Source organism: Myripristis murdjan, chromosome 15 (assembly GCF_902150065.1).
Source record: "Myripristis murdjan chromosome 15, fMyrMur1.1, whole genome shotgun sequence".
NCBI lineage: Eukaryota > Metazoa > Chordata > Actinopteri > Holocentriformes > Holocentridae > Myripristis > Myripristis murdjan.
The window spans coordinates 7,184,340-7,299,565 of NC_043994.1; the positions used below are offsets into that span (position 1 = coordinate 7,184,340).

A 115,226-nucleotide genomic window follows, 5' to 3' on the forward strand; every position below is an offset into this window, starting at 1 on the left:
GGATCTCAGTCACATGGGGTTATCAACTGCACTGACAGAGTTAAGTGTGGGTATGTTTGTGACTAGGACAGGCAAAAACTCACTTAGGCATAGCCATGGGTGTGTTTTAAGGAGGGGACAGAATACAGTTGTTGAGGTGGAATCAGGAAAATGCGAAGTTTATAGGGAAAAATATAGTTTGTAATTTCATGACCCAAAGTAGTTAGTTCCCCACCCCTCCTCACCCACACCCAACTACTGCAAATAGCTACATTTATTGAACTACACATAGTTAACTACTCCCCAACAATGACTATTATATCCATGATTTGTTTTCAGATTTAAAGGAACTTTATTAACATGTACATATACATTTACATTTTGATAACCAAAAATAAAACAGATGCCATGTCTAATATTTAAAAGGAAAACACTTTGTCTCCTAGAAAAGAGTACAATATCAAAAGCCATAATAACATTATATCCACAAACAAACCAAACTATTTGGATGGAATGAAAAAATGTTTGTTTTTGTGCGTGTGTGTTTTGGGTGAACTGGTCCCTTAAACAATGTGTAAAACAACTGAGATAATAAAAGTATATAAAACACTGAAACACCATTTGGCAGAGAAAAACAATCCTAGAGAACCTACATGTTTCAAATGAAATTATTTAGAAATAACAGCTCTGTCAATTATTTTCACCGTGAAAACTTTTTTTTGTAGAAGAGTTAGCCTTTACTTGCTACCCTTTGGTTTGTCTATAAGAAAAATATGTGCTGTGCGTTTATGCACCAACACCAGGACAATAAAATAAAATTTTTAAAAAAGTTCAAATTAAATGTAAACAAATAAAATTATCTTTACAGAAAACAATCAAATGTGGCAATGCCATGGATGCCTTCTTTCACAAACACCTGTCTACTCACACAGACCCCCACATCCTCACCTCCACCATACACATTACATATATGGCCTATTTTTAGTCCAGGATATCTTAATCCTAGATGGAACCTGTGTTAAACTACTACCTCTGGGCAAAGTTAGTTGCATGTGAGAGTACAAAACACAGTGGAGCACAGGCTACACAATGTCCATAACCCAGATGTTGCTGTCAAACACTGCATTGAATTCAGACCGGAAAACGTTATCTCAATTCTGTTACACGTGATCAAATCACTTCCTGTTGTGAACCGTAGAAACTTGCCAAGTTTCTCTTCATCCAGCTCCCTGAGGTACCTTTTAAGGTGGTTCTCTACCTCTCTTTGCTTTGGTGTCATCATCACAGGGAACTGAAAGAGTCCCTGTACTTTCTTAATTGTTGGTTTGAGGCTGGCATACATCTCAACTAGTTCAGCATGGTTAAGGATGATATTTGACTGTATCACCTCCCTCCAGCAATCTATCACATACATTGGCTTTTGCACAAGCTCTTTGTGTGCGATCTCCATCAGGATCTCTCTGAGCGTCTCAGCTCTGACTCTCCTTCGACATTCATAGTTGTCAAGGACCTCCAGTAGCTCATCAGTATCAACAGAGGAAAAATCATCAAGAGCCTTTTGGAGGATGACATGATCTTGCCAACTCACAAACTGCATGAATGTTTCAAGAAGGTCACTGCACACTGCTCCATACAAGATCTCCTCCACAAGAGGGAGAGCCAGCTTGATTGGTAGGTACTGACGTTTGATAACCTTTAATAAGAATTCTGCCAATGGCCTTCCAAGTGTCACTGTTGAAGTCATGCCTGATGAAAGGGACTTTCACTGTTGTTCCTACTGTGCAACGATCATAAAATTCTTGCCAGAAAGAAGTATACACATCTCTCACAACACCTGAGCCAGTGCCCTTTTCCTCTGTGTTATCAGGAAGAAGTCGTTTTATAATCAAGGGTTGTGTCAGCACTGCTGGATCCAAGAACCCATCGATCATTTCATTCAGGCAGTTGCCATGGTGTATGGTAACTATCTTGGGAGGTCTCGACATGGAGAGTGGCTGTTGTGGAGGCACATCACTGGATGCACATGAAGTGGTGGGTGGCTGTTGTGGACGCACATCACTGGACACGTGAGGTGGTGAGTGGCTGTTGTTGGAGTAGGGCCTCAACATCATATGGCTCTGTGTCATTTTCATCACTTACATGTTCACTGCCACCTGGACCAAATGTAACTTCATCGTCAGATACATCAGATGTGAGGTCTATTTTTTGATTATTGTGCAGTATTGTACCTGCTACAGTATAGCAGTGATCGGTGATGAAGTGAGCACCTGTGATCCCATGGGACTGGACGACTGATGATGATGGGCTGTCCAGTGAGCTACTTTCCATGCCAGTGTTTAGGGATTCATCATTTTGCTCATCTAGCAGGAAAATATCCACTTCCTGAATATCACTGGTACTTTCTTGGCCAATCTCATCCTCATACTCCTGCATTATATCAACAGCATCCTGCAGCAGATTACCTTGATCATCATCTTCATCGTCATCATTCATCTCTTCTACATCATAATCATCTTCTGCTTCTGTATCATCTGTGGCGCTATCATTTTGTTGCTCCTCCTTGGGCCAAGTACAAATATAGAAGCGTAACCTGGTCATGCAGAGAGCATCATAGATAAAACCAATGGTTACATCTTCACGCACTGGGTTATGTTTATAATCCCACACTTCAAAGGTGAATTGTGTTTCATGGCCTTTGGGTGACATTCCTTTTGGGAAGAAAAAATTCTTTCCTTTTTCTAGGATAGTATCCATGCCACATTCTACCCCAACAGCTACTGTCCTTGTGCCCCCTCCTTGTTTTGCTCTTATTTGCTTTATTTGTCCATTCTCATTGTGCAGCCACCCTATTTCAATTTTGCGATTACTTGCTCTCCCTCTCTTCTTTGCAAGAGTTGGAGATTCGATGTTTGGTACTTGACCTTTATTTGCTTCAGCTTCCTTTCTCATCTGTAGCTTTGCCCGGAGCTTTTCGAAAAGGCCCATCTTTTGTCTCTGAAGTGGTGTTTGATTTTTGCAGAAGTTCATGAGTGCCAGTCGATCCCCATATGAGGGAATGTATTTGGCCAGATCCCTGTCTTCCATAAGAGGGATGACATCTTTGTCAATCTGTTGAATGAGAGCAACAGTTTAATACACTTTTTGTCTTCCTTTACAAATTAACATATATAACTCACTGAATCACAGTTTTTACAGAATAGATACTATTAAACTTAGCATGGTTAGACAGCCTTGTAAATGGAAACAAAGTTATATTTGCCTCCCTTTTTTTTCTGATCCAATGATCAGCATATGAGCCAATCCATGATTCAAAACCGTGATTCAATCCTAACCATGAGTTCTGTGAATGGTTGCCCCTCTAATATTTTGGATAGGTTTTCTGATGGCTGATATTATCATTGTTAATGGGGTAAATGGGAAATAGGGCCCACCAGAATTATATAATTTCAAGTCTGTATAATCCTGTACCCGAGTGTTTGAGCATATATGTTTTGTCTGGTTTTTTGTGCATTTTTTGTAATGCTAATATATCATTAATATTTTTTGGCAGGCCGGGTGTGTGTGTGTGTGTGTCTGTGTGTGTGAAGGAGGGGGTGGGTGGCGGGGGCATCAGTGCCAAGTCTTGTGTAGCTTACACGACACGTTACAGGAATTGCGAAGGACTTCATTAATCTGCCTTTAAAAGGTCTCTGCTAGATTGCACTATAATCATTGTCCTGCATACTGAGTAGTGCCCTATAGTGCCTACAGTGATGAGTGAATCCTGTTAAACCAAACATATATCTTTCACATACTAGTACCTTTTCCTCTTCCAGATGGCTGATCACTTCTTCAGGGACTCTGCGTTCATGTAGGAAATCTGAGACTGTGATGACTCTACCCAAAGGTAGTGCTGTGAAGAAGATATAAAACAATGATGAATACCATATTTCCTATGACAAAAGTTCCTCCTTCCTTCCCCACACCTCACTTCTATGGCTATCATTTTACAGAAAATAATAGAATGAACTGAGCAGGGAGGGCTACTCCTGTATACAAAATATTCAAGCTTCTTAGTTAATCTGTACTTTGCCCATTATGATAGCCTACCAGCTACCCTTAATGCCAGTAGAGTAGTTTAGTGATGATTCCCTCCCAGGCTCATACACACCCATCCCGGAATGATACTCCATAAGGGCAACCCCCCTCCCCCCACCCCACCCGATCACGATTTTAGGTGTCACCCATCAGCATGTACCTGAATGGTGTAAAATATGGTCATTTAACTAACCACAATCAATTTTATATTTGTATATTGATTTAAATTTTAAAGATTAATAAAATGTAAGTTCACTCATTATTCCAGATATAGCTTCTTGTAAACTACTTTAAGCAGTAATATGATTTCGCATCTTGAGCTTAACGCTGCCATCTATCAATCTGATTGTAAAAGATGCATGGTGATCATACCGTTTCAACATGGCACATTTTCTAACTCGTTTTATTCTGAAAGCCCTAAACATCAAGATCATCCACAGGCATCTCTCGGTTTGTAATTAGGCCTATATTTTATTGTGTGCTGATAAGCGGCGGGACACAATAATTAAGACAAATTGAAGGTATAAAAATAGACTGACTGCCAAAGGAATATTATAGAAGGGTGGTGGTGCGTAATGACGTGCCATAGCCGTTTGTGGCACAGGTTGGGCATATGACATGCTTTGCGCCAGCGGTGTTGAGAGTTATAATAAACATAACACACTGATACATCGTGAGGAATATAATGAGGGTTGTTTGGTGCAGTATTTCAGCAAACCGGGTGAAATAGTGGCCTGTAGCCGACCTGGTTCACCCGCAGCAGTGTTATCAGCCAAACCAATGTCTCCCTGCTTATATGGCATAGCTCCGATAATGTCGACTTTTGTAATTACTGATGCTGGACGCTTGTCTAGAGGAGTGGGCTCTGCTGTCCCCGGCTCCACACACTGGTGCCGACACTGAGACGATGCCCAGTAATAAGGCTCTACTTGTTGGCATCTATAGGCGACGCATTTTTAAGTGGGTGTTTGAAAAACAAAATCACTGAAGTGAAAGGTCTGTCACAAAACTATACAAAACTTTATGCCAACAACACGCTGTGGTTATAGTTTAAAGTAATCTGCAATGCTGGACTGCTCGCTGTTTCAGTTTGTTAGTTCGTGGATGAACTGAACTCAGACGCTGGACTCAAGTTAACTTTTTGCTTTCAACTCACAACCCTCAGCTATTGACTAACACAGCGCCTTGTAACTGGTATCCCCCTTGGCTATGTCGGAAGGGGACGGTGATTTCATGACCCCATCCCTTATCGAATGGTGAACACCAGCACATCTTCTTCGTGATAATTCTACCACAAAAACTAGCTGGTTCGCGAAAAGCGTAGCGGTACATGCCTATGTACTAAGTAACAACCGGGCCCGGGAGGCAGCAACCTTGAACCCAGATATGATAACGCAGCTGCTTGCTAAATTTGCTATGCATTATGTACCGCTATGAATTATGAATTGACGCCTGTACGCATGCTAAGCATGAGAGAATTTTACAGGAGCGTTAACTTTACCTAAAGTGTTCTGCTAAACAAAGCAAATCAAAACAAAACAACTGTTAGCGTTAGCTAACGTGTTAGGATGTTGTTATGCTGTTAGCTACTTGATTCCTTTCTGATGTGCTTTGTCTGATGTGCAAACAGGCTAACATTATCTAACGTTAGCTATAGGTAAACTATATCACTTGCCTCCTGAAGCAGCCATGTTCCAGACTGTTGCACCTCCTGTCTATCGTATGCGTGTGGCATTCCCTGCAGCGTCTCTGTTGAGATGAGGTTTATGCAACCTTGCAAAGTGAAGCGACGAAGTTCCTGTTCCCTGACACACACACACACACACACACACACACACACACACCTGTTTTTTTTTTTTTTTTTCTGGCAAATTTGCGAGTTTATAAAGTCAGAATTTCCGACTTTTTTTCTCGCAAATTCGCGACTTTATAAAGTCAGAATTTCCGAGTTTTTTCTCGCAAATTTGTGAGTTTATAAAGTCAGAATTTCTGACTATTTTCTCGCAAATTTGCGACTTTATAAAGTCAGAATTTCCGACTTTTTTTCTCGCAAATTTGTGAGTTTATAAAGTCAGAATTTCTGACTTTTTTCTCACAAATTTGCGACTTTATAAAGTCAGAATTTCCGACTTTTTTTCTCGCAAATTTGCGACTTTATAAAGTCAGAATTTTCGAGTTTTTTCTCAGAATATTACCCCCCCACCGCACCCCCCATGCTCCGCGTATTTTTTTTTCTTCAGTGTAAATGCATGAATAAAAACAGAAATAAATAAATAAATGTAGAAATATTTATTAATTTAATTATTTATGCATTTATATATTTATATGCGTATTTATTTATTTATTCATTTATTTATTGTTTTGTCATTTTTCGTCCCTCATAGTATGACAGACTTGACAGACCTTTTTCACAGCAGCCATTTTGACATGGAATAGCAGGGTAAACAGGAAAAACACTGATAATGTTAAAGGATCATACCAGTTATTTTGAATCATTGGGCCCATTTACTACAGTCTCCCCACATTTTACATTGCAGCAAACCACCAATCATGTGGGGGTGCTAAAGATTTCACAACATATAACCAAAATCCCTTCATTTTCAAATTTGAATGGGTTCTTTTCCCCACCTGCGTTCTGTGAAGACCTGCCTCTGATTGGCTAACACTAACCTTCACCAACCCAACCAATGGAGGCAACAAGTGCTAGCCAAATTCACAAGTGGTGTCTCATTTGAGTAGGCAACAAATATTTGTACCTTCAAGGACCTTTTGATTGAACTTTTGATTTTGCACTTTTCATGATTTTGTTAAGGTTTCATGATTGTTATGAGCATGACAGTGGGACAGGCTACACCTCTTTGATATCAACCATTTTTTATCAGTACAGTGGTCCCTCGTTATAACCCGCAATAGGCGAAATCCGCAAACTAGTCAGCTTTATTTTTTACAATTATTATAGATGAACCCCTCACTACACACTTTATACACTTTTCTCAGACAGGCATTAACATTTTCTGACTTTTCTCTCTTGTTTAAACACTCTCAGAGTTCAAACCTTCGTAGAAAAATAAGTCCAGTGTTATAGAATGAACGCATTCTGCGCTGTACAGGAGACACGGCACAGAAGAGATTGATTGTCAATGGTCTACAGTCCCTTAGCCAATCAGGACGCAGTACACAATGCGCTGTAAAAAAAAAAAAAAAAAAAAAAAAGCATGCAAAATTGCACTAAAAAAAATCCGCGAAACTGCGAGGCCGCGAAAGGTGAACCGCGTTATAGCGAGGGACCACTGTATAATAATAAAGATGCTTTGTGAATATGCAAATCTTACTTTCTTATTTTCTGAAAGGCTTTATACTTTTGAGATGACTTGAGATCAGAGCTTTGGGTTGGAATCATTAACACCTTACTTAGCTGGAATGGAGTCAGCATGCTAACACAAATATACTGTAGATTTATTCACATTACAACACAAGACACATACTCTAGCATTGTTTAGCTCACAGCAGTATAGTTGACATAATGAATGAACATAATGAGAATTGTTTTGGGTTTTTTTTTAATCTTATAAAAACTTGATTCTGGATTCTTGACCTTTTTTGGTGCATCCCACTGCACAGAGGCTTTTGGGCATTTTTCATAGTTCAAACTCATAAGGAGACATGGTCACACAGTGGGAAGTCAATGGAGAGCAATGGTATGGTTTCTCTTGGTGGATGAGCAGGACTTATTTACACTCTATATCTGCACATGTGCCCTGAGTGGCTGTATGTTCTGTCTGCTACTCAGGTCTTTCTCTAACACTCACAGCTGAAAATCCAGTAATCATGTCATAACAATTGAACATCACATCTTTATTTTTTTTTTCTTTTCTCAGTGCCAGTGACTCAGCCGTCCACAGCGTGATCTTTACAAGCTTCTCTCCTGCATCCTGAACACACACACTCTGTCCTCGCTGCCTGTCACAAACTTCAGGACAGGTCGCTGTAGCCAAAAGCTGCAGGAGACACTGAACTTCTGTTCCTCTAACATCAAGTTAAACTTGACAGAAGCATCACAACATGCAAGTTTCGAGAACCAGCAGGCTCCAGATGGTTGGAGGTAAATTATTCATCACTGCAGTGTGTCTGTAAGTTTAGCCCTGCCTCAATCTGCCATGTCACTACTTTTGATACAACTGCTGTATCAACTTTTTTTTTCGTGTGTGTGATGATGATGATGATGATGATGATGACATTCCTTTCTATCTCTGTGATTGTGAAGACCAATTCAACATTTTTTTTTTTTTTTAACATTAACACTCCATTATATTTATAGTTGCAACAGTTTCCTGAAAACTATTCCCTTTTGAACATGGCTGTCTGAGATAGATGAAGTTTTAATTCTAACATGCGATGTGTTCTGAATTTTATTTTGTCTGCCTGCAGTGATCCTGACCTAAATTCTGCTTGATATCACATAAAATATTCATGTCCAAACTACTCACTCTTACCTGCTGCTGCAAAATTATAATAGCTGGTAAAGGAAAAATGGTCATCCATGTATAGTCTTAGAAGTTCCCAAAGAATATATATTCATTGACATGTTTTGGCCCCTTACATCACACACTCGACCCAGGATTTTTCATAATCATCCAGATGTCTTTTGCCAGAAACACACAACACCACATAAGTGACATGGAAATTCAAATTCAGGGAACTTAGATTCAACCTGCTCATTGTTCTGCATTAAAAGTAGTGTGATTACATTATTACTTTCTGTACATAATGACTTGTTATATTTCTTTAGTATTATTTTCACATTTGGCATGTTATGCTGACCAAGTCCAACAAGTGATAGGGTACTGAAAAGCAAACATACAGACACAGAATAAGATCTGTAACTTCATTTATCTGTAAGAGGCAGCAACATCTCTAAACACACAAGTCCATATTACGATTTAAAAACAGCAACAGCAGTTTCACCTGGAGTGTTTTGCAGGTGCTTTATTCTGCATGATGCTAACATGGAGTGTTAACAGTCAATATCAGATAAAATGTCTGCATTTTGGGGCATAGAAGTGATATTTAGCCACACTTGGATAAAAATATGAATCTGCTTCATAATGTAATTCATTCTGTTGATGACCGCATCGTTATGTGTGCATGTTCCATGAGAAATCACTAGGGGGCAGCATTGTTCCACATACTCCAGTTGAGCAACAGGAGCAACAAGGACTTCAAGATGAAAGGTTTTTGGAGAAGGGAAGATCAATTCAATCTTTCTTTCTTTTTCTGTCTTTCTTTCTTTTTTTCTTTCTTGCTTGCTTGCTTGCTGTCTTGTTTTCTTTCTGGCTTTCTCTCTTTCAAACAGCATTTCAACAGCATTTCATAGGTTTTTTTTTTTTTTTTTTTTTTTTACAAAGACTCAGATCACATAACTTGAATGAACAAAAGAGGACAATTAAGAGAATAAGCAAAGAGGTTAAAATACTAAAATCATCAAACCATAAAATGGTAGACAAAAGGAACCAATACAAGCCCAATATAGAACAAGTCAGCAAAATCCAGAGTTAACAAACAAACGAATGGTGAAGAGGTGTGTGTGTGTGTGTGTGTGTGTGTGTGTGTGTGTGTGAGAGAGAGAGAGAGAGAGAGAGAGTCAATGGTAGTGTGTTTTGATGTCTTATATTCAATCATATCATTTCCTCTTTATTTAGTGGAATAGAATAGAATAGAGTAGATAGAGTAGAATAGGATAGGATAGGATAGGATAGCCTGAATTGTCATGATGCAAGATAACAAACTTGATAATGTGACATTGTTTTGTAATTGTATTTGTTGCCGGCCCTTTATGAAGTTATTAAACTGATGCAGCTTGCTCTACAGCAGCTTGCCAACTTGTTTTGCAAACCCTGCCTCTGTTTCTGTGCCTGTTGTATTCATTCCAAGAGGCTTATCATCAGTATCAACTTTCAATAATGGAGAGGAGGTGGCAAATATTTACCTGCAGTTACATGTGTGACTGGTTAAGACCTACTCTGCTCTTCTAATAAATACCTGGTTGGCTCAGGCTTTACAGCTACTTCATGTAGATTTCCAGCATTAGTCTCATGTTGAAGTTTGAAGTTGAAGTTGTTTCTCGGAGGCTCATGTGAATTTCTTGTTATTTCGTGAAGTTTGCTGCCCGACAAACATGAATGGCAAGAAGGAAAACTGGTCCAAATAGAAATCAAAATATAAATTAATCCTATAGAGATAGAGAGCGTGAAATCGAAAAAACAGTGCAGTGCAGTCTTTTGTCCATTGGGGGCACTGAGCACTTGCTGAACAGTGGTCAATTGGGCTAAATGTTATAAAAAAAAAAAAAAAAAAAATCCCTCCATTTGATTCCAAATATATAAAAGTAACTGGACTGTTACTGTGATTGCTACAAGACCCAATATTTATAACAAAGACATAATTAATTACAACCTGACATGAAGTCAGTGGTTGTAAAATTATTGCAAATTCATAAGTTTACCATTAAAATCGAGGCTATGTGGGAAAAATATTTTTATTCCTAAATGGTTTCAGGTTTCATTTCTAAGCTCAAAGAAATGTTCATCTTCTCAACCAGCATCTGGTTATTTTGACCAATACACAGAAAAAAAAAATGATATATATAATTGAGAGAGCCGATCTTTGGTCCAACTGACCTCTATTCATTTCACCCTGTTTAGCCCAATTTTAGTGCTCTACATTGCCCCCTGGAGGTGGCCACACATACTTTTGTAGGTGCAATATCTTCCTATATGCATTATCTCTGATATAAATTACAATGTCGTCTTTTTCCATTCATTCATGATAATCTTTGAATGATCTTGGAAGATCGAAAGCGTGTTCGCTCGCTCGCTTGGCTAAGCTTCAGGACCTCTGAGCATGAGCCTCCTCCAATCACCTCTTGTCTTTTCACTGGGTTTCTATTTACTGAAACAGAAACGCTGAGGTTCTTCAGCGCCGCCCACTGACCTTTAACCCAGCCAATGAGCGTATGCCTCTGAGGGGCATTTGTATATCCACAATATAACCACAATCTGTGTGATACTGACTATGACTGCCTCAGAAAACTCACATCAAGACATGTGATGATATGACCCCAGTATAATTAAGATGACAATTATGAAAACATCATGTGCATGAATGTGTCAGAGGAGAAATAGAGCAAACCAAATTAAGGACGCAGTATTATGTTAAGGTATTTTGTTTTAATCCATTGTGTCTACAGAATATAAAAATGCTATACAAATTTCAGCCACAGATCTAACACCTAAAAAATACACTTCTCCATCCACTAAATACAGCAGTTCATTGGCATAATTTCTATATGGCAAAGTACTGACAGAGAAAAATAATTGGCAGTGGTTCTATGAAATTCATACAACTTTTAGTGTTAGTACAGATTTGAGCTCTTTATAGTTACTGTAGGAAACAGAGTAATGCAGAAAAAATGAATTAGATATCACAATCATCTGGTTTCTTGTGTTGGAATAAAGGTATGATGATTAAAGGGAAAGGAGCTGGTTGCACACCCATAAGTACACAAAATAAATGCATGTAGAATATACATGTGGCTTAGAGCAACTTTAATTCATATTGTTGCACTGCCATTATAACTACAGCTTAGTTTTTAAATGTTTTTTAAATGTTCTTTATCAACTTGCGCTGCAGCTGCACCCACTGGGTGTTCCTTTATTTTTCTTATGCAAAGTCATTTTACCTTCATCAGTAAATGTCATAATGATGCATTAGACTGGTTGTGCAACAGCTTTTTTATTTGTTGAATTCCTCTCCATCAGTCTGGTTTAAAGCTGGTTTGCGTTACTTTATTTTGTCCTCAGGAAATCCCAAATTCATCACTGCTAAAAACGTTGCTTGCGGGCCCTGTCTGCAATTAATTACATTCTGATGCAACTAAAACTGTATTCTCAATTACATTTCAGGGGAAATATATTTTGTTCTTGGATTACGTTCATTTGAAACATATTGAGGAAGGTGGGATGGTGGACGGATCAATCAGCCAACTCTCTAACATCAACAAAGTGACAGTCGTGTTTGTTACCGTAACCAATTTGTCTTTGAGGCTAAACCTAACCTTACCCTAACCTTAACCAAGTGCTTTGTGTTTCTAAACCAGGTAGATCTGTTTCAACCAGTCAGCATGAAGCCCTTGAATGGATCAGGGGTGAAAGGGCAGAGTTAAAACAAAAACCCACGGGACAGGGGGTGCTGGAGGACTGGATTGGGAACCACTGCCCTAACCTTAACCAAGTGGTTTGTCTGCCTAAACCTACCCTTTCCCTATCCTTAACCAGCTGTGACTTATGCCTAAACATAACCTTTCCCTAACCTTAACCAAGTATTTTTGGTGGCTAAAGGTAATAAAACAGGCTAAAATGCAAACATAACATACATAACCCTGATAATACGTTTCCCCCTAAACATAATTAAAGATGCAGTTTAGTTGTATGGGAATATAATTTTTAGGATACAGGGTTGGCATATACAGACTAGGGAGGAGCATTACCTGTTGTTTATTTCTCATTATATATATATATATGATAAAAAATAATAATAAAAAAAATAATTACATTGACAAAACAGGTCTGTAAGAAAAAACTCCTAAATTACTAACAAGAGGGATGAATCATGAGTTTTGTTATGATTGCTGTAATCATTTTGTAAGCCACATTTAAAAGAAATGTAGCCTTGAATACTATCATTTAAGTGTCTTCCTACATGATCTAACATGAGATGTGCACCATTTGAAAAAAAAAACATGAAACCTATACTCTCACTAAATAATTCATGGCCCAAAATGGTTCATGGTACAAAGAATAGCTAGTAACTCGATAACACTTTCACAGACTGGATCACTTACATTTTGCAGATATTAGATTATGAACTTCAGCTTTGGAATTGACCTCTTTCAAATTCTTTACACTTCTACCAACTCTACCCCTCCCTAGACTCTCCAAGATAAGGGAAAACCTTCTTAAATTTGGGACAACCTTAAAATCTCCATCAGGAACCAAAGTACTTTAGAGTTTGTATAATGAAGCAGAGTAAAAGGTTAATCAGTTGGTCATCAACAAGAAGATGAGGTGAGAGTTTTCCATCTGTTGAAAGCGACCAGGTTGATAATGCTGGTGGAGAAATTCCAACATGGACACCCAGACACATGTGCACACAGAGGCACACAGGGGGGGCATACCAAATTCACTTTCAGTCTCAGAAACACACATACACATACACACACACACATATAACACACTTCAACAAGTCCTCCAACCCTTACAACCACATAGGTCATTTGTTCCAACCCTCCAATACGTCCAACAAGCGCACATGAAAAATACGTGGTTAAGGTTTGGAAAACATTATTGTTACAGTTAGGGGAAGGTTTATCGCAATGGCTAAGGTTAGGAAAATGTCAGAAAACATTACAAAACGTTAGCCACCTGAGTGAAAGTCAGATTTTACACAGATTTTGTTACACACTACGACACCACGGTGTTGTATTTTACAGGACCACTAGATGTCGCTTAACTTTAAACGTAACTATTGGTCGTAATGAGCTGCTGTGCAAATGCCCTATGGGGTCGTTTTTGTGCCGGAGGACCGTCTCACACACACACATACGGGAAGCACATTTTGCAAGGACACACAGGTCTGTGGTCGAGAGCTGGACCTCAGAAGTTCTTCCATCGGATGGAGGAGAGGATGACATGGATGAAGTATAAGAGTGTGGCCACATAAGCAAACACCTGGGTGGGAAAACATACCAAAAAATAAAGACATTTAAAGGGAAGCTGCTGATATTATTATAGTTATATCTTCAGCCTGTGATTTTCAGTGTGTATCAGGAGTTATTTACTTAATGGTGTATCCACCTTCCCTCAACCTCCACCCAATTGTGGACTACCTTGGTTAGAGATTTCCTACATTTCCCAGAATGTTGCATTAATATGTGTTATTGGAGAGAGCTATGGTAGCAGTGACCTTTTACTTTTAAGAAAAAACACTGTTTACACAAGTTGTCTTGTAGCTGCATTGCATTCCGGTCTATTGAGGCTTCTATCAGTAAGGAAATTGCTCTCTCTGCAATGGATTTCTCCCTGTGTGATTGTTCAGCATCAGTGATTCTACAATAAAGGTCTTGCCTCTCAGGGACTGGCACCACAATCTGGCATTCACTTTTGTTGTTTTAGATCGCTAAAATGTTCTGCTATCAAACTCAGCTGTAACTCAGCTCGAAAAATCTCTACATGACATTGCTGATGTTTGCTGAATTCTTCACAAGAATAAGAAAAATACACCAACACACACCAAGAATTGGACAGTGCATTAACGACAGCTGCAATGTACTAACAATGTTAAGGTGTTTCCAGTGCGCTCTCTGGACCTTACCACAGCAGCGATGTCGATCTGGTAGATTCTGTATTCAGACCCGTCTTTCTTTAGGAAGGTGATGTATGCTAGATCCACTGCCGCACTGAGGTAGAAAAATGCTGCCAGGCCATGGTAAGCAAAGTCCTACACACAAACACACACAATACTATCATCATTATTGTGCTATTTTTGTGCATTGGTCTTCAGGCCTGACTGTGGAAAACAGGGCAATGGCAGGATTTACTTCCTTCTACATACATATACACACACACACACACACACACACACAAGATTATACATGTGGAATTGTCTGTAACATGGTGTAATGGAGCTCTCTTCCTCCATGCCTTATGTGTGATTTACTCAAGTTAATGTTGGTATGTATGCTGAGGGGAAGGTGCACATTCCTCTCGCTCGTTTCATCAACATGTATAAAAACTATGAACATATGATTGGGAAATGTTTATTTAATTGTCTTTAGTTCTGTTGGATTACACCGGTTTTCTGTATGGGGACTCTAGTTGCTGTCCTGTCTGCCCCTTTAAGAAGAAGGAGTGCACTTCCCCTTTAAAGTGCATTTGTTTGTATTTTCCTTTTTCCATAAAACCAGTTCCAAAGAGGGGAATATAATAATTAATAATATAACTGAAACAGTGTGTTTTTGTGCCACCTGAAAAGATTAATTTAAAGAAATGTCCTGTCAGAGTACTATTTAAGATTATTTATCTCTAATGAGGGGAGAGTGATGCCACCTGAGATAGATTGGCATTCATTCCAGAGACCTTCCTTGATTGGCCAAAGCAGCAGCTGGCCAGGTATAAAAGGTTGAGGAAACTAGCAGACTGGATTTTTGCCTGTTCATACTCTCCTGGGAGATGGAGGGCTCTATGCTGTACTGAAGGAAGAAAAAACTTTCTGTTTACCCATTTTACTTGTCTGAAAGAGACCTGATGAGAATGTTTTTGTTCCTTTTTTTGTGTGGCTGGCCTGAATAAATTGTTATTCCTTTCAAAATCTATGCCTGCTTGCTGGTCCATCCTTCCCACAAACACTACCTACCATCCTCATGTACAACACATGGCCTTGTGTCATATGACCAAAAAAGGGATTCCAGATAAAACATCATGCCATGCTCACCCTGACCAAAACTAGATGTTCGCATATCTCAGCTCTCTAAAAACAGTTTCAGACCAGGGATCTGACCTTTCTGTTTTTTTTTTCAAATCTTGGTGGTAAAAAAAAAAAAAAAAAAACACTCAACTGTGACAATGAGTTTGCTCAATTCCAATTTCCCAGGGCTTTAATGCAAATGTTGAAAAGGGAGACAGTGAGCAGCCCAGGGTCACACCACACCCTTGACTTACTGCGGCAGCCCAGCCAGAGCTGTTCTTGTGTCCTCCGGCGGCAAAAATGATCATCCAAAGGAAGGTCATGACAAAGCAGAAGACGGAGACAAACATCACCCAGCCCAGAGGGTTGGGCGGGTCCACGTGGGTCGATGCCACCAGGATCCACACCAAGCCACCAAACACCTGTTCCGATGAAGAGATGGCATTATGATTGATATCTATGATATTTTAACCTCTATGGATCTCAAGCTGGCGATAATAACATGTTCAAACCTGACCAAATCTACAACCTCTTAAATTCAACACCGAAGCATCTTAAGATCAGCAGCAAATCTAACCCATAACCTTTTCAATTGTACATCAAACTTGGCTTCAGTTTCTGCAATTCAGCAAATCAGGGCCATAGTTTCTTGAGCTAAACAATAAACTACATATTTATCTGTTCTGCATCAAGTCTAGGACATAATTTCTGCAATTCATCAACAAACCAAGAGCTACATCTTCTTAAATTCAATACCCTTAGACAACAACTTCACCAGTTCAAATAGAATTTAAAAGGGAATAGCTATATCAAATGGCGAGTTAATTCTGAAAATAGGAAAATTACCACAAATGTGATTTGCAATAAAAAAGAGAGACATTATGAAAAATAGCATAAAGGGATATGAAGCAGACACATTTGGATTTGCAGCAAATGGTGTACAAATAGCCTTGAAAAAATATTTTAGAGTCACATTCCACACGCAGTCCTTCAGGCATACAAAGAGACAGAGCACATACATGTGCAGAGATGTGTGTAGATGAATGTAGACCATATGACACATGCTAGCTGAACCCTTATCAAAACCCCACATGCCCAGAGACATGATGCTGTGCAAAATGGTCTGCAACTCAGTTTACAGTCCTTCACTGATTACATTTGAGGGCTTTTGGTGATGTTCCCGTCCTAAGCAACATACAATAATAATATATAATAATAGTATCATAAGCTTGAATTCCTGGATTCCTGATTCCTGCAACAATCAGTAGTAAGATGTGCAACGGCTAGAGTGATAAATACAGAAACTATTAAATATGCAATGTCATCACTCAGCACCACAGTGAGTTAAACCCTATAGTCCCAATGGCCTCCTTCAAACCAGCAAAAGCATGGAAGTTTTTCAGCTTCATATAGCTAACCTGTGCAGTGAAGTCAGAACACACTGGCAAGTACTGGATAACTGAGAGTTACTGTATTTCCCTCAGCCACAGTCTTCTGGTGTTGACCACCTGATCAACTCAAAATATTTTACACATTTGAACTGATATTTTAAGTGAGCAGTCAGTAAGAAGAAGGTCTAAGGTCAGAGCCCAGTGAGATAAGAAATATGAGCAGTTGGGGATTCTCAGTCCTTTGCTCAAGGGCATAAAATGGTAGTTGTCGCTTCTCACTAATCTGTTCTCCTCTAGTCTTCACATACAACTATACATGAGACCTGGGTGAAATAGTATTTGTATATGCAATAGCATATTCTCTGTGTGTTTTGTCTTGCTTGGAGGGACAGGTGTGTGAGGAGAGTGTCAGTAAGCAAGCAAAAGTGAACAGCAAATTATATGGAGGACCTATTTTCAAGTCAAATCATGCAGTCAAATCATGTCTCGTTCATTCTCAGTAATATGAAGTGGAGCAATCCTTTGTATTTTAAATAACTTGTAACTCCCCGAAGCCATGAAATCCCACCAGCTGCGTTGGCGTGTCCTGATACTTCTGCTTTCTGCTCCTTAGGCGAGACCTCCCCCCCACTCAAATTGAGGAAACAAAAACCTGCATTTTGCCACAGGTTAAGCAAAACCGATAAGTAAAAAAGAATTGTTTCCAACAAAGTGTATTATGACCGGTGTATTATCAGGACCTCTTGGATTCTCTGTGACCACAATATCAAGATTAAAGAATCCAGATCATTGGTTTTTAAATGAACCTCCAACTTATCATCTGTTAGGAAAAAGATGCTGCATTAAAAAATGAAAAACAGTGTGCATGTTACTTTTATTCACTTATTTGCAAGTAAACAAAGCCTAAGAATTTATCTATAGGCTAATTGTTGGGTTTGATCCAATTTGATTACTGAAATCCTGTCAGAAAAAAAAAAAAAAAAAAAATTGAGAACATTTAGCCCAGGCGAAAGGTATGATCTCTGAGTTTGGTTTGCTAAATCCACTTCAGTCACACGGCAGACATACACATGAGAGGTTTCATTTAGTTAATTAGTTTATATGGGTTAACAGGGACAATGCAAAATCACATAGCAACATTTTGCTAGTTTACACAAGCGCATGTAGCTCCTCAGTTCTTCCTATAGAGACTATAGCTAGTGTCAGTTTTCCAGCTCCTGTCATTAGCTTGGATTTTAATACCACCAGCGGCCATAATAAAATGTATTCATTACAGTTCAGTAAGGACAAATCAACAAATCATGTATAGGGAATGCATTTATTACATAATGAGGCAGGGGGAAGTCTTTGACTTTAGCAGACTACAGATGCTTTTATGCAAGCTTTTGCACACATTTGGTTTCATGAATCGCTGCAGCATATCCATATTTTGTAGGGATAAACACAGCCCCCAGAATATTAAAAAACAGATCGAAGCAGGTGCAGCAGGGGAGGTGGTGGTGGGATAAACACATTCTGTAATGCATGAGAAGCATTAGTGGATGATTGGTTAGCTATGAAAAGCAGTCAGGAACCAATCAGCTCATTGATGAACGCTTCCTGACTGAACTAGTTGTGCCGATTGGAAGGTAAATGAAATGCACATGTCATTTTTCTCTAAGTGCTGAAACTGTCCCATCTGAAAGCCAACCAGCTTGACATGCAGTGTGTGAGGCTTTGACATGACTGCATTTTTCTAAGTGCCACAGTAGTCTTTATTGCATTTCAATCGTGGCGCTTTAGTCTTTATATGCAAATCATCACTCAAATCATCAAACAATGCAGTAAACCTGTCCTGTTTAACAAGCCCTCATTGCCACTATTTTGACTACTTAACAGGGCTGGTTAGGTCACTTGTGTTATTGGCTAAACATCACAGACTTCCTGCTTGGGAACAAGGCGAGACATTACAGTCACTAACATGAAACTGTATTTGCAAAATACTCTTTTGCTGGTTTAAAAAAAAAAAAAAAAAAAAAAAAAAAACTTTTAATCTTGTCTTTTTCATGGGAAGATCTGTCTATGAAAACAGCATCATGTATGTTCAAATAACATGCAATAATGTACAATACTGAGATTAAATTGCTTTAAAATCACTTGAAATGTAAAAGAAGCATCACAAGTTACAAAAAATTACTTGAAAGATAATATGTCCAATAACAAAACAGCAGGATCAGAGGCGAGACAAAATAAAAACTGCTGCTTACTGAGTCTGTCACAAGATCCTCCATTCATAATTAATCATTCATTTTGACCTCATCAAGACAGGCTGGCTCATTAAGCTTTAAATAATTTAATCAGCGTTTGTTAGAATTTAGTCAGGGATCAGGTGGTTGGTGTTAAGCGTTAGCATTATGTCATTTCAGATAAGGTGTTAAACTAAAGTCTCTGGCACTCATTGTGTTATGCTGCATTGCACACCACACCCAGCTCTTACTTCGAGCTTGTTTAAACCACCAATGGAGTTATTTGCACTTGATCTGGATCTGTCCACAACTGAAGTTAGATCGAGCTGCAAAAGATGTAAAACCTTCCAGTTACGTGAGGTGATTTCACCATCTAGATCTGACTCGCCTTTAGCGCAGAATCAACACAAAGAGAAATCATGTTATTCAATGTTAACTCACATATTTGACACATTCCAGCTCTGTCACCCAAAAGCTACTTTATTTAAGATTTGGATGAAGTATCTATCTATTTTGTCTCCTGAAACACACAGTACAGCTCTTTACAGTTGCAGAAGGAATCAGAATCAAAGGGGAAACATTTATTACTGCCCCACAGCACAAAATTAACTTTATATATTTGAGTGTTTAATCACCAGTGACTCAACAATGACTTGTGTCAAGTACAGGCCAAGATAAACTGCAGAGAGCCTGGTGATGTTGTTGCAGCTCCTGCAGGTCATCAGTACAGACCAATCAACCAGAAGCCCCTGTTGGGACAGATTTTCATGAGGAGGAGGGGAAATGTAATAATTACTCGAGTATTTCTGTGATTTTAGTCCTTTCTGAATCAGTGATGTCACTAACTTTTATAGACTTTCTACAGACTTTATCGTCCTGCTCCAGTAAAGATAACATCTTTTACCTACTAAAAAAATGCCTTGTGAAAATAATCGGAGTTAATTGCAGCCTCATGCAAATTTGCATGTTTGAAATTGTACCATCAGTTCCTGTGAGAAAAGAGTTAGCCAGTCTTTTCTTGTGATTTTCCTTTAAGCAAAATTGAACTTTGGTAAGGTGTTGGGTTGATTAGTTACTTTGGTGTGATATAAGCAACTAATATCCTCATTAGTTGCTCCGTGCTCCACAATATTGGATTTCTATTTCTCCATTAACTTCAATGGCAAAAGAGCCACTTTAACATGAACAACGCAGATTACGCAGATTACGCAGATTATGCTAATATAAAAAACAACCTCTAGAACAACAAGTTCTGGTACCTACTTTTTAAGGAATTTAAATGGTTCTTTTCTTGTTAGAAAAGTAGATCCAGCAGGTCAGCAGGAAATTTCGGCTTAGTAACCTTCCACCGGGAAGAAATGATCTGATAGTACTTTGTAATAATTATATTTGTAATACCTTGTCTATACAACCCAACCATAACTATACAACCTAACACTGTACCACGGTTAAATTTGAGGAAGTTTTGGTATCTGCCTTCCTTAGTCACATTTCAACCACTAAAGTGGGAAAGTTTTATAGCAGCTTTGAGTGAGATATTATCTGCAGCTCTGTTTTTTTTTTTGTTTGTTTGTTTGTTTTTTGTTTTTTTGCCTTGTGTCCATAAAGAAATCAGTTTGAATGAAAATATAGGATGTGTATGTACACTTACACTGTGGCTTGTGACAGATCAATTGTCTTTTGCCCCAAATCCAAGTACATAACATGCATAAAACCTTTTTGGTGTGACAGCAATACTTTCTTATCCCATGCCAGCTGGTCACAAACTTTACTGACATCCTCAGATAAAAATTGCTTCACATATCTTATTCCATCCAAATAGGGTTTTAGTTACCCTTTAATCTGTTTACAATAAATGTACAGAAATCTGTCTTGGCAAAGGAGGGGTACTCTACTACTCCTGAGCATCTCTTCAATATACATTAGTTTTACAGCTTAAAGGTTGGAGAAATATACTTGTTAAGGAAGACCAGATGATTGGGAAAGTGAAAAATTAATACTTTCCCTTCCATGAAACAACTCTAAAGGCTCCCTTGAGCAAGGCATTAAGCCAGTAGAAGCTGCTCGGGCATTCCTGACACAGAACACAATACTTCCCATGATAAATAAAGGCTAAAAAACACAACTAAAATGAATGTAAAGGTGACATATCAGGCGCATAAACTCAAAAAACCTTTTCAGTATCATCTTGTGATTGTTTGTTCCAGTGGATACGTGAGCAGTTTCAATCTTTTGTCATTATCATTCATCCAGAAGAAATGCTGGCCCCATTCCTTCGTAGATTAGTAGCACAGATACAATATGAGCGAAACATGAGACGTGGAAGATGTAGGTGCGCCTCCCAGACAAGGTGGGCTTGCAGGCATATTCATTCCATGAGTGAACCGCATTCATGTCAGTAATATTCAATACCCCTAAGGATCAATATTCCTTTGTACATAGCAGTAATTAAAAAGTTATGAATGAATGAATTTTGAGTTCTATTCCAAAATCAGATATCCGCCATCTAGGGGGAAGAAAGCGCCCACTCTTGCAAAATGATTGACAGAACAAAATTGAAATAAATCATGTTACTTTTAATGAGATAGCATTGAATTTTTACAATAGTTACAATAGGCCTGCATCAAACAAGGCAGCGTAATTTATGTAATAATTTGAAAACTTTATTTCCAGATTGTTATCTATTCACAACTTAGATGATCTGTTTTTTTTATAAAAAAAAAAAAACATAATTAGTTTAAAGTTTTTTTTTTTTCTCTCAAAAGATGGGTCATTGTATATCTGCAGAAGAAGTGCCACCAACTTTGACATGATAATTTCTGCTATGAAAGAAAAGCTTATGTTTATCGCAAGACCCTTTCTTGCAACGTACGTTTTGGATGCAAAGCTCATGTTCTGTTATTTGTCATGTTGTCATAACTTTATCCTCAAAAGTATCATTATTGAAATACCCAGGAATGAATTTCAGGAAGCAAAATTTCATCAAAGATCCTTTCATAGTCATGCTGCATGCTCATGTTGCTGCCTCAGGGGCTGCGTTCATCATCCTCAGGCACTGTCCACTCACCAGTTCAGGCAGGTAAAATATATCCGGGGCCGTGGTGCATATCCCTAGTCCGCTGGGCAGGCTCCCCATAGGCTGAGCAGTAGTTGCTGCCATCTCTGCCTGATCTTTCTCCCAGTACCAACTCAACAGAACAGCCTGCCCTCTCCTCTCAACTAACGGGGCTGCAGCAGGTGTTACTGATCCTTATAAGAGCGCTAAATTAGCCGACAAACCCGTTCTGCTATTGTGGAGGGGCTGAGGTGAGGGCCCTTCCCCTGGCAGCTCCTTACATGGCTACACAGCAGACACACCCTCTCTCAGGCTGTCGGCGCTCGAGGCTACCTGCTGCTCAGTGGGAATAAGTGAGCTGTGAAGGGGGTTTGAAACATCTCACGGAGGGAAGTGGTGTCCAGAGGTAATCAGGAAACCCATGCAGCTGAAATATGTGTAGTGCTGCTGCACAGGTCACTGGGTTTTCCAGAGTGCTGATCCAGGTTTTGAGTTTTCCGCCCTTCACTTTGTCTGTGCTTTACGAGTTAGAGTGCCTCCAGACTCTATTTGTATTGTATATTGTACCCAGAAGCTGTAACGGCTGTTTTGTTGCAAAATATAGATATAGATGATTTAGGACGTTCCTCTTTAGGGAGCATGAGACACACTCATAATATTTGTCAAGCTGACAGCACGCAGGCTAATTCTGTTCTAAGTTTATATAGACCTTTTTCACAGCAACAGCAGCATTTTGACACAAAATAGAAATGTAAACACGCGTTACCCGTCATAGCAATTAAACTTCCATTCCATTCAGGTCAAACAGAGGCAGGGTGATGGTGTCGCCAAGGGTTGGCCAGGATGGGCCAGGGTGGGCCACAGCCACTCCAGAAATCTCAGTGGCCACCGCAGATCTTGTTGGTCAAGTTAATTCACTGAAATTCAGCGTCAGTGGATCCGATGTCCAGTCCCAGGAGATTTGAATCAAGGGCAAATGGACTTGTTAGTAGATTCTTGAGGACGTTTCAATCCTCATCCACGAGGTTTTCAAGAAGACAATGGAATCTGACTAGTAAGAGTCAGGACGACTCTGAAATTTGTCTGAAGGCAATGCTTCAAGTGTACTTTCAGGGTTCCCAAAGGTTTTATCAGTTGCTTTTTTCTTTTTCAATCGAACAGTAAAGGTTAATCTGTCTTGAAGAATTGAGCACTATTTTCACTCTACAACTGATTCAAACTTGACTGGAACCCTGCAAAATTCAGGTATAATAGCTTGTGTAATATAAACTTGTACGTTGGAATACTCACCAGTGGAAGATGCAGTATGTGTACTGTGGCAAGAAGAGCAGGTTTACTATGAATATTCTGACCAGATTAACGGTTCCATATTATTCCAATCACAGGATTTTGTTTTCAGTTGTACTCTGGTCCAGGATAAGAATAATGTTCTTCATGATGTTTTGCAAATATGTATTGTTTAGTTTAATGAGGTAAACCCTTTAAATAGAGGCATTCCAGTCCAAAAGCTGAACTGTTTTGCTCCCTCGCTAAAGAATTAGTGCAACCACTTCATTCAGGAGCAGAAAATTAATATTAATGCTTCATTGAACATATTTGATTATATGTGTATATGATAGAGGGTCCAAGACTTTGGGTATTTTCGATCTTCAGTGCTCAGTCGGTTCTGTTATTATGTAGATCTTTCTCTGTGTTGCTGCAGGGACAGTTTACATTCAAGAGTCATGTCCATCTAATCTCACGCCAAAATATTATAGATGATTTTAACATAATCTAATGCAAACCAGTGACAGTCTTTTTTCTGAGTTTGCAAACACGCTCCATGCATGAAAAGTGAGAAAAATTAATTTCTGCACAAGGAAAGGAAATTAAACCAATTTGGATGTAGTTTAACATTGAAACAGCATGATGGGTAAAGTTGTGGAGACTGTATCCGCCCATCTGCTCCCCATGTACCTTCAACTCTGAGGGAAGATTTCACACTCGCTGAAAGGTTTTCTATTTTTAAACTGACCTCATTTAATCATTAGATTTGTCCAAAATTATTTTATTTACATAAACATAACTATATACCTATCTTTTCTGTAAACAAATAGGTGAAAATACATGGCTCATTCAATGTAATCTGAGTTTCAGAGAATTTATATATGTTAATTTTATGAAATTTCATGAAACCGTGTTGTCTTGATGCAACTTGTATGGCAAGACGAAAAGCAAGGTCTCTCTGTCTCTCTCTGAGAAACCAGGAAAATCAGTGAAGCTGATTTAATATCAAATACATTTATTTTATATCATAGAGTCCAATAATACCTGTAAAGTGAGATCATTCAAATATTTACATGTTGAAATTTCTGGAAATTCTCACAAAAACACAATCAGTAAATCATGGAATACCATACATCAAAAACCAAACTTTCATTACCGATCAAATGTGGGTTAAGCTTTGCTAAGAAAAAATAAAATTAAAAAAAGCAACAAACTTAACAGAAAGAGGTAAAGTAGAAAGTAAAAAAAAAAAAATAGTAGAAAGAGAAAGTGATTTTCCCTTACATTTACCCTTTTGTATACAGTAAACATGGAGGATGTGTGAAATTATATTAACATATGTGATTTAACCATCAGTGTTGATCTATCCTTCAATGTGAGATTCAGGATTTTTAGAAGCATATCACATCAATCACTAATCAACCTTCTTTTATGACATTACAGAAAGTTTGACACGTTTTTAAAGTTGTTTGTTATCAAAGCTAGCATGCTATTCCTGCAGTTACAAAAGTACATGGAGGAATGGACTGTATACTATATTTAGAGGAATAATTTCATATCCCATTGAAAAGCTGAATAGTTAGTGAATGATATCTGGCTAAATTTGGTAGTTTTTTTGTAGCAGATTGGTGAAATACCATTTCAAAACTACTAGCTGGGACTACTTTCCCTGTTTCCATCTGAAGAGAGTTTCCTTGCCCTAACCATGACCTTTTCCCTTGCCTTAACCATAAACTTTTCCTAACTTCCGCATGACTTTTTCCTAACCTTAACCATAAACTTTTTCTACCTCAACCATGACCTTTTCCTAACTGTAACCATGGAGTTTTGGTGGCTAAAGCTGACAAAAGTGTAAAAAGTTAATGAGCTAATGAGCCACTCTTCCTCTGCTCAACAAGATATACAGGACATGTCGATATCTTGATCAACATGTCTTGATATGTCTTTATGCTAGGGGATCACAAATGTATTTGTGATATATCACAAGCAAAAGTATTCCGGGATAAAATACGTTTCCCTCAAATCGTAAATGAGAATGCAGCTAACTGTATGGGACCATAATTTTTGGCAGACAGGGCTGCAGTGAAGGTGGTGATGGGAGGCTGTGTGCAGATGTGCTTGAAATAAGAGGACATAGATGTTGTTGCTCATCAGAAACTTGATTACATCAGTTGGATCTGTATTGATTTATCGACAACTCACTTTAAAAAATTAGGAACCAGAATGTCATATTACTCCAACACTACTACTAAAGTTTAATTTTGTTTTAAGGGAGGGGTTGGTTAGCGATCAGTACACTTCTAATTTGTCTCAGTAATTTGACTCTTACTACAATGCAAGTACATTTTTTAGATCTCCATTGTCATTTTATGATTATTTATCTGTATATATACATATATTCTAAAGTGTTGCCCCCTCCTGTAAATGCATTATTAGATCTGTGGATTTATTAATTGATTATTTATAATTTTTTGACCAAAGATATAGACACATCCATCTCTCTACTGGAGATGGTCAATGGTGAAAGTAGGCCCACAGTTCTGTCTTTATTTCAGTCAAATAAATACAATTTCAACCTGAACAGGTCCACCTGAAATAGATGCATTCTGGTCAAAGCACTGTAAGTCTGTCTTGTAAAGAAGCAGATTGTGGGATAATAACGCAATGTGTAAGATTGCATTTGCAAATTTGTAAAATGGAAAAACAAACAAACAAACAAACAGACAGAAAAGTACAAAGGTATTTTGTCCAATGACATTTATCTCTTGTGTTTTTGGCCTTAAAGTTCAGTTGTTTGTTTGTGAGTTTGGAGTCGGGTCGGTGATTCTTTTTTAGGCCCTCTTCCATCGGATGGCAGAGAAGATGGCGTGGAGGAAGTAGAGGAGAGTGGCCACATAGGACATCACCTGGAATCACAGACAGTCCGTCAGATCATTAAGCAAGATGTCCGCAATCCTGCATGTCAAATCCAGATTTACAAAGAGAGAAAACACACACAACAAACACAAACGTGCATTTCTTATTTGAATGCCCTAAAAAAATTATAAATGAAGATAACTTTAACTAATTTCTGTCTGCTTGCCTGATGGCTTTAAGCTTAGAGAATGTTTTGAATTGACAAAAATCACTTGCAGTGTGCTATGCTGCAATGTTGATTGTTTGCACTAATGTCTAAATAATTTCATGTTTGTAAGTTGCTCTATGTCTGTATGTTCTTGGTATGTATACTAAAATATTATAGCACTGATAGTCTTGTGTACAGCAGTAGCAATGCCCCTTTTTCCCAATAAAACAAGATGGAACCCCTTCACAATAACACTACAAAAAAAGTTTTTTTTTATGAGTGGTTTATAATTAGGTTATTAATTATGGTGTAAGCATCTTACAAATTGTTAGTAAACAGTTACATACAAGTTATAACAGTTTTCATACATGGATGCAGGCTCACTATTTGTTGCTGCTGCACTGCATCTATTCTGTTAAATCTCAGATCTTGCTAGTTGCTGACTCATCTGATGAAGCTGAGAGGTATAAATATTGACCGATGGAGAGGACAAAGCAACCAATCAGAGCTGAGGCTTAACAGTACAGATTAGGCTATTGAAAAGTGGGACCAGAAAGTGATATTTTACTGTGGGTTCACAGCAACTGCTTCGGCACCACATCATTTTCTCCTGTCATGATATTAAACACACAACAGAAACAGACTCACAACAGAAGTGGTGTTAAAGTTCAAATTTAGTGATACAGTAGTAACATGTGAGTCTTGAAGCAACAACATGCAGATCCCGTTCTACTTTTTTATTGTGACTGACATCTGCTAATTAAGAAATTATACCCACTGACAAGTTCATTTCTCAAAACTGAATTATTCTGTAGGACCCTGCCCGGTTGGTTTGAGGAGTATGTGCATGTGTGCTTATGTATCTGTATGTGTGTTTTCTTTTTTCCTGCCTTTGCAAGTACTATATTGATTTTGAAAAATCCACCTGTTAGAAGCACTGTGCCTTCCTAAACTGATTACCGGCCAAATTCTGATCGTGATGTCGTGTCATGTCAAGCAGCTGGAGGTTGAAATCAGAAATTGTCCCAGTGATCTAAGACATCAACAGTAAATGTCATGTTTATGGCTCTTATTGCACTATCACTGCCCTCTAAACCCACATGTTTAGCCAAATTCTGAATGCAACAAGTTCATGTATGTTCTCTGTGGGTTGTTCAAAGGCATTCTGGGAAATGTTGTGTCGCTGATGAGCAGAACAGGCTGATTAAGCACAACACAAAAGTGAATTACCTGTGAAGTGAACAAAATACCTCCTGGATTGTACTGAATATAGCAAAGTGATGGTACATGACAATGTAAGGACCCAAACTCCAAAAGGGCTAAATAATGAATGTGCACAGTGGAAGATGCACACAAAGACTGAAGTGTGTGTGTGTGTGTGTGTGTGTGTGTGTGTGTGTGTGTGTAAGGACCTACCACTGCAGAGATTTCCAGTCGATAGATTTTGATTTGTTCATCGCTGACTATCAGAACGCCATGAGTAAAGGTGACAAAAGCCAGAGCCACTGATGCACTGAGGTAGAAAACTACCGCCACAAAATGATAACCCACATCCTGGAGATGGAGAGAGGAGGAGAGGGAGGGAGAGAGAGGGAGAGAGGGACAGGGTGAACATGAGCATGAGAGATAAAGAGCAAGAGCAAGAAACAGAAGGAGGTAGAGGCAGAGCAGGAGACACTATTCAGTTCATTAACAAGCTCATCAATCAATCCACTTTTTACAACCTATCTATTAGCCAATTAAGCGGTGGGGGCGTGTCTAACCAGGGAGGGCCAGATGCTGCTCTGATTGGCTCCACAGAGGAAGATGAAGAACCAGAGTGTTGTGATGACGAAGCAGAAGACGGAGACGAACATCACCCAGCCCAGAGGGTTGGGTAGGACTACGCGGCTCGACGCCACCAAGATCCACACCAAACCACCAAACACCTGCAGAGAGAGAGAGAGAGAGAGGAGAGAGAGAGAGAGAGAGAGAGAGAGAGAGAGGGAGAGATTTAAAGGATAATTCTGGAGTTTTCATTTTTTTTATTTTCTATTTTTTTAATTAGTGCCTATAGTCCAAGCTCTGGGTCCAGGTTTTCCTCCCTCAGAAGAAATCATTTGCTGCCTGTCATACTCCTACATCACAACAAAATGCAAAACCCTTAATATGTCCTTAGTTTTTTACCTGAAAACACACCACCCTCCTTCATAAGTCCTTAATTTCAAGTTCAAACCATTCATTTTACCAGAGGTCAAACAACTTTCCTGAGGTGTATTTCAATAGTATCTCAATCTTTGCTTTTATTAAAGAGCAACCATGTTTTCTTTTTTCATTTCCCTTACTGTAACATTTCAAGGATAAGTGAAATGTATCTACAAATACATTAATAGTGTGATGAAAATATTCCATTTATGGCGTAATTTCAGGGTTTTATGTTCTAAGTGTCATTTCATAATAATAAATGTATTCAAACTGTATCAAATTATGATAAAGATGAGGAGGAACTAATAATTCCTGATTTAAGTGAGAGACACATTAAAAATCAATGGAATGCACTTTATAGCAATCGAGTATTGTTCCCAGTGTATGAAAAGCAACTCAAACACAAGGGGAGAATCTATCAAACTAAACATGACGAAATTTTGCTTTATTGTTATTTCATTGAGTGTTTTCATATCGGTGCTGTGTTCCATTACCCTCCACCTCCTGTCAATCACCTGACACTCACAGGAAGAAATGGAAACCTCCTCCACGATATATTCTCTCAAAAATCTCAAAAACTTTACAGTCGCGTGAATTTTTATTGAGGGCATCTTTAGTTAGATGGGACGACTTTTAATTTGTAAAGCCGCGGGCTGACTCAAGCTGTTGCTGCAGTTCCGTGTGAACACTTCCAGCTGTTCCTCTGCAGGGAGCATGACACTGCAAATATGTTTTCCTTCAGCTGAAATCTGCAGTGGCAAACTGGCATGTGATCGCCAAGTCACTTACAAAAGCCATCTGACCCCACAGCTGTGGTTATACCAACATTAACTCTTTTTGTTGCTTCCATTTCAATACCAGGCGCAGGAGACAGTCGTGGAGGTTTTCAGCCGGCTCCAGTGTTGTCAGCTCGTCCAGCCACTGTTTGCTGTTTGGAATGGTCTCATGTCTTCACAGCAGAAATCCACATGCCTTTCTGTGACTGGCATTTTAATGTTTGCTGGCACTCTCTTGGGACAAAAATCAGACACTGGGTATTGTCTTCTGTAGATGTCCTAAGCAAGGACAGCATTGCAGTTTCTGTACGGTACACAGCCTACATATTCATTCTCCGCGTTTTTGATCAAGTCAACTTTCTCCTTGCATTGGGGACTTCTGAAAGCTTGTTAATGTCCATGGGCTCCTGGCTTATGGCTCACATCACTGTTGTATGTTGTTGTGTCTGCAGGACAAGCAGGAAAAATGGTACGAACCTGACTCGAACCCGATCTAATCACAAAATTAGAGCCATGAACCCGGCCCAGACTTGTCTATGGTGTTGGGTGGTTGGGCTGACAGACCTAGAGTGTGTACACGTGTTACAAAATGACTGGGAAAATGCAAACTATATGTTGACAGTACTCTAATGTGAGACTTCCCTATCGCTGCCTGAACTTGAATTTGATGAATTTAACATGGATATTTTCTTCATTGTGTCACTGATGAAATTCATGTGTATCATTAGGTGTGCCTCTCCATTCAGAACTATCTTTTTTTGAAGCTTTATGCCACAAATGTGATGTTTCCATCATGAAAACATTGAGACACAAAAAGGGAAACATAGCATTGCAATCATAATGACTAGGCATCTATGAGGAACACACACAGGCTGCGATGCAGGCATTAACACACACACACACACACACACACACACACTGTTGTCAAAGTAGAGCATATTCACACATGTTTTCTCTCTCCTCCTTCAGTAAATATTATAGTCGAGAGAGCCTTGGGCATTTTGATAAACACGGAACTCCAGCATTTGTTCCCTGATAAGAGTTACACTGAAATGTTCTTTACATAAGAATGGCAGTCTTCAATAGCCAGGCATCACTGACACACATCAAGCACTTTGGATACCGAGTCCACTGTGGTCAAAGTGACACTTGATATCAATGCTGCCTATTACGTTTCAGAGTCTGCCTACAGTGTGGTAGAGCATTATATATATATATATGTGTGTGTGTGTGTGTGTATTCTGTCCTCAACTGCTCTTTATTTGACAAGTACTTTGTCATCATCTTTGAATACCATTGTTTGCATGGTCATTTATATTGACAATTTATTACAGGTCTTCTGTCGCCTTTTCTGACTGAAATTAAAAAGATCACCTGTCCAACAGCGCATCCAGTACCCTGACATTTATTTTTCTTGGATTTTTTGTGTTGAAGTTTGAGTTTCTGTTGGTGGTGCTCTTCATTTTCATTCATTTTGTTCGGTACAGCTGGTGCTCCCATAACACTACTTTCCCTCCTTTTAAATGTTTTCAAACTGAAAACAGCTCCATGTTCCCCCAGTCCTTATTTCCACATCATGAAAAGAATAGAAATGCCCATACCTTTGTTATATTAGCAGAAATGCATAATCTCATTTGATGTAACAATAATGTACAGGGGGTGATTTAATCTGTTTCTTAAAATTGTCATTTTAATAGCAAGGTCAATCTTAAACAATACTAATCTCCATAATTATCGTCATTTTTCAAAGTTCAAATAAAGTAACGTAAAAGCATTCCTTTAAAACCATCCTATGACTGAGTAGATTTTTATTCTTGATCACTGCAATGTACACCAAGTATGCTTTTTTGCTAATGTACAATAGGCATGGACATTTTTCTTGTTTTATGTTGAGGGAACATAGTTTTCACAACAGTTTGCAGTTTGGAAAAAAAAAATCCTGTGAGAGAACACAGGAACATAGGTGTGTTTTCATTAACTGGACAAACTGGGGTATAGTCACTGAGAGGAGTCAATTGGCGTACTAGTCTGAAACTCAAGTACACATTTTCACACATAGCATTTTTACAATCAATAAGTCATGATCAGGCATTAGTGTGCTTGCCATAAACAAACAAGACTATCTGCAAGAAGCCTCGCATCTAGCAGATTTTTCATTTTTTCATTCTTTCTTATTTATTTCTTCTTTAAGATTAACGCATGAAATTGACACTATCTGCTGCTACCTGACAAATGCTGGTAAATTCACTGGAGAGTGAATGGTGACTTTATGAAGTTCGCCAGTCACTTGGGCATGTAAAAATTGCTGTCGTTGTTAACATATGTTAATAAATTGTTGGAAAAAATGCAGTAAATCAGGTTTCATTCACCTGTGTAAACATGGCAAATTTTGAGTCATATCAGCCTATTCACATCTATTTGCTGGGCATTTCTTAGCCGCGCAGCCACCATTCTCTCTGGACTGACCACATGTAAAGAATGTGCCGCGCCCTGGCATTTCTGGCTGTACACCTGCACGTAGTTCAACTATTTCCTCTGGTATACTGATAACTGGATTATTGCTTGCACTATTTCATGTTATCGCCTTATCTTTGCTCACAGTGTGAACTGAACATAGGTTAAAGATAATGTTACAATTGGGTAATCTTCATAACTTAAAATCTTTAAAATCTGTTTTAACATAACATAGGCTATTCACTAATCAGCTACTGTTTTTCTAAATGACTATTCATTTATAAGGGATATCATGTGAAAGGAACATTGTGCTTCTAATTTAAAATACGTGCCATTTTACCCACAATTTTAAAAATGTATCACGATGACTATAATATTTGAGTGGATATCTGACTGCAACATGCCTCTAGATTTTGCATATGAGGAGTTGGATTTCCAAAATGCTACAAATATCTTATATATACTTGAAGTTTTCAAGTCAGTATGTCAGATCCTGTCTTAAAAATTGGTAAAATTCATCTACAAAGAATGAATTTTGGTTATCAACCACTTCATAGCAGCAGGTGTTAGTTTTATCAAATGGGATCTTATTCTGGGATATCAGATCGATACAATTAACCCTGAAACTGTTCAAGGTTAACTCATCTGAAATCTACTAAGCCCGTTCTCATATTGTGTTTTTATGTTAAACTATGTGCACTGGTTGGAGATTGGAGAGTGAGACAACATAACATTCTTCACTCCTCTTGGTGTTTTTGATAAGAGGTAATATGGGAAACGGACTGTGATTTTCAGAACACACAAAAATCACCCCCAAGCCATCTCTATCACTCTCAATTAAAACCTTTTGTGGGAAAATGCCACCTAAGTCAAATATGTGATAGTGTTGAAATAACCTCAAGCATCAGGCGTTAGGCATGTGAGATATGGAACAGAGTAAACACCTGAAGCAACACTGCATAACTGGGAAAACACAGCATTACTTTCAAAAGTAATTCTCATTCAAACAGCAAATTCGGCAATCACGTAGACGTATCGCCAAATATTACATAAGTCTAACCTCTATTATTCTATTATCAGACTGGGAACCGTTATCATGTCCATCTCCATGCCTCAGAAACATCATCCACTCCAATCTATTCCAGGTAAAAAAAAAAAAAAGAAAAAAGAATGGGCCACCAGCCAAAAGTAAATCAAAATTATCTAAGCCATTTGAACTGAACTTCTTATCTTGATGTTTGGTTGAAATGGTGAAGATTCACACTGCAAACCCAAGACCGACTGAATGGGAAACATTTCCATTTCCCAGCCTGGTTCCATTCCACCTAAAAAGTCACCAGACTGCAGCAAGTATAATCAACCAAACCGGCCTGTGGCACAACTGGCTTATAAGCATATCTTGATTTGCCTTGACTTACCTAAATGCTTTGAATTCACACTGGTGACCCACTGGAGGCTGGGAAATAACACACAGTACATTCCCATATCTTACCTCCAATTCACACAGATGCAAAAGGGGGATTTATTTGTGGTTTGAGTTCTTTCTCAAAGGATGGAGCCAAAATAGTCCTGATGCTGGTTCAAAGCTTTTTGTGCTGTGTGAAAGAAATCCTTTAAAAAGTCATCTGTCATTGTGCTTCACATAGCACATGACAACTTCCTCCAGCTTTTCCTGAGAGTGCCCAAAGTGCCAGGCCAGCTGAGAGATAAAATTCCTTCAACGTGTCCTAGGTTTACCTCAAGGCCTCCTCATGGCCAGATGCATCCGGTTTATCTCCAAAGATATCTGACCCAGGAGAGTCCTTAGCAGGTGCCTGAACCACCTCACCTTTCAATACAGAGGACAAATGGTCTACACTGAGCCTCTCACCTATCACAAAGGGTGAAGTCTGCAACCCATCAGAGAAATCTGATTTCTGTTAACCATTGTAACACAGTTCCTTCAGTCCCTAACCAAATGTGAAGACTTCTTTATGCCATATCGTGGACATCGTCAATCTTAAAGCCCCCAGTCTGCAATTTGTGCAGCACACCAGCAGTAACAAAATGGTTGACCCAACATGGTCTGTGTTTGGATAAACTCAAGTGTGGTTTGCATGGAATGCAGACAGTGACAGCTTAACCATTTTGGGTGTACACCACTGTCTACGTTCACTTTGACCGTGTTGTGGAAGCTCAGCTGAGCCTGACTTACAGCCACTTTGGCTAAATCTCCAAACCAAATATCAGGGATATCAGTTTATGGCCACAGATGCCAGTGCTGGTGAAGACTCCTTTTTGCATGATATCTTCTCCAGGCTGTGCTCCAGTTCTTTGAAAGACCGATCTGCATTACTAATAGCTGTACATAAAGATTTGTTTGCCTTCCATTGTACAGGTGAGGAATGCACAGAACTTTTAAACCATAAAATAGCCATTCACAACATAACATTTCTTTTTTTTTTTTAAGTTACTGCAGAGTTTAAGAGCAAATTTAGTGCAAACAAATGTGTGTGTCTTGCATTGCTCGGCAACCAAAGCCATAGTGACTTGACAAGGCACAAGCAGACAAAACTGATGGCTTGCGGAAGGCAATGTGAACAGGGTTTGCACTAGCAATGCTTCATTTCCAACATCATCTTTTTGACAGCCTCTCTGTCTGAAAATGGTTTGACAAACATATCATCCATTCCACCTTATAGACACTTTTCACAGCAGCCATTTTGACATGAATAGCATGTAAACACAGGTGTTACTGATGACGTTAATGAAGGACCCGTTCCATTTAGTTCTAACAGAGCCAGGGTCCTGAGGCTGTTCATGCTGCCTCACTGCAAAGGAACACAACCTTAATTAATGTCATTAGTAAGGCTTGTGTTTACCCTGCTATTTCATGTCAAAATGGCTGCTGTGAAATGGCTGCCAGTCCATACGTAGTAAAAGGACAAATCAAGCTCATCCAGTGTAAGTCATCTGGCTTCGGCTTCTTATCACCATGACTACTTAACTTGGTTTGGATTTACATATCAATCAAGCCAGACTTGCACAATTACCTTGTACATATCAAAGTAACATATCATCCATTACATTCAATATAAAAGGGCACTGGCCAGAAGGCGGAAAAAAGCCCTAAGCGAGCATCGCCCCGCATGTCTTGATGGCTAGATGAGATGGTTTAGATTTACGCCTCATTGTGCTAACTCATACTGTCTTTCCGCCGATGTGGCACAGATTTAACCTTCCCATGGCTGCCAACACACAAAACAGATCATGTTCCATGTGAGGTTTTCATGTGTCGTGAGCAGATACTCTTTCTGTGGTTGTTTTGGAATGCTTTGTGAATCAAATGGTGCTGTGTTATATATAATAAATAAAAAAAAAAACTTTTCTCAGAGGTCTAAGGTCTGTAACTTGTAGAGCTTCAAAATGTTGCTCCGGACTCTTCAAACCAGGTCCTCAAGTTAAAGAGCTAAGAAATGAGCAGGAAATAGGATGGGATGGTCCTGTGGTTGCCAAGTGTCTCTGAGCTGACAAACAATGTTTTCACCTGCTGATTTGTGCCCTTAAGCTACATTTATACAGAAACAAAAAGATCAGACCCAATGTTAACCCACTGTGATCCAGGTTTGACTGGAAGAACTATTTAATTTGGAGTTGATGGGTAACAGACAGAGCGTCCATTAGGCTTGGTTTAATCCTGCACATGTATGAAGACATGATGAGTTTAGATCCAACATAAAACAGACAGGGTTTGAGAAAGGTGATGCTTATTTTTGTATTTTGATTCGTGGATAGTAAGAAACTTAAGACCTTGGTTAGATGGGACAATGCTACATATTCATCGTGACTTGATTATTTTTTTTATCTCTACATTATAGAGGATTTAATCATCATTTGCCTAGGTTTTCAGTTACCTAGGATACTTTTGGAAAGTGAAATGATCTGTCCATTTTGCAGTAGTAGACATCACTTTTTTCAAATGCTGGATGTATTTCTCATCAAGGACTTAGGCCACCTACGATCCAGTAATTAGCCAGCGAGCCATGGGAGCAATTAGGTCCATGAATTTAACACAATAAATATCAAATATTTTCACTGCATGATTTTGAAAGTCAGATAACAAAGGTTTGCACAGAAAAGTTGGGATTAAGAAAGTAATGGAGAGACACTTTGGAAGCTGACATACTTTGGTTCTAAAATTCAAAACAGCAGTGAACGGTGTGGCATTTCTTGAGTTACAAAAGCCTGTTGTTTCTCTGTGCCAGTAATGATTTTTTTTTTTTTTTTACAAACATATGAGGCTTTACCTGATGTAGATTCCATTTTAGAGCAAAATTATCAATACATATCTATATATCTATATATATGATTATATGAGCATGTCACACTCAGCACCAGCTCTTGGCTATAAGACCAAACCAAATCTATGGATTCTTATCTTCATGGTTGGTCAGCTGGTTACCCTGCATTCTACTGGGTCTATTGATCAAACACTGCATGCTGCTGAGCAAAGCATATAGCGGGACAGATTCCTATCTAAACAGAGACATGCCTGAGTGGAGCAAAGATGAAGAAAAAAAGAGGCAGAAACTATCAAAGACAAGATCAGAATCTAAATGGCTTTGACCTGGGCGAGTAAAGAGGGCATGATGAAGAAGAAGGAGGGAGATGTTGTTTGTTGGAGATGTTAGTCTAACTGGCTGTGACTTATAAAATGAAGAAGAGATAGAAAGAGAGGAGTAAGAGGCAAAACTGCATAAGAAGGGGAGAGATCCAAGCAAGAAACAACAAGATAAAAATAAAGATCTACATCTTAAGTCTACATTGGATTCAGTTAAACAAACTTATGGAAAATAGTGGGGTCACCTGAATTCATGCAAAATAGGTGGATACATAGAGGAGGGAAAAGAGAGTAAAGGAGTGAAAATAAGGATAAAATAGAAAACTCACAAATTCAGGGAGGAAGAACAGGTCAGGAACAGAGGTGAAGATCCTGCCGCCTGTGGGTAGAACATCAGCCGAGGTGGTGGAAGCCATAGTCCAAAACTGTGAGTGAGTGTGTGTGTGTGTGTGTGTGTGTGTGTGTATGTGTGTGGATGCCCCAATGTGAGTATGTGAATGCAAGTATAGAGGCGTTACAGTCTGTGTCTGCGTGTGGTAACAGTTTTCTCTGGAATGAGATGTGCCACTTGTCTTAAGCTGCTTTTTAAAGGCCCTGTCCCTCTCTCCGTCTCTCCCTCTCTCTCTCTCTCTCTCTATCTTCTCCCACCACTTCCTCTGCCTTGCCCTACCCATCCATTCCTCTAGTCTTTGTCTATTCCTCTTCTCTCACCCATTGAATTACCAGTTTGGCAGGTGCCCTTGGAGTGTGTATGCAAGGGGAGGATGCATGTGTGTGTGTGTGTGTGTGTGTGTGTTTGTGTGTGTGCTCATGGAGTTGGCAGTGCACGAGTTTTTTTCCGTTTGTGTGTGTGCCCTCATGTATTTCTAACCAGCAGTGACCACATTTACAAGCATATAAAATCAATCATAATGCAATTAAGACAACAAAAAGGAGTAAAGCAGGATGCATGTAATCATATTGTGATAATCTTCATGCCATATGAAGTAGAACTGCAGCACATGAAGCACTTGATCTCACTATTTGTATTGAAAATTAGTGCATTATTACATGTAAGCATAGCTGCTGTTAGTTGTGCATGTGCGGTTAGAAATTTGCATTTTTTTTTTTTTTTTTTTTTTTTTTTGGTCACACTTTCATCTGTAGATATTCACCAGAATGTCAATTGATATATCAATAAATACCAACAAGATGACAGGAGGATGTCAACAGCCCTAAATTCTATATTTTTTAAATAACTTTTTAATGATTACATTCTGTAGTGTGTGTTTTTGTGAATTTGTAGGCCTAGTTGCTGGACGCCCATAACATGTTAAAATCCAGGTTATGGCTTATAGATATTCTACTGAACTTTCATTGATATTTAATTTCTAAATCAGTTGACATTCTGTTGAATATCTAGAGGGCATTATCCAAAGAATGTGAGACCTTTTTTTTTTGTTTTCACCCAAAATCTACCAACTTTGTTGTAGGTAGTGAAAGTACGCCTCAGCCATCGAACATTTGCTGTCAGTTTTCTTCTGAAATAAAAGCTTGACTTCTGTGTGTATTTTCACTAAGTATTAAGTGCTCCATGTGATTCTGACAAACCGCACACAGCACAGCGTACTCTCTACTGAGCCTGTGTTCGCTGTCAGCCACTGGTTGAAAGCCGAAAATAAAGACAGTGTGTTCTGTGACAGCGTCGGTGGATAATTTGTTTATGTTGATCCAGGACCATGGTTGGCATGGTGATAATGGATAATTTGCTTATGCTGATCATGGACCATTATGGCCATGGAAATCCTGCATGGGTCTGGTATACAAGATTATTAAATATAGTTCTGTAGTATGGGTTAAATTTGATTTACCACTTTGGGTAAATTTATTATCCAGGATCGACATGGTGGTGATGGTTCTGGATCAAAATAAACAAATTATATAGGGCAACATGACAATAATGATCCTGGATCAAATTATCCAGGATCAACACTAGCACTAAAATCTTGGAGGAAAAAAAAAACTCTAGATAGGTAGTAGACTACAAAGAAAATAAACTAAAATTACCTAATACTTATTTAATACTTGATACTACTTAATATTAAAAATTACTTAATACTTACTTATTATTTAGTTACAAGTTACTTTAATACTTAAAGTCATGCAGTTAAGGAGTTTTACAGAGGATTTTGTTCAGTTGTACTAACTTCAATTTGCAAAACTTAGTTTTCCTATGAAGAAGCAGAAAGAAATTTTGAAAAAGGCACTTGAGCAGCGCACTGATGATGTCACAAGGCTGGGACTGGTTGATCGCAATGTTGGACCAAGATCACAGTGTGGGATGTTGATCCAGGACCATGTCCTACTTGAATAATCAGCCTGGCCATGTGTGTGTGTGTGAGGGAAAAGGTGGAAATCTGGGAGTTACCCCAGAACAAATCGAAGAGGCCAGACCAGCTTGGTTATTTTCACATCTCAAAATCTCAGCAGTGCTGCGTCTGTGTTACGGTCATTTGCACATTTGAATATTCTCGTGGTCAGCACCACACAGTAAGCCCTCTCACTTTGCTGGGATCAAGATTATTGGATTATTGTTTGGAATTTACCTTTAGTTTTAGCTTTTTCTAATTTCAACTTCTCTTTAGTATGAGTTAATTTTCAGTGTGGATTTGGTAGCTTTATTTATTTATTGTTTTTATCTTGTTTAGTTTACTTTGATTTACATCTAATTTCAATTCTAGTTTGAGTATTTTTGGTAAGGGTGATATTATGTTTGTGTAAAGTTCAGAATACTCATTCTGCAATGGGGATTAGACAATCCACCAAATGATGAATTCCTCTAAAATATATTATGTATTTTTAAAATGTAACTGTATCATTATTTTCAATCTATCCTCAGCTAACTTAAAGTTGGCCCACTTGGTTTCATGCTACACAAATGTTGACTTACTTTTGTTTTTTATGTCGAGTTCTTATTTCAGTGTAAGACATGTGTTAGGGTTAGTTTTAGTTACCTTTAACAACATGGGCCAAGATTCTTACAAGAACAAAAAGGTGACAACAAATCACCATAATTTCACCTGTTAACACTTAACTGCAGAACTGATGTGCAGATTTTATTGATCACTTTTAAGGCAGAGAGGGGTCTGACACAAGCTGAATCACAGACCTTTTGGCTCCATTTATGTGCATCGATGTGCGAGTATCTCTGTTCGGGTGAGACGGACGGTCGTTGAATCAAAGCGCATTCCTGTCGAGTTTACAGGATGTTTGTTCATCAGCCCGTTTGAAACTCATAACTTCAAGGCTAAAATAAATGGATGCACAAAGGGAGAGGCGGTGTGTTTGGTTTGTTAAAGTAGAGTGGTGTACCTGTGGATGGGCAGGGGGGATATAAAAATGGTGACTGAGAGAGAGAAGGAGAGAGAGAAGGTGAGTGATTGGGAAAGAGAAGGGAGGGAGGGACGGGAAGAGAAGAAACAAGTCGGAGAGATTCAACTGAAGTGGCTCTGAGTCAAAACGGGACAAGCACAAAACAAACACACAAGAGAAAGAGCTGCAGAAAGGCCTTATGGTAGGAGTGGCTGGGACTGAACTCGTCAGTCATTAAACTGTGGTAGTTTTCCACCTGCATGCAGAGATCCATTCTCTCCACTTAGACATAAGCAAAGCCTCATATTGAAACTTTGAAGTTTTGCCATAACTCGTCCGTTGGGCCTGGATTTCCCATCATATGTTGCAATCTTCATGAGAAAACCAATATCACATTTTGTCCATTGTTCAGCCAAGACGTCACAGGTCAAACAGAGTCCCTGTGTGTGAATGAAGATTAGTCTGGATGTGTTTTTGTCTCCATGTTTTTCACCCATTCAAAATGCCAAACACAGTGATGGTTTCTAGGCTGAGGAATTAAGAGCCGGTTCTGTACACAAAACCTGTTGTTCAGGACTTGTTCCCTCATTCTTTTTTATTTCTCTCTCTCTCTATTGTATGGAGCCTGGGAGTACCCATCAGGGGGGAAAAATTATGTCATGGCCAAGATTTACTGTAATGTGTGCATGATCTCAAATTCAAGCCCCTTTTATTTTGTTTGTGGGCACAATTGTAATTTCATTGCCCCAACGCACTCAGAGAAGTATTTATTGTGATTAATTTCCGCACCTGAGATGCAAACTGTGTTCTTGATTCTGAGTTTGCCATGTGTGTGCTCGAATTGACAAAACTGACCATAAAGCAATGGAATCAGGTTGTCGATATTAGCCTGGTTCCAGAGCTGTGTGTCACATGTTCACTTTAAAAAGTTTTGAGTGATTCTGCAGGCCCGGTGTTGCTCAATTCAACTGTGATTCCTCGACTGAAAAGCCAGCCGAGCCAATCAGCACCACTGTGGGGCGGGACAAAGGTTGTTGACGTAATCAAGCTGTGCCAGAGACTGAGAGCTCAATAGCATATTAGCTAACACAAGAAAAAGGGTGGTAAAATACCCCCTTAATAACAACAGTTTTTACTTCATTCCACTTGAGTCTAAAAACCCAGACAAAATCTGCATGGCTATGCATCAGTGTCAATTGATATTAGATCCAGACCGATACGTTGGTCATTAGTGATTGGCTAGGGAAAATCAAATCCTCCGTTCCCATGAAAATCCCTTAGAGTGGAGGCAGTATCAGACTGCAGATGTTAATGGAGTGTAATGAGTTGAAAGCTCTGTCTGATGTCAGTCAATCTTGGTAGAAAAACGTCCATGTCGCAAGTTTCTACAGTCAGTTCATTTGTGGTGATTCTAATTATCTATGATAATAATCTATGATATTCTAATGTTGTACTTTTTTGCCAGAAAGTGAGTTTAGGTAGCTTTTAACCCCACCCCATTAAATTGCTAGATAAGACATACTGTACATGTTGGGTTTTCTCATCCCTGTGTTCCTGAGAAATGGTGCATTTTCTTGTGAAATGTTTTCGGGTTTCAGTGCCTCATATTAACAATGGAGCACATACACAACACTTCACTGCTTTCAAGAAATGTTTTTCAAGCCCAGGTTTCGAATACATGAGTCACACATCACAAATTACTAGGACTGTTCTGTCCACTGGCTCAAATTACAAATAATCTTAAATGTGAAGAATGTCGATCTCCTTATACGTCTGTGTCTGTCTGTGAGTCAGCTAAGACAGAGACAGGGAAGTTTCCAACTAGGAGTGAAGTTTGTGTTCTGCTGGTCTAGAAACATAGTTTACTAGAATGATGTGATGTCCTGTAATCACAAGCAACTACTACGTTTTGGTAACCATAACTTTTTTCACTGTAATATGAACTTGAATTCTCAAAGGACTAGTTTCTGATGACATGTTATTTGTTTCAGTGGTTATGGCCTCGATATTATATAGAAATAAATATGTCTATGGTAGGATCCTTTTCTGTATTAAAGCCACCTACTATAAAGGGCATCACATCAACGTTCCAGTTGCATGTTTTATTGTCCAGGGCTCAGACGTTCATGGTCTACAATTATTCATATATACTACACAGTTATCAGCATAAGTGTGTATTTTTCTTAGGTCTGAAGTAGTTATAGTCCAGTTGATGATTGTATTAAATCTGTTTCTATCTCAGATCTCAATAACAACATCAATGTCAAGTGAACTAATTTAAAAAATACTATACAAGAGTTGTTTTTATACCAGAATACCCTATAAATGACAGCTGGCTTTCCTGCCACGGCCAAAATGCACTAGCATTTGGCTGAGGTCTGGCATTAATTACCCTAACTGCAACCCTTCCTTAAAAAAATGCAAAAAAGTGCAACTTTCCACCACCATTTAAATTTGTTCAAATGGTGGCTATCCCACATTGGATCAAAACACTTGCTTTGTTCTAAAAGTGGCGACACACCTTCAGTCAACCTTTTTCCATGTCAGCCTCTGAATCTAAGCTCACCAAAGCGTGTTTAAGGACCCTCTTCTGTTCCTACAGGTCTAAAGGTCAGAGACACACAGAGGGAAAGGGGACAGCAAGGGCTGACACTGTCCCATGGTATGCCATGGCTGAAAATTGAGATTTTGACTATGTTCACTCTGCAAGAGATAAAAAAAATGTCATATAAATAAATGTTTTGCTTTATAATTGCAGTAGTAATCCAACCAAAACGTTTTTACATCTGTTGCTCTGCACCTGGAGTGTGGTAGGCGTTTCCTAGAAAAAAATCCACTTTCAGATTCATTCACTCTACTGTAATCAGCCTGCATTTCCCAATTTTGCACTGTGGAAGGAAACAGGAGCATCTGTGGAAAACTCATTTGCATGCAAAGAGAAGATGGAAAAACACAGAAAAGAGTGGAGACAGGAACTGAACTGACAGGGCCTTCTCACTGTGAGGTGACAGTGCCAACCACAGGGTCACCACACCAACTTGAGGGTAAAATTCTCCCTGGTGATGCAGAGGCTACCATGGAGTTGCAGCACCTGTGGCTCAATGAATAAGCCATTGGCCTCTTACACCGGGGATTACAGGTGGTATTACTATGGCTCATTAGGTAAAGTATGGCTTTCCTTCTGCTAGATCCAGTGGCCACCTGGAGGTATTTTACACAGTAGCTTCAAAGTGCAATATGTAGCATTTTAAAATCAGTGAGTCATTACCACATTAAAGGGCCATACCAGTGATTTTGAATGTTTGGCCCATTTACTACAATTAACACTCATTTTATATTGCAACAGACCATTTTTCAAATCATGCAGGGGCACTAAAGATTTCACATATAACTTATAGTCAAAGTTGGAATATTTCTGTGAAGAAAGTTTGAACTCTGGGTAAAATATAGGAAAAATTAGATCGGAGTTCTAAAATACAGCTGCTTACATTTACAAAATATTAGCAGAAATGTAAAGTATATACATTTTGTAGATAATAATTGAAACATGCAAATTTACAGGTGTGGTCTTTTAATTATAAAAACATGATCACTAGAAAAAAATGTTATTTTGTCATTTTGAACTTGACAGGTGAAGGTCAGTGGGATTCAAACTCGCCTCAAAGTAATGAACAAACATGGACGCACACACTCACCAGGCAGTCAACCAGAGGCCTGTACCATAAAGCTGGATTTCGGCTTAGCGAGCTAACTTCAGGCTTAACCCTGGCTTTTCTGTACCATAAAGGTGGCTTACTTTTTATCGGGCTACGTTGCCGTGGTAACGTATGCTGAACACCTAACCTGCTCCGGAGCAGGTTAAGTTCAGGATAAGAGCTCAACAGGTAGAAAAGCCCCACCTACTGACCAATCAGCTCTCTTGGAAAATGGCCTGCCCATTTTCCCTTTCTTCTTCTTTTATAAAATTAAAATTAATACATTTTACAAGTCTTCTTGTATTTTTTTTTTTTGTTGTTGTTGTTGTTTTTTTTTTTGTTACTCATGACTGCACTGTCCAACCAAAAATTGATCTTGTAGACTGATGTAGCCAAATGATTTTTTTTTTTTTTCTTCTTAATGTTTATGAAAATAAATTAGGGGAATTTAATTTAGAGGGTTAAATAAAAGTTTGATAAAATACACGCCAGCCTCTGGGCTCCTTTAGGTTTCCATTAGTTTGCTCATATTTAGTATTTAGGGTGTCTGCCCTGAAAAGTCCACATGAGAGTTGGTGCTAAACGTTTTACAGTCTTTAAGTGACAGTGAAATAATATTTTAACCAGCAGAATAATCACGAGGCATCAGATGCTTTATAAAATGAAATATCAAAACCAGTTGAATCAAAGTGACGATTCTGACGAAACTCAAACTGAGGGCAGCGGTCCAGCGAGGGTCACCCCTCACTGTGAGAGAGGGCCAGTTCCTCTGCGGGAGTGTACGGCTGAGTGGGAGACACATTCATTTACTGAATACAAATGTTACTGTAGTCAGTTCTACTCGTGCCGTCATGGTGGGGAAGTCAGATTATAATCCCACTAATTTACACATTGACACAGTCAGCGATTTTTTTGCCACCATTCCTTGCGGCTTTTGGCAGCTGCAACTGTGTTGCTTTTTGCCTGGATTACTGAATTATATTCCTCGTATTTATTAATGATTATTGTCGACTCCTCGGTTGTGAAGTATGCGGCTCGGGTGGATTTTTCCATGTCTGCGATTGGTCGCATGCAGCAAACTCCGCCCTTTTTATGTGAGCGCGCACAGATCTAGATTGGAAAGCCTGGGTTGAATTAGTGAGTTGATAGCCGGCTTTATGGTACCGAAAATCCTGAGTGCTGATGTCTCATTAAGTGAAGCCAGATAAGTAGGAGAAAGCCCGACTATGTTAATCCAGCTTTATGGTACAGGCCTCAGTTGTGTCTGAGTTGTGTTCAGAGAGACACACACATTGGACTAGCTACACTGCTATGGATGTGGTTGCATGCCATAACTTTCCACCTGTACACACACACACAGACACACACATAGACACGCATGCACACACACACACACACACACAAACATTCACAACTTCCATGGGAACGCCTGCCAGCACTCTGTCATCATACAATGGCTATTTGTACATGTCAGAGGTCTAGTTACACACTCTAATACAAAGATAAGCACACATACAAACACACATGCACAAAATGGTAAAGTAATGTAGACATAGATTTTGTTGTGCTTTTTCCATCAGCTCCTAAATACACCACAAGAAATGCTACAAATTTCTCTAGAGTCCATTCTCATGTGCAGTGAACTAACCTCGAGGTGGGGGTGTAGTGGTGGGGCTCTTGAGGGGCTCCACAGCTGGTTTGAGACACTGTCCTTCATCTTGATGACGCAGGTTCAAGCCTGCTGTTCACCAGTGTCCACCCTGTTTGTTTGAGCACTGGATCCCATGGATGTCATGGAGTATGCTTATAATGTATCCCAAGAACATTTATAAACCTTAGTTTCAAGGCTGTGCTAGGAGGCAGGTGGGGTGAGATGGTTCAAACAAGCGACTTTCACCCAAGCGACCCAGGTTTGAGTCCAATGCTACGTGATAGTGGTGTACAGTAACGTTACGTTACTTTAACCAAGTGGTTTTCTTGTCTAAACCTCACCTTTCCCTAACCTTAACCAAGTGTTTTTGATAGCTAAAGTAAAGAAAATGGCTAAAATGACGCCTGAAATGATATACAAGATAGGTTGATTTTCAACATATTTGTATACTACTTATCAAGGCTGGGATCTTACCATAGCATCCTCGGTTCAAATTCAAGCCCAGGCCATTTGCTGCATGCCATCCTCTTTCCTTCCACTGCCTTTCCTGTCTCTCTCTATTTTCACTATCAAATATAGCAGATACACTACAAAATAATCTTTAAAATAAAAAAGCATGCAGTTTATATGTATGGGAATGTAATGTTTAGGAGACAGGACTGGTTGCTGTATTGAAGGACTAATAGTAACAATGATTAAATAAATACATAAATACATAAAGGTTATGAAAAGGAGGCAAAAAATTTCATTTAAAGCAACCACAATGGCGGGCTGGGAGATTTTGGCAAGACCTGATTATGATGGTAAAAAGAGGCAAAATTAGGTTGTGGCTGGATCCATGGTGTCAGTATTCAAGGCTTCAAGGCTCAAGGTTAGTCAATTAAGTGTTGATCGCCATCTAATCAATGGCATCTTTGTGTCACTGATGTGGAATGTCATGACAATGGTGCTCTGAGGCAGTTTTTTACACCAGCTTTGAGGAATTTTCTGCTCAAATTTCCTTGCTTCAAAACTTCCTTCTCCACACCCACTGACGTCCCCTCACACAGGGATAAAGTTCAGACGGAGTGCAAGGGTCTTACAGGATCATACATGCATGTTACAACTGCTATACTGTCATTGTCACTTCTTTGTGATATTTACCCTGTGTGTAGTATTAGTGAATGGAAGAATAATCTAGTAAAAAATAAATGGATGACTAATAAAGGAAATAACTTAGGTTCTTGGATCAGCTTTCCTGCGTGTTACTGAAACTTTACCTGCTGAAAACTGTCACCCTGCTCGACTGGTCTTGAAGCCCCCCATCCCTCCACCCTTCCTCCTCCTCTTCCTCAGATACAATAGTCCAAGGGCTGAAAGAGACTTGGGAACTAGGTGAAAATTTCTCAACATTTCCAACTGATGACAATAGTCACTTCAACATTGAGGGTGTGTGTGTGTGTGTGTGTGTCCGCGGTCATCAAAGAGCACACATAATGGTCAATTATCCATGCTCTACAGACATGGAGGGCTAATTATCAGAAAATATTATTCTTAATGGTACTTTATTTTGTTATTTTTATATTTTCAGCCTCCAGTCTGCCCATAATTATTCCTACCTTAGTTTTATTAACCACCCAAATCCGCAGTTTACCTGCAGGACCTGTGAGTCATGGGACAATCCATGCATCACAAATAGTCATTTTGGGTGGAGCAGGAAAAATAAGATTTAACCCTTTAGTTCTTTGACAGCATTTGAGGATTTTTATTATTTTTTGTAATCATTCGTCTTCATCATGCTCATCTGGGGTCACGGGAGCACCTTCAGGCCACTACAGCTCCAGCACTCCTCACTATTGGTTGCTGACCACAAATTAATTACCCAAAGGTTGATACTATATTAATATGACAACTGATGTCAACCTGGCTCTTTCAGCTAAACACTACACAAGACTGGTCATCCAATAATGTGGGAATCGTCATGGCAACGGCCGGGTCTGTGTGTTTGTGGAGCAGAGCACTCAAGATGGAATGTGGAAATACAGGAACAGCAACCGTATTGTTTACCAGCAAACACTGGATTGAATAAAGGTTGTGTGTGTGTGTGTGTGTGTGTGTGTGTGTGTGTGTGTGTGTGTGTGTGTGTGCATGTGTGCACTTCAGAAGACCAGCTTCAGTTGTGGACAGTTGCAGAGGGGACGATGTCTTTAGGGAAGTGAGGACATGTTGGCCAACTCTCGGTTTAACAAGTGGCCATTGCAAGTGTAGGGTTAAGACTGGGGTAAAATCGGGGATTAGTTTTAAGGTCAGGATTAGGATTACACTTCTGCAGGTGGAGGGTTAACACTGGGGAGTCTGCGCTGTCTGTGGGAGGTCCTCGTAAGTAATACAAACATGTGCTGGTAGGTGTGACCCAGTCTCAATATGACAAGGGTGTTTTTGCCCTCTCAGGTGTCAGGATGTGTGGAAGGGCTTTGTGGCAGTGCAGGGGTTTTCAAAGTCTGGGTCAAGACCCAAAATGGGCTCCATTCTGGATGAACTTCAGGCATCGCACTGTTTGTTGACCGAGTCCCCTTTGCTGTCCCTCCTATCACGCTTACAAGAAAAAAAAAATACACATACACATCCTGTTATCTAGTTGAACTATTCATTTATGCTGAATATCTGACATCTAACTAGGGCCCAAGTCCAAATCTTTGTACATGTCTAAATCGTTGTTGTTGTTTCTATGTTTCTATGCCATGTCTTATGTAATGTATGCCTGTCAAGACCATATTTTGCACTCTCTGCTTTTTTCCTTTAACCAGGGACCATACATGTTATGTTATTGTCTGACTTTATACCTTATACCTTTTTTTCATTACAATGTGCCATGAGCTATGTACCACAGTCTGTAAATAAAAACTTTAATTATATATAAAAAAAAAAAAAAAAAAAAAAAATTCATTTATGCTGATATATATTTTTTGCTCAAGAATTTTAGCAGCTGCAACCGCCCTAATTTCCCCTCTGGGATCAATAAAATATTCCTTATTCCTGAGAGAGATGTTCGACTGACCGGTGGCTCTACCTAGAATGACCTCGCCTCTCACTGCTCAGGTTGGTTTTATATGAGGCTATAAATAGAACAAGGCGGGCTAATTATTAACCCTGAACACTCCTGTGATAGCCTGAAACTCTACTCCACACACAAACACCCAGGAGGAGGAGGAGCAGGAGGAGAGAGGGAGAGAGAGAGAGAGAGAGAGAGAGAGAGAGAGAGAGAGAGAGAAGGAAGAGCTTTCTCAAATTTTCTTCTAAGCTTACTGTTGAACTAAAGGGTGGGGATGACTGACTGATGACTGAGATGGAGGAATTTGAACAAATTATGTTTATTACAAAACAGTACAAAAGCTTGCAATAAATAATGTGTTTATCATGGCACTACTGTGTTATCATATAGCTGTTTGAGTGTGTAAGGTAAGAGAGCGTGTTATCATCATGGCTACCAAACAAAGCCAGTGTGGATGAAACTTGTCTGTGACAGAAATACCTCGTAACAGCCGTCAATCAAGAATAGAACTTCTTCCAAAAAACATGGGGGAAAGGGTGTCGAACAATTTGCAAAAAAAAGAAAAATGATGGAAAAGTTACAAAAAAAGAAGAAGAAGAAGAAGAAGAAGAAGAAAGAAAGAAAGAAAGAAAGAAAGAAAGAAAGAAAGAAAGAAAGAAAGAAAGAAAGAAAAGAATAAATGAAATAATAATATATGGCAAAAAATTAAAATTAAATTAAAAAAAATTGCAAAAAAAATGATGAGAGAAGTCATAAAACATTACTGGAAAATTAGCAAAACAAACAAACAAACAAAACAAAACAAAACAACAAAAACAAAACAACAATAGCAATGTTACATAAAAATATATAATTATCATAAATACATATTTAAATTAAATTACAAGAAAGTTACAAGAAAAATACCTAAATGTACCTTAAGATTTGTTTAAAAAAATCCTTCCAAAAACTTACAGAAAAGTGAAATTTGTTAAGAGGGTGAAATAAAACCAATCAAAACACAGGCCAGCCTAGGAGCCCCAAGGTTTCCCAGGGTTTGGACACTGCCATGAATGGGCTCATTAGCCATTACTAACTTCAGATGTAGCCTCAGACAGACATTTCTGTGTCTCAGCAGAAATCTGAGGGCCACCACACCACCACACTGCAGCTACAGTCATATGCTAATCCCTCATCTTGTTATCGCGCCACATGGAGGAGGTCAAAGGTCAACTCTGAGACATCAAAGGCCAGGTGCTGATGCTTGGAGTCGACGAAGACCTCCGGGATTCCTGATTGGCCGGTGGTGTGTTGGGCATGTCTGAGCGTGTCCAGGGTGGCGTAGATGACTCTCGCCCGCTGCTCCTCACAGGACGGGTCGGCCCAGCGTTGGCATGGCAACAGCGGGGAGTGGAGGAGGTAGTAGACTGATGACATGTAGATCTTGATGAACTCCTGTTTCAGATGGGGCAAGTCTCTCTGCACACACAGCAACCAAGGATGAGATGAGATATGGGGTTTGTGACTGTATACTCTGGATGCACACACACACACACACACACACACACACACACTATTCACAATATCAAATATGACAATCCATAAAGACAAGCAGCTTAACAGTCCTGATACAAGTATATATGGGTGTTACAAACGCGCACGCACGCGCACACACACACACACACTCTAACCTTCTGCGCTCTGCTCATTAGAGTCTCAGCATCCAGCCAGGCGGTCTGAAGACAAACACCAAGTAAGTCAAACACTAGAATGACAGTCAGCAAATAAACTAAAAAAAATCAGCCAGCCAGCTGCTTAATAAGCTGAACTGTGTATGGAAACAGACATATACTGTGATAAAATATGTATCTATATATCATTATAATAATAACATTACTTATACAGCATTTTTTGAAAACCAGCGTTACAAAGTGCTAGACATACAAAAATAAAGTAAAATAATAAAAGACATAACAAAAAAGTGAAAAATGTCAATTAGCAAATCAATTATTGCAGGGGAAATTCCAAATATATATATATATATATATATATATATATACACTATATTACCAAAAGTATTCGCTCACCCATTCAAATGATCAGAATCAGGTGTCCTAATCACTTGGCCTGGCCACAGGTGTATAAAATCAAGCACTCAGGCATGCAGACTGTGAAACAAGACATTTGTGAAAGAATGGGCCGCTCTCAGGAGCTCAGTGAATTCCAGCGTGGAACTGTCATAGGATGCCACCTGTGCAACAAATCCAGTCGTGAAATTTCCTCGCTCCTAAATATTCCACAGTCAACTGTCAGCTCTATTATAACAAAATGGAAGCGTTTGGGAACAACAGCAACTCAGTCACAAAGTGGTAGGCCACGTAAAGTGACGGAGAGGGGTCAGTGGATGCTGAAGCGCATAGTGCAAAGAGGTCGCCGACTTTCTGCACAGTCAATTGCTACAGAGCTACAAACTTCATGTGACCTTCAGATTAGCCCAAGTACAGTACGCAGAGAGCTTCATGGAATGGGTTTCCATGGCCGAGCAGCTGCAGCCAAGCCACACATCACCAAGTGCAATGCAAAGCGTCGGATGCAATGGTGTAAAGCACGCCGCCACTGGCCTCTAGAGCAGTGGAGACGCGTTCTCTGGAGTGATGAATCACGCTTTTCCATCTGGCAATCTGATGGACGAGTCTGGGTTTGGAGGTTGCCAGGAGAACGGTACATTTCCGACTGCATTGTGCCGACTGTGAAATTTGGTGGAGGAGGAATTATGGTGTGGGGTTGTTTTTCAGGAGCTGGGCTTGGCCCCTTAGTTCCAGTGAATGGAACTTTGAATGCTTCAGGATACCAAAACATTTTGGACAATTCCATGCTCCCAACCTTGTGGGAACAGTTTGGAGCGGGCCCCTTCCTCTTCCAACATGACTGTGCACCAGTGCACAAAGCAAGGTCCATAAAGACATGGATGACAGAGTCTGGTGTGGATGAACTTGACTGGCCTGCACAGAGTCCTGACCTGAACCCGATAGAACACCTTTGGGATGAATTAGAGCGGAGACTGAGAGCCAGGCCTTCTCGACCAACATCAGTGTGTGACCTCACCAATGCGCTTTTGGAAGAATGGTCAAAAATTCCTATAAACACTCTCCTCAACCTTGTGGACAGTCTTCCCAGAAGAGTTGAAGCTGTAATAGCTGCAAAAGGTGGACCATCATCAACTCTATGGGTTGGGAATGGGATTGCACTTCAGTTCATAGTATGAGTAAAGGCAGGTGAGCGAATACTTTTGGTAATATAGTGTATATACACACACACACACACACACACACACACACACACACACACACACACACACACACACACACACACACACATATATATATATATATATAAACAGTAAAATAAATAAAACAAATGAAAGAAAGAACATAATAAAATGTGTACAGGAAAAAAATAAGAGATGACCAGCTACTGTAGCTCCCTGGTTAGTCTAATGTATTGGACTCATATACTGTATATGAAATATCACACATCTGCCGTCATATCATCCACCTCCAATATGATGCATACAAAGCTACAAAGCAATGAAACTGTAACAGCTTTGCAGATTTTTCTTATTCATTTAAGTAGCTCCCAATTAGTGCATCATATTTGTACGAGAGCTAGAAATAGACGTGCGCAATAATGTGCTCCCTACTGACTCTGAGAGCATCCAGCAGGTCTGGCTGGTCCAGCAGCAGGGGGAAGGTGGCCAGCACAGGACTGGATATGAGCTCTGGGAGCAGAGGGAACGGAGAGGAGAGAGGACAAGATCATATCAACAAAGCAGGCTTGTTACTTAAGTTCCTGGAAGAAATCACATGGCTTTGTTTGACTATTCTTAGCAGCTTCAGAACAAGGGACTGATTGTGTGTGTCTGTATGTGCATATGCGTGGGTGTGTGGATGTGTGTGTGTGTGTGTGTGTGTGTTACCAGCATTCTGCATGGTAGGCCTGTCCATCAGCAGTGTGTCAGCTAGCAGCTGTCTGTGCAGAGCCAGTACATGAACACAGTTCAGGCAGTGCAGCAGAGTGTCTGGAAGGATACTGACAGGGAACAGAGATCATTTACTAACACATGCATACACTCAAGTGCACACACACACATAATGATGGGACGACATACACAGACTTCAGTCGAGTCAGTCTATAAGTCTTAGTGTTTGTTTCATGCAAAGCAACAGATGGGTGGGGTTCTGCCAGAATTCTTGGAATGCATTTAGGGAGAGGTGATGTTTGTCTAGGAACTTCTGAGGAGTTGATCGCTGCTTTCCATGTGAACAGGACTTCCACTGGGTGTGTTAAGGCTCTCTCACTGTTTTTGTCTTGCTGGTGTCTCACCTGAGCTGGGTTCTGGTCCGAGTGTTGGCTGATTTCAGCTTGACAATCAGCTTGGGCTGCCGCCTGGACCTCAGCATCTGCTGGATAACACCAGCCGCAGCTGGGAGGGAAGAGGAGATTGCACACACTTTAATGGACGGTATGTACGTCAAACAAAAAACTGTCACCCACACAGTGAGAGAAGGTTTCACCGCAAACCAGGGGGTTAAAGATGATTCAGTAAACTACAACTTGCTCTTTATGTGAATACATCTATAATTCATTTTAGTTCTTTGTTGGATTCTTCTGCTCTGCTCCGGCTTGTCTTCTTACCATCTCTGGTCACTGAGGCCTCCACTGGTACATCTTTCTCATAGGGAGTTCCTCCATTCACTGGTAGCTCATATGTCCTACACACAGGACAGGGGGGGTTAAACATTAAGCAACTGATTATTTCTATATGAGAACGTGACATGTAAAATACATGATTAAGTATGAAATATCTTTATTTGTCATTTTGGTTATACAATACCTCTGTACCCTATTTGGAAAAAATTAAAAATTAAAATTCTAAATAGAAAACCCTTTTTTTTTTTTTTTTTTTGTACAGCCTACGTATTAGATATGCAGAATGAACTCCATTAACTCTCTGTGATATCTGATCATGCAAATGTACAGGTAGATACATACAAGGAATACACACATGCAGGAGGAAGTATTGCTAAAAAGCATTCACTCCATCAATGCTAAATTAACAGCTGGAGATGGACAAGTACACAATGTGCAGATTTGCATGTGTGCATTATTAACCTGTCACCTTATCAAAACTTGCTGTGTATACAGACATGCAGGCATCAATCAAACAAAGTGGTAGCACGGAGGCCTGTGCGACGTGCGCACACTTATTCAAACTTGTGTTTGTGGTTAAATGCAGTGTGAGTGTGCATGTTTAATGTAACTGTGTGTACTTGGAGGGGAGTGGATTTCCAGTGTTGTCAGTCAGTTTGAGGAAGGCCCAGCCACAGCTCAGGTCTCCTCTCTCACCGGTAGACTAAAAAACACACAGCAAATTACAACACATAAATAAATAATTCACAATAAATACACAATGAATAAATACTCTGGTTCATCTGTGATGCTCTATTTGTCCCAGGAGGAGAAATTCTGCCCTCTCCCCACCACCAATTCCACACTTTCACCTCTACAACTTCAGTCTTGCCACAGAGCAGATTGGGATTATGTGCCTTGCTCAAGGGCACATCAAAGCTTTTTCAGAGAGAACACATTAGTCGTTCATTTACATTCCGTATGAAGGTGACACCCAGTTCAAAGAGGATCCCCAGCTCAGGAGAGGCTGAGTTGCAGCGCAGGAAACAGTCTCCATCAAGGAGGGTGGGCAGAATGCCGGTCACCTGGAACACAGACACACACACCCACTTAGGTTTGTTTTTCTATCATTTTTCTCATCGCTATTTAAGTTATGGGGTGAGCACAAGGTTAAGTTGAAAGTTGGGCCGAGGTTTTACCCTGACATGATATGAGTCCACATGGCTGCTAATCTACAATACTGTATTTATGTCTCTCCATTCACCTTCATAACATGGCAAAGCAGGTCCCAATATAACACTTTCAGCACATAAACCAATGCAAACAAAGAGGATTATGCCAATATAAAAAAAATTAACAAGTTCCAGCAGCCTTTTTTTGGGAAATTAAATGTCTCTTTTCTTGTTATTTTGCAATTTGAACTGGAAAGTAGATCCAGCAGGTAGCATCTACATAGTAACCTTGCACAAATAATTCTAATTACATGCAAAAAAAAAAAAAAAAAAGGGCACCGTGACTGGTGTTTTTTTTTTTTTTTTTTTATGTTACCATAATCCGCTCTGTTGGCATTCATTACTGGGTTAAAAGTGTTATTTTGAGAACTGTTTTGCTTTGCTATGAAAGTGAACGAAGAGCCACAAATATAGATTTTTGGATTTGGATTTGGATTTTGGATTTTTGGCAGCCCAAATTAGCAGCGCAGAGCAACTGATGAGGATATTTCAAAACCATGTGGACTCATATCACACCCAGGTCACTATACATCCCAACATTCAATCAAAGTTCAGTTTTGCTTTAAGGTGACCATTGTGACAAATGCCAGCTTTGCAGCTTGGACACGAAGTGGCAACCACCAGACAACAGGAAAAGGAATGAACAATGCACACATCAGCGGACTGGACAACAGACAAACAGAGGGGGAAAAAACAACAGTCTGCATTGCAATGATCTGTGTTTGAGATATTGGAGGCTGGGGAGTTGTGTGCCTTTGTATACCCTGGGAGAGAAGCTCCAGGTCTTGGGGCTCTTGGAGCTGTAGGTGGCCCTCACTGTGTGAATGTTACTCAACACCTGAAACACAAACACAGGAGAGAATAAGAGAATTATCATCTATAAAGGCTGAATTATGCTTCAGCGTAGGAAGAGCGTACGGGGGTTGTGCGAAGCACGCATTTCCTACGCAGCGCGTGTGTGTCCAACATACCTCTGCAAACACACTGAGCAATTCTCCTCCCACCAACGTAGACCCTGTGACGTATGGTCGCTGCTCTTCTGTGGCGAGTGGACGAGTCGTATAGGTGCGGGCACTCTCCAAAGTTTTCAAACACAACCGACGAGTCGAGACGCAACAGTTTTTTAAAAAAAAAAAAAAAACGGCGCTGACGGCACAACAGGAATGTGATGCCGGTTGCAACGAAATGCCGGAAATAGTGTACTTCGGCGGACCAATCACAGCTCTTGTGGGGCTGCGTAGGGTCCGCGTAGTTACAATTTTTGGGAGGCGCGCGGCAAGGCTCTGCGGCGGTCGCACAACCCCCGTAAGCTTCGCACAACCTCCGTACGCTCTTCCTATGCGGAAGCATAATTCAGCCTTAATAGTATAAAAGATAACAACGACAATAATAGGAATTTGTATGGAAGCTTTTTAGACAGCAAGGTTTGTTTTTCCGAAAATCCTTATGTGTGTAAATTTGAGGAAATCCAGCCAGCCATATCAATCCAGATATCACCAAGCATGTAGATGAACGCAAAAAGATGTAAGTACCTCCTTGAGCCAAACAGTTTAATTTGAAAATGTCATAGTATACTGGAGTGAAAATATTAACCATTCCCTTGTTTTGTCACAATCAAATAAAGGTTGTCTGAAATAGAATGTGATGGATGGATAAGCTAACAAACAAAGCATGACCAGTCCATAAATTCCCCTCATCAAGAAATCATGGATAGAATCAGGATAGAAACAGAAAACTCTACATATGATCACACAAAACACTGAGAATTGGTGGTTTTCTAACTTTTTTTGATCTGAGGACTTTTGGCTTGTTTCAATAACCCACATGAATGCAAACTACTGCCTCCTTACACTGCAGGGACCTTCTTACATAGCAGAGAAATACCTCACAGCAAGTCATGTACAAGTGACTGATACCCCACCTGAGTTCCATCAAAGGCACAGAGGCGGACATGTCTACTGAGGACCTGAACTCCAACTCCAGGGGTAGGAATACTCCTGCAGTTCCAGAGAGTAAAACACACACTGGTCCTGACCTGCCGAGCACGCACCTGCAGCATGGAGGAGGAGAGCGGGAGTCAGCATGCACTCCATTGAATGCATAATCATAATAAACATATGCATCCATACACACATGCCTACACAAGCATACACTGAAGATTTGGTCTCACCTGGCCAGTGTCTGGGTCCAGGAAGAGGTCTTTGAACGAGAGCTGTGATTGGCTGAGCTCAGGCTGAATGTAATGACTTCCTCTGTATGTCAGCCCTGGACACAGGCATGTTTAATAGTTCATGTTTAATTGTAGAAGTTAGAAAAAAAATGTCTCAGTGATAAGCAAATTAGAAAGAAATGACCTGAAAATGAGCAAAAGGTAGTAAAAATTCATTTAAAAATATGTAATAAAATTAACTGCAGAAAAGCACATTTTAGCACAAAAAGAACTACTGATATTACTCACTATTCACTATACAACTAATGAATTTTGTTCAGAGGGTGAAATAAAACCTTTCAGATTGCTCATCTTTTGGATCTATATTGATCTATTCATGGTAAAATTAAAGTGAGTGTATCCGTGAGAAATAGAAAATATAGCCTACCACTAAACTAAAAACAGACCCAGACAAGCAAAGCAGATTGCCAACACCTGTTCCTAGACCAGGACTGTAGAGTTCAACAGCATCAGTCCATCAGTATATACCGTAGAACTGTTTCTGTTTCCAAAACTGCTTAGACCAAAGTTCCTTGGCATTCCTCTTTAATGTGTTTATGTGTGTGAATGCAATTTTGCATAGTGACCTTCTTCGACCAGTAGTTTATTGAGGGTTGATGGTCTGAATCCTGAGGGGATAGCCCCCATGGCAGAGAGCACATCAGTTGCATCAATCTGTCAAACACACACACACACACACACACACACACACACACACACAGACGGTGAAAACAAGCAAGAGCCAGAGCTGTTGAGAGGGAAATCAGCAGTTTAACTGGCAGTAGGATTCTTACCTCAGTCAAAGCCTTTCTGACATTGAACCAGTTCAAACGAGAAGCACCACTGTTAAAAAGCAGACAGAGACAGAAACACTGACGTGAGTGCAAGACCCATAATTATAGGGAGCAGTATTGTATTATCTAATATGTTTACTGGGCCAGTGGGGGTTCTGACAGGCCACAGATTTACCTAAATGACCCAGCAAATTCTAAAACCTCACCTCTGTTTCTCTTGGTCCTCAGTCAGTTCTTCATCATCCTGCTGCTCTTCCTCCTCCTCTAACTCCTCATCCTCATTGTCATCATCTTCATCATCATCATCATCATCATGATCATCATCAACATCTTCATCGTCTACACCAGAACCACTCTGAAATGTTTTAGAACCATGAGTGGTTTGGATCAAATCATTGATCGAGGGTAAGCAAGACGCTTACACCCCAAATCGCCAGCTCATGAGACATTTGTGTTGTGTCAAAACAGCTTAGTCAGCAAGGTTCCACATTCAGAGCCAGTTCTGCCTTGGTGCCTTTTGAGAACCAGCCCGCATTTCATCAGATTTAAGAACCGAACGTTACGTGGCAGAAGTTGGGTAGACGTTGGGTAGAATTTCTGTGGAGCAGTGCCAACAAAGCGTTGCTCTCTTCATTGTTGAGAAAGCTGCTGTTTCTGCTTTCATTCATATATTATCGATATGGCAGCAAAACACATTCTATATCCAAGGAATCCCTTGCGGTAACCAGTGACATCAACGGTTCCAGGTTTTGAACCAGCAATCTTATGGAGCCCTTGCCAATGCCAGCTTTTTGTAACAGCATTTCTCAGTGGAAATGTTTGGAACCAGTTCTAGATTAGGCACTGGCACCAGCACTGTGCTGTTGGAAAAGAGACAGTAGACTCAACTACATTGGGGCTGTAGGCCAAGAGAACAATATTGACTCAAACATTTTGGGACAACTGGGGTGCTGCGCAAATTGCAGATTGAGGCTTTGACACCCAATTGCTTGAATGGAGCTGCTCAGTGGCCGAAAGTAAGACTAAAGGCTGAATTATGCTTCAGCGTTGGAAGAGCGTACGGGGGTTGTGCGAAGCACGCATTTCCTACGCAGCGCGTGTGTGTCCAACATACCTCTGCAAACACACAGAGCAATTCTCCTCCCACCAACGTAGACCCTGTGACGTATGGTCGCTGCTCTTCTGTGGCGAGTGGACGAGTCGTATAGGTGCGGGCACTCTCCAAAGTTTTCAAACACAACCGACGAGTCGAGACACAACAGTTTTTAAAAAAAAAAAAAAAAAAAAAAAAAAAAAAAAACGGCGCTGACGGCACAACAACAGGAATGTGATGCCGGTTGCAACGAAATGCCGGAAATAGTGTACTTCGGCGGACCAATCACAGCTCTTGTGGGGCTGCGGAGGGTCCGCGTAGTTACAATTTTTGGGAGGCGCGCGGCAAGGCCCTGCGGCGGTCGCACAACCCCCGTAAGCTCCGCACAACCTCCGTACGCTCTTCCTACGCGGAAGCATAATTCAGCCTTTAAGCTGTACTAGAGAGCTTCTAGGTGTAAATTTCTGAGTGTGGAGTGTGGTGTTTAGTCAATCTGTCCTCCATGATAGTAAATGTCTTATTTTAACTAGCAGCATTAATATACACTAAAGGAAGTGGTACTTTCATGCCCAGAACTCTTCTATAGATATTAGAATTCTCTGTTAGAAATCGCAAATTGAACTGAATTGAAAATTGAAAAGTGAATTCTTGCTAATACAGATCCTAATAAGTCAATCCAACTGTTGGACATATAGCTGTGATGTAGATGGTTAAAGCAAAATTGATGCAAAATAACACTTTCAGCACACAAACAAACACAAACAAAATGGATTATGCCAACATAAAAAAGAACAAGTCCTGGTACCCTTTTTTGGGGGAAATTAAACCTTTCTTTTCTTGTTATTTTCCTGTTTGAACTGGAAAGTAGATCCGGCAGGTAGCATCTGCTAAATAACCTTTCCCCAGGAAGATATGACTTAATAGTAAAGATAATTGTAATCACATGTTTTGAAACTACTGTGATTTGTTGTTTTTGTAATATTGGCATGATTTCTGTTGTTCATGTTTATGCACTAAAAGTGTTATTTTGGGAGCCGTTTTGACATGGAAGTAAAAGTTAAGATAGGAATACAAGTTCCTGGATTGTCAACCCAGGGCAGCACAGAGCAGCTAATGAGGATTTTTCATCACCATGTGAACTCATATCACACCAAGGTGAACTATACAGCCCAACACTCAGTTTTGCTTTAACTCTCTGTGTACCTTCAGGTAGGTTTTAGGGACCACTCCTCTGTTGCCTTTAGCATCCTGAGCCAGCCACCATCCATCTGCCGTCTTCCTGATAATCTTCAACACATCACCTCTCTGGAACAGCAGAGCAACACACCAGAAAAACAAGGCTTCAGGATTTCCTGAATGATAGACTGTGAACTACAAATGGTCAACATTTAAAGTCCACATGAGCTGAAACTCACAGGTTGGCTCAGGACAACTGTATCTGAAAATCAAAGATGAAAACAAATTTGTCTGGTTGAAAGGATGTGCACCTTGATGATTACAGTGCAAGCCAAATGGACAAAGACAAACCTAAGTAACAGATATGAAATATTCATCAGCCACAAAGATGTACATTTGACTTGAGGAATGCATGACTGCTCTGTTCCAAACACTTACTCCAATTTACTCTATTCCTCTATAGGACATGAGCGCCCTCCTCTGTTAAGTCCAAATGATGGCAAGCATTTTTTTAAGACTCAAGAACAAGGAGTCTGAGACGAAAGAACTCTTCTCCTCATTGTGCAGCATGTGAGCAATTTCTTTTTAAGTCTTGTAAACCTACATATCACAAGTTCCATCATGTTTGTCCATGTAAATGAGCACAATACATTCTGGGCAAGTTGCTGAAATCCACAGTTGTTGACTGGCTCCCTCTAACCTCAACAGGTCAACCTCAGAAGGTTCACCTGAGTTCTCAGAGTGATGAAAAGAATGAAACGTGTCTATCTGTGTGTGCTTCACCTTAACAGACAGATCTCCTTCCTGCTCTCCCCTGAAGTTGCTGAGGACCGTGTAGACGCCAGGGGCAGACTGAGATGTCGGCTTTACAGCTTTCTTTTCATCTTTGTCACCATCGACATCATCATCATCGTCATCCTCATCCTCATCGTCGTCGTCGTCATCATCATCATCATCTTCCTCACTATCTGTCTTTGAGGAGTCACTGTGGATCAAGAAATGACCATGAGAAAAATTCATTCAAAACTTACAAAAAGATGTAAAACTTTCCAGCCTCCTGCATCATCACTGAACCAGAGAAGCCTCAAGGACCAAACACATTAAAAGTGATAACTGGCAAGGGTCAATTGATGCTCTTAATTTGAAATTTTTGCAGTTTCAGCAGCCCTGACATGTGCATTTTACTGCAACAATGGCCAGTATCAGATTAGATCTGGTGAAACTCCTAAAGGCAGCAACAGTCAGCAGAGCAAACCAAACAAATAAATAAAGATGCTACGTAATTATAATCTACGTGTCATATTTTCTTTATTGTCAACACACACGCTGCTGACCCTGCTGCAGTGCTCGGTCCGGGTGGCGAAAGCTCCAGAGAGAGTGTGTTGAGGCGCTCCATGATGCCCTGCAGTCGTCTCTCCTCTTCCTGCTTCCTCTGGTCGTAGTTCCCAACTGGGGCCAGCTCATCAGCCTGAGGAGAGACAAAACAGAAAACAGAGAAAACAATAAGGTGGGACTAATTATTTTAGTGGCAGGTATCAGCCTGTCAGCGTCATCCACCTCAGACATGATGGAGGAGAATGGTCAAATTTACCGGTGCACTATGTAAAATTGCATTGAAGTGAGGACCATGTAGACTCAATTGTCAAAAATGAGGAATAAGCATGAAATTTGAAAGTTGCGCCTGTCATCGCTGCCATGACTCACTGAAAAAATTCTGTACTTATTTCACATATTTCAGTTGAGTCTAAACAGTCCTCACTTAATTAACCCTCAGTTTTCCATAGTGCACCTTTAACTAATAAAGTGCTTCTTGGTAGCTTCAGTACAAAATATCTGTACCAGTATGCACCTTTAAGAACCCATAGAATCCAGCATATAATACAGCATAATAATATTATAATGTAATTAAAGTGTGGTGTTAACCTTGGTCAGTTTCTTGAGTGTCCCCATTGTCTTCTCAGCTGAGGTCTGCAGTTCTCGGCATCTGTTTGGAATTTAAGACACTTTTCATTCATCTAATGTCAAAGTGCTGCAGGAAAATTAAAATTACAAAAAGAAAAAGCAATAAGGATAAAAGCAGTGATACGGTAATTATTTAACAAGGAGGGTGCCATGTGCCTTGTCCTGGACCATGGTGTGGGTCTGCTGGAAGTGTTTACTGTACCTCTGCAGTGCCTCTTCAGTGTCTCCATGCTGACTCCGCACATCCTTCACCAGATTGTCAACCTGGGTTAAAGACACAGCACTTGAATGAGAGGCTTATCATTACAGGCCTAACACTGTAACCTCCACTTAATGCACACCAAGGGATGGAATTGCACTGCATCTCTCAGAAGGGAACCTATCAACCTAGAATTTGGAAGCTATGTCAGAAGTGCTAGAAAACTCAAACAGCTCAGATACTTAAAGAGGAGTTGTTGCCTAACTCCATTCTAAATTTGGCGGTTTAATGTTCCCCCGCCTCTCAACAAACACACAGCTCATGTTATAACAAATTTCAAGGCCATTTACACGTTGATAGTGTCCTCTGGTAGAAACGGCACACAATTCATCTACCAGGCATTACTGTATTTCCATCAAATGTTTATGACTGATCACTGCTCGGTACTGCCCCCACACTGTGTGCTCTGTTGGAGGGAAATAACGTTTCTGCTACAAGTAAAAAGTCAACCAAATACGGAAAGTTTAAATTTTATGAACACAGTGTTGCTTGGAGCACGTTATGCATGCCGACTTTGATAGTGGCTCGTGAAGACTGAAAAATCAGTTTTAACTAATCTTTGCGAGGCATGAAAAGTTACTGATAAGCACCGCACGACAGAATTGACAAGTTTTTGAATGGCGTTCGGCATTTCTGTATCCTTAAACAAGACAGTCAGCAAGAGATAACAGCAACGTTGCGTTGCTAACGGGGCTGCGTAGTTGAGCTAGTAAACCAGCTAGTTCCCGCTCCCACTGTAACTTAACCATATTATTCAAATAGTGAATTAACTAGATAATTAGCTAGCGTTAAAGAAACAACGAACAGCACAACCCTCAAGCCGGTAACGTTATGAGTAACAGACCTTTCTTTTAATGTCGTCTGTCTCTCTCTGGACGAGCTGCAGTGGGCCTTTTCTTTTTGGTGGCATCTATACGTGATTTTAAGACACAAATCTTTGCCAGCAGGTCATTTAGCATAGCTAGCAAGCGTTACACCAGGAGACTCGTCGCTACGCAACCAGTCTTCTTCTTTTGGCTTCCGGCAGACGAGTTTGGTTGTCATAGCCATAGCTGGTCGGCGAATTGCTGCCACCTGCTGTTCTTATGTGTTTAACACAGTAGTCTGACCTGTAGAGTAAACGCTGCTTTTTACTATTTCTGGAAAACGTGCGGCTGTCAGACGTGCAAATGACTGGGAATATGTTAATTATTACAATTACATAATAGATAACACCTGTGCCAATTAGGCTTATCATGGCACTGCTCCTTATGCACCACTCCCTCCTCACTCTTCCCTGCAGCTGAGCCCAGTTAACACACCCCCACAGGACTCCATCATCATTTCACACCACCATTCACAGGTGGAGGGTTGCATTGCCTAAACTTCAACCCATTAATTCTGTGCCAGACATGGATATTCATGATTATTATTTCCATTTTACTGGACTGGCGACCTGTCCAATGTGCTCCCCTGTCTTCCGCCCTGTGAGTGTTGGGATAGGCTCCAGCACCCCGCCGACCCTTAAAAGGATACACGGCTTGGAAAATGAATGCATGTATTCTTTTTGTATTTTCTACAATGCAGTATGACCATGATTTATGATGTCTGCACTGGTTTAGTTGTGTGGTGGGACATCAGGCCCAACCCGGCACACCCAATCCACCCCACCCCCTCCTGTTGCCCTCAGCCACACCCTGTCCCTTTCCCAGTCAGCTGTTACCCTCCCTGATTGGCCTCTGACTTTTATCCCTCTTCATGAAATTGCCATGCATCAGTAATATACCTTATTGTGTTCATTTTGTTCAATTCATGATACATTTGACTGGTAGCCTGCTATCTTTTACATTAAAATAGATTTGCCATTTCTGCTCAGTGGCTTCAACATGGAAGATGACTGAAGCTGTCTGAGGCTTACAGTCGACCAGAAACTATATTCTTGTTCCATACACCTACATAAAAGGTTTGTCAACTATAAACTTAAGTAGGTAATCACAGTGCGGGACTTAACCACCAGTACAAAGTAAAGATGATTAAATTTACGGGGAAGTAGTAATTTATATGTTGTTTTCTTGGGGGATGACCAAAAGTAGGCCGTTGAAATGGTTCAAGGTTATCCACAGCCACTGGAGAGACAGTTTGATTTCACTTTCTGAAAAAAAAAATTCAACAATGAAAGCAAAAGTGCTGCTGTATTTTCTATAGCTGCCAGTCTACAGTGAAGGCAACTCTCCTCTTAACATCCTAACAACATCAAAATGTGAAATAATCACTAAATAGCATGCAACCCCTTTAGCTAAACCAATAATATGCATGCATCAAATATATTTTTTTCAAGGGGAGGGTGGAGATTTGCCTCACAGCAAGAGGGTCATGGGTTTGAAACCCGAACCTGGTCCTTTCTGTGTGGAGTTGTGTGCTAGTGGATGAATTATCTGTGTGCATGCATGTGTGTGTGTGTGTGTGTGTGTGTGTGTGTGTGTGTGTCTGTTTCTCACAGTCGAAAAACATGCAGGTCAGGTAAAAAGATGACTCTAAATTTGCCATAGGTGTGAACTGGGTTTGTGTGTTGGGAACTGCATGGTGACCTGTCCAGGGTGTTCCCCTGCCTCTTCCCAGTGCATGCTGGGACTCCATGTCATCCTGTTTAGCTGTAAGTGGGTATAGAAAATAGATGGATAGTATGTAGGATTATGTAAGAGGTCTTTATTTTGCAAATTTGGATCCTGAACAACCATATTTGAAAAATATTTGCCTAAATCTGTATCGGTGTGAGAGTGGCTTGACTTGTAACAATGAGGAAGCCCCTTTACTGTGACTTTAGGGTGTCCCATGTGCTTTTAAGGAAGTCCTCATTAAAGCTCACCTTCTACCTCATTTGCTCTAAGCCACTTCATGCATCTTGAGCTGATCAGTCAAGCCAAAAGGCCAAGTGTAAATGAATGAATCCAAGGAGCACTGGGGCTAGATTTACACTGGAAGATGCATTCAAGCCTGTCTGGCCAAGTGGAAACGCATACTTAGTCTACAAGACAAATGCAGAGGCAGAGTTGTGTAAGTATCCTTGCCAGTGACCTACAGAGGGCGTACTGTGCTTGTTGTGAAACAATGCTGCCTTCAGGTACTCCTCGTAAGCGCCTTTGTCCGAGTAGCCTATCAAAGTGAGAATCAAAACTTGACACACTTTGGAGGGATTCTGGGAGTAAATAATAATAATAATAATAATAATAATAATAATAATAATAAAATGTATGCAATAACTAAATAAAAATAATATAAATAACATCACTGTGGCAATAATAAAAATCAGCAAACATAATGACAAAATCCTACTAAAAAGGCACTGGACATGCAGTCTAATTAATGTTTTAAGTAATTTACGTTCGTGTATATTTGTTCTCTAAATGTTCTCTACATTTGATTCAAAATAATAACATATAATAACGAATAGTTCTACATTTATCATCTGCTACTGACTTTGTTTTTACTACCTCCAATCTACTAAAAATCACAGGAGTGTCAGCTTTGGGTCGTAAAGCTTAAATTTACGATACGGCCGGCAGCACCTGAAGGTAAAATACTACAAGTCTCCATTCACCGGCGTGCTGTTGTGTCATACAGCTGTCATGGCCGCCTCCATCGCGCTGATACAGGGAGCCAGCAGAGGACTGGGGCTTGAATTTTGCAAGCACATCTTGAAAAACAAAAGCCCCGCGGCCGTTATAGCGACATGTCGGAACCCGGACGGAGCGTCTGAGCTGCGGGGGCTGGCCGCCCAGCACCCGGGCAGACTGACGGTCCTCAGGCTGGACGTCAATCGGGAGGAAGAAATCCGCGGAGCTGCGGAGCGGGTCAAGGAGAGCTTCGGGAAGCTGGACCTGATCGTCAACTCGTCGGCGATGCTGCACCCATCCGGGAAGGGAGAGACCAGCCTGAGGGATGTCTCCGCTCAGGTGAGGACCCTGCGCTGTCCGCAGTTTCTTACTACTAGGATGAAAAGTGACTCGGATGTTATTTGCTCAGTGTGGGGCTATAGTGCAGATAATTGATGTGAACTATACTCCATTTAAAAATCTGTGAGTTTTTTGTGACTGTACTTATTCGCATGTATACGGCAAGTAAAACACATATTTGAGATTTGTGGCAAATCTGCAGGACCTACTCTATCATTCGGCACACATCCAGTACACAAAGCAACAGTTATTTCAATACAGGTTCAATTTTTACAGGTGATTCTTTACTATTCCCATAGTCGCCCTCTACCACAACGCACCGCAAGGGGCAGCAGTGAGCAGGGAAAATCAATTATAAAAATGGAGACTTAATTGAAATAAAGTGTTTATCTAGATGCCGAATTTATCAAAAGAGTTTCTGATTTCAATTAACGTTTTAAATTGTGCTGTACCTTATTTGCACATATGCCGAAAAGCAAAGCGTCATTATATTGAATGTACCTCTTCATGTATAAGGCTCTTCCGCTAGTGTGCACAGTATACTCGTCTTCAAGCCAGCCAGAGTGACTGGTATGCAAGTTGGGTCTGCGATCTGCTCTAATGATTTTAATCCTAGCATCCAGGGGTCCTTGCAGAGGTTCACAGGGACCCCCAGGAAAATGAAGAATGCTTTAATTTTATTGCCACTTCATTTGTCATCAAAACGTTTTGGACCCGTGGTCTAGCCAATAAAGCAAAATGCATCAATAAGTCATTCAATCAGTGTTTCAGAAGGTATATTTAATTAATTTGAAGAAGGCGGCATACACATGAAATGACCCAACAATATCTAAAACTGATCATTTTAATGATTATTGATTTAATAACTTATTCATATGTATTTGCTCATCTTGCAGGGTGTCGTTTCAGTAATGACTTCATTTTCACTACTGCATTCATTCACCCATCTCTGGTGGCTACATGAAAAACAGACTGTTCACAACTCTTAATTGTTGATTTATTGATCAATGCGTTAAACATTAGACTGTCTGTCCTGGAAATGAACAGAGGAGATGAGATCATTATTTGATTACTGACCACCTCCTTTGTTTGTTCATTCTTTCACTCAGTCATTTGTCCATATCCTGCAAGTCTATATGAATGCACTGCCACTGTCACCAAACCATCTCATCTTGATAACTGATTTAGCCACTGATCTGTAATTATTTGCTCATTTCCCACTGCAGGGCATCATTTCCACCCTGACTACCAACACGGTTGGCCCCTTGGTGATGGCCAAGTATTTTGCGCCCCTCCTTCAGAAAGGCGGGGGTGGTTTCGGCCAGCAGCCTCCAGAAAAAGCCAAGCAGCACAGTGGCATCATCGTCAACATCACCGCCAAAGTGGGATCCATCGGTGACAACGGTAGGCACGGTGGGAAACAACCACCAACCACCAGTCAAACAATGGTAGATTGGAGCCATGGTGGCCAAGTTGGCCTGGAAAAGCATGAAAGCTGCACGTTGCACCACAGTGCATAATTCAAACTATCCTCAAAGACAAAGCTTGGAAGCATTCAGTAGAGTGCATAGGCCTAGATATGCCAGTTCCACATGTTGGATGTTCACCAAAAATAAATCCCACCCACTTCTATACCCCCCTTTTGCCAGTTGGTGTGACAAGTGAATCCGTTTTCCCTTGCCCCATGATGAACACAAAGTTTCATGTGTTGTGTGGATCTGTTCGGAGATTACATGCATTTTTATGTGAAGGGAAATGTAGGATGTCATTAATTGAAACAGAAATACATGGCGGTAGATTGCAGCACAAAATATGCAAAATATGATCTGGAATGGATTAAACACTGAGGGTGCGTCACACGATCTTATTTTCCCTCAGATGTCAGTGGTGATTATAAATGACTGCTGATAGCAGATGGCATGCTGCGTCTGTCTGTCTCTCTCTCGGTCTCTCCCCCTCAGGTCTTGGTGGTTGGTACAGCTACAGAATGTCTAAAGCGGCTCTCAACATGGCCACCAGGAATCTGTCCATAGAGCTGGGCCGTGGTCGACCCAAGGTACAGCTGTTTGAAATGAAAAATAAAACCTTTTATCACTTGTTAGCTAATTTCCCATGTCAGAATATTCAACAGTTTAACAATTAAATCAAATGTATTCACTACGGTTTGATTTCCTTATATTTTTATATAAAATTCCCATTACTACCTCTTCCTGGAAAACAGTGCATCTTCAGTGGTGATGCCATGACAAAATAGTATATGTGATCAAAAATGTCAGCCAATAAAATATCAAATCAGATAAAACTGCCTCTTGCTCATCCCCCATTAGTTTACACTTTAGAAAGATGCCTCACTTCTTGTGATTTTTTTTCTTCCCCCAAACAAATATTGAGCTATACTTTTGTTTGGCATCTCTAATTCTACTGCTGGCAATTCCAGCGCGGATGATGTAATTGACCGCATCATGTTATTGGTTAAAATTCATATTCACACGTGTCAATACCCCAACTAAAACACAGTTGTTTGTTATTGAAATCAAGCAATACTTTTAAAACAATTTTTAACTCAAAAAATAAGAAAGCAAAATCTTGAGCTTTATTCTTTCATTATGGCAGATTTTTATTTAAAAAGTTGTCCATCCACCCTGGCTATTTTGCATTTTGATGTATATTTTTGCACAGAAAAAAACTAAAATAAAGATGCCTCTTTGTGTGGCACTCCGCCCCAATACCCTGTTTCAGTAGAAAATACATCAAATTGAGGCAGCAAAATGCTCTCAAAGTGCTGTTTCACTGTGACTTTAAAGAAGCTGCATGGAGCATTTTTAAATATGACATTAAATATCATATCATTTTTAAAATAAATGCTATGAGAAAAAGCCACCGCTCATCCGTAAGCAATATGCTTAGAAAAGGTGCTGGAGCTGAACTTAAGAATAAAGATTACAAATTATGCACAGTGTTTTGAGTGTGCGGTTGCTGTTTTTGTAATCTTTAAAATAAATGCTATAAAATTAGACCATAGTAGATGATTTATAGCCTCTGTGTTAAATGTTAGCCTCCTGCCATTGAGATGGACTTCCCCCCAGGTAACATTCTTAAAAATAACAGTCTTATATTGATTTTTTTCAAAATGGCTGACCTATCCCCTTAAAATTGAAATAAGTACTCTCTCATTAAGAACGCCTTCCTAAAACTGAACTGTACCCCAGTTTTGTATAATCCATGCCTCTGTTACACACGACCTAATTTCCCCTCGGGGATCAATAACGCGTTTCTGATTCTGATTGTGCATATGTATCGAAAACAACAGGGAATGTCTAAAGGTGATCAGCTTTTCTCACTTTCTGTTTGTCCAAGGTGGTGTGTGTGTCCTTACACCCAGGAACAGTCAACACAGACCTGTCTCGGCCGTACCATAAAAACGTACCCAAGGACAAGCTGTTCAGCACCGAGCACTCCGTCAGCTGTCTGATGAGCATCATCGACGCTCTGAATGTCGACAAGACCGGCAAGGCCTACAACTGGGACGGCACCGAGCTGCCTTGGTAGAATGACTGAATGAATAGATGGATGGATAGATGGACTGATGGATGAATAGGAGCTGCGTCAGTCAAGGACACCACTAATGACATGTTCCTGGGCAGCACTGGGCAGGGCTCTGGATGCTGCTAGAAACCCTTTGAAACCAGGATTGATGTCAGATTTCTTGTGTTTCGGTGCTTGTGAAAGGAATCTGAATGCAGACGCCTTCCACAAGCATTTAACCCTTTAGACCTCAGCAAATTGGCTTAATGTCTTTCAAAAACATGCGGACAAAGGCAATAAGCAACATAGCCTGAAAATTTGTAAGAAATTAGTAAAAGGTTCTAAGAAAATGAGCTGAAGAGAGAGAGTCAGAGAGAGAGAAAAAAATATAAGAAAATTATCTGCCAAAAATATCCAGAAAAGCATATTTATAATTATTAGAATTACATAATTTGACATTTTTGTTTGTTTGTTTGTTTGATTGATTGTTTGTTTGGATAATTGTCAGGTCATTTTGTTTCTTTCTTCATTTTTTTAATTTTCAGGACATTTTTTGTTTGTTTAATTTCAGGTCATTTTATCTCTAATTTTCTTGAAAATTTTAACTAATTTCTCACTCAATTTGGGGGTCTTTCCTCATTAAGTTGCTCATTTCCTTTTGTCTTCCAAAGAAATCAAATGGATCTGCTCAGGTTTGAAAGGATTAACAACCCCCTGCAGTTTTTTTTTTTTTTTTTTTTTGCTTAAGTTAATATTAATTATTAATTTTTCTGTGTGTGAAAAGCCACGTGAAGCTTTCAGTGCCTTCTGGACGATGCAGCTGGGTTTACTTTCAACAGATAAACAGTGAGAAATGAAGCTGGAGCTGTTAAAGAGAGGCTCCTGATGGCCTCACAGACGTAGACAAGTTTCTGCCACTACCTCACAACCAACCAAAGTGCTTGAATTATTCATAACAACTAATGCTGTTACCATCACTAACACATTAACATTATTATTGCTAAGGCCCTCTATACACCTGGTATTAATATGTGATTTGTATCCAGACTGTGTGTAGCTCTGATGTACCTGGATTATATTCACAGCTCATACTGAAGTACCTGTCCAGCATAGGGTTGGGGAGATGATTCACTGATGATTGATTCATGCATTCATTGATGAATTTTTAAGTCAATTTTTCTGATTCCTGACTCAATATAATTAAAAAAAAATAATAAAAATCACAGTAAATTGTAACACTGAACAGCAATACTTCTGTGTTTAAATACTTAAATACTTGATGTGCATTGTTTTGGGAAATATGGCTCATGATGTACAGTCTCTAGAAGCAAAAATGTAATAAATCATGAAATCAAATCGCAGTACTTGGAGAACTGCAGTACTTAAGAATTACACATGGAATCTGCACCTAATCAGGATAGTATTGAATTGGGAGATAAGCAGATCGTCCCGACCGTAGAGTATGCATGTTGAAATCCATTTCTCTTTTCCCCTAGCCAAAATCCAGATTTTAACACATATCACTAACTCTGTTAATATTTTATTCTTTACAGTTGGTAGTCACTTCTGCTCTTTTGTTGACAATCCATATTTAGCATGTTATTACCAGAGGGTTTCCGGTTTTGACCTGCATGCGCCTCCTGCTTGGATCCACACATTTAAGATTACTCCTGTTTACATGGCTGTGCACTGGCTTTATACACTATATGAGCAAAACTATCGGGCCACCTCCACATCACACCTACAGGAGCTTTTCTGACATCCCATTCTAAATCCACAGGCATTAATATGGAGTTGGTCCTCCTTTTCTAGCTAAACAGCTTCCACTCTTCTGGGAAGCTTTCTACCAGATTTTGGAGTGTGTCTGTGGGAATTTTTGCCCATTGATACAAGACCATCTGTGAGGTCTTGTATCACTGATGTTGGACCAGAAGGCCTGGCTTGGGCTGAAAACTTCATAGTCACGCCAGAAGTGGGGCCATGTTGTCATCGTTTTCACAAGGATTGCATATTGCCAGTTTACACAGCAGTGGGGAGAGCGGCGTTTTCGAAAAATTCCACTCTGGAACCTGGTTTCAAAAGTTTGCGTTTTCAAGCACCTAAAACGCTGTTGTCGTGTAAATGAAAGGCCAACCCGCAACAAAAGTTTACCGTTTTTGTGAAAATCGTTGTCGTGTAAACGGCACCTGAGTCAGCAGAGCGTTGGTGACTTCTACATACTATGCTCCTCCGCGCTCAGCGACCCCACTCTGTAACTTTACGTGGTCTGCCACCTGGTGGCTGAGTTGCTGAGGTTCCTAAATGCTCCCACTTTGCAGTAATCCCACTTACAGCTGATGGTGGAATATCTAGGAGGGAAGAAATTTCACAAACTGGCTTGCTGTAACAGTGGCATCCTATTACATCACTATTACAGCACCACAGTGAAATCCAGTGAGCTCTTTAAACAGAGCCATTCTTTCACAAATGTTTGTAAAGGCAGACTGCATGGCTAGCTGCTGGATTTTATACACCTGTGGCAATGGGACTGAATGAAACACCTGAATTCAGTGATTAAGAGGTGCAGCCCAGTACTTTTGTCCATGTAGTGTATGTCAATTAGAGTCACATTTAGGATTTATTACCCTTGTCAGAGTACTTTCTGATCGCCCAGCGCACATGTTCATGTCAGTCAGGTATAAAGGGGTTCTCATGATCACAGCGGATTTGCACCCTTTGTGTGTCACATCAGAAGGAGGCTTGTTTTTCTGTGTTCCAGCTCTCTTTGTTGAACAAGACAGTGCAGCTGGAGCTGTTTCTCTCATGCTCTTTGTAAAGGAGTCCAAATGAGGCCTTTTAAGCCTTTATTTCCACAAGAATAATAGCTTGTGCCTATTTGAGCTTTATCCACAACATTCTGTTGCATACTTAGATATTTTTACATCTGCTAGCTCAATACAACCACAGTCTGCTGCTGTTTAATAAAAAACAGCTATTGGTGGTGTATGTTGCATGTTGGGACCCAAAAATACCCGAAAAGACAAAATGGAATCACGAAAGACAAAATTGCTGGCACAGCTACAATAAAGTTTCATAACAGACCTTTTTTTTTTTTTTTTTTTTTTTTGTCTGTTGCCCAAAACATCAGCAATAAATATTTGAGGGGTATTCCACAAAGCAAGATTGTAAATTTAGCCAGACAGACTTTGGAGGGAAAAAATGCTCTCTTTATCCTAGTATAAGTTAAAATTGTGAAACAAAACCATGTTGTCCATGTTGATCTTTGCTATTAATAACCAAAATTCAGAATTTATCTGACAGATTTGGAAATTATCTCTAGAATATCCTCAGGGCTTTGGTGTCTGTCATTTGGGATGAAAGAGCAAAGGGCTGTTTTCTGTGATTCCCAAGGCTCAGTGGAACAGTTTTCAAGAGCCATAAGTCTCGTCTATTACTGTTCTGTGTGTGACTACAATAAAATTCAGTAAAATTCCTACTCTTGTTTTTCATTTTCTTTGCCGTAATGGTCATTCAACCATTTATACAGCTGAGCTTATGCTGGGAATAAAAGATAGGTAATATTTGATGGTGCAATAAGACTTTAATTTATACAATTACTTAATCTAATCAGGGTTCATTGTTTATTTTGTGATAGACATTTACTTTGATTTCTCCTTTGAAACAGTGTGATAATAAAATGCATCTAAAAAAAGATTTTTCACAAGCTGTCTGTGTGCTTTCAAAAACAAATCCACAGCACAGAGTGAATGTGTGTGGGTTTACGCAGACTTCCTTAACAGAATGGTTTAGTAAGGAGGGATTTGAGGACAGTTGGCTATGACTAATTGGTTGATTAATGAGTTGAACTAAATCCTGTTAAAGGATTTTTACCTGAAGGCCTACACTACATTGACCTGATTCTTACCCGGTCTAGCTGCCTGGTTGATGAACTGGACTATTATTGGAATCATGTACTGCAGCAAGGTGAATAATACACCTCATTTCCGAACAATAACTCCTACTGTCCCTTAATAAGTACATATCTTACTTGTTTCTATAAACTATAGCCGACATATTGTCATGTAATTAATTAATGTTGTAAAAAGAACAGAACTCAATTTCTTTACCAGTGGATGGCAGCAAAACATTACTTCATCAACCCTCTTAGACATCAAGTCTTTGGTTTTGTTTCTTTCAACTAAAAACAAGCAATGGAAAACTGACTAGATCCATGCCATAATTTACAACAGGTTAATGAGGATGGGCACAGAATTTCTCTGCTTTCACAACTATAGGCTACTTATTCTATAATACATTTAAAAAGAATTACAAAAAATATATCTTTAATTTTGCACACAGAAGAAAAGGTTTAATATAAAGTCTTGATATGAATATTTGAGTTATTTTTTCTATGTGCATTCTATAAGCCAAATCATGATTCCTGCCAATGCCTGACCAAATAAATAAATAAATAAATCCTGTAGTGATTTTCTGTTTCTGTTAGAGGTGGGGGTAAAATCAGTTCACTTCAATATATTGTGATTTTATTTTATTTTATTTACAATTTTAATTGATTTTTTTAATTACTAAATCAATTTAAAGTAAAGTTATTGGTATCATATGAAACGAGATGACCTAATAAAAATGTTAGTACCAACCATGTCATGTTGTCGACAAGGGGACTAAATATCGCTCTAAAGTTAGGCCACATTTTGGTGAGGGAAAAACTACCATGGCTATTTTCAAAAGGGGTGCCTTGACCTTTGACCTCCATGTCTCTGAATGAAAATGGGTTCCCTGGCAGCCACGGCTCTTCCTTTTGCAGACATGACCACCTTCTGCTAATCCCATGCAGTTTGGGCCACAAACCCTGCAGTCCAAATGCATTCTTTTGGCCTGCTGTAACATGGTGTATTTGTGCAGACTGGGGCCTAAACAGTCTTGGAGCTGCATCAATTGGCTTTGACTGGAAAGCTGAGACTCTTGTGGATTCAGTGAGCCACATTTGATTCATGTGTGATGATGTTAGCTCCCATGGCATCCATTTCATTGTAGTGAGACCATTTTTTGCAACTTCATGTCACTGTATAAATGACCTATAGTGACCTCTAGGATAATCAGAGCCTCATGAAACTTTACATCCATAAAGCAGAGGATAATAAAAAAAAATGCAATAAATTGTAATATTGAATGACAATACTTGTAGAATCACAATACTTAAGAATCGGCATATATATATATAGCGAATTGCCACCCAAGTATCGTTTTCCATAGGCCTATCTAGTAAGGCACGCTATTACTGTAATTCATGTGATATTACTGCAGGACATGGGGTTGTTTTGCTGTAGTAGAACGTCAGTAGACCGTGTTTCCAACCATAATTACACCATAACATCAGTAGTTAATTTTCGAAAGGAATCCACTGACACAGACAGCGTGACTGCCTGGAAGGATCGCACGGAATGAGGTTGACAGTGTGGAGCGGCGCGCACATAAAGGCGCACACAGCTGCAGGGCGCCGGGGGAGCGCGAGGAGTGTGACACTTTAATCTGTGTTCTCACGTCTTATTTCTGTATTTGACGAGCCGCTGTGTCCTATTTGCATCCTGGTTTAAATACACGGTGTAACTGTGCTCCGGAGAAGACAGAAAACCGGTCGAAGAAGGTGAACGGGTTTGGGCCTCGGTCTCCGGAGGCTGGCGTGACGTAAACCAAACACACGCACATACACACAAACGAACGCGAGTGATAGCGAGCGCTTATATACACACACCGGCTGCTGCGCCAGTCAGGCTCCCAATGTGGGGAAATGACCGAGAGTGACCTCGAAGGAAATGCTGTCTTTTAGCTGCTAGCTGCATTTCCACCCTTTTACGCTTTATGCAAGAAATACACGGCACATTTTAGTCGACCTGTTTCGCTGACGTCGCTGAGCAGATAGAGAGTAGGTACCGCAGGTCCCACTACTGCTCCACAAGCTAGCGAGCGAGGCTAACGTTAGCTAGCGTGTTAGCCGGGTACCTCGTTGCTGGCTGTAGGGTTTTCTTTTTTGCACATGCTAAGCTAAGCAAGGCTACGCTATAGGGTAGCTGCAGCCATGGATAAAGCCAAGTCAATGATGGACAAGAAAGGGGCGTCGGGACCTTTTCATGTCAACAACGGACAGAGTCAGAGGGCATTTCACAGCCACGTCGTGGTCACCGCGAACGGCGGCTGCAGCAATGCGTTCGGCTCGGGCGGACCCAACAGCACGTACGAGAGCGTGCATCATTTGCACCGCGCGGACGATGCAGAATGCAACGGCTCCCCGGCTAAGAGGTGCAGGCTACGGAGGAGGACCGAGTCGATGAGGCGGCACAGACCCCGTAAGTGTCAATCTCCCGAGACGCTGTGCATCTGCCCCGTCGCAGAATATGTCGTTTTTAAATTAATCGTTATTATGGTTGTTGAAGAAATGCGTAGCACCTAGTCATTGTTCTAAGTGACACCAAACCAGATAATTGCGATCATGTAATATTCCGGTGCAACACTCATTTGCTAGGGGCTTGCTGGCCTTGCACAACCGTAACGTGGTGCAGTGACAGAGACAGTGCATGATCTATCCTTGAGCAACAACCTCTGACACCGGGCTGGGTGCTATTCTCTCCTCACTGTGTTTCATTGTTAGAATTTAAAGATTAATTATATATTACAGTTTCCGTTGTATAGGACTGCATTCTGTTTTTTTTTTTTTTTTTTGTTTTGTTTTGTTTTTTTGTTTTGTTTTGTTTTTTTTCTATGATCAGATAAGGTGTTTTAGCCGCTGTGACTAGGTGTTCTTCTCTCGAGTCTTTGAGCCTCTGGTTGTCAGGGAGACCTCCTTTTGTTTTTATGAAACCTCAGGTTGCAGTTGGTGCGTTGTGATTGGTCGATAGCCGGTGGTGAAACAGCTCCTGATAAGTGGGCTTGGCATACTTGAGCCAATCGGCGTGCGACTCCTGTCTCCATGAGGCAGGGTTAAAGGGCTCGGGCCCCGCCCCTTATTTGCTGACTATGTCGGATGTTGTGAAAATCATCCTGTAAAACTTGCACTTGAGGCGCAGAATGTGTAAAAGCGGCATTTTCTTTGCTGCGTGAAGCATTTTAAGAAACACAGTAGACTAAGGCCTGCAGAGGAGCCTGTTCAGTAGAGTTACTGCATGCACCTGTGATCTAGCATTTTGCATCACCATGAAGCTCATAAGTGAAAAGAAACCTGGTAAGTTCATCAAGGTATGGTTGGATTAACCACTGCACTGTATGCATTCTCTCTTTGCACTGCCTTGTAGCACTGCATTGTAGCACCTATGTCCTTTGGACCAGAGCTTTATGGCACTTGATGTTGTTTTTCTCTCCTGAATAGATCTTTGCTTGTGGTGTATGAAAATCTCATGTACGTTTCTTTTGATAAAAGCATCTGCCAAATGTGAATTGTAATTGTAATGTGAATTAAAATAGGTTAAATTTCTATATTGATTTATTTTTTTTTCTTCAAGATGGTCTCTGTCTTGTATTATAAACTGGGGTATGAATTTTTTTTCGTACATCTAGCAATTCATTAATTTATAAATAATCTTTGGCAAGGAATTAACACCTTAAAGAATTTGTTATTTGGGTTAGCCTACTTAATGAGGGTGTTGCACATATGAAACATTATAAAACACAACACTATACAAATGAATACAAAAAATAACAGATTTAACCAGTATATGTTGTATGAAGTTATGCTTTTATATGTAGCTACACACACATGCACAGATAGCAGAGAGGTGCACAACTTGATTTTCTCGCTGTCACTTATTGTTACTATTCAGTCTAAAGCCTGTGGTTGCTGTGGCTGAGTGTGGAAGTCAAGGTGAAAGACATTTTCATCCTGTGGAAATGATAGCAAAGAGACCAGCAGCAAGTTTAGGGTCCTGGTGGCTAAGCCGGCTAGACAGCATTCCTCACATCCATTTGTAATTCTTTAATTGTGTTAGGGAAGAGAGGCTGAGACTGAGTGAGTGAGAGAGAGAAGCCTTACTTTTTGTGTTCTTGCTTTCAAGGAAGTTCTCATGCCTATTACTGAATCAAATCTATTCTAAGACATTTATTAGAAAGAGAGCTTATTTCCCTCAGGATTGAATTATTCCAGCCCCAGCTTCAGTTTTTTTTCTTTCTTTCTTTTTTTTTTTTTAATTGTTCTATTTGAGGGTCCTCCTGCATCCTTTTAAAATAAGGTTCATGGTTTGGAGACCACCATCCTGCACTTATGACCTTGGAAACTAGACCTGGTTAAGACCAGGTAACTAAAGTTTTTGTTTAGTGTTGTTCTTTAACAAAGAGGGTGATTGGCAGTGAAATTGTCTTTCCATTAATGTAGAATTAGATTTCCTTTTGTGGGAATGGAAGTGCTAACCTTTACAGAGTCTTCCTGCTTGAGTAGCACAGGACAACACTAAGACCTGCAGTTTCCCACCGAAATTAATATTAATTTGTGCTAAAAGGGGAATAGTATTTAATTTACCCACTAGTTGTAATTGCTCTCATTCCAGCAGAACAAGAATACCGAGAGACAGGCATCCTGTGAGAGGTTATTTTATTGAAAACAAAACAAAACAATCTCCAACACACTTTAAACACAAGGTACAATAAAAGTACAGGAACTTTTTAGTGCAGAGTTATTGACATTTTGTTTAGTAACTTGGTACATTGTGATATGCTAAGTAGTACAGGGACAACAGGATCTCACATGAGGTGCAGTGGGACAGGGTAAGACAGACAGTAAACATATCATTCTAGATGTACTCTGCATTCTGTGTTGATGAGTGAGATGTAGTTCAGTGTTTGTAGAACATTTGTCTATGCAACTGGGCAAACCAGTACAGAACACAGTATCACGAAATGCATCAAATCTCACTGGAAGATAGTGATGTAATTACCCCCCAGACATCCAGCTCAACGCAAATAGATGGTCGTTTAGACTGTGTTGGCGTGATATGGACGTGGGCAAATTACCACAGGAGTGTGGTGTTGTAATGGCCTAACAGCTGATAACGTAAGATTTCCTTGGCTGTTGTCTACAGAGTTGCCCTCTAGCCTTACAAACATAAGCCAATATGAGAATTAGCCCGATTATGTAATTTAGGGAATATGGCATCAGTACATTTTGAAATGTCCAGTTGTGGCCCCTCTGCTTTATGGCTGAGTTATTCTTGGAGGAAGACCAACAGTCCTGATAAACTTGGATAACCTCTGGCTTCTCCCCACCCCATGTTGTCCCTGGAATATAATCCCTGCAGGAATGTGATTTTTCTTTACTGGTTACTTTAGCTCCAGGCGAGAAATTGCTCATTCGGATAAGTGACGAGTGTGGGGTCAGGATCTTGGCCACCTGAAGGCCAATTCCTGTGTCAGTATACAGCCGTAACTAAGCTGTATGTGTCTGCCCTGCTGGCGTATCCTGCAGAGGCTTCCGTCTTCGCTTACGTGCACCTTTCCAAAAATCTAACTGCACGTGGGGCGACTGTGACTGGTCTGCTTGTTTATTTCATATTTCCTCCCATGTGTCTCCAGTTGATTTCTGCTGATAACGGACATGTGGAACCATCCAAAGAAAGACAAGCTGAGAAGGTTTGCAGATGTGTTCCTCTGTACCATGCCTCATCCCCAAATTACAAAACTGCAAAATGCCATGCAATTCATGGTGAGATATGGCCCAAAACATAGGTTTGGATACAACGGAATGTGTCTCTCAGCTCAGTCTCTATTTCAGACAACATCAAAATTATTTCTTTCATTTCATTTCTGCCATTTAGCTTTTGGCGGTTTACACACAGACCCACCAACACAGAACTACAAATGTTTGATATGTCTCCAGCTAATAGATTTTAATGTAGATTGTTTGGCAAGTGGTAGGTATACACTTCCAGTTTAGAAGTATTTGGCAGGTGACTGGTGATAACTTCCCACTCTGACTGGAAGACATTCAGAAGCCATGGAAGGCAACAAACACAACCTATTTGAACCTTTCTCGCGTTCAAGTGGTGTTAGATTTATCAGGAACAAGTTTCCCACCAATAAGTAGCACCCGAATGCTCTCCTGTGTCAGTGACTGAGTTGAAGCAGCAGAAATTGCCCAACTTGTGATGTAACTGCTCTCTCCAGCATGGCTGAACAGAGCAAATAGACATACATCTCATACAAACAACCTAAGCCAATTGTGTAAATTGGCTTGTGAATTTCCTTCGGGATGAATCTATCTATCTATCGATCTATCTATCTATCTATCTATCTATCTATCTATCTATCTATCTAAAATGAACCCCAAAGACAAATTTAAGAGATCTGGTTATTCTTTGCGAACTATCATGTTGTGACACTCAATTTCCTATGCTAATATACCTGAATATCTCCCGAAATAGCCCAAGGTTGCTTGCTATTCTATGGCTAGCTTTATTAATAATTTTATTGCCTAGTTTTTCAACCGTAAGAATATTAATGTGACCTACTGGGATGGCCGAGTTGTGATGTGAGAAATTCGTGTACCCAATAAATCTGACACCGTATGAATGCAGGATCAGTCAGAGGTTGTTGGAAAAAGAATGCTCTAAAATGACTCTGCATGACATCTCGACCTGTCCTTTAGATGGATGTTGGGAGACTAAGAATGTTAGTATCGAAGAAGAAACTTGGTGTCATTGTTGTGCAAATGTCTCCTACTGCATATGAGGTGGTATTGTTCTTGGTAGGCTTAAGTTCAATTTGGTGAAGGAATTTTTAAAATTATAAGCAGCCAGGGAACCAAATGAGGAATTCAGCCTCTCGTCTAGCGTGAAAAAGATGCTGGTGCTTTTAGGTCTTGACCCTAAAGTTAAGAAACCAGCTTTTTGATCTGGTGACACATGGAAATGATGCACTGAGATTTTATTGTTATACCTGTCAAAGGTTAACAGCTATCAGACATTGTTTTAGTTCATATTTTAATAGTTGGCTACAGTGAAACCCTCTTCAGTTTGTAGTTTTCCTGTGATTCTCAGCAGTTTAAGAACAGCAAAAATAAAACATTGAGGTTGCACATTTCATAGTTGATACAGGCCATAACCAGTCTCAACAACACTTGCTTGTTTTGTCTAGAAGGCTAACATTTATATTTTTTGCTAGAGCTTTTCAAAAAATCTGGATGTGCAGAATACTCCAGTGGATGCATAGCTCGCAGTGTTTGGTCTTGATTTTTCAGAGATTTTGATTTGCAGAATATTCTGTGACACTATCATGATTGTTTGAGTAATTTTTGTTACACTTTGTCACTTGAATCAGGGTTATATGTGGCATACAGATAAGGAATGATCTCAACATGCATTATGTGAAATGTGTGTGACAAGAGATTTTTTAATGACAGAAATGTTGAGAGTATGGATGGGCATTTCAGTCAAAAAATTATATTAGATAATCACAGAGAACTATTCAACAATTTGTTGACTTCCTGCTGATCGTGGAATTTATAAAATATCATGAATTTAATATGTGTATTCCAGACTGTAAAATTTGTGTAAATTGGCTGTGAAAGTCCAGTGATATTTAGGGTTTATAACTGTGTAATTTAACAGGAGCACTGGAACAGGAAACTAAACTGCTCCAGTTCGTTTCTGCAAAGTCAAGAAAATGTCATGCAGTTCAAGGTCAGAGCTCGAAGGCTAGATATTTCTTGGGGTATTTATGTTGCCAAAACCTGAAAAGCATGGTGATTGCTCTTAGGTTTTAGGATCCCACAGTTTGACCTGTTTCCAGTCAGTTTGGGTAGACAATTGCAGCCTGTGTGTGTTAATTTAGTGACAGAATAACTCCCATTACAAAAAAAAAAAAAAAAAAAAAAAAAATCAGATATGTATAAAAGGTCCGGTAGAGGCCAGGTCAATGTTCTACCAGTGGTTGTTGTCAACCAATCATTAACAGGGTGTACTAGCAGGTCCATGGGTTTCAGTAAGGGTGTAGGCAACTCCAGGCATGTGTATGTTTTTCTAGCTGTGCCAGTGAACATGTAAATAGAGACAAGAGGAATTGTTCAGTGTTAAACACACCCAAGACCTCACGAAAGTCTTCCCTCTACTTGCAACTGTCCCAAATTAGCATCTGTTTACCTTTCGGACAAAAAGGGCTACTGTCCTGTTGTTCTGTCTATTCTGATAATTTCTCGCTAGTAATGGGTTTTAGGCTGTTCCCAGCACAGTGATCTGCATGTTAACTCTTGTTTAGATATGTCGCCTGAGATTCACATATTGTCACTAAACAGGGTATTACAATTAATGTGTAATTAATTTGGGCAATACCTTTCAAGTTTAATATATATTTTTTTGTAGTTCAAAAATTTTTATTCTCTTTTTTTTATTGTTTATTTGTAGGTATTTATGTATTTTTTTCAAAATGTTTTGCAAATTCTTTTGCTAATTTCTGGTATTTTCCCCCTAATTTTGCTGGTAATTTTCATGTTTTTTATACAGTTTTCTTTGCTAGTATTCTGGTATTTTTCTTTATTTTTTGATAGTTATTTTAGTATTTTTCTGGTAAATTTGGAATCTCAGAATTGTTTGATTTGATTTTTTTTTTTCCATTTTTCTCTTATTTATTTTTTGTGTGATAATTTTCTTGTCATTTTTTGCAACAACTCCAGTGAATTTGCTCAGGTTTCAAAGGGTTAAGAGATAGTAGCATAATGATCAGCAGTAGGCCTATTTTTTATTAACTAATTAAAAAGGTACACAAAGATTTTTAGCAGTATTAATATTATTTTAAATAAAATTCCATAGGTTCTGAAAGAGCTGCTTGTGATGTTACGCTCTGTCATATGAACAGATTATAGCTTAGTAATATGTTTATATTTTTGTATCCATGTACAGCGATAACAGTGTGCAGCTGTTATATTGTTTTGTTTTTCTTGAGTGTTACCACACACACTGTACAAGTCCTGTTCTTGTCCTCTGCTGTATGCAGTGTAGACACACACACACACAGCCTCTCCATGTAACCTCAGATTAAAGGTTAAGCAGTAGAAAATGAATTAGAGATGGTTGCTGCCGATAATCCCTGAGGCCACACTGGAAAACTAAACAGTAAACATGGTAGAAAATACTTCATTTATGAAGGTTTGTAAACTTTGTAATTTGAGTGAAATTACAGAGACTCACACTCCCACACACACACCTAGTGGAGGTAGAGTGCCAAGAAACTGGAGTGTTAAGTCGGAGACCTTTCACCTACATGCCCCCTCCATCCTCCCCCACTCTGTCACACTGACCTTTGACTGGACATGGTGTATGTGTGTGTGACTTGTGAGTGTCTGTGCTCTTCGGTTACAATGAAAAAAAAATAAGGGACACAGTGTGTTAGCTAATTTTCCATGCTTTAACACCTGTTTAATAAAAAATTCCAAAATATGTACAACAGTTTTATTTTATATGAAAATCCCTTTTATTTCCTGAGAAACATGTTTCATTGTTACTATATGGTTTATACCTGGAACTTAAAATAGATAATAGTGACATAGGGATGAATGTAAGTAATTACATGTACTTCTGTTACTGTAATCGAGAAGCCCCTTTTCACAGCAGCCATTTTGACATTAATAGGAGAGGTAAACACAGGTGTTACTGCTGTCTTTAATCAGGGTTCTGTTCCATCCAGAGGAACAGTGGCCCTGCGATTGTTCATGCTGGCTCACTGGAAAAACTCTGCTCCATTAAATGGAACAGAAGTTTTATTAATGTCATTAGTAACACCTGTTTCTCTGGTTACATGTGATGTGTGACAAAATGCCTGCTCTTAGAAGAGTCTGTTATTTAAAGTTAGTCATTTCACTTAAGTAAATTTATGCTGAAGTATTAGTATTTTGCTAAATATTACATCATGCCCAGTACAAAGTATGCATTTATTAGCTCTCTGCAAGTGTCAGAAATATCAGAAATTAAGAAACTGTGGAACATTTTGTGACTGGGTGGTCAGCAGAGGTGAGGTGAGAAGAGTTACTTGGCTGGGCTTTGTTGGTGCACTTTTTGGTGTAATTTCCAAATCTCCACATAGAAGATTCTGTTTTGAATTTTGTATCCCCATGCTTTTATAATTGCATGGAAAAGATGGCATCTAACAAAGTTCCTTTGTCTAGAAACTAATGTTTATTCTTAGTTCTTTTCAAATGAGAATAATTTTCCAGTTCTACTTACTTAGCAAATTCAAGTAATTTCCACTACGGTCTCCTTGGTAAATGGTCACTTGTGAGGTCTTTTTTTCTAGGCTTCATTTAGGAAACCAGTTTTCGTGGTTTTGGAAATCAGCATTTCAGCATCACCTATGTGCACTGTATTGTTGGCCGCTGGGCAGCTCCACTGTATCGATTAGTGTCGTTGATCAGTTTGCTAATGGGACCCTTGACAGTAATTGTTGAGGGAGGGGGTTGCCCCCCTCCCACCCTCTCACCCCCCATCCCCCACCCACCCCAGGTTTCTCCAGCCTGTATCCTAAATACTCAGCTGGGAACTCTCTATTAATAAGGTACAAGGTAGAGGAGTTTGACGCAGCCTAAAATCAGTGTCATGTTGCTTCAACACAGTTCCGTGTTACACTCCACTGACAGCCAGCAGTGTGGTCAACTTGCTTTTTCAGAACCGTGTAAAAGAAATTACATAAATATGGTAGTTAGCTTTGCTTAGTTATTGAAAAATAAGCCATGTTGTTTCTTCTTCACTGATTTAATGATGTTATGTGGGGTTTTGGGATGTCCTGTTACACCTAAGGAGCCAGTGTTTGCCTCCTTCATCAGCCAAAACAATGTAATTTCAAAGGAAGCTCCCTGAATGAGACAGCACTACAACTTGAAAATTTTGACTTCCTACCGAAAAATACCACCTAAATAAGAAGCTTCTTTGGGTTTGAGACAGAGCCAGTGTCTCCCTCAGGCATTGTGTCCTTGTTTTGTCCTCCAAATCGGTGTTAATTTTCCAGAGCACATGGAAATTTATGAGAGAAATGTGCTTAATAAATAGCATTTAGACTAAATGTATAGCCTGACAGTTGTACAATCAGTGTAAGCTTGAGGTTTGACATACGACCACAAACAAGTGATTAGTGTTCATTATGAGATAAGTGAATTACTTTCAGAAGGATGTTTTCAACCTTTGTAATCCTGTGAAATGCCTTTCTGAAGTCCCAAAGAGATAAAAAAAAAAAAAGAAGAAGACCTTTTCACCTGGTTTCCATGCCATAATACAGAACTGTTTAACAGGAAATGACACAAAGCCTCAATATTTTTATTGCCTTGTACCTTAACATGAAAATCCTTTTACTTTTACTTCCTAGAAAACAATGTATGTTTGGTTACCTTGTGTATCAGTATGCATTAGGAAAAAATCCAGATAAATGTAGCCTAACTATAACAGATCATCCCTCTCATTACATAAAATGTCCTGTTGCTCTACAATTGACTTCCCTTTGGTTAACACTTCTGCTCTCAAAATACCTTGAGGGCATTGATTAACTTTATATGTATATATATATATATATATATATATACAAAGGTTATTATTCTTCAAGGTTTATTTTATCGAGGTTACTAGGTCAAGATTAGGGTAAAGATCAGAGACAGGCATGTCGAACGTTAGCCTCAAGGTTTAGGCAACAGAAGTAGGTCAGTTAAAGAGTTTCACATGATAACGCAAGGTATGGGGTCTTCTGTCATGTTTATTTTCCAACATGACCCTCGTCTGACTGCAGTTTCTTTTTTGTTTACATTTCAATTTTGTCGATATTGTTCTAAACATTTGCTGTTGGCCTACTGGAGTTCTTCCATGCCAACATGAGGCGTTGCTTCGTGACCGCAATGATGTAAAAAGTCTGTAAAACCATGTTCTATGATAATTTTATATAATTATATTTTACTCATATGTGTTTGTTTGTTTGCTTGTTTAAAGGCTTCACCTATCCCAGAATTTCTCCTATCATTTAAGAGGTGTGGTTGGTCACCTTGCCCTGTAAGAATTTCATTAGTCTTGAGTTTCAGTGGAGAGAATTAGTGTCCTATGGTTGTCTGTTGAAGCTGTTTCAGGGGTTTTTCCACCTTGACAAAAAAAAAAAAAAAAAAAAAAAAAGTTATTCATCTGCAAAAAAAAAAAAAAAAAAAACACTGGCTATCAGTGATAGAAACCTATTAGTGAAACTGCAGTTTGGGTGTAAGCAGTTCAAAAGCAGTTTATGTAGGTATGTTCATTGATGAAACATGTAAAAATGTACTAATACATTACTGATAATAATGTTTACTAATAAATTTCCAAATATTTACCAATATAATGACTATTTTTTTGCTGCTAGATCACTCTCATACACACTGCTAGTGTGTGTGTGTGTGTGTGTGTGTGTGTGTGAGAGAGAGAGAGAGAGAGAGAGAGAGAGAGAGAGAGTGGCTAAAACTGAGCAGCACAGTGTGATTGTCACTTGAGGCTGATGCACACGTCATGTGTCTTGGCTGGCCTCTAACAGTGCTGCTGTTCCTTGTAGTGTTTACTGTCTATCGCTGAGGGAGATAATGTTTCTCGTTCCACTGTTGCACAATTCAGAGTTATTTCTGGTGCTTCATGTACATCTTGTTTTTGATCACCTTTTTTATTCTTATGGGTGTATGTAGTAATAACGAAGGCCAGATGATGACAACCACAGCAAAAAAATGCTGTCAAGCGAGTTTCATGTTCAACACCATCTGAAAAGATTTCCACTAACTAGTGAACATGAGTAACAATTTAAAATATAATAATAACAATTATTATATTTTTATAATAGTGATAATAAAATATCAAATATCTAATTAGCTCCCTGCATACCATGAGAATTGGCTCCAGTGACATACAGGGGAACCCATTTTGATCAGTGAGATAGCTGACTCAACTCTATCCGCTCATCGGAGAAACTGACCTTCACCCTTTGACCTCAAAAGGGGATGGAAGAAAGACTTTAGAAAAAATGGAATTTTTACGACCACCTAGATGTGCCTTTCCTCTTGTCTGAATCATCTTCATTGTATCACGAATTGCAACCCGTGCCCTTCTCTTTTGCTGTTTGTTTGTTTGTTTTTTCAAATGACTTATTTAATTGATTCATTTATTTGTTTTGATTGTTATCATTATTTTATTTTTTCTCACTGACTGTGTAGCAGACCTTTTTTGTATACACAAAAACTAAGGAAAGGAAAAAAAGTACTAAGAAAAAATTTGTGATTGCAGTGTAAGTCCCCTACTTTTGATAGGATCTTGTTTTTGTTGTTGTTTTTTTAAAATTCCAAATCTGTCCGCTAGAGTTGACACCCTGAAGTCTCTATTCAGTTTATGTGTATAGAAATCACAGGATATCAGTGAGTGATGGGGGACCACTATTAAATGTCATCCAAAAACAAGGAGGTGATAGGTGACTGCTACCAAAGGTAATCCAACACTACTCACTGCAGCAGCAGCAGCAGCAGTGTTTGTTGTGGCTGCACCAATAAAGGTAGCAGTAGCAGTTACAATAGAAGTAGTTGCATTACCAGTCCTAGTGGCATCATGTGTTGGAGTTTCAGTGGTCGATGGGGTCATGAAAGTCACTCTGCAAATAAATGGCCATGTTAACTGTTGAAAAAAAAGAGGAAAACTGCAGTTTCATTGTCTGTGATTATAGCTTAGTCCTAGTAACTCTTCAGTTGACAAGGCGTTATCACATCTTTGTTCCAAACCACAACAAACAGCACCACACCCCTCACCTATGAAATGATTCACAAGGGGCATCGCATTGAGGATAATTATGGTTCATCCAAGGACTTGAGGGGTGTAACGTACTATTTACATGTGCTGTCAGTTTAACTTGTTAGCATTAAAAATCGATGAGCTCTTAACATTTTTTTTGTCTGCTGAGAAATGTTTACATGAGGCCCACCCGTCACCTAAAAGCACGAGTTGTGTTACCAAGGCTGCAATCTGGTGGTGGACTTTGTCTTCGCAGGCCCAACAGAATAACCACACTAAAGGAGTTTATTGTGAAATAGTCCCAAGTTAGGTTAGGTTTGAAAGGCACCAGTGAAGCCCTAGCAGTTGGGTGAATCCCAAACTTCAACTAGACACAAAATGTTTTGTTAGCTAAGTAGATTTTTGGAATAGAATAAAGATCTATTCCTGTGTAAAGCAATGGTTCTTTAGATAACTACAGTGTAACACTACACACTGTTGGTCAGTAATTCACACTATAGCAATGCCTGTGGCCGCTTCATCTGCAAACAAAGAATCACTGCAGTGAACCTCCTTCTCAGAACATTAATTTACTTGATTGAAAATGCCTTTATCATTTTCTGTGCATCCTGAACATCACTCTGACATACAGCAAAAAATATAGTGAAGTTTTTTGTATGTTTTTTTAGTTGTCCTTGTATTGGGAACATAGATATGCTGTTAATTTGTTAAAAAATTATATGTTTAAGTGCCATAGATATGAATGGGTCTTAAGATCTCCAAATGGTGTTGAGGTGGCTGCTAGCATAGCCTAACTTATTGTATCTGCTTAAAGCAGAACTGGACCGAAATTTCCCACCATTTTCCATTTCCAGAGCAAGTAATCAGTTTATTGAAAAAGACATGCTTTGGGTGCTTTTTGGGTCAAATATTGAATGTCTGTTGACCCATTAAGACTTCATTTGGAGAGCCATGCAGCCATGTAAGCAAGACATAGCCTAAGTGGCCATGTAGTCAAGCATTTGATGAAATCCAGAGAGATTTTTAGTTTTACGGGCTTTTCCTTGTCTATAAATGAAAAATCATTCTGGTTCAAGTCTGTTTTAGTTTTCTCTGATGTTTCACCAGGATGTCAAGGCACGTTTTTACATCATGCTGCCTCTTTCTGCTGATGCCTGCATTTCCCCCCAGAAACTAGCAGCCCTGATTGTACGCTTAACCCAGTTTCTCCGCACTGAACACTGCTATAATATGACAGGGAGAACAGTCAAGTGTCCTTAGCCTACATGCTGTCATTACTAATGCATATTTGGTTTGCTTGTCTATTCATTGATAAATTTAACTATATTGTCACATATAGTCAATGATATTATTCATTATCTGTCATGTTTTGCTTGGCCAGTAAGGTAAATGTAGGGGGAGGGAGGGGGGTGAACAAACCAAAGGAACCAACAAGAAATGGAGCAAGAGAGAATGAAGAATTTGATTTACATGGAAAGCTTAAAGAGAGAAATACTGTCAGCATCGGAGAGCCTCAAAATGGCAGTGAATATGTTGGAGAACAAAGCTACAAGAGTAAAATATATTGACCTCAGGCTGTTACTGAGGTCTGGGGACTTACCTTACAACATTTAGATTACAATAGGACACAAACCCCTTAGAGATCTAGAGACCCCAGTCAGAATTTTGTCAGAATTTACGACAGATACAAAGGAAAACTTCTCTTTATATTTGCATTGAAAAGAGAACACTGAACATTTGCAGCCATTTGAATTTAAGTTGCCCTAGTCAGTTGGAGCACACAGTTATTACCCATACTCACACAGCTTCAGAACAAAAGATAACTAGAATAAACCAAATTATGAACCAGACATGTTTAAACCATGGAAGAAACAAGTAAACAGCCAAAATTGTTTGCTGTCTAGCTCTGAACAGAGAGATTATCTCCGCTCTGTCAGAAAAAGCAGTGACTGATTCTTACCAAGTACAGGCTCAGTGACTACCAATTGGCAGTAGAGAAAGGAAGGCACAATAAGACTTGGCTAGCCACTGAGAAGCACATATGTGGTCACTGCATGACAGGGGAGGCAGAGATGCACTTCCTTCTCTACTGTGAGCAACACGCAGAAACTGAAATACCACAATTCGCACACATAAAATGAAACCAGAAGCTTTCAGATATTTACAGGTGAAGGAGTTGCAGCCCCCGTTAACCCAGATAAAGGGACACTGATAAACACATATCATCACTTACTGACACAGGTAAAAATAAATTTCTACTTAGCGTCTTAAATTCTGACATATTTCAAATTGTAATTATAACATTGGCAATATTGTTTCTGCATCATTCATGCCAATAATTCATAAGAGAGAGTGGAGGTGAGAGAGACAGAGAGAGAGTCGGGGAGGGGAGGACTTGTCTCGGAAGTCTGTTTCCATGACAACCCTGGCTCTTGTTGAGCCGTGTGTTTTCTAGCCGGCGGTGCTTTAGAAGTTTCTGTGCTGGACTCCATGTTCCAGCTGGTAAAGTAGCCAGCCTCCTGTCGCTGCTCCCCTCCTCTCCATCTGACCTGCAGCGGTGTTCTCAGTAACAACATGTAATAGATTACATATATAGTATATTGATAAATAGTAACTCCGAATATGCAAAATTGTATGTTGAATAATCTCATTTAAATGACAAATAAAATTCAAGGAGAAACACTTAATACTTGTGAATTTTTTGCGTTTAAAATGTATTATTTAAGGAGATTGAATGTTAGCTACTGAACACTGTTGTATTTTCTAGTTTTATTACTACGAGCTGTTTAATAAGATCTCTCTCTCTCTCTCTCTCTCTCTCTCTCTCCCCCTCTCTCTCACCTCCAGCCTTCCCATGGTTTGGTATGGACATTGGTGGAACCTTGGTCAAGCTGGTCTACTTTGAGCCCGTTGATATCACTGCAGAAGAAGAACAGGAGGAGGTGGAGAACCTCAAGTCCATCCGCCGCTACCTCACCTCCAACGTAGCCTACGGTATGCACATCTGCACTTGGGTTCTGTGTAATACCACCCAGACACTTTTGGTAGCCAGCTACTGTTGAGCTGAATATGAGTGTAAGCTAGATGCCCTCAATGTGTGCCTATTTCCTCTTCCTCTTAGGCAAGACAGGAGTCCGCGACGTCCACCTTGAGCTGAGGAACCTGACCATGTGTGGCCGGACAGGAAACCTACACTTCATCCGCTTCCCGACACAGGCCATGCATCGCTTCATCCAGATGGGACGTGATAAGAATTTCTCCAGCCTGCACACAACACTCTGCGCCACTGGTGGAGGGGCATACAAATTTGAGAATGACTTCCGCACGGTGAGTGACAACAGTGTGTGCAAGCCTATGGCCAGAGAGAGGATGTGTGTGTTTGTGTCCTAACAATTTGTATTGTGCCACATTGTCAGAAGTTTAATATGAACATTTGACTGGGACACCAAAGATTGCAAAGAAGAAAAGACCATCAAGAGATGTCTTAGTGCAATGGCCCTGACAGAATCAGAGGCATTTCACATGCTCAGCTCTTTAAGCAACTTTTGCACGGGGTTTCAGAGGTCAGTTGGATGTCTAGCCTTTTTAGCTCTGTAACAGACCCATTGCAGAAGCCTAAATACCATAGAAACCATACCCAGTACCCTGTTGGGAGATGACAGAAAAGTTAGTAGAAGACCACGGCCTTGGTGTGAGATCAACCACTGAGGCCTGTACATTTCTAACAGTAGCAAACATATTTCAGTATGCAAATAAATTTAACCCACTGCACTTATTGGTACACAAAATTTTCTGTGATGGTGCAGTGTGAACACCTGGGAGGGTCTTGGAGGCTGTGGAAGGAGGCGTGTGAACTGAGACACCCAGGGTAACTGGATTTAATCCAAGTACACTTTGTAATAACTGTGTATGATTGCCTTCTGTCTCTTTGTCTGCCAGATGTTTGCGCACTGTTAGCTTGCCCAACCAGTAATTCCAGCATTTCTGCACCTTTTTGGCTCATGACCCTTAAAAACAAATGAGTGCTTAATCGTGTCCCTTGCTCACAGGCTGTTTTTTTCGAACAGTTCAACCAAAGAACAATTTCTTTTTACAGTCTGGCACTGACATTGATATTGATACCAACAAAAAACGCTGGAGTTATCCTTCACAGGGGTTCCCGGTGTCTGGGACCAAGGTCTTGACTGACTACAGTCATTATTTTCAACATGATTAGAATAACTAGAGACCTCTGTGGCAGATTTTGCTTTAAGTGTGGTGTGGACAACAAGTTCCAAATATGAGCAGTAATTAAACAGTATTTCATATAAAATATCTATTCTGAAGTGGTTAGTTTGTGTTGACTGTTACTCAATTCTTTTCTTTCTTCTTTGTGTTTCTACTCTATCTATTTCTTTATCTGTTTCTACTGTATGTATTAACTGCACAGACAAGTAGAAGTTAATTTCTCAAGTAGGCAAGTTGTTGAAGGTTAGCCGATCAGTGTAGCTGAATTGCTGGCTGATCTTGCCAGCATCCACAGCATCTTTTCAACCTAAACCATCACTAGACGTGTCTCTCAGAGAAACCTGTCTACACCTGGCCCCCTCAGACCAGGGCTAAGGTGCATATTGTGTTTTTGTGACATGACAAAACATGTTGCATTTTATCTCTCTCATCCCAGGATTATTCCTGTCTCCCTTCCCCTCTTCACCATACAATAAATCAATCAAAAGTGTTTATTACTTTGATTGTAAGTACAGCGGCATTGCAGCTGAGTGAATTATGGTCTTTAAATTAGATTAGATCTTTATTTTGTGGTTACCAACGTGAACTGTGCCTGCTAAGGTTTGTAGTGGTAAAATGAGAGGAAACAAGACACAGTGACAATTGGCCTTATGGATTTGCAAGAATTGGTGAAGCGGCCAGAAAAGCAATACTAGGCTTCATTTATGGCAGTTATCAGAACAGGTGGACAGCATCTTTGATCAGCCATGTTGCTTGGGTAAAAGTACCTGTTGCATAGGCTAATATGTAATCACATATAAAATATCTGAGAAAAGACAATACAGTGTGAAGATAGTATAATTAGTTTCTAGCTGTGCAGTTGGGACACTTGGGAATTAATTCAAATCAAGTGCACATTTACATTTGTATTCACTGCACTCCAGACTCAAATGATTGCATACCAGCAAGAACACATAAAGACATTTCCAGATGCTATAGGCACTGACACAGTCTCACTCACTGCAGTTAAAATATTTACAGTTATTTTTTCATCCTTTTGAGTGCAGAGACCCCTAAACAGGAATTTTGAACTGAGTGCACCATATGTGTGTCTGTCTCTGTGCCTGTCTGTCTGAGTTCGAGTTCACTAACCCTCTGTGTAAGTGGAGATGGTGAACATTGTCCAGCTGTCTATACAGTCATTGTATCATGAACCGAGGTGAACTGAGGGAGACCTCATGTACACTCAAAGCATTTTGAGAACCATTTGAAGCCTAAACATTAGCCAATCTACCCTTTCAGGGGATGTGAGAATGATTAATATGAAAACCGCTGGCAAGAGTTAGGTTTAGGTGTGTACAGATAGTCTTTAGTGTCAGCAAAGCTCCCACTCTCTGTATGTAAACAGGCCCAAATAAGTTCACTTTTTCGGCTATAGCTGTTTATTTTAATCCTCCTCCTCCTCCTGTGCTGCAGATGGCTGACCTGGAGCTGCTGAAGCTGGACGAGCTGGACTGCCTGATCCGTGGCCTGCTATTTGTCGACCGGGTCGGCTTCAATGGTCACCCTGAGTGCTACTACTTCCAAAACCCGTCGGATACCCAGAGCTGCGTGAAGAGGCCCTGCAGCCTGGACAACCCTTTCCCCATGCTGCTGGTCAACATCGGCTCCGGGGTCTCCATATTGGCTGTGTACTCACAGGACAACTACAAAAGGGTGACTGGGACCAGGTGAGGACAGCACAATCGAATTTAACACCAAAGCACATACTAGAAAAAAAGATTTGGTTTTCCATGAACTAACAGGAAAATGCAGATGTGTCAAAGGGGCCAGGTAAGGAATGACAGAAGAAGAAACAGAGGGAGAGAGAGTGAAAGAACCAATGAAAAGAAAGGGAGCGATAATGACGGATTTATTGATTAGTTTATCAGTTTATCTAGCTGTCTGGCTTTGAAAGCTTGTCCCCCACGCTGCCCACCCTCCAAAACCTAACGTGAGTGTAAACATAAGTGTACAATCATGTCTATTTGTTTTCCACACAAGAAAGGTAAAACTGGAGCAAAATCTGAAAAGAAAATGTATTCATAATGTCTAGCCTAAAGTCTGAATATATACCAAAATGATTTATTTTCCCCAGTGAGTCAGTTTGACCCAAATGAGTTCACAGGTGTAATACCTGTGTGAACTAGATTTTCTTTTTCATTTTTCGAATTTTACACATTTACTTGAATTTGCTTAATATCCACTCCACATTGAGAAAGAGACTGCTCTGCTTTACTTCACTTCTGCAGTGAAAACTCTAAATAAATGGATTTTGAACTCATTTTTGCATAAGAAAATGTGCAAGAAGTCACAAACATGAGCAAACATTTTAGATCTTCACTAACTTCAGACTGTGGAGCAGGATTGTGTGTTTGACTTCCAACCACATCTCTCACTGCTACATGTAAACAGGTATTTCAGTTGAGGCTTATGCAATAGAGACTGTTGATTAGATTGTGTTAGATTGTTGAAGACAATTGTCTCAGTGATAACACAACTATGTTGACATGGAAACACAGACAAGTTGTTAAATGTTTTACGTTTCCTTACACAGGTTTCAGAGTGACCAGCCAGCCTTTCTGTCACTTGTTTATTGAATTTATTCATTGTATTTATATTTACTGTGTGTGTTAGTATGAGTGTGTGTGTGTGTGCGTGTGAGTGTGCGTTTGAGTGTGTGTGTGCACATGCTATCATGATACTCAACCAGTCACCTTTTACCTCCTTTACTGTAAATAGCAAATGTGACTGGGTAGCTGTACACAATGACTTTCAGTGTGTGTGTGTGTGTGTGTGTGTGTGTGTGTGTGTGTGTGTGTGTGTGCGTGTGTGTGTGCGCGTGTGTGTGCGTGTGCGTGCGCGCATGTGTGTGTGTGTGTGTGTGTGTGTGTGTGTGTGTGTGTGTGTGTGTGTTTATGTGTGTGCACATGCACCTGCCTGCTTGGTTAAGGTGTGTTAGTGCCATCCATCAAGGCGCCATGGCAGGTGGCCAGTTACTGTGTGTGTGTACATGTTTGTGTCATGTAAGGTAGAGTTTTAGTGTGTGTATGTTGATCTACATGTGTGTGTAGCCTAAAACTTTGTGTGTGCATGTGGGTGTTTGTGCACACATGCGAAAGTGTTATTATGACACGACACCTCTCACCTCCTCTGCTGGAAATAGCACTCGTGACTGAATTGCTGCCTACCGTGACGTCTGCTCTCTGTGTGTGTGTGTGTGTGTGTGTGTGTGTGTGTGTGTGTGTGTAAATCTTTCCATTTGATCTGTCACACCAAAAATCAGCTTGGTTTTGTGTTTGTGTAGTCATGTTAGGTCAAGTTAAGGTTAGGTTAAGGTGTGTAACTGGCTTTGATCAACCAAAGCTCCACTCTAGTGGGGCGGCATAGCTAAACTATCGTTCATTTTGTGATAAAAGCACCAAATTTGGTAGATGTGTTGGTGGATATATTTCAAACAAATCTGGATATTGGGCCATCACAAAAGCGCCCCCTAGTGGCCATAGCAGGCATTTGATTTGTTAAAATGAATAAAAATATAAAAATGATTCATTAAAATATTTAAAAAATGTAAATACACATTAAATTAAGAAAAAATACAGTTATACACACTCAGTTTCTCAAACACTTTCTGCCCCCCCCCCCCCCCCCCCCCTACCTGGCCTTTGATTATTATTACATTTGTATTAGTAATAATATCATTATATCTACAGTAAACAATTGGTGAGGTCATTTTTATGTAATGCTGGAGAATGAATGGAGGTGAATGGGCCTGAGTCAGTTACTGCTATTTTAAGGCTCACAATAGCCTCTCACAAAGAAATAGTGTGGGTATATCATACATTTCCTGAATCCTCAAAGTCCATTAGGTATTGTGGATGTTGTCTTTTGGGTCCTTGATATCCCTTGATCCCACAGGGATAAAAGAAACTATATAGTTTAGGCGAAAAATGTGGGAAAATGTGTGTAATTTATGGTTTAAGGAGGTCATGTGACCTCTGTGTTTGTCAGAAAGAGACGCCCATGGGCTTAAATGAAAGCTGAGAAGGTCCCCTTTACAATGATACCAAACAATCATATATAGAATATTGACAAATAGGAAACTGATAGCCATTTCTGACTTTGGGCGACTAATCAATAATTATGCTAATTAATCAATAATTATGACTAAATTGTAACTTTTACAGCTTGGCATACAGCAGAAATGGATTCAGCATTAAATAATCATACAGAAACAACAGATAAAGTGTTTTTCCTCAAAAATGCCTTCCATGTTGTTTCCTAAGGGGCTTTTTTCAATTTTCGGTCCTGAATATATGCTAGCCAGCTCGTTGGCTAGCTGGCTTGCAGTGGTGGTTGTGGTGGGGGGGGTGGGGGGTGGGGGGGGGGGGGGGGGGGGGGGGGGGGGGGGGGGCAGAAAGTGTTTGAGAAACTGAGTGTGTATAACTGTATTTTTTCTTAATTTAATGTGTATTTACATTTTTTAAATATTTTAATGAATCATTTTTATATTTTTATTCATTTTAACAAATCAAATGCCTGCTATGGCCACTAGGGGGCGCTTTTGTGATGGCCCAATATCCAGATTTGTTTGAAATATATCCACCAACACATCTACCAAATTTGGTGCTTTTATCACAAAATGAACGATTGTTGTGATATATTGAGCTAAGCCGCCCCACTACTCTTTAAATCTTTTCTGAGGACTTTTAAGAAAAGAGCTTTATTGTCCCTGAGGGGAAATTTAACTTATGCAGTAGTTCTCCACACAGCTGCAATCAGCTTAGGTACAGGTACAGTAAATGTTTCATTTTAATTAATCTTATATTCTTTTCATTCTCTTTTTTTCCTTCCTCCTCCTCCATTTTGCTTTATCTTCTTTCTTTCACCCCCTTTACAATCTCTCCTCCCTCCCCCTCCCATCAGTCTTGGTGGTGGCACGTTCCTGGGCCTGTGTTGCCTGCTGACCGGCTGTGAGACGTTCGAGGAGGCCTTGGAAATGGCCAGTAAGGGTGACTCCACGAACGTAGACAAACTGGTGAAGGACATCTATGGTGGAGACTACGAGCGCTTCGGCCTGCAGGGCTCCGCCGTCGCATCCAGGTGGGCTTGGTGAGCAGCAGTAAGGTCCCTGACCAGTACCCAGTACCAGTGTGCTTTGAGCAAGGCAGTTGAAGCCTCAGACTGCTTCAGTGGCCTACAGTAGAAGACCATGTGTGCAACGTTATAGCTGTATGGAGTCCAGGGGTGGCAGTCTTCCAGGGGAAAAACATTGTGTGGTAAAGTGTTAACTCAGGTGCACAATGTGCTTTTGAGGTAACAAAGTATTACATAAAGGGCTTTGCTTTGATTGACTAAATTCCATTGCTCACACAAAATACTGAAGATGATGGTTTAAGTGAACCAAAAAAGGGAACAATAACAAGGACCAGCAATAGTTGTACACACACAGAACCAACTATTGCCCCCATTGTTGTAAATTGTGACCTCAAAATAAAAAAATGATGCACACAAGTAAACACAGGAGATCATGATGAAGAAAGTCTCAGTAGCTACAAAAACATGAGCATTCAAAGCACAGTCATGCTAACATGTTTGTAGACATGCACTGTCGCTGGCAACGTATTGTATAGATGGCTGATAATAGTATGACACAAAAGTATGAACACACACACATACTTACACCCCTCCTCCCTTGCTAATCCGGTGTTAGCATGTATACAGTAAATATGCAGCTCTGTGTTCAAAGGTTAGGCCATAAAATAAACCGATCAACAGATTTCCCCACAGTCATCAGATTATAATCACTGTTCCTTGTTACAATGTTCCATCCTGTCAATTATTAAAAACAACACACGTTTTTAATTGAGAGTTGTTTCTGACATTTAGAGAAAGTCTTGCTCTTCAAGCATCTTGTTTTGGAATTTTTCCCTCTCCCTACAGATTAAAGTAGATTTAACTTTAACATGCTGTTCTGTCCGGTGTCTTCCAGTTTTGGTCACATGATGAGCAAAGAGAAGCGAGACAGCATCAGTAAGGAGGACCTGGCCAGAGCCACGCTGGTCACCATCACTAACAACATAGGATCCATTGCACGCATGTGTGCCGTCAACGAGGTACACACACATACACATACAGAGGATAAAATAACTCTATTCACCATCAGTCATAACATGTATATGTGGTTTAAACAATATTTACTCAGCCAAGAATGATAATCATTACTCTTACCAGTCACACAGGATCCTTTTCATGCATTTGTGTTGAAATATCTACGCATCCTGGCACACACACACACACACACACACACACACACACACACACACACACACACTGACCAGAGCTTTGCCATTCAGCATGACAACTGACTTAGGATGCATAGCACACGTAATCTTTCAATGAGGCACACACATAGACACTCTATCTAATGTTTTCCTAATCAGCATGAGTAATAACATAGAATGTACAGCATGCGCACACATCAATAAGGTCCACACTAGGGTTGGGTGATGTCTCTGATGTCCGCAGTGAAACATCACGATAGGCGATGGTATCGCGGTTGTGGGGGTTCAGTACTGTTCCGAACAATAATATAAAAACCGTCCCAGAGCAAGTGTAAACGCTGCGAACCTCTAAATGTTGTCTTTTTACTTTGCTGTCGTCATCTAAAATGGTTATCTAATGCGGTTGCGTGACAACACACGATTCAAAAGATTACGAAATATATGTTGTAATTGTATTTTTATTTAAGTATTTGCTTTGATTAAAAAAAATCTTCACATTAGTGGTGTTAATTGTGTATTATAAGCTGCTTAGAATTAGTGTCAGGAAGGTAAACAGATTATAATTCCTGTTGTAATATCTATTTCATTTTATTGCAGTGAAAACATCAACACATTTCTTCTGAGTAAACAGAGTATGTGCTAAACACTCTGAGTCATTTTCAACATGACTAAACTCAAACCTAGCATGTCATACATAGCATGGATGAACAGTTTAGTGTACTAGGCCCTGGAGGAGCGAAGCTCTGCCATTGAGGCTGACTGGAGTATTTCTGTGTGCTGTGAGCTTCTTTACAGTGTTGCCTTGTGGCATGGCGATCAAGCAGCATTGTACAGGGCTATCACAGCACACAGAGCCACACCGAAGACAAGCATGCACACTAGGATCACCGTTGTGATGAAAGGAAAATAGTAGGCAGTGTTTTCTTTAGAATTTCATTCCTGTCAAGGTGGAAAAACCTCTGAAACAGCATTTAGAGCATCATGGGACAGGAAATCTCTCCACTGAAACTCAAACCAATGAAACTCTTTTGGGGTTAACAGCTCTTGGAGGCAAGGTGACCCACTGCAAACTCTGTGATGCTTTAGATCTTTTACGCAGGATTAATTTACAAAAAATTTTACTGAAAATTTGAAAAAAAGAAATGCATGAAATGTACAGCAAAAATAACATTTCATAACAGGTTTTACAGCTCTGTTCACAGAGGAACCTCTTTCATATCCGAGGTAGACCACGTAACTGGCCTGTATCTGATATTTAATAGAAGCACATACTGTACGACTAGTTATACAGGCAAGACAACATACCTTTCTCATCTTAATACATACAGATGGACAGACAGTGTCACTGTATTGTATGAAGCATCCAATAAAATGACACAATGCAGCATTGCCGCTTTGTGGCTTTTGGCATGTTGCCACAGCATGAAGATAACCTGCATTCTGCTGGTTCCATCTGTCAAATTCTGTCACTGCTTCACCTCTGTGTGACGTTCATACCTGCCACAGCCTAGATATGTCAACATTTATTGGGTAGCTTGAGTTAATTTTCCAGCCTCAACCAGAAATAGGGAGAGTTGACAGGTAGAGCATTGGATGAAGCTGAGGTACGTTTTAGGAAAAAAATTGAAATTTAAATCGTACCGAGTTGCTGATAGCTTGTAAATGTTTTATGAAACTTTGTATGATCATGTGAAGTTTTGTAATGACTTGAATAAACATGCAGTGAAGCACTCAGTTGTGCATTCATTGAATTTTAATGCAGCCAAATGTTACCATGTAATGTTTGACATTGATCTTGTTAACATTTGAGCAAAATCTCAGCACAAAAACACCACTCCTCACATTTCTAATGTGAGAATAAAGTTTTTAAATTTTTATTATATAATATAAGGTGATTTCTAGTTGGCTCCACTCTAGAGCTTCACTTGGATTGTTGATTGGCTCTCCAGTGCCACCGTGTGGTTTAGAGGAGGTGTTGTCCTTAGCGGGTTGAACAGCACAAAATTAGATCTGTGTCAGATTAGATGTAAATGTATGAAATTGTATGGTTACTGATCCTCATTGCTATTTCATTTCTTGAGCTTTGTATTGCCTTTAATTTTTTCCCGTAATTAAATGTTAAGTCAGTAGATTGAATATTGATATGAAATTCCTCCTTCCCACAGATTCACCCATTCTGCTAATATTTGGTAATATAGGTTATGTATGGAGTGTGTTGCTTCTCACATTGTTTACTTAATATAAGATATTTTAAAGGAACCTGACTCTGAATGTTTGGTCCATTTACTACCATTCCCCGCAGTTTACATTGCAAGAAACCATTTCGCAAATCAGCTCTAAAGATTTCATGTTTCATCAAAATCCCTTGATTTTTAAATAAGAATTTTTGGCCACCTTATGATGTTCCGCTTCTCTCAGTTGTCAGCATTCATAAACCATGGAACTGATAATTGACTGTGGAAAGCAGTTTCCTGGGGACTATTTTCCTTGGTGGAGGGACTGTTGCACTGTTTCACCCATTTTCAAATGATCAAAACACAACAGTGCTGCTGCTTTTAGGACAGGACAACTTTTTTACAGTGATGCAACACTGGTGTAAGGAAAGTCTGAAGTCTCTGAATGTTCATTTACATATTTTAGTGGAAAGAGTAGAAAAATATTGAAAAATACATGACTACTTGCTTTGGGAAAAGATTAGCAGAAACATGAAGTATATACATTTTGTTAACGTTATGCTAAACATGCAGAATCACTGGTATGTCTTGAATTGCAAATTATATTTTCTCTGACATGATTTTTGCTGGTACACTTAGACAATTAATTTTTTTTTTTTTTTTAAATTTATTTATTGAGTGTTCTTCGAAAGTGGGCTGTTATTTTATTTGTGTGACCCTATCTTTTGTCTCCTCCTTCAGAAAATCGAACGTGTGGTGTTTGTCGGGAACTTCCTTCGTATCAACACAGTGTCCACCAAACTGCTAGCTTACGCCATGGACTTCTGGTCCAAAGGACAACTCAGAGCCCTCTTCCTGGAGCATGAGGTCAGTACTGGACTAAAGAAAGCCAGACTATCAAATTAAAGTTTCTGATTTAGTTTGCAGGTACATTAAAAGGATCTTAAAATGTTTTACCTTTTACATTTGGTTTTCTGAAACTTGCTAATACCCAGTGAAGCTTAGTGAAGTATTGTGTGTGTATCTATGTGTGCATGATTGCGTGTGCGTGTACATGTTTTGTATGTTATCTAGGGTTATTTTGGAGCCGTTGGAGCGCTGATGGAGCTGCTCAAGACGACAGAGGAGCAATGAAGGAAATTTTGTGCTGTGACATCACAAGCCCTTGAAAAGGCGATGTCATCCAACCCTAAACGCTGTGACGTCTTGAACCCGTGATGCTACGACGTCATCAGCCTTCAAAGCTGCTGAACGGCCCCTTTCACAGAGGCCGCTAAAGGAAAACTAGGGTGTGAGGACATAAAAAAAAGAAACTGAGAAAAGCCATTTTAATAATTTAACACATGTAAATAATAATATGCTCTAATATAAGTCTCCTGAATTTCCCCTCCAGAGTCTCCAAACAATAGAGGTTTTAATATTGTAATAATTAATTTATGGTGTCCTGTAATCAGTCCTGTGTCAGAGGGCGCATGGACTCAGAGCGTTTTACCTTTCTTGATACTGTGTGTGTTTGTGTAAATAGCTACTGTAGCATTAAGTCCTTTAGGCTGTGGAGCTCCGGGTGACTTTTTGTGCAACAAAGCATATGACAGCATATCACATATCTTCCAGTCAATAGGTATTTGCTATAGAACGATGATGACTGCGTATTTACACCACAAGCAACTCAAGACAGAAGTCAGACAAACATCAGCCAATGCTGACCACGGTGGCCTCATTTCCTCATTTGTCAGTGTGCAAATAGGTGGCCATAGCTGAAGGTTTGGGTAATGTTGCTCCAGATGGCACCACAGGCGATGATCACCTAGTTCAAACCAGCAGCCGGCAGTACCTCAGCAATGTGGTTACTAGTTTGTTGCACAAAAAGTTGCCCCCCATGCCATAGTCTTAAAGGAGTGCACTGAAGCCAAATCCTGTAAAGATTCCTATGATACCTGCCTCCTTCAGCTCAGATACGAAGGAGAAACACTTTTTGTTTCCTTCTTTCTGTTGCTTCACTGTACATGGCCTTTGCTTTTTGTTTGTCTCCCCTCTGTTTGCCTACATAAACAACAATAATAACACTGTATTGCCATCCACGCAGACATAACCTGCTAGAAATCATATTTGATTATGGGACCAAGACATTGTCTTCCAACAGATAGCAGTACAACTGTGTCCGCATTGTTGATTTCTCTCAACTGGCATTTCTGTATCTGTGGTTTGGGACCCAGTCTGCCTCACAGGCCTGTTTTTATGTGATGTGTGAAACATGACAGGATACTTTATGATTCCCCCTAGGGGAAATCTCTTTTCTCTTACCCCCTCCTTCAGGGAGGTCAGAGGTCAGGCTACAGATTAGCAGCCAGGAGCTCAAAGGGAACAGTGTCTTGCTCGTGGACACTTCATCAATGTGGATTCTTGATCCTCCAGTTCAAGAACGGTCTCTTGGCACACTGTGCCACTCTGCTGCTGTTGCTGCTTGCCCCAGCATGGTTTATTTTGGGCAGAAAAAACGTTGGTCAGTCCTGCTGTAGATGCAGACACAGCACAGTGATACCATCTTTTAAGACAGTGAGGACCAAAAGTTTTTTGCCAACAGAAAACCCTAAAAGATAGTGATGTGAAATGGCTAGCAGCAGGATCAGTTAAACTAGACTCAGTCTTCTGTAGGGCTTACACTGCAGATATTTTTCACATCAGGATGTAACTTGTTCTGATGGTCATTCTGACGAGGTGAATTTTCATTTAAACAATGGGAATGTCTGATATTCTGCACAGGACATGATCAACATGCCTGCTTAACCAGCCTCGAATCACCATCAGTTTGTTCGTTTTTATCCTGGAAGGCCTCTCAGACAATTTTAAATGCTTTGTGCTAGATAGCAACCAACCTCAAACCATGGGTGCAACATTAGCTCCAGACTGCATTGTAAGAGCAAATTGTAAAATTTTTTACACTTCAGTTGTTTAAGGAAACAGGACAGGTGATCATACTCACTAGCACACATGGAAATCCTCAGCGAAACTGGGCCTTGGTGGTTTATTTTAGCCATTTGGGATTTTATAATAGGACCACAAAAGGTGGAATTTCTCACAGAGTGTGTGCCATAACTTTGGTTCTGGTTTTCTGTGATGACATTGTTCTCGCCTGATGTTTCCCCCCCTCACTGCCTGGATATTTAGAGCCTTATTATCATTGTTGGTGTTAGAGCTCTGGCTGGCCTGTCGTCTTGTTATTTTATTGTCAAAGCAGCTGAACTGTAAAGCTGGAGTCTCGGCACATTGCAGAGTGCCCACTGCAGTCTCCTCATGCCACTGTCTACCTGCCTTTACTCTCTAGCAGAGAAACTGTGCCCTTTCCATTCTGGAATTATTGTTTTTGGAATCACCTCCACCCTCCAACCTTTTTTAGTCAGTGTAATTATTATTAGTATTATTATTATTATTATTATTATTTTGATACCTCTTAACCATCTTCAGCTTGATCAGTACCTCCATAGATCAAAGAAACAAGCCTGGCATCTGACAGACAAATGCCGGTTCTACACTGGGAATTTTCTCGACAGGGATTTTCTTCTGGAAGTTTTTATATCTCAGATATGTAGCCACTTTAGAGCTACATGATGAGGCCTAAATGCTTACCCACTGGTGTGATGTTATGCTGTGTGTCTCATTGACGTAGAAGAATATTTGCAGTGACGTCCTCTTCACCATCTAACTTGCCTCTGGACTAAACTTTGAACTCAACTAACAGCCTGATTGCTGCCATCTGATCCTGTTTTTTGGGCTATCAGTGCAAAGCTATGTAGGGTAAATAGCTTACAGGCCACCCAGGTATAAGAAAGTAAATATTTATAACATTTTGCTGATCTTCTCAGCCAGAGTAACATTCATCAGCTTTACTATTTGAAGGGTTTTACTCTGAAAAATAAATAAATAAAAAATATGAGAACGATTGATGGAACAAAATCACAACAGGTTGCAGTCCTTTTTAAAGGAGAGTACATAACCTAAAAGTTCTGTACTGCTGTTCTGGAGGGGGATCAGTTAAGATCCTTAACCTTTGCTCAGACAACAGTGAGTCAGTATCCCCCCACCTTTTTCTTTTCTGCTGACATGATGTTGTAGAATATCCTTTTCTGGTGCTGTCCATTCTCTTCTGTTTCTTTGCAGGGTTTTAATACATATAATTTGCCTTCCTTTCTCTCATGACTGGTTAATAATAATCACATCAACCTATCAGGTGCCACGTAGCTTTAAAATCTCGTGCCATCCCTCTGTCTCTTCTGAAAACCCCATCAGTTGCCTTCACTGTACATTAGCCTAGTTGAGACTATGTTTGTGCCCTGCATTTTCCTGTGTGATATAATTTTTCCCCCTGTTGAGCCCACATTGCGCTTTTGTAAATTGTTGATGCCTTTATCGGTTTTGGTGTTCAGTTCCTTTTTGTGTTTTGAAAGGGTTATTTTGCTTCGTAACAGTAGAAGAGGCTTGTCCCTGGGTCACACCTGAAAAGGTTTTTAAGGTACTGCTGGAATTCATCCAGCAGTAAAAACATTATTTTAAACAGTATGTACCAAGTGTTAGGACCAGATGATTTTTGTTTTTTCCATGAAACAGACCGGGAAGGCAAATTTCAGGTGAAAATTATGATTCCTTATTGATTTGATTTAAAAAAAACATTTCATGTGTGAAGGGCAGAGTAAATCAAATTGGAAAAGTTTTTAGGCTTTTATGACAATTGGGACAGATTGCGTATTGGAGTATTAACTCTGACTTGATCCTCAAATCGATGGAGAGTATATTTAAACAATGTACTTGTCAGTTATGTAAAAGAGTGGTAACTGAGTATTTGTAATACCTGGTACACACAGTGTAGATAATACACATCACCAGCTTGGATGTCAGTGCCATGGGCATTAACAGCTCACCCAAGACTGTATCCAAAGACTTCACTTTTGTACCAGTGACCTCCACTAAAACTGAATATTTAAGATTTTTACCCAACTTTGCATATTCTTGCAAACCAGAACCATCTTTAAAGATAAGATCTCTCAGAACTCAAGTATCATAAGTAATCAAAACTGGATTTTGACACATTTTTGCATCATATTTTATGCTTTTGATTTTGTTTGGGAACATTGTTGAATTTGCATTATTTGATTGTTCTTGTTCTGTTTTATGGCCAGTTATCTCAGTCTCTGTAATTTGAATAGTTCCGGTTTTAATCAAAAAATACTGAGTGATTGTATTTGATTTCTGTTCATGTTTTTTTTTTTTTTTTTTTTTTCCCCCGATTGTGTGCAAAACTGTAAACCCCTTCCCCTGTTGCACTCCAGGCATGCTGACGCAGCTGATTCAAATGCTGTTGTTTGACACTGCACTTGAGAAAGTGGACTGTACTGCAAACAAGGACCTTTTTAAATACTCAGCATATCCAACAGGAGTCTTGCAGGAAACTTTTATTGCAACCTTTATCAAGTATTTTGCCCCAATTATTATTTTAAATGTTGAATTTAGTATTTCAGACAGATTTACTATGGGTACATCATGGGTTTATAATATTCTAGCGTTTTAGAAGGACATTGGACTTACTGCTATGTGCTGTCTGCTGTTCTCTGTACTGCTTTAGCTACAGAGGTGTGGTCACCAAAATCAGAGTGAAATACATTTGCTTCACTCATGAAACTCATGAAAAGCAATATGTCATCTTGCAGCACTGTTAACATCATTTTAAAGTTTGTCCCATTGCGGTCCTTTTTAAGATCTATGTCAAAGATGTGTGTAGTGACCAACAATTTGGCTACAAAACAGCAGTCGAGTCATTTAAGTAAATTAGCTAATGATTTGCTGTAATGTGGATGTTTGCCTGTTTTGATAAGTTGTGATTGCTCATTTTTAGGGTGTAGAGTTTGCCTTGTAACCGTGTTTGGGGTTATTTTCTCACTGGGACCACCCATACTAAAGAGTTTTTACAGTACTGTAGGGCACTTTGGAAAAAGGCGTCCACCAAATGGTAAATGATGCGTCACTCATAGTGAACTCCAATGAAGAGGCTATGCAGTAACTTCTCCATTATCTGTTTGTTAACGTTTCAGCGCCTGCACCAACAAACCCTTACTATTCTCCAAAGCTACAAAGGACAGGCGGAGTTGATTTTCAATTTTTGTAAATGTTTTAAAAAGAAATATGCAACGCCGTTTGTCTTTTTTCCCCTGAGAAATATGACAATATCAATGGAGAGAGTTTCTCCCCTTGAAGTTTCTGTATTGCTGATTTAGTTGTAACACACTACTAAGGGTGGACACTCACAACAGGATTTTTGTGATCTCATTGAGCGCCACAGTGGGGATTCCAGACACACTTGTAAATGTCTTATGAGGGATCCTGTGCAGCGCAATCGATAGAGCAAGGCACCTTCTCTTCCTTGTGTTAGGGGCAAGCCATGCTAACCATTTCACACTAATACTGCAAGGCTGGGATCACATCAGATGTACCTATCTGGCCTACCGCTCACTGAGATAAATATGGCTATCATCTGTCAAATGTCGATCGTGTTGCCTTTTACAAAGTACTTGAGGCTACAGTTTTTACCCCTTGAAAAGGATGGGAATACCTGATTGCTGCTAAACTTGGTCATTAATCGTGTAGCGTGAACGTATCCAACCCTTAAGAAAACTGTCTTCTGGAAAGCTTGACTCGTGGACAGACCTTTTTCATTCATGTGTATTTGATTGTACAGAGATTTTGTAAATAATAATGATATATTCTACACCAGCAATCTGTCTGTTGATAAAGTTGTTCAACCATTCAGGGCCAGGTTTCCCAAAGACCACTTGGCACTAAGATTACATTTAATGATCCTAAAGCAGACAGAACATGGATCTAGAGATGAAGCGAGCCACATTTCTGCACAGGTTTATCACCACTGTGTGAAATAGTTATTCACAACTTTCTGTTTTTTTCTCTTGGGTCTGCCTTGGGGGTTCCAGTGCCAGTTGATCACCTCGGCCACACTATAAACTTTTGGATCAGATTTGATCTCGGTGTGAGGGCTGTTTTGGGAAGCCCAGCACTGATTGTTTCCGTCAGTGCTGCTAATGCTTTTAACTCCAGTTTGGAAAAGAATGGGTTAAAAAAAAAAAAATGAAAAAAGGCTCTCTGCCTAGTGCAATGTGTACGTACTGAAGTGAGGAGATTTTTGTTTTTCTTTTTTTGTAAAAATTAAAATGCTAAAACTGAACAAAATCAGTTGTGGGTGTGTGTTTTTTTTTTAATACAAGTTGTTGGAACTGTGAATTTGACAATTTCCATTAACAGTAAAAACCATAATGACACTTTGCAGTTAATAGTGTAGTAATGGGGACATGATTGGGAAGTTTTGCAGAGAACTGGCTGCTACATAGAATTGGTTTCATTTGCTACATAATGTTTCCATGTGAACAAGTATAGTAAAGTTCCTTTTCTACATCAGCAACATAACAGGTAAAGAATGTTGGAGAGGTCAAAGGTCAGAGCCACAACACCCTGATGCAACTGTACATGTAATTTATCCTAACATTCAATGATATGATAGAACATAAAGTAAGAGCAGTGTGTCTGAGATTTGAACCAATACCAAAAACTGTATAAATAAAAAACATGAAGAGCAAAAGCAAAGACCATGAAGAAAAAAGCACCACATCTCAGATTAATAGATGACAGCAGGGTTAATCAACGACGTAAAAACAAAGCAAAACCACCTGAAAGTAACCTGGTGCTGTTTTTCTTCTTCAGTGAGACCATGGAGTTTTTACCCTAGGTCCCACCCCACCGACCGCCCACCCCTCAGGTCAGACACAACCTAATACATGCAAAGGTTTTCAATGATGGAGGAGTGAGAAATCAAGTTGTTTTAAAGTCAAATTTATACTCTCCCAGATCAAAAGAAAAAAAAAAAAAAAACAAAAAAAAACACCAGACATTGTTAGGAATATTATAAACATAATGTAGTACAGAGGTTAAAAACATCATGAGGGAGCCTAGGATAAAATCACAATAATGCAATATAGGAGATTAAAAATGTCACACAAATAATGTAGGAATATAATAGAAGAGATACAACCACCATGCTTACTATTGAGCATCACAAGTATAGAGATATTGGCCTTAGAGGATAAAATACACTCAGTGGCCACGTTATCAGCTCTACCTGCACAATCTAATCCAATCTGATCCAACTGCTGTGCCATAAAGTTTCCTTTATGATGCCTATAATGCTCAGCTTTTCTTTTTGTCACAGTAATAGAGGTGTTCATTCACTTTTATGTTTGGCATTGAGCTCATAGTTAGTGCTGCTGTTGGACTGCATTTTATTGAGAGCTGTTTCCACTATTCTGTCCCCCTCATTGTATATGAGTAAAGAGGACAAAAAATTAGAAACACTACAAGACTCCTGCAAACCTCAGTAATAAACAGAATTAAATTGACACATTTTCAACAATGTCAACACAAACTGAACATGATAAACTTTGTTAAAAGGTAGAATTCATGGCAGAGCTGCTGACCTGAACTGCATTAGACAGGTGGACCTGAGAAAGTGGACACTGAGTGTATGGTAAAACATAATGTAGGGCATGTAGGTTCACTATAAACTCATTCACCTTCCAGTAATTATTGATTAACACGGATCCCTATAAGAAATCCCTCCTGCCAGTGGTGGAAACACACCAACAAGCTGAAGTAAGATAAGGTCACCATGAAGTAAGCCAATACCACAGTCACATGATATGCCCATATGGGATTGTTGTTGTTGTTGTTGTTGTTGTTTTTACCCTCCAGAAAAATTAATATTACCATAATAAGCTCACCTCTGAGTACCACAGTCAACCGATAAGTTACCATATGAATATTATTGATTTTGCCAGCACACCATAACAGCTACCAGAAAAGATACATACATATAGCCAATAATCAAATAGGCCTACCAGGCTGTATCATATGAATGGGAAACAAATAAAGTAAAATAAAATAAGATTAAAGTTGGTTAAAAACTTGCTATTGGTTACCACGTGCACATTTGAATTCTCTATAGGAATATCAGTGTCGGAATATAGGCTATTAGCCTACAGGAGCTCAGAAGTAGCGTGAAGTCGCATAAGGTGACTAAAATGTCCTGTTTAACTCAAAAGTCCTGACACGAAGAGATAAAATGATCATAAAGCAGCTCTATAGCAAGTTCATTATAAAGTCTTGATTACCACATAGCCTATAGTGGCCTGTCACAGCCGCCCCGCACGCTCCAATGAGAATCTCTCTCTCTCTCTCTCTCTCTCTCTCTCTCTCTCTCTCTCTGTTTCCGTTTCTTCGCACAGTCCCTCCGGGATGTTGCGGGACGCCTGCAGACAAAAGCGTCAGTAAAAACCTCGGGCAACTTCCCCTTTTTATCATTATTTATTTATTCATTTATGTATTTATTTTTCGATTTATCCCCTGCCTCCGTTTGAGCGGGGGGAACTGGAGCCACGGAGCCCTGAGATGGACGAGGAGAGGACGCCAAGAAACTGATGTAAGCCTGCACTTTTCCACAGTTTTTATTTTTTTTACTTTCTGAACGTGTGTTTTTATCTTTTGTTTGAGTTGCACCAGTGGAGCTATTTTTACCCCCTCTCTCCCTCTGCAATCTGTGTCTCCTGTTTTCCCTGTCTCTCTGTCACTCTTTATCTGCTCTGCTACTTTTTCTAAGCCTCTGCTCTGATAAATGAAGCAGACAAGCTGTGAGGTGGAGAGCAGGGGTCGCAATATGATAGATTATTGAAATTCTGAATGTAGCCTATGTTTCACAGTATAAGACATATTTTTGGACTGCTATAGTCCAACAATATGGAAGATTTGTCTAACACTGGAGGTAAAAAAAAAAAAAAAAAAAAGAAGAAGAAGAATCACTTATCATATATACTGATACACTTTGATATATGAAGAAAAAGAAGTTGTGCATACAGACATTTATGCCAAATACATTTTGAAGACTGGAGCTACTCTCTTTTCTTTAAAATGTGCTGTGAAAATCTCATCTCAAAGCAGACATGCACCCAGAATGTTTTTGATGTTGTTTAAATACATTTTTGGACAACTGATTATGCACAGGCATATATTATAATATATTTGAAGGATGTTGTATATTAGGATTAGGATGTTGTATAAAGTAAAAGAGACTTTTTTTTAAAATCCTTAGCTGTTTGAAAATGGACAGTGAGCTAAATCAGAGTTTGTATGCAACAAGCAAGATGTGTTTTGCCAAAAGTAATGACTCTCTGTAGACTGAGGCACCCACCATGTGCCAGTTTGGAGGGAATCCCTCAATCAATCAATCAGTCAGTCAATACACACTGTGTTGGACATGCACACACATTTTCACAACATGACCAAACTTGATCTGTTTGCCAAGCTGAACTTTATTGGCAGCAGGTGATGAAGCAAAAGAGGCTGCACACAAACATTTGGTCTCATTTCAGGTGATTTTTAAGGATGTGTTTGAGGTTTTATGTTTTTTTTGTTTTGTTTTGTTTTGTTTTGTTTTATCCATCACATCATATCAGCACACCCCTTTCTTTCAACAATAACTTTTCTAGCTCATGAGATCAGCCGTTTTTAAAGCTGTGTTTTGTGTGAGGCTTGTGTGGGAAGCTTTGCCTGAATCCCGGGCCTTTCTCACCTTCTCCTCACTTTCCAGCCCCCACCACACATCTGTTTATCCAGATTCTTTCAGCTTGCTTGATTAAGCTTCTCTTGGACCAATGGCCCAAATCAGAGCAAGTTGGCGAAATGCAAACACTGCACAGCTGGTGTGAAGCGGGGCCTTCAATCAGGCACGCTTTCAGTGGAAACAAACACTGTTTAACAGTGCTGCAGGTCTGCTACAAGTGAGTGTTTGGGGTATGCTCAGGGCTGGACCGGGGGGGTGGATCTTAACCTCAGGGTGTGATTAGGCAGACATCGGACCCCTGTAATGCCAGACTCAGGCAACTAGATTTCAGCCAGTCACAGACAAACTTTTTAGATCAGGGAGAAAAACCCACGTTGGAAATAGAAATCACTGTTGGTGCCCATCACCAAGGCTCCTGCAGTCTGAGAATCAGAGGCAGAAATACTTTATTGATCCCCAAGGGGAAACTGAGCAGTTGAGCGGTGTGTCCTGGACCAGTGTGGAACTCACCTGTGTTGGGACCAACACAGGTGCCTGTGTTGCACTTGAACACACCGCAAAGACTACAGCTGATGGCCAAGCACCATGTACATGTTGCATCTGCGTAAGAGGAAATAACTCTCCGTACCAGCAGGTGGCGATAGTGTGTATATGTCATTTAAAAAGGGAAGCTGGAAGACCCAGGACTGCAGATATACAAACCATAAACAAAGCAACATATGAAACTAGTAGCAAATATGTTTTTAGTGCACCTTCTCTGCGCTCACTTGTGTCATTGTTGTGTGCACACCACAACAATGAAAAGATGTCAAATGCAGGTCAGATTGTTGTGTAGTTTGAGTGCAATTGTGATTTTGGGATTCCTGAAATCTTGTGAGCCTGGCATAACCAGCGTCCATCCTGCTGAAGTGTCTTTCAGCAAGGCATTGTGTTTTTCTGGGGCTGATTATGATCTCCGACCTGGTTGACTACATTTGTTTGAACACTTTGTAGCTCATGGTAGAAATAGTAGCTACACTGATGCTCCACTGTAGCCCAGGTTCACCCTCAAGGTGAAATTGTTGCAGATTGGAGTTTGAGTCACACAAACAGTTCTCAGAAACAGACTTGCTCTGGAGGCTTTTACTCAAACCAGCAAACTGGCTCTTGCTATGAATTTAAAAAATCTAGCAAATTAGTTAGCCTAACATCAGGTGGTTTCCCAAGATCAGACTAGCCTGGTATCAACATATGTCTCCAAATGCATCTCACCTGCCCACTTGTGTTCAGATCTTACTTTCCTGCTCTATATGCAAATAAAGAGTAAACAGCATTTAACAGGCAGCAGGTATTTAACAAAGGGGACATCCTCGCTTATCCTGCAGCCTCATTTTAATGCAGCTGTCAATCACTGAAGACGTATTTCACATGTGTTACAGCTCGTCCTGATCACGTTCAGGCTCAGATTATTGAATTATTCCAGCGGGTCTGAGAGGGTTCTCGCTTAGGTGGATAAACCTGTAATATTTCTGTGGTATTCCTGTAGTAACTGTGACGTGCACATATGCATGTCCGCTATAATATTTCTGTAGTATTCCTATGGTAACTCTATCACATCTAGGGTTAGAAAAGATGTGTGTAATTGCGCTGGGGCATGAAAGTTAAGAACTGCCACCGCCTCCAAATTTCTTGCATCATGTTTTTAGGGGAGCTCATGTCTTATTAAAGAGTATTTATTCATTAACCAGCTGCTTTACAGCCGACCTGCACTTCAGTTTGCATAAAACCAATCAGCTGACAGTGCAGCTGCACTGGGCAGAGTCAGCTCAGATATTTTCTCTGTTGGAAAAGTGACGGTCTGGCCAGCATTGGGGGTGTTGGGCTGGACAAGACAGAGGATATCAGGTTAGTAGGCGGTCCTTCAATCTGACACGTCTGTTTACACCTCTAATGCAGTGTGGACACAAGCGTCCCAGACCACCTGTGAATGTGCATTGCTGCTGTTTGCAGCTGTACTTAGAGGTGTCAGCTTGTATCCAGATGTCAGTACCAGGTGGGAATAGCCTCTATATGACAGTGAGTACATTTAGTACCATATTCCGATTCAGGTCAATATTCTGGTTAAGGTAATTTTCCAAATAAATTACTGGGTCATTCAGAGTTTCAGTCTTTACCAAATACCCATTCATCTGCATATCAGTAATTTGTAATTTCTCTTGCATGCATAGGGTACTGCACTACACGGAGCTCATGATTTCTGTTAGCAATAGACACCTACACGTTGGGCTAAATTAGGAATTTAAGAAACAAAACCATCATGATACCATAATAAATTATTTCCAAAAGTCAATGAGTCATGCACACAGAGTTCATGCAGTACAAGGTCAAAAGAATGTTATTTTAATAATGACCTTGTATCAACCTATTTTTATCCAATAAAAGTGCAGCTTATTGAGTATGCTTTCTTTGATCATGATCACTTTGTTTTCAAGCACAATTGAACTTTCAAGTGTTGGGTTGTATAGTAACCTTGGCTGGATATGGCTCAACATGGTGATGAAATATCCTCATTAGTTGCTGCTATTCCACAATATTGTATTTCATTCTCTCTGTTTACTCCCATAGCCTGGCTAACCAGTTCTGAAAAGAACACTTTAAGCACTTAAACCAAGATGAACAAAACAGGAAAAAACTCAACAAGTCCTTATATCCATTTTTTGAGGAAACTTATCTTTTCTTGTTTTTTTGTTTTGTTTTGTTTTGTTTTGTTTTTTTTGTTTGTTTGTTTGCTTTTTTCCTATTTGAATTGGAAAGTAGATCCGGCAGGTAGCATCAGCACGAAATCCCCACATAGCAACCTTGCGCCAGGAGGAAACAACCTGATAGGTCTTTTGCAAATAATTGTAATTACATCAGGAAAAAATGGGTACCGGGACTTTCTATTTTTTATTTATTTATTTGCTTGTGTTTGTTTACGCATTAAAAGTGTTATTTTGGGAGCTGTTTTGCTTTGAAAGTGAATGGAGAGAAAAATCCAGTACTGTGGATTAGCAGTCCAGTGGAGCGGGAAGCATCTAATGAGGAGATTTCACCACCATGTGGACTCATAGCACATCCAGGGAACGATACAACCCAACAATCTACCAATGTCCAATTTGCTTTAAGTCTTGAATATAAAGAGGTAACAAAATTTGAAAGCTGATAGAAAGTCAAGGATCTGCTTCACCCACTGATAGGAGTCAACAACACTAGCATGCGTGTCTGAAAAATAATCCAGATGAAACTCTGATCTAGGTAACCTAGTTAGCTCGCCTGCTGCCCTTCCAAGATTATGAATGCCATGCCATGAAGGAATGAAACCACAGCTGACTGCAATTCATATCTGTGTTTATATTTTGACCGCAGGTTCTTCTTTGCCGTTGAAGTTTGCCAGCCAGCCAGCTTTTGCTTTGTGATTCTTTGGCTCTGCCCACTAAGCCTTAGTGACACTACTGACTGAGTGCAGTATTGATGCAGGGCAGGGGAGCTTTACACTGGATTCCATTATATACAGTTCTAATGTATGCAGGTTGGGGTGACTTAAACCATCACTATGCTTGGTTTGATGCAGGATGTTGGGACTTTTCAGCACACCACTGTGACCTTGCCTGAGACATTGTCTGCCTAAATATCTTTCTCAACAGGCAGAGATGTCCCTTTGGCCTGCTGCTAACGTAACTGTTTTTCCTGTTCTAAAATGAAAACAACAAAAACAGGAAGGAAAAATGGAACACGTTTACTGAGAGGCGAGGATGAAAACACGGCCAGGGCACGTCTTTGATGGCAACAAGTGGGCGTGCTCTGAGAGAGTCCGAGGCGCTGACTGGCTGCATGCGCTGCCTCACCAGAAATGCCTCGCTCTGATTGGAGAATCCCCACTATTGTTTGGTGTCAGTACATTTTGTATCTGCGGTGCTAGGATCCAAACACATGCAAATACACACACACCACCGGCAACAACAAGTCTTTTCTTCTCCCGTGAGTGCTAACATAGTAGATGGGCCACTTGGCAAGGCCCATTGTTATTTAGCTGGCTGATGTCTGATCAGTGTTCCTCTCCATTGTCTCAGCCATAGACATGAATGAAGCAGCAGCACAGCAGCAGTCCATACTATCACTTGCAGTGGAGTGCCTATTCTTGTTCACTGATGGGGCTACAAGTATGTTAAAGGTGTAATCTGCAAATATTCGCTTAGTTTAGTACATTACCTAATTGAGATTGATTGAAAAAAAGCTTCAGTATACTACCTATATACATATTAATAAATGTCAGTGGTAAGCCTTTATTACTGTGCTGTTTCTGCACTGCACTTCCCAGAGATCACCTGCCAATCAAACATTGTGTTCAGTACTGTGAGGTATTTTTCCTTGAGTTTTCTGTTAATGGAGTGTGAGTGTTTTCTGTCTTTAGCCATGGTGGTAAACGAGTAAACCTCTGCAACTATACAGCTCTTCTGCTACCAGTGAAAAAATGTCACTTGTCCCAGGGAAATCCTGCCAGAAACCAGCTGTTTAGAGCAGCAAAAGATAAGTTTTCATGCACTGGATACACGTTGTGAAATGTGACATTGTTAGTATAAAGAATTGCACTCCAATTGGAATCCATTGGAAAATCCATTGGAAAATATGACTTGTACTTTAACAAAGGCACAACACATACAGTCTGTAATGCAAAGTGCTATGCCACCGGTGAGATTATAGCGGTAAAGTTAATCCTAATGGTAATCTTCAAGGGAACAAAGAGATGGAAAATGTGTGCTTCAGCAAAACAGGGACATTACATCAGAAGTGCTTCATAAAATAAAATAACAAAAAATAATACTTATAATAATAGGATCAGCCATTTTAATCATTCAAATAAGCCCAAATAAGACCCTTGTTGTAAGTCAGTTCGCAGTTTACACAAGCGCATAGTTTTAATTTTCTTCTTTTTTT

At 39.8% G+C, this 115,226-nt stretch overlaps 4 protein-coding genes and 1 long non-coding RNA gene across 8 annotated transcripts; 3 read left to right on the top strand and 2 right to left on the bottom strand.

Annotated features, from left to right (window-relative positions):
- Positions 1 to 13,095: 13,095 nt before the first annotated feature.
- LOC115372219 (myelin and lymphocyte protein-like) lies at positions 13,096 to 37,276 on the bottom strand. 3 transcript variants are annotated; one of them, XM_030069918.1, is made up of 4 exons: positions 36,921 to 37,276; positions 15,831 to 15,998; positions 14,485 to 14,610; positions 13,096 to 13,841 (listed from the first exon to the last, which is right to left on the bottom strand). In XM_030069918.1, the coding sequence occupies exons 1-4, from the start codon at positions 37,263 to 37,265 to the stop codon at positions 13,767 to 13,769; spliced, it is 714 nt and encodes a 237-aa protein (XP_029925778.1). In that variant the 5' UTR covers positions 37,266 to 37,276; the 3' UTR covers positions 13,096 to 13,766. The 3 variants fall into 3 exon arrangements, with proteins under 3 accessions (XP_029925778.1, XP_029925779.1, XP_029925777.1); XM_030069919.1 differs by lacking the exon at positions 36,921 to 37,276 and adding an exon at positions 22,260 to 22,396; XM_030069917.1 differs by lacking the exons at positions 13,096 to 13,841; positions 14,485 to 14,610; positions 15,831 to 15,998 and adding exons at positions 25,208 to 26,419; positions 27,994 to 28,131; positions 28,341 to 28,505 and having other exon boundaries at positions 36,921 to 37,164.
- On the top strand, positions 24,777 to 44,261 carry LOC115372223 (uncharacterized). The gene is made up of 3 exons (XR_003929435.1): positions 24,777 to 24,831; positions 41,231 to 41,233; positions 44,245 to 44,261. It is a non-coding gene; the product is annotated as an uncharacterized LOC115372223 (long non-coding RNA).
- Positions 44,262 to 49,216: 4,955 nt separating this feature from the next.
- Positions 49,217 to 62,698, bottom strand: nphp1 (nephronophthisis 1). The gene is made up of 20 exons (XM_030069905.1): positions 62,557 to 62,698; positions 61,656 to 61,717; positions 61,415 to 61,475; positions 60,826 to 60,959; positions 60,275 to 60,476; positions 59,519 to 59,620; positions 57,429 to 57,577; positions 57,223 to 57,271; positions 57,016 to 57,103; positions 56,390 to 56,484; positions 56,141 to 56,269; positions 54,983 to 55,057; positions 53,962 to 54,072; positions 53,629 to 53,711; positions 52,994 to 53,070; positions 52,682 to 52,781; positions 52,275 to 52,387; positions 52,003 to 52,076; positions 49,990 to 50,034; positions 49,217 to 49,777 (listed from the first exon to the last, which is right to left on the bottom strand). The coding sequence occupies exons 1-20, from the start codon at positions 62,620 to 62,622 to the stop codon at positions 49,499 to 49,501; spliced, it is 2,094 nt and encodes a 697-aa protein (XP_029925765.1). The 5' UTR covers positions 62,623 to 62,698; the 3' UTR covers positions 49,217 to 49,498.
- Positions 62,699 to 65,277: 2,579 nt separating this feature from the next.
- Positions 65,278 to 70,521, top strand: LOC115372216 (C-factor). The gene is made up of 4 exons (XM_030069914.1): positions 65,278 to 65,644; positions 66,871 to 67,048; positions 67,606 to 67,700; positions 69,002 to 70,521. The coding sequence occupies exons 1-4, from the start codon at positions 65,318 to 65,320 to the stop codon at positions 69,191 to 69,193; spliced, it is 792 nt and encodes a 263-aa protein (XP_029925774.1). The 5' UTR covers positions 65,278 to 65,317; the 3' UTR covers positions 69,194 to 70,521.
- A 4,200-nt stretch (positions 70,522 to 74,721) lies between these two features.
- On the top strand, positions 74,722 to 106,837 carry pank1a (pantothenate kinase 1a). 2 transcript variants are annotated; one of them, XM_030069908.1, is made up of 8 exons: positions 74,722 to 75,513; positions 89,749 to 89,895; positions 90,023 to 90,228; positions 92,584 to 92,837; positions 96,073 to 96,249; positions 97,139 to 97,262; positions 100,346 to 100,471; positions 100,679 to 106,837. In XM_030069908.1, exons 1-8 carry the CDS (start codon positions 75,246 to 75,248, stop codon positions 100,736 to 100,738), a joined length of 1,362 nt encoding a protein of 453 aa, XP_029925768.1. In that variant the 5' UTR covers positions 74,722 to 75,245; the 3' UTR covers positions 100,739 to 106,837. The 2 variants fall into 2 exon arrangements, with proteins under 2 accessions (XP_029925768.1, XP_029925769.1); XM_030069909.1 differs by lacking the exon at positions 74,722 to 75,513 and adding an exon at positions 76,235 to 76,385.
- The last annotated feature ends 8,389 nt before the right edge of the window (positions 106,838 to 115,226 follow it).

Bases quoted from the DNA above. Each gene is read 5' to 3' on its own strand.
- LOC115372219 (XM_030069918.1), bottom strand. From the start codon at position 37,265: ATGGGTAGGGCAAGGCAGAGGAAGTGGTGGGAGAAGATAGAGAGAGAG. The intron at 15,999-36,920 runs GTGAGTTTTCTA...TCATCGGAACAG, and splicing joins TGTTCTTCCTCCCTGAATTT to GTGTTTGGTGGCTTGGTGTG. The intron at 14,611-15,830 runs GTAAGTCAAGGG...GTTTGTGTGTAG, and splicing joins GCTCTGGCTGGGCTGCCGCA to GACTTTGCTTACCATGGCCT.
- nphp1 (XM_030069905.1), bottom strand. From the start codon at position 62,622: ATGCCACCAAAAAGAAAAGGCCCACTGCAGCTCGTCCAGAGAGAGACA. The intron at 57,578-59,518 runs GTACACAGAGAG...AAAACATTTCAG, and splicing joins TCCCTAAAACCTACCTGAAG to AGTGGTTCTGGTGTAGACGA. The intron at 54,073-54,982 runs GTATACAAAGGC...TCTGTGTTCCAG, and splicing joins CCTGGAGCTTCTCTCCCAGG to GTGACCGGCATTCTGCCCAC.
- LOC115372216 (XM_030069914.1), top strand. From the start codon at position 65,318: ATGGCCGCCTCCATCGCGCTGATACAGGGAGCCAGCAGAGGACTGGGG. The intron at 65,645-66,870 runs GTGAGGACCCTG...TTCCCACTGCAG, and splicing joins TGAGGGATGTCTCCGCTCAG to GGCATCATTTCCACCCTGAC. The intron at 67,049-67,605 runs GTAGGCACGGTG...TCTCCCCCTCAG, and splicing joins GGGATCCATCGGTGACAACG to GTCTTGGTGGTTGGTACAGC.
- pank1a (XM_030069908.1), top strand. From the start codon at position 75,246: ATGGATAAAGCCAAGTCAATGATGGACAAGAAAGGGGCGTCGGGACCT. The intron at 90,229-92,583 runs GTGAGTGACAAC...CCTGTGCTGCAG, and splicing joins TTGAGAATGACTTCCGCACG to ATGGCTGACCTGGAGCTGCT. The intron at 97,263-100,345 runs GTACACACACAT...CTCCTCCTTCAG, and splicing joins GCATGTGTGCCGTCAACGAG to AAAATCGAACGTGTGGTGTT.